The 144,179-nt window shown below is 48.7% G+C and overlaps 1 long non-coding RNA gene across 2 annotated transcripts; it reads left to right on the forward strand.

The window, feature by feature from the left end:
- The first annotated feature begins 42,405 nt into the window (after nucleotides 1-42,405).
- LOC140409616 (uncharacterized) lies at nucleotides 42,406-82,184 on the forward strand. Of its 2 annotated transcripts, none has more exons than XR_011940433.1 (3): nucleotides 42,406-42,580; nucleotides 78,313-78,416; nucleotides 81,986-82,184. It is a non-coding gene; the product is annotated as an uncharacterized lncRNA (long non-coding RNA). The 2 variants fall into 2 exon arrangements; XR_011940432.1 differs by having other exon boundaries at nucleotides 78,316-78,416.
- Nucleotides 82,185-144,179: the final 61,995 nt, after the last annotated feature.

Here is a 144,179-nt window from a genome sequence, read left to right on the forward strand (position 1 = left end):
CACTGTGGGGGCACCCCCCGGGGCCAGATCGCCCCGCGTCCCCCCCAGGACCCCGGAGCCCGCCCTGTCCAGCCTTGTCCCGCCTGTAAGAGAGGTGGTTTAATCTAGGCCGGCGGGACAGGCATTCCAGCAGCGGGACTTCGGCCCATCTGGGCCAGAGAATCGCGGGGGGGGGGGGGGGGGGGGGGGGGGGCGGGGGGCGCCAACCGGCGCAGCGTGATTCCTGCCCCCGCCGAATATCCGGTGCCGGAGAATTCGGCAACCGGCGGTGGCGGGATTCACGCCAGCCCCCGACGCTTCTCCGACCCAGCGGGGGGTCGGAGAATCTCGCCCCAGAAAACGCAATTGGGCAGAAAATCGGTTCTATAATAATAATATAATAATAATCTTTATTGTCACAAGTAGGCGGACATTAACACTCCAATGAAGTTGCTGTGAAAAGCCCCTAGTCGCTACATTCCGGCACCTGTTCAGCTACACAGAGGGAGAATTCAGAATGTTCAATTCACCTACCAGCACGTCTTTTGGGACTTGTGGGAGGAAACCGGAGCACCCGGAGGAAACCCACGCAGACACGGGGAGAACTTGAAGACTCCGTACAGACAGTGACCAAGTCGGCAATCGAACCTGGGACCCTGGAGCTGTGAAGCAACAGCGCTACCCATTGTGCTACCGTGCTGCCCACACGCTGATGCCGTTCTGATGCCGAAATCGCAGCGGATGCCGATTTCATGCCAAATCGCAATTCTCCGTTGCCATGACAGCAGCGTCAATGCATTCATGTACAGTAAACGCAGTTGGCATATCATTAATGGACCTGACCTGGTATTCTCCGGGGCCACAGCAATCCTCCACCTCCAATGGGCTGAATTCCCAATGGCGTAGTTCACTTGTGCTTTTAAAAATCGTGAAACAGGCGCTGTGGTTGCTGAGGGAGATGGGGAGATAGGGCAACTATGTTGCCATAGTTTGCTGACAGCTGTACCGCTGGCCAGGGAGCTTCTACCAGGGCCGGGGGTGGGGGGAGGTAGCAGGGAGTGTCCAGGAGGTGGACTGTGGGGTCAGGGTGGACGGGCATGGAACACCATTGCAGCAGCCTGCAAGGGCAGCACGGTAGCATAGTGGATAGCACAATTGCTTCACAGCTGCAGGGTCCCAGGTTCGATTGCGGCTTGTGTCACTGTCAGAATGGAGTCTGCACATCCTCCCCGTGTGTCCGTGGGTTTCCTCCGGGTGCTCCAGTTTCCTCCCACAGTCCCAAAGATGTGCAGGTTAGATGTGCAGGTTAGGTGGATTGGCCATGCTAAAATTGCCCTTAGTGTCCAAAAATTGCCCTGAATGTTGGGTGGGGTTACTGGGTTGTGGGGATAGGGTGGACGTGTTGACCTTGGGTAGGGTGCTCTTTCCAAGGGCCGGTGCAGACTCGATGGGCTGAATGGCCTCATTCTGCACTGTAAATTCTATGAAAATAAGGCAGCCATGCAGCTGCACATGCCGCTGACTGTCCACTGTGAACTTAGGGCCACTGGTCTTATGGGTGTCCCCTCAGGCACCCCCCTAGGTGCCCTCTGGCCCCAGCCGAGCTATCAGCTGTATGGGCGCGTCGGGGTCAGCACTTAGTCTCAGGAATGGAGAATCCCGACGAATAATTTTGAAAGCCTGCTTGTAGGGGCACAAGCAGACAACATTAGTGGAAATGGGCCTTGATGATTATTTCGACCTGGGCCATGGGTGGTTTTGTGGGCAGGGCCAGCTTCTTGCAGACTACTTTTATAATCAGCACAAGCGATGCAGAAATGTGATTTACAGAGAAATTCCTCCATCATTTACTTTGGTTCCTGCAATTTCACATCACTGGTAAAATAATTGCAATCGAACATGACGTCACTTTATCTTTTGTCTAGTTACGTGGGATGTTCAAAACTCCTGGACGGTTTCCTTGTCCTGTGATCTCTGATCTTGGTGATGCTGCTACCTCATCATCCTGATCCTCTGTGGTTCTGACTCCTTCTTTTAAAAAATATTATTACTGTACTGAAGAGAGCAAGTGGGCCAAGCTATATTATTACAGCCTTTCTTCATGTTGATCCAGGGCTGGTGGCTTACAAAATGGACAATAGTCTCCCCTTCCCCGAAGTGTATTTCTCTAATGTGTGTGGTCCTCATTTTCTAATATTAAATGGCTGACAAGGAATATTACATATTGTCTGCACAGATGCCAACAACAACCTTTAGATGCTGGAGAGCAGTTTCATTCGATATTTTCTTGGACCAAAACAGAGGTAATTATATATCTGAGGTTTGATGGTCAAAATAATAATGTACCAGCGAGTTATTTGTCTCTGTAAAAGTTTTAGTGTACAGTGAGAAAGATTGCCTGCCAGCTGCAAACTCTTTATTCAGCAGCCATTGAAAGCATCAAAATAGGAATAGTTGAGCACAAATGTGGCTGACTCACCACTTACAGAAATAAATCAAAATTTTACAACTTTCTAAAAGGAGCACATGACTTTTCGCAGTAACTTCATTGAAGCCTACTTGTGACAATAAGCGATTATTGTTATTATTTATTATTATTATTATGACAGGAATCAGGGCACCACGGAGCCTTAAGCAGGAGCAGGAAATCCCAATAAGGAAAATTGGGGCGGGTTTCTCCGGTCGCCGATGGCGAAATCGTGTTTGGCGATCGGCCAGAGAATCCCCGTTCACGACCAAATCGGGGGCGGTGCCGCTTTCCTCTCCTTGTTCCCTTCATTTTTTGTCACAGCATTGAAGGAAGATCCAGGTTCTCTACTTTGAAATGCACAGCTGACCCTCCAATCCTTTCCTGCTCCCCAGGGGCTGATGTATACACATATGTAATATATTTACTGTAGTGGTGTTGTCACTGGACGAGTAATCCGGAGACCCAGGGTAATACTCTGGCAACACTGGTTCGAATCCCACCATGGCAGATGGTGAAATTTGATTTCAATAAAAAAAATCTGGAATTAAAATTGCCGATTGTGGTAAAAACCCATCTGGTTCACTAATGTCCTTCAGGGAAGGAAATCTGCCATCCTTACCCGGTCTGGCCTACATGCGACTCCAGATCCATGGGCAGCATGGAAGGACAGTGGTTAGTACTGTTGCTTCAGAGCTCCAGGGTCCCAGGTTCGATTCCCGGCTTGGACCACTGCCTGTGCGGAGTCTGCACGTTCTCCCCGTGTCTGCGTGGGTTTCCCCCGGGTGCTCTGGTTTCCTCCCACAAGTTCCAAAAGACACGGTGTTAGGTAATTTGGACATTCTGAATTCTCCCTCTGTGTACCCGAACAGGCATCGGAGTGTGGCGACTAGGGGATTTTCACAGTAACTTCATTGCAGTGTTAATGTAAGCCTTCTTGTGACAATAAAGATAATTATATATAAAAGATCCACAGCAATGCGGTTGACACTTAAAATGTCACTCAGTTCGAGGGCAATTGGGGACGGGCAACAAATGCTGGCTTTGCCAGCGACGCCCACCTCCCATGAATGAATAAAGTCTGGACATGGGTTCAAATCCCACCACGGCAGCTGGTGGAAATAATAAATCTGGAATATAAAGCAAGTCTTTGACACCATCATCAAAATCCATCTGGCTCACGAATATCCTTTTGAGAGGGAAATCTGCCTTCTTTACCTGACCTAAGCTACTTGTAATGCTGTAGTAATAACTGTCTTTTAAAATGTTTTGGCTGAGGATAATTAAGCATGGGCAACAAATGCTTGCCGGTGATGTCCATATTCCAGGAACGAATAAAAAAAATATAATTGCTTGCCCTGTATTTTAACTGAACTGTACTTGAATTCAGTATCGAAACAAAACATTTAATTTTACCGTAGTAGAGAGGGTGGATGTTGTGTTGTATAATTCTGGCTATGAATGCAGTGGAAACATTAGTGCAGAGATACTTTGTTAGCTATTTAAATACAGCCATGAACTCATTGGGCTGGATTCTTCCGCCCTGACCGCCGCAGGAACGCCACGGGTGAGACACCGACAATGGAAAAATCCATTGACCTCAGGCGGGATTCTCCGGTCGCTGGGCGAATGTGGATGGAGAATCCCACCCATTTATTTGAAGTAGTTGACCACTTTGAAAAATTAGCAGTTAGGAATGTTATTGGAATTATCTCACACATTTGATATTGAAATGTTCCTGCACTACTGCAACCCAGAGGTGCCCTGGGGTAATTTGTAAAATGCTGATAATGCTAATTCCTTCTGATTTAAAATGACCACAAAATGATTCTGAAAAGTTGAAGATTTGCATTGGTGTAGCTCCATATCATACCTCGAAGAAATATTTCAAAGCACTTCACAATGAATTACTTTAAAGCGAAAGCACTATTGTATAGACAGATGTGATAGTCAATTTGTGTACAGCAAGATCCGATAAATAGAAGTTTGATCAGTACAAGTTCATTTGTTTTTGTGTGCTATTTTTCCTAATTCATGATATTGTAACTTTTAATGCCAGTACTTTAGTTTAATGACTCTTCTAAAGATGCTACCTCTGACAATGTAACTTTCACTCAGTATTGTGTCATGACCACGGATCATAGCCCTGAATTACCTACAGACATATTGAACTTTTAAGTGAGATGTGTTTTTGTTTAAATACATACAAGCAAATTCTGAGAATTCAGTGACTGTTCTGGCATGGATTATACTCAGTCACAAGAGAGAAAACGGAATGTCACACCCTATTGCAAACAGAGACACTTCAAAGGAAGAGATGCAATGCAAAATAAAACTGTACTGTAAAGACCTGCAGAGATAATGGAGGTTGCATTACCATCTGAGCAGAAACCATCTACTGTGGATATGATGTGAGTTGAAAGAAAACAGTTCTGGGTGAAAGTCCATGTTCATGTTTTTTCCCTATCCCTTTCTGGTTGTTTAACCCACACAAGAAAGGGGGTTAAAACCCAACTACAACCCTGGTCTCTATGTGCTAGCCTGGTGTTCCAGTTTTACTGTGTTAATGTGTGCTATGAAGGTCACAGCTGTCGAACTCCACGAGGCATCCCTCTGCTTGCAGGTAAAACAAAAGTCCCTCTGATCGCTGGAAGCAAGTCACAAGTCAGTAAAGCCACAGCTGAAAAGGAAACAGGAGAACACCTTCCAGCTAACTAGTAGAACCAAGAATCTCCAGAATCACCCAGCTTAACAGCTCAGCGTTTCACCATCCACTCCTCATAGACAAAATCCCGTGGTCGCCACACTATGGCGCCTGTTCGGGTGTACTGAAGGAGACTTCAGAATGTCCAATTCACCTAACAAGCAGGTCTTTCGGGACTTCGTGAGGAAACTGGAGCACCCGGAGGAAACCCACGTAGACACAGGGAGAACGTGCAGACTCCACACAGACAGTGACCCAAGCTGGGAATCGAACCCGGCACTTGTTCTGTGAAGCAACAGTGCTAACCACTATGCCACCGTGCCGTCCATTATTTAATGTCGCATTTTAGTAGTTAATAAACTCGCTCTTTCTTTAACTCAAGGTAGCCTAGTTAAGTTGGCTGCTTTAAAAATATAAATACATTTGGACTGGGAAAAGATATCCACGAAGGGAGAGATCCTTTTTAAACGACCTTGTTGTGCCCACCTGAGGGAGTTGAATAAGAAGTTCATCCTTCCTCATCCTTGGGCATAACAATTTGGGGGGATCTCGTTTGGAATCATAATAAATTGGAGACCTCGTCTGGGGACTGTTAGCAACAATTGCATTGCAAAAGTGAGCTTAAACTATATGCTCAGGTACTGCAATAGCATTTGAGCGTATGTTAAAAAATAGTCAGGTCTATTGTTGGACTGCATGTGATATATGGCACAGAAAAAGGACATTTAGCCCAACCAGTCCTTTTATATTCCACTCTAGTTGCAACACAAATACAAAACTGACTGAATAATAGGAAGCAGAGAGTGGACATTGTTTGGGCTGGAGCAAGGTTTGAAGTGGAGTTTCCCAGGGGTTGGTATTGGGACCTTTGATTTTCCTGATATTATATTTATGATCTGGATTATGGTGTGCGGGGACAATGTGTTACGGGAAAGCGCAGGAGAATGGCACTTAGTCAGGACGCTCGTTTCGAGAGATGGTTCAGACACGATGGGTCAAATGACCTCCTTCTGCACCATAATAATTGTGTGATTCTGTGATTTTGTGACAAGCTTGTCTAGCTTCCGTTTAAATGAATCTATACTATTTGCTTCACCCTGTGCAAGTTCCACATTCTCACCACTCTTTGAGTAAAGAAGTTTCTTCTGAATCACCTACTGCATTTCTTGGTGACTGTCTTACACTTTTGACCTTTAGTTACGCTCGGACCCACAAGAGGAACCATTTTCTCCGTATCCTCTTTATCAAAACCTTCGGTCATCCCTCAGCCTTCTTTTCCTTAGATATTTTCTAATGTTCAATAATGCTGTAAGTGTTCTGAGTATTAATATTCAGGAGTGCGTTTGTATTGCTGAAAATTCAATTACATCACAGCCTAATCCAGGGATGTATCCATAGGACTGTTTAGAGATTGAATGGAATATTGTGTGTCACATTGCTTCAATCTGTTTGAAGGAAAACTGAAACACTCAGTGAGATGAGATGAGATATAAATTGTTAAGTTATTTTATAGTCAGCAAATGAATATACAGAGTAAAAGATCTGAACAAATTTCACCTTGATTCAATTCACTATAGAAATCTCTGGACTTGGAATGAGTGAAGTGTGATGATTTGCATAAAGCAGTTATGTGCATAATGTTATGCACGACCTCCGACTACTAGGTGGCAGTGTTAGCCCACCAGGTGACTGTGGTTCTGGGAGTTGAGAGTAGGTCATGCTAGGAGACAGATGTATTTTGCAGTAGCTCTACAATTGTTAATTAGTGTTGTAGTTCATTATTTTATTTATCTTAGTTAACTTAATCACATAGTTGTTGAATAATAAATTATTTAAATGAGATGTTCTGTAGTTTATCATTTACTTCGACCCTTCTATAGAACATGACAGGAAGCTGGGCGTACACCTCAGCCTCAACTGGTTTAAGGATGTGTCTCTTTAATCCTGTACTCTTGGGCATTCACAGGATGCAGATGGGTATAGTTCCGGGCACCTTAGCTGCTCAGGAATTGACCAGCAATCCCGACAACCAAGCCTGACTGCCCTCTTTCTCAGAACCTTAACACCAGGGTGGGCTACATGGATAGTACCCGCTCCAACTCAATAGGAGCAAATATACAAGGCACTGGGAGGTTGATTCTTCCATAATTTTGAAGGGAGTAGTCACTGCTTGGGCCTTCTTGGGGACCACTCCCAAATGTCAGCCTCTTGGCTGAGATCCGGTTCTGGTTGGCCAAGCTGTGTGAAGGCTGGACACGGGAGGCAGGACCCATGCGGAAGGGTTGGGGAGGGCGGGTGGTGTTTGGGATATGGGAAAGGAACTCAGATCACCTGGGACACGTTAGGAAGGTGTCTGAGGAAAAAAGCCAGATTGTCCAGGGTTTGATTTGGAGGGTAAGCATGGCACACATTCCTTGGTGCTATTGTGGAGTGATGGATGGCCTCTCTGGGCACTGAACTTCATAGAGTGATGAGCCTAAAGAGCGTGGTCCGTGATTTCAAGAATTTTGTTCGAGGGGTTTGAATGAGGGTACCTCTAAGAGGAAATAGCCACAGTCAGAGAAGGGGGTTGGATCAGGTAGGGGGGAAGAGCTTGAGATATGGGTGGGGAGTGGATGGTTTCATGCAGGGAGGGAGGTTGTGGAAAGTCTGGATACAGCTGGCTTCGGGAACAAAAAGGGTCAAGGTCAGGGGGTCAGGTGATGCGTGAGCAGGTTGACAACGATGGGAATGGGGGAAGAACAGGAATGCCACCATAAATCATAATTGGATCCAAGATAACGGGGGGGGGGGGGGTTGAATGATTACGGGAGAGAGAGGAATGATAAGGCGGTGATCTTGTTGGAGGATGAGAGGAAATTGCTGAGTTCTGGGGGAGGGTAGAAAGTGCTTGACGTGCTGGCAAACCTCATACGCACCATGCTGAATCTCTCTGTTGCACAGTTCGTAAAACTTCTCAGGCAATCGGTATGGGAGGGATCTTTTTCTGGGTGGGAATTAATGCCCCTTTTTTAGGACCTCTCAATGGAGAACCATACCCAGTTGAGTTCTGCTCTTGGGGTTCTAACGCCCTAAAAACAGCATTTGTTCCTTGATAATGGGTTGCCTTCTGGGGGACCATCAAAGGCTGGGTACATTGCTGTCTGCTGCTGTCAGAGGCAGGGATGAAGAGAGGTGTGCAAGTGGATGTCAATGAATGACACGGTTGGACTTCCGGTGACGGCGGGCGGGAGGCGGCCGCACAATGGAGGGCTCCCGTTCGGCAACAGCATTTTCGGGGCTTTAAGCCCGGTCCCAGGGTCCACGGAGGCGGCAGAAGCAGGGAGAAGGCACGGAGGAGGCACAGTGAAGACACAGGAGGAAAAAAAGAACAAAGAAAAATGTCGAGGGTGAGCAATAAAACGGCCGAAAAAAAAACAGCTGAAGGTCCGTCGGGGAGTGGAAAGGTCACCGCGGGGTCACCAAGGAAAATGGAGGCTGGAGCACCAGGGAAGGCCGCACTGCTTACGGCTGAAGAAATAACTAAGGTGATGGCTGAGGAATTTGAAAAGCAGTTGGCGCAGATTGCGAAATGCATGGTGACGGCGAGGAAGGAGATGAGGGAGGTTTTGAGTGTGCTGGTGGAGGAGGCGGTTTCCCCGGTGAGGACGGAGGTGGCGAGCGCAGTGGCGGAGGTGCGAGAGCAAGGGGAGGCGCTGAAGGAAGTGGAGGAGACGTTATTGCAGCACGGTGATCAACTTGCCTCGATGGGGAAAGAGATGCGGAAGGTGATGGATACTAACAAGGATCTGCAAGGAAAAATGGAAGACCTGGAAAACAGATCCAGGCGACAGAAGTTGAGGATTGTGGGGCTGCCCGAAGGAGTTGAAGGACCAAAGCCGACTGAGTATTTTGCCGCGATGTTGGCAAAACTATTGGGGGAGGATCCCTCCCGATATGAACTGGATCGGGCTCATCGGTCGTGGAGGCCTGTACCAAAGGCGAGTGAGCCACCAAGGGCAGTGACTCTGTGCTTCCATAGGTACAGTGTGAAGGAGAAGGTCCTGAGCTGGGCCAAGCAGAAGCGGGTGGTGCAGTGGGCTGGAGCTGGTATACGTGTATACCAGGACTTTACGGTGGAGCTGGCGAGGAGGCGGGCTGCCTTCAACCGGGTGAAGAGGGCACTGTACATTAGCAAGGTGCAGTGTGGCATTGTATATCCAGCAAAGCTGAGGCTGACTTACAAGCTCAGGGACTTTTATTTTGGAACGGCGGAAGCAGCGGAGGAGTTTGCGAAGGCAGAAGGACTGTGGCAGAGCTGACAAATTGAGGAATGGCCATGTGCCGATGTAACCTCAGGACTGTATTTTCTTCTTTTTTGTATCACTGCGCGCGGGTGTAGAGACTAAAGGAGCCAATGTGGTATATATTTGGACAAGGGAAGGGACGGGACTTTCACTCGAAATAAGGGTTCTTTGGGGTGTAGGTGGATATGCGGGGTGTGTGTGCTAAAAAGGGATCTTTGGGCTTTCCTAGGGCCAGGCAAGTGGGAAAGGGACCCGGGCGGGGGCCTCCACGCTGGCCGGTTTAAGCCGACCAGTGAACGGGAGTGAGGTGGGGGAGGGGCTGCGGCCATCGGAGCCTGACAGAACAGGGTCCGAGTGGTCTAGCCGGGGTGGAAAGTTGGGGGAAGGAACCGAGGTTGGGAGGAGGAGTTTTACAAGAGGCATTGGATGGGAGGAGCTGGAGACCTGGGGTGGGGGGTGGTGGGTGGTGGGGGGGGGGGGGGGGGGGGAGCTGTGTAAGATTAAGGGTGACTACGGGTAATCCCTGATTCCTTTTTGCCATTTGTTTATGTAAACATGCGGGTTGAGGTTTGGGGGTTGGTGGACGGATGGGATCGTTGTTATTATGGGGACTGACATATCTTGCTGATTATTGTTTCTTGTTGGTGGATGTAAATGTGGGAGAAAATGTGAAAAAGGAGAATTTAAAAAAAAGAAGAAAAAAAAAATGAATGACACGGTTGGTGGACAGCAGCAAACACTTGACTCCAACCCTCCATCCACCTCGTAAATGATGATAGCTGGCAAGGGTTCCTGTCGTAATTCTTTCTGTGGTGCCTAAACAACAGACCCTCTGTAGAGTCTCGAGAGTAATGGAGGCAAGCTGAGGGTTCAGGCACATGGCTGTCATGATACCAGTCAATCCACAATGCCTCCATATTCAGTATGAATGAGAGGGACACTCATCTCTGCTCCTGCAGGATATCCTTCACTTGGGAAGGATGGGGTAGGGATGCCACATCTGGATGGAAGGCAGGTATGGGGTTTGGCACTGGCTTACTGGCTCAGGGATGGAGGTGAATCTCTAACAAATATGCTCACAAGACAGTTTCCTTACCTCTTGCAGCTTCCATGTTGCCGATAACTCCAGAGGGACATCAATAGCCTGGGCCTCAGCAAGGCCTGGCCTTCCACACATCTCCGATTATCAGTGGCTTTGGCTGTCACAGCCTCCGACAGCCGCTCAGGTGCTTCTGTGATCACCGGCTTGTGCCCCTGAATTAATACCCACCGATGTGACTATCTGTCCTGCTGGAGGGTGCAGGGGAATGATCCGACACAGCATTCTCAGAGGATCTCTCCTACTCCTCAGAGGTACTGGCTGTCCCCCCTGCTTCTCCAGATCTCTGATCATTGGCGTAATTCTGACCTGCAAGAGAGAACAGATAGACTGAAGGATTATGACCTTCTCACTACAGCATCCCACTAACCTGAGTGTTGAGTGCCATGTCTCTGATGGTGAGCACGTGAGCACTGTTCTACATATGTGTGCCATACACACCTTATGCACTTGTACTCATTCACTCTGCCGCTTGGGTTTACACTCCTGTCTTGCCATCAGCCCTGGCGCTCTGTCAGCTCCAATGTCGCCTCCTCCAGAGTGTTCGGATGGACAGGTACAGCAATACTCCACTGGTCTTCGCCCTTTCCTTCATATTACAGGTTCTTTCCTGCTGCGAGTACAGAGATGAATGTTGTTATTTCCCCATGGAGATAAGGACAACACCTCTGCTGTGTGGGAGGCCCAGGTTCCATGATAGGTTGGATTGTTGGTGGGTGGGGGGGGCGGTGCGGTGGGCACAGGACTGCCTCCTACAAGTATCTTCTCTCAAGGGACCTTGTGCTGATCATAAATGACAGGTGGGCACCTCTCAACGAGATGCTACCATTCCTCTGACAGGATAAGCTGCTGTCTGACCCCATTGTGATCTCTGTCAAACCCTACTTGGCCGGGGGGGGCGGGGGGGGCACGTCTCCTCCTGTCGTCCCAGGGAAGAGAGGCCCCATTTTAGCCTAGCAGCCAGGAGAACATGCGGGGAGGCATCATCAAACCAAAGGGCCACCCAGGGTCTTCCATTTGCCATTGTGGTTGCAGCTTTCCATTCAGTCCCCTGATCACGAGGAAACGGTGAATGCTGGGCTGCCAACCCTTAAATATGGAGCCAGCTGATTTAACGCCAGCTGACTCGGTCCATACCACCTTGCTTACCCCTCTGTAGAACATAGAACACACAGTGCAGATGGAGGCCATTCAGCCCATCGAGTCTGCGCAGACCTCACTTCCACCCTATCCCCGTAACCCAATAACCCCTCCTCAGCTTTTTGATCACTAAGGGCAATTTATCATGGCCAATCCACCTAACCTGCACGTCTTTAGGCTGTGGGAGGAAACCGGAGCACCCGGAGGAAACCCACGCAGACACGGGGAGAACGTGCAGACTCCGCACAGCCAGTGACCCAGCGGGGAATCGAATCTGTGACCCTGGCGCTGTGAAGCCACAGTGCTAACCACTTGTGCTACTGTGCTACCCTGTAGTGTAAGTGGATGGTCCCAGGGTTAATTGGCCAGCTGCTGGTTGCCTGATCAGGAGTCGCTCCCATTCCTGGTCCTGCTGCTGGGGTTCCATGGCCAAGCTGCAAAATTCAGCCCACTGTTTCCATGACGAAAGCATTTGAAACACATTTAACACATCATGATGACAAATGCCACTTGCTTCTCAGTATCAATTGCTTCCGTGCCAACAGTGCTTCAGTTAGTAGCCAGCAGTTTGTGCATCCGGGTTCCATGGTGCAGACCTGAGAGAGTGCTGCCCTATTGGAGGTGTGTTTTTCAAATGAGATGGTAATCTGAGGCCTTGTCCGCCCCATCAGGTGGATATAAAGGATCCCCTGCACTGTCTTGAAGAAGAGCAGAGGGTGGTGGGGGGGGACTCCCTGGCACCCTGGCTGATGTTTACCCCTCAATTAACATCAGAAAAAAGATTCTGTGTCTGTGGTCAGTATCCCTTTGCCGTTTACGGGATCTTGTTGCGCACAAATTGGCTACTTGAGTTCCTCTATTACAACAGTGACCACACTGCGAATTCACTTCATTGGCTATAAAGCATGTTCTAGTGGTTGTGGAAGGCGCTATATAAATGCAAGCCTTTAATTTTTGCAAACAAAGTAGCATTTACCAATGACTTTTTACATTTAAAAAAGAAGCAAAAATAATCACTGAGCTCTCCCATTTCACACAGGGAGATAGCTGCTGCCAGCTGGCCATAGACAGATGAACCCTGAAACTGCAGATTTTGTGGATATTTGAACGAGTTGAAAAACCTGCATCAGGTTAGCAACTTGAAACTGCAGACGACCAATGGACAACCCGTGCTATCGTATGTTCTGAGCTGTATATTCCCACGTTGCAGACACAGAAACTTCGAAAGTTCCTCCTATTGACCGGAACCAATCTCAGAATGTACGGGCCATTCTATCAATGACCTTACACTTCTGTTCAATTTACCTTGCTTAGCTTCAAAGGAAATATTGCATTGTCTAACTGGTTTGCACAGTCCCATTGCCAGTGCCTTGAGCTGTGAAACTTTGAGTTTCCTCATTACTTTCAGGGCAAGGCCTGTGGGAATGACAGTGCTCAATGGTAGGGTTGTATCTCAGGATCTTGACTGCCGGTTGTGTTGCCCAGCAGCTTTTATTCTCAAACCTTTCAGCAATCTCCAAGCTACTCTTCATTACGTATCATTGTTGGGTTTTTTCCCACTTGCAACCTCCTGTGTTAGTCCAAGTCTCTAATTCATCAAGCGATCATCTTTTAGGACATGGTTTTCCAAAGTCAGGGTCATGGCCCACGGGTGAGTCATGGGTTGGTGTCAGGAGGACCATGGAGCTCGCTTCCCGCCATTCCCGCCCAACAGCCGCTACCGGCTTTTACATCGAGAATTGTGGCCGCTGCCATCTTTTAAATGGAGATACATTAGGCTGCGTGGAGTCTTCCAGCCAGAAGCGGCAGCAGAGAGCAGATTACATGCCTTGCGCGTAGAATTGACATGAAGCACCATCCAGATACATGCTTTTGGCGCCAAAGCAGAGAGCAGAGTTGCTTCAATTATGGTTTCTTAAAAGTGAGAGAATGCAAGAAACTCAAATGGGCAGTTTACCTCATGGACAGGATCTCACAACAGAATCTGCTAGAGAGAACTGCTCAGGAGAGTCCAGGGCAGTATAGAGCAGTGCTAATGTTAGAGCTCCAAGGCCTCTGGTTAACGGCCCTGAAAAAAGAAACTTAACTTGGAAAGTAGTCTTTTAATTTGGAGTCAGCTCTAAGTTAATGACTGATTCTGTGGCCGAAACCTGAAAAGGAATTTTTCACACACCACTTCTCTTTCAAAATCTGAAACTTTTCCTCTCATTTGCCAGTACTTCACTCCATATAACATACATGGGCTTTGCCTCATTATTTGCATTGTCACAAGTGACAAATCCATACCTCTTTATACTTCTTTATTCCAAGTTAAGTTTTTTTTCCAGAACTGTTAACCAGAGACCCTGGGGTTTTAACGCTACCACTGCTCTGTCCCACTCTGACTCTCCTGTGCAGATCTCTCAGGCGCAATGGTTGACCTCATTCGCCTTCTCGTGAGCCGAGACCAGCCTCCCACTCCGCACCCTAATCTGGACAATCTCCCTTTCTGACGCTCGTTTCCTCAGTTGATATGTCAGGAGCTGACTTGCCTTCTTCCCGTACTCGTAAATTGTCCCTTTAGTTCACCTCAACTGTTGCATCGCCTATACATGGAGATCAGATCGAACTGCGTTTGCAGTTTTTTTTCTCTCCGCTAATAGCTCTTGTGATGGATTGTTCACATTCCTGCGATCAACCTCTGTAATATCGTCCACCAGTTTTTCCTTCTACATGTGCCTTAAAAGACAATTTCTCCCCTACATACTACCTTCAGTGCCTCCCATAATATTGGGGGTGAGACCTCCCCATAATCATTGTTCAAAATATAATCCTGGATAGCCCCTGGGATCATTGCACAGAACCCCAGGGCTGCTAGCATATCTACATCTAACCCCCACCCCTTGAGACACCCCTGGCCTACCTCCAACTCCAGGACCACCCAATGCGTGGTTATGGTCAGAAATGACCACTGCTGAGTACTCAGGTTTCTTCACCCATGTCAACAGCACCTGACACATTACAAAGTAACCAATTCTGGAAAACATAACAGAGGGCTGGATTCTCCGATCGGCGACACCAAAATCGCAATCGGCGATCGGCCAGAGAATGCGTTTTTACGCTGGAATGGGGGAGCGGAGCCGTTTTTCTGATGATCCGCCCCCTCAAAAACGCCCCCTTGAGTACGCCGCACGGCATCTGGGCAGGTCCGGGACGTCACCTGAGGCCCTCTCCGATGCTCCGCCTCTGATGGGCCGAGTCCCCGATGGCGTGGTGTGCGTTTCCTTACAGCTTTCGGGGACCTTGTGTGGCGGCTACGGACTGTGTCCAGCGCCGCCACAGTTGTGGGGGAGTCATTCCACTGGCAGGGGGATTTCAGTGGGGGCTGGGGGGACTGGTGGGGGGTGGTCCGGGGTTGGCGAGCGGGTTACAGAGGGACAGTTTTTGGCAGGCTGCGTCCGCATGTGGCCGGCGCCATGTTGTACGGCGCGGCCACCTCAGGTATCTTCAGGTAAAGCCGGGGGCTTTACGCGGCGCCGACATTTTGGGTGTAAGACCAGACGGATCCTGCGGACGTAGACACAGAATCGGAGAATCCGCCCAGAGTTCTCCCACCGATGCCCGAACCACCATTGGTCTGCCTTCCCCATTTCCTCCATAAGTGCAATTAACGCCTTCTCCATAGCCCCTGGGACCGACCACTTTGGCCTAGAGCGATCCACTCTCGGGTCTAACATGCAGTTCATGACCCCGTCACCTCCCCTCCCCCTCCCCCAAAACAAGTTGATGGGTAGCTTGATCTGGTATTGCTGCCAGAAACCGCTTCATGAACATTGTATCGTCCCAATTCGGGGCGTATACATTCACCAACACCAGCTGTTTCCCTTCTAATATTCCCATGACTATAACATACTGCCCACATCTGCTACTACCTTCTCCAAACAAAGCTACACCCCTCGGGCCCTGCTGTCAAACTCTGAATGGAAAACTTGGCTCACTCAAGCCTTCCGAAGCCGCGCCAGATCCCGCTCGCGCATGTGGGTCTCCTGGAGAACCATCATGTCCGCCCCAGACTCTTTAGATGGGCAAAAACCTGTGCTTTTTTGACTGACCCCCCCCCCCAGGCCCCGCACATACCAGGTGACCACCCTCGTTGGGAGTCTTTCACCCCCCCCCCTCAGCCTCGAATCAGCCATTACCACTGCGCTAGGCCATAGCTTCACCAATGATTTCCGGGCCACAGGCCCACCTAAGATGGCGACCCGTCCCACCCAAGTGGTGGAACAAAGAAAAATTCCTGGTAACTGTCAGCACGCGGCAGCTCATTCTGTCACGGCTTCTGCCTCAAGGTCCGGTGTGCCCCGTCCAGCTCTGGTGCAGCAACACCTCCTCGCCGCTTATCAGCTGAGAGAACTTCGCAGAGAAGTATTTGGTCGGCCTTGAGCCCTCGACTCCGTCCGGCTGACCCACCAGCCTTAGGTACATGCACCTGGACCTGTTCTCCGTACCATCAAGTTTTGCCTTGAAGCACTTATTTCTGTCTCCGACAATCACCATTTCGGCTTCCAACGATGCGAGCCGATCTTCGTGCTGAGACAAGGCTTCCTCCACGTCTTTTAACGTCTCAGCCTGCTCACCTACCGCCTTAGTCATCTTGCCCAGCCGCTTCTTGACCGGACCCAAAGCCTCCTCCCCCATAGGTTTAAATGATATCCTCATTTCTTGGCCATGCTTCTGCAATTGCTCATCCATCTCATCACCAAACTTCTCCAGTTCTTTTGCTATCACCCCAAACATCATATTGAGGGTAATGGGTGCGGCCACATCCCTCAACATCTTTGTTTAATCCTTGTTTGGGCTCGGCACTTGTAATTTCCCTCCTCTGCCTCTCCTCATCGTCGACCTCCACGTGCCCTGATTCACTTTCGCTTGCTCCGCTGGGCCGTCGGGTTAGATCCCCAAAATTCCTCAAAAATAGGGGCAAAAAACCTGATGTAGCGGGGCCTGCATGGCAGCCACCCAAGGTGCCACTGGCTGTTATATGCCGCTACGACTGAAGTCCATCTTCCAAGATTTTTTGACTCGGGAACCATTCCTACCGATTGGAGGGCAGCAAATGTAGCCCCGATATTTAAAAAGGGAAGTAGAGAGAAAACAGGGAATTATAGACCAGTCAGTTTGACGTTGTTAGTGACAAAAAGTTTCGTATCCATTATCAAAGATTTAATAGCAGAGCACCTGGAAAACAGTGGCAGGCTTGGATTTACCAAAGGGAAATCATGCTTGACAAATCCTCTGGAATTCTTTAAGGATGCAACAAGTAGAGTTGATGAGGGGGATGAACTGAATGTGGTTTGTTTAGACTTTCAGAAGGCTTTCAACATAGTCCCACATAAGAGATTAGCGTGAAAAATTAAAGTGCGTTGGGTTTGGGAGTAATATATTGAGATGGATAGAAAACTGATTGGCAGACAGGAAATAAAAAATAGGAATAAACGGGTCTTTTTCTATATGGCAAGCAGTGGCTGGTGAGGTACTGCAGGGGTCGGTGCTGGGACTCCAGCTATTCACAAGATATATATATTAATGATTTAGATGAGGGAGCTAAACTAAATGTAATATCTCCAAATTTGCAGATGACACAAAGTTGGGTAGGAGGGTAAACTGTGAGGAGGATGCAGAGATGCTTCAGTGTGACTTGGACAAGTTGAGTGAGTGGGCAAAAGCATGGCAGATTCAGTATAACCTGGATAAATATGAGGTCATCCACTTTGGTAGCAAAAACAGGAAGACAGATGATTATATGGGCAGCACGATAGCACAGTGGTTAGCAGTGTTGCTTCACAGTGCCAGGCATCCAGGTTCGATTCCCGGCATGGGTCACTGTCTGAGCGCAGTCTGCACATTCTTCCTGTGTCAGCCTGGGTTTCCTCTGGGTGCTCCGGTTTGCTCCCACAAGTCCTGAAAGACATGCTGTTAAGTGAATTGGACATTCAGAATTCTCCCTCATGTACTCGAATAGGTGACTAGGGGCTTTTCACAGTAACTTCATTGTAGTATAAATGTAAGCCTACTTGTGACAATAATAAGGATTATCTGATTGACTATTGATTAAGAGGTTACTTCACTTGAACAGCTAGGGTTACACTTGAAGGTGTACCTGAGCAAAAGACCCTAGCTGTTCAAGTGAAGGCAAGCATCCAGCCGAGGGCAGTAGAGTGGAGCTGCTGATTGGCTGTTGTGGGGAAAATTTGCATACCTCTGCTGTGGTCACCCTAACTTGAAGGTGGTTTGTGGAGGAGCTGTTGTCAAGTGACACTTAAACCCGAAACACTTCTTCAGTGTTTCCCTCCCTACCCCCTCCACTAACCAAAAAAAACCAACCGCTGGAAAGATCAAGAGGAAGGCTCGAGGGCAGGTAGAAGTAGAAAGAAGTTGAACTGTGACATCACAGCCTGCAGGTAAGGGATTGGCTGGTGACTGGTAAGTAGTTTTTCTTTTATTTTCCCTCAGGTGTTATCGTGCAGGGCGCAGAGGTTGCTGAGTGAGTGCTTGCTGAGAAGGGGAGTGAATAACAGGTAAGCTCTTTCTTTCTTTTTCTTTGTTTTATCTAGAGGGGATGGTAGGGAAGGTAGTGCAATGTTCCTCCTGCAGAATGTTTGAGGTGAGGGACGCCGTCAGTGTCCCTGCTCATTTCATCTGTGGGAAGTGCACCCATCTCCAACTCCTCAGAAACCGCATTAGGGAACTGGAGCTGGAGCTGGATGAACTTCGAATCATTCGGGAGGCAGAGGTGGTCATAAATAGAAGCTTCAGGAATGTAGTTACTCCAAAGAATAAAGATAGATGGGTGACGGTGAGAGGGGCTGGGAGGAAGCAGTCAGTACAGGGATCCCATGTGGTCGTTCCCCTTAGTAACAAGTATACCGCTTTGGATACTGTTGGGGGGGGGGGACTTACCAGGGGTAAGCCATGGGGTACAGGTCTCTGGCTCAGTGTCTGTCCCTGTTGCTCAAAAGGGATGGGGGGAGAGGAGTAGAGCATTAGTCATTGGAGACTCCATATTTAGGGGGATAGATAGGAGATTCTGTGGGAATGAGAGAGACTCGCGGTTGGTGTGTTGCCTCCCAGGTGCCAGGGTCCGTGATGTCTCAGATCGTGTTTTCGGGATCCTTAAGGGGGAGGGGGAGCAGCCCCAAGTCATGGTCCACATAGGTACCAACGACATAGGTAGGAAAAGGGATAGGGATGTAAGGCAGGAATTCAGGGAGCTAGGGTGGAAACTTATATCTAGAACAAACAGAGTTATTATCTCTGGGTTGTTACCCGTGCCACGTGATAGCGAGACGAGGAATATGGAAAGAGAGGAGTTGAACACGTGGCTACAGGGATGGTGCAGGAGCGAGGGTTTCAGATTTCTGGATAATTGGGGCTCATTCTGGGGTCGATGGGACCTCTACAAACGGGATGGTCTACACCTGGACCAGATGGGGTACCAATATCCTGGGGGGGGAAATTTGCTAATGCTCTTCGGGAGGGTTTAAACTAGTTCAGCTTGGGAACCTGAATTGTCGCTGCAGTATACAGGAGGTTGAGAGTAGTGAGGTCATGAGTAAGGTTTCAAAGTTGCAGGAGTGTACCGGCAGGCAGGAAGGTGGTTTAAAGTGTGTCTTCTTCAATGCCAAGAGCATCCGGAATAAGGTGGATGAACTTGCGGCATGGGTTGGTATCTGGGACTTCGATGTTGTGGCCATTTCGGGAGACATGGATAGAGCAGGGACATAGAACATAGAATATTACAGCGCAGTACAGGCCCTTCGGCCCTCGATGTTGCGCCGACCTGTGAAACCACTCTAAAGCCCATCTACACTATTCCATTATCATCCATATGTTTATCCAATGACCATTTAAATGCCCTTAATGTTGGCTTAATGATCGCTGTGCTCCTCTGATCCCGGCCTCTCCCGGAGTTTAGTGGTTGCACCACTGGCAACTGTGCCTTCAGCTGCCGTGGATCTAACTCTGGAACACTCTCCCTAAACCTCCACCTTTCTATTCTCCTGCGGTGCTACTTAAAACTTACCTCTTTGGTCATCTACCCGAAACATTAGCTCTGTTCTCTCTCAAGATGCTGTCCGACCTGCTGAGATTTTCCAGCATCTTTTGTTTTTGTTCCTTGGTATGTGGTTTAGTTTCATTTTTATAATGTTAATAGGTGTCTTGGAACATTTAATTACATTAAAGGCACCATGGAAATACAAATTGCTGTTGTTAGTGAAGGTTAACATTTGCCACACAGCAGATAACAAGCTGATCAGGAGGAACCGAAACAATGAGCAAAGCAACTCATGATGTGTGAAATTCACCTGCATTCGTCACAGCAGAACATCTTTCAGATACCCACGCACACAATGCAAGTGTCATTTGTACTGGAACAAACTCTATTATTAGCCCCAATAGAAAGCATCCAAGCAGGAATGGTTGTTAGAGGTGCTGGGGTTTAGATATTTCAGTAAGCTCAGGGAAGGTGGTAAAAGAGGGGGAGGGGTGGCATTGTTAATCAAGGACAGTATTACGTGGCAGAAAGGACGTTTGATGAGGACTCGTCTACTGAGGTAGTATGGGCTGAGGTTAGAAACAGGAAAGGAGAGGTCACCCTGTTAGGGATTTTCTATAGGCCCCCGAAAAGTTCCAGCGATGTAGAGGAAAGGATTGCAAAGATGATTCTGGATAGGAGCGAAAGCAACTGGGTAGTTGTCATGGGGGACTTTAACTTTCCAAATATTGACTGGAAACACTATAGTTCGAGTACTTTAGATGGGTCCATTTTTGTCCAATGTGTGCAGGAGGGTTTCCAGACACAATATGTAGATAGGCCAACGAGAGGCGAGGCCACATTGGATTTGGTACTGGGTAATGAACCAGGACAGGTGTTAGATTTGGAGGTAGGTGAGCACTTTAGCGATAGTGACCACAATTTGATTACGTTTACTTTAGTGATGGAAAGGGATAGGTATATACCGCAGGGCAAGAGTTATATCTGGGGGAAAGGCAATTATGATGCGATGAGGCAAGACTTAGGATGCATCGGATGGAGAGGCAAACTGCAGGGGATCGGCACAATGGAAGCTTGTTCAAGGAACAGCTACTGCGTGTCCTTGATAAGTATGTACCTGTCAGGCAGGGAGGAAGTGGTCGAGCAAGGGAACCATGGTTTACTAAAGCAGTCGAAAAACACTTGTCAAGAGGGAGAAGGAGGCTTATGTAAAGATGAGACATGAAGGTTCAGTTAGGGTGCTCGAGAGTTACAAGTTAGCTAGGAAGGACCTAAAGAGAGAGCTAAGAAGAGCCAGGAGGGGACATGAGAAGTCTTTGGCAGGTAGGATCAAGGATAACCCTAAAGTTTTCTATAGATATGTCAGGAATAAACGAATGATTGGGTAAGAGTGGGGCCAGTCAAAGACAGTAGTGGGAAGTTGTGATTGGAGTCCGAGGAGATAGGAGAGGTGCTAAATGAATATTTTTCATCAGTATTCACACAGGAAAAAGGCAATGTTGTCGCGGAGAATACTGAAATTCAGGCTACTAGACTAGAAGGGCTTGAGGTTCATAAGGAGGAGGTGTTAGCAATTCTGGAAAGTGTGAAAATAGATAAGTCCCTTGGGCCGGATGGGATTTATCCTAGGATTCTCTGGGAAGCTAGGGAGGAGATTGCTGAGCCTTTGGCTTTGATCTTTAAGTCATCTTTGTCTACAGGAATAGTGCCAGAAGACTGGAGGATAGGAAATTTTGTCCCCTTGTTCAAGAAGGGGAGTAGAGACAACCCCGGTAACTTATAGACCAGTGAGCCTTTCTTCTGTTGTGGGCAAAATCTTGGAAAGGTTTATAAGAGATAGGGTGTATAATCATCTGGAAAAGAATAATTTGATTAGAGATAGTCAACACGGTTTTGTGAAGGGTAGGTCGTGCCTCACAAACCTTATTGAGTTCTTTGAGAAGGTGACCAAACAGGTGGATGAGGGTAAAGCAGTTGATGTCGTGTATATGGATTTCAGTAAAGCGCTTGATAAGGTTCCCCACAGTAGGCTACTGCAGAAAATACGGAGGCATGGGATTCAGGGAGATTTAGCAGTTTGGATCAGAAATTGGCTCGCTGGAAGAAGACAAAGGGTGGTAGTTGATGGGAAGTGTCCAGACTGGAGTCCAGTTACTAGTGGTGTACCACAAGGATCTGTTTTGGGGCCACTGCTGTTTGTCATTTTTATAAATGACATGGAGAAGGGCGTAGAAGGATGGGTGAGTAAATTTGCAGATGACACTAAACACGGTGGAGTTGTGGACAGTGCGGAAGGATGTTACAAATTACAGAGGGACATAGATAAGCTGCAGTGCTGGGCTGAGAGGTGGCGAATGGAGTTTAATGCAGAAAAGTGTGAGGTGATTCATTTTGGAAGGAATAACAGGAAGACAGAGTACTGGGCTAATGGTAAGATTCTTGGCAGTGTGGATGAGCAGAGAGATCTCGGTGTCCATGTACATAGATCCCTGAAAGTTGCCACCCAGGTTGAGAGGGTTGTTAAGAAGGCGTACGGTGTGTTAGCTTTTATTGGTTGAGGGATTGAGTTTCGGAGCCATAAGGTCATGTTGCAACTGTACAAAACTCTGGTGCAGCCGCATTTGGAGTATTGCATGCAATTTTGATCGCCGCATTATAGGAAGGATGTGGAAGCATTGGAAAGGGTGCAGAGGAGATTTACCAGAATGTTGCCTGGCATGGAGGGAAGATCTTATGAGGAAAGGCTGAGGGACTTGAGGCTGTTTTCGTTAGAGAGAAGAAGGTTCAGAGGTGACTTAATTGAGGCATACAAGATGATCAGAGGATTGGATAGGGTGGACAGTGAGAGCCTTTTTCCTCGGATGGTGATGTCTAGCATGAGGGGACATACCTTTAAATTGAGGAGAGATAGATATAAGACAGATGTCAGTGTTGGTTCTTTACTCAGAGAGTAGTAAGGGCGTGGAATGCCCTGCCTGCAACAGTAGTGGACTCGCCAACACTAAGGGCATTCAAATGGTCATTGGATAGACATATGGACGATAAGGGAATAGTGTAGATGGGCTTTAGAGTGGTTTCACAGGTCGGCGCAACATCGAGGGCCGAAGGGCCTGTACTGCGCTGTAATAGTCTATGTTCTATGTTCTAAGAGAGGGAAATGTGTAACAAGACCTGGATATCTTCGTATACCAGTCGTTGAGTGTAAGCATGCAGGTGCAGCAGATGGTAAAGGAGGCAAATTGTATGCTGGCCTTCAGAGCAAGAGGTTTTGAGTACAGGAGCAGAAATGTCTTGCTGCAATTATACAGGGCCTTGGTGAGTCCACACCTGGAATAGTGTGTGCAGTTTTGGTCTCCTTATCTGAGGAAGGATGTTCTTGGAACAGAAGGAGTGCAGAGGAGGTTTACCAGACTGATTCCTGGGATAGTGGGACTGACATATGAAGAGAGATTGAGTCAGTTATGATTATATTCGCTGGCGTTTAAAAGAATGAGGAGGGATCTCATAAAAGCCTCTAAAGTTCTAACAGGCCGTGGCAGGGTAGATGCAGAAAGGATGTTCACGATGGTGGGGAAGTCTAGAACCCGGGGGCCTGAGGATACAGGGCAAGCCATACTTCTAGATTTTTTTCTAGTCTAAGGCGTAAATTTTTACTTTTGTGACATGTCAGGTGAGGACAGCCGAGTGGAATGTGTGGCCTATCACATGTGGGGAGTCTGAGTCCCGACCAGTGTCCTAGATGACTACATGTGTGGGAAGTGCTCCCAGCTGCAAAAAATAGAGCTCGGAGCTTGAACAGCAGCTGGAGAGACTGTGGTGCATTCGCGATGCTGAGTGTTACGTGGATAGCATGTTTAGAGAGGTGGCTACATCGCAGCTCAAGGGGCGAGAGGAAAAAAGGAATGGGTGACCACCGGGCAATCCAGGGAGAACAGGCAGGCAGTGGAGGAGTCCCCTCGGGCCCTGCTCACAAATTGGTATTCCGTTTTGGAAGCTGATGAGGACGCTGGTACCTCAGAGGAGTACAGTCAGAGCCAAGCTTCTCAAGCGGCTTGGCTGTACAAGGGGAGAGGAAGGTGAAAGGAAGAGCAATAGTAATAGGCATTCATTAGTCAGGGGAGCAGGCAGGCGTTTCTGCCGCCAAAGATGCGACTCCAGGATGGTATGTTGGCTCCCTAGTGCCAGGGTCAGGGATGTCACTGAGCGGCTGCAGGGTATCTTTGAGGGGGAGGGTGAAAAGTCAGAGGTCATGGTACATGTTGGTACCAATGATATAGGTAGAACGTAGGATGGGTTTTTGCATGAAGAATTTAGGGAGCTAAGCAGTAGATTAAAAAGCAGGAAAATGCAGGGGCTCTGGTGCACATTTTTAATTCCTCTCTGGTCATAGGAGGTGGCGGGGGGGGCGGGGGGTGGGGGGTGGGGGGGAGAGCGCCAGAGGATTGGAGAACAGCTAATGTTGTTCCACTTTTCAAGAAAGATGGTTGAGATAAACCAAGGAATTACAGACTGGTGAGTCTCACGTCAGTGGTAGGGAAACTACTGGAAAACATTCTGAAGGAGAGTGGGTTATGTTAGCGCAGGACAGAACATTGGTTAGGCCACAGCTGGAGCTGGAGTCCTGTGTGCAATTCTGGCCACCTCACTATAGGAAGGAGGTGATTGCACTGGAGGGGACGCAGAGGAGCTTTACCAGGATGTCGCATGGGATGGAACATCTGAGCTGTAAGGAGAGACTGCACAGGCTGGGATTGTTTTCTTTAGAGCAGAGAAGGTTGAGGGGGGTATGAATGAGGTGTATAAGATTATGAGGTGTTTGGACAGAGTAGAGTGAGCAGCTGTTCCCTTGGTTGAGGGGTCAATCACAAGGGGGCATGGTTTTAGGGTGAGGAGCAGGAGATTCCGAGGAGATTTGAGAAAAAAGAATTTAACTAATAGGGTGTTGAGAATTCGAATGCATTGCCTGGGAAGGTAGTGGAGGCTGGAAACCTCACAGCCTTTAAAAAACACTTGGATGAGAACTTGAAACACCGTCACACTCAAGGATATGGGACAAGTGGGGTTAGAGCAAGATTAGGGGTAGTTATTGTTGGTGCAGACTAGATGGGCCGAAGGGCCTTTTCTGCACTGTATGACTCTATGATTCTATTTAGGACTGAGTTGAGGAGAAATTTCTTCACCCAAGGAGTGGTAAGCCTGTTGAATTCGCTTCAACTGAAAGCAGTTGAGGCCAAAACATTGTGGGCGAGATTCTCCGTCCCGCCGCACCCGAAAACGGGTGCAGCGTGCCCCAGCTGGCAGTGGGATTCCTCGTCCCAGCAGCTGGCCAGTGGGGCTTCCCATTGTGGGCAACCCCATGCCGTTGGGAAATCCGTGGGCGTGAGTGCGCTGCCGGCAAAATGGAAGCTCCCACCAATGGAGAATCCCGCCCACGTATGTTTTCAAGAAGGCGTTCGATATAGATCTTGGGGCTAAAGGAATCAAAGGATATAGGTGAAAGTGGGAGCAGGTTACTGAGATGGGTGATCAGCAACGATCATAAGGAATGGTGGAGCAGGCTCGAGGGGCTGAATGGCCTCCTCTTGCTCCTAGTTTCTATGTTCCTATGTGACCAAGAGGCCCTTGTGCTGTGCACCTCTCCCCAACCTCCGAGTGACCTCCTCTCTTGGAATGGTTGGGAAGCCATCCGAAGGGATTTGGATAAAATTCATTCTGCGTCAGTGGACAGGAAACGAACATGTCAGTGTGGCTACCCACTAACAGCTATATTTGCTGACAAGTCTGTTACAGACTCACAGATTAAACATCAACTCTGCAAAGCACGATCAGCTGGATATAAGGCAAGATGACACACTAATTAGAGTCAAATACATTGCTGTGTTCAGACAACAATGTGAGCAATGGACCACCACACATTCCACTATAGGCACATGCAGGGGACATCAGCTTACAAACAGACAGGCTGTGCGTCGCTGGAAAGAATTAAGCTCCGTTTTAACGGAAAGCTAAACTGAGAACATTTTCATTGATGCCTTGCATTCCTTCTGCAAATTATCTGCAACTGCCTCCTTAAGCATACATAATTTCTTCATCGATGTCAGTTCGGTCCCATAGCATAAACAGGACAGGAAGGCGCCCAGCTTACATGAAAGGACTGTTTTCATTGTACTGTGCATGAGTTATCAGTGAATTGATTTAACATAGATGGGATAATGATTGTGCTTGCTGATGTTAGTTCCCAGACATGTCAGCCTAACCGTGTTGTCTACACAAACTGGTTAAATAGACACTTTTCTGAACACTTCTGAACAACATTTGCTGCCAAGAAAGTATTATTAGCTGAGTTTTTCCTGAGTCGTTTTGTTGTATTCTCCCCTTGAGTATGGGGATTATAGGGTTAAAAGTTCCTAATTTAAAGTGACACCACACTGCTGTATAATACTGAGAGCACGAGATGCAGTCCCTTGGATATGTTAGGAACATTCAAAATATTAGGAACAAGAGTAGGTCATCTAGCCTCTCAGCTAAAAGCTAATCGACACCTCAGCTCTTTGAAAAATATCAACCTCTGCCTTGAAGGCTTCAGTTGTCCCAGCATTCACAATCTTTTGGGGGGAAAGCTCTGCTGCCCTGGGTGGGGAAAAAGTACCTCATGATTTCCTGTCTAAATGGCCTTGGTGTTATTCAGAAATGAAAGGCTGAATACTCCGTTTTGCGACCCCGGACGTGAGAATCGTGATCGGGCGGAGAATCGCACAAAATGGAAAAGATCCGATATGCGCCCGGTGCCGATTCCGACACCATGCTCTGGTCCCTCGCTGGTGGTGATATCGAGGGTTGCACCCCACGTCGGCAGATCCATGCAAAACCATCATTTGCGTGGATTTTAATACCATTAGCGGTGATGCTTCATGCTCCACCCGTCCACAATGCTCCACCGCACTTAGGCCGAGGTGTCGCGGGTGTGAATTGGTGCGAGTATTTACAAGCGGTGCCTGGGCACCATGGCTGTGGAGGGGGAGCAGGAAGCTAGAAAAATGCCTCAAGGGTTGCCAGCCTTGCTGGGGGGTGGCTGCCCGCGCCAGGGGCAGTTGCGGTGATCAACCCGGGATGTCCCTCTCGGGGTGGGGGTGGCCTGGCTCAGACCGCCATTGCTGCAGATTGTGTTTTAAACACACCCCTCTGGTGCTACTTACAGGGTCCTGGCTGATCACACTGCTGAATGCTCCCTGTGTCCTGTGGATGTTCAGGGAGCCTCTGGTCATCTGGGAGCCCATCCAGACCGTCCCTCTGGACACGTGTATGCCCCAGCTGTTTCATCAAGGAGATGGGCATGGCCAAGCTCAATCAGGGGCCCACCAGGTGTTAGCACTCCTCAGTGCAATCTTCTGAAGAGCTGCCCCACTGCAGAGGAAGCAGGTGATCAGCAGAGGACACCCCAACCAGAGGACACCTGCACCGTGACCTACAGAACCCTCCCTGGTTCTCTGCCCCTCTCAGGACTGAGGCCTCACCAGTGATCCCCACCACTCCAGATCACCAGCTGCCTCCTCCTGGTGAGGTTGGCAGCACTGAATGACTCTGCCACCATCTCCCAGGCGCAGTTCAGGAGGGCAGGCTTGAGTCTGCGGCCCACCTTGGGGAAGAGGGTGTCCCTCTTCTCACTTGCATGGAGCTGTGGTTCCACCTCGGACTCCCAACCTCGAGGGGCAGGTCTTCTGTGAGACATCCTCATGGCTGTAGCGAGAGTGAGGTAAGTGGAACACTTAAAAAAAGCTCCAACAGCCAGGTTATTTAGTGCTAACTCTGGCCCCAGCAGTTACAATGCCTGCTGGGCCGGGAATAGCTCTCAATTCTCACCGGTAGGGCGCTGGACCATTAGCATGTCCTGACTCCCTTACCGAATAGCGCCCCCCAACGGAAGTGTGAATAGCATGCTATTCAGTCCCGGCCGCAATTCGGCTCCCAAACGGATAATTCCAGACAATATCCCGATATTTTGATTCCCCTACTGAAGGAATATTTTCACCATATTTTCCCTTTCAAATGTTTCAAATAACTTGATCTGATCACGTGGTTTTCAAGAGATTACAGTGGCCGGGATTCTCCGATCCCTCGGCCAAGTTCTGACGCCGGCGTCAAAAGCGGCGCGAGCCACTCCGGCATCAATGGGCCTCCGGGCCCAGGTATTCACCCCTTCCCAGGGGGCTAGCACGGCACCGGAGTGGTGTCCGCTGCTCCAGCCGGCCCGCCACAGCCGGCGCGAGTTCGCGTATGCCCGTGGGTTACCGTCTCCGCGCTGGTCCCGGGCAATGTGGCGGAGCCCTACAGGGGCCCGGCACGGAGGAACATAGGCCCCCCACGGAACCAGCCGGCCCGCCGATCGGTAGGCCCCGATCGCGGGCCAGGCCACCGTGGAGGCCCCCCCCCCCCCCCGAGTCGGATCCCCCCCGCCCCCCCACCAGTATGACACCCGCAGCCAGAACTCCGAGGTCCCGCCAGGTAGGACCGTACGTAGCCTACGCCGGCGGGACCCGGTCGAACTTGGCAGGCACTCGTCCCGTCGAGGCGCGGAGAATCGCCGGGGGGGGGGGCAGGGCGCTTTCAACGGCCCCTGAGAATCGGCGCCGGAGAATCAGCGTGCGGGCATAAGAGCGGCGTGGTGCGATTCTCACGCCCTCCTGACGATTCTCCGACCCGGCAGGGGGATCGGAGAATCCTGGCCTATGTTTTTCAATCTGTCCTCATGATTGAAACTGTTCATTACATGCCCTCCAAGGTCAATATATCCTTTCTGAGGTCTGAGGTCCAGTGTCCAAACTGAATATAATACTCCAGACGGGGGTCTGACCAAGGCTCTATACAGCTGAAGCATCATTTCCTCCCCTTTGTGTTCCAGCCCCCTTCTCATAAAGGCCAAAATACCATTAACCATTTAATTGCCCGTTGTACCAGTCTGTTTGATTTAAGTGTTTTTTAAAAATTACATTCTCAGGTCATTTTGCTCCTCTACAGTTCTGAGTTTCTCACCAATCAGAGAATATTCCAATTTGTCTTTCCTGAGTCCAAAGTGGGTGATCTCACACTTGCCTACACTCCGTTTGCCATAGTTTTGCCCATTCTTTTAAAACTTAATTTATGGGATATGGGCATCGCTGCCTAGGCCAGCATTTATTACCTATTCCTAATTGCCCTAGAGAAGGTGGTTTTGAGCTGCCTTCTTGAACCGCTGCAGTCCATGTGGTGTAGGTACACCCACCAGTGCTGTTAGGGCGGGAGTTCCAGGATTTTGACCCAGCGACAGTGAAGGAACAGTGATTATAGTTCCAAGTCAGGATGATGGGTGACTTGGAGGGGAACCTCCGATGGTGGTGCTCCCATGCGTTTGCTACCCTTGTCCTTCCCTTTATCTATCTAAATGCTTTTGTAACTTCCGCCCATCTGCAGTTCATCCAAATTTATTGTTATCTTCAGATGTCAATGTACAAATTTCTCTGTTCTTTCATCTAAGTTATTAATTAATCCGGTAAAACATTGAAGGTCCTGAACAGATCCCTTGGGAATAAGATTTGTCATTTTCCTTTCAACAGAGGATACCTTGTTGAAGAATGTTTTAAAGAGCTCATGGCATTATTAATAAGAGAGCAAGAGGTTGTCCTGGTCAACACATTCCCTTCCATCTAAACAGACTGATTCCTTGTTTATTTGTTGTCTCTGGGATTTTGCTATACACAAATTAGCTGCCACATTTGCTTATATAACAACAGTAAACTTCACTTCAAGAATATGAGTGGGTAAAATCCGTCCTCACCAAACAGGGTTGGAAAAGATTGCACATTGTGTAAAACAGGCTACTGATTGGCTCTGAGCCCAGTTCTCGCTGTTGGTTTTACCCACAAAGATGTTGTTCAGAGTTCCTGTATAATTGCAGGTCTTTCTTGCACAGAAGAGTAATGTGGAAACTGCACTGCAGGCCAATACGCCCACCTATTGGTTAAACACTCTGCACAGAAGAAGGACATTCAGTCAATTGTACCTGCGCCAGTCTAGATTCACATTGGAATTACTTACCCCAATTTAATCTCCTTAACTCTTTCCCTGTTTGTCTTCTCTCTTATTCCCTCTTAATTTGGTTAGGTTTCGGGTGGCACGTGGCGCAGTGGTTAGCACTGGGACAACGGTACTGCGGAGCCGGGTTCGAATCCCGCTCCTGGGTCACTGTCCATGTGGAGTTTGCACATTCTCCCCGTGTCTGCGTGGGTTTCACCCTCACAACCCAAAGATGTGCAGGTTAGGTGGATTGACCACGCTAAATTGACCCTTAATTGGAAAAAAAAATAATTGGGTACGCTAAATGTAAGAAAAAAAATTTGGTTTGGTTTCCCCATTGTAAGTTGTGGTAAGGTGTCGTATGTCACAATATCTTTGCATTTTTGATTCCAACTTTCAGTTGGAACTGAAAACATGGGAGACTCTCGAGGAAGATCAGCACAGTGCACTGATGTGATTTGTAGGTCAGACCAAAAGGTAAGTGAAATAAAAACAGAAAAGGCTGGGAAGCCTCAGCAGGTCTGGTAGCATCTGTGGAGAAACAAACGTTAACAGTTCAAGATGACTCTTCATCAGGATAAAAACAAATTACTGCGGATGCTGAAACCTGAAACCAAAGAGACTTGAAACCAAGGGAAACCAGCTTTGACAAAGGGTCATCTGGACTGGAAACATTGTTCGCTCTTTTCTCTCCCTACAGATGCTGCCTGACCTGCTGAGATTTTCCAGCATTTTCTCTTTGGACTTTTCATCAGACCTGGAACCAAATGAAACCATTGACACCTCAATGTGATATTATGGTCTGACATTCAAACACAAAGGACTTTAGATGTCTGAAACCACAGGTATGAAAAGCCACAGTCCAGAATGCTTACTGGTCACATGGTTAAGGCTGCCATCTTTGTTCCCTGTTTTTAAAACAGACCACGTTTAGAGTTTGTGTTCAGTTCTGGGCACCTCATTTAAGGAAGGATGTTAAAGCCCTGGAGAGAGTGCAGAGGAGATTTACTAGAATTATTCCAGGAATGAGGAATTTTAGATACAGGGAAAGATTGGAGAAATTGGGCTTGTGGTCCTTGGAGCAGAGAAGATTAAGAGGCAACCTTATTGAGGTGTTCAAAATTCTGAACAATTTTGACAGGGTAAAGAAGGATAATCTGTTTCCACCAATTGGTATGCCAGTGACTAGGAGTCACAATTTCAAGATGGTCAGCAAGAGAGCTAGGACTGAGATGATGGGAAATCCTTTCCCCAGAGTTGTTGGGGCCTGGGAGAGTGGTGGAGGTGGATCCCATAGGAAGTTTCAAAAGAAAGCTGGATATATATTTGAAAGTGCTGAATTTAGAGGGCTACGGAGATAGGGCTGGGGAATGGGTCTGGCTAGGATGCTCATTTGGGAGCCGGTGCAGACACGATGGGCAGAATGGCCTCCTTCTGTACTGTAAATAACAAACAAACAAACAAATAAGCACAGAATTCCATTCGAGAGTACACAAAACACCATCAAAGGGCATGCAACCGCTGCAGTCAGCTAAACAACCAAGGTACCCAACAGCAATACCTTGACAGAGAAAGAAGAATTCTCTTACATCCTGTTCCAACGGCAAGGTTACATGAGAGACCAACCTCCTGGCAGGTCAACTGCAGGAATCTTTGAAGTTACTGAGAAACCTGTGCTTATCAAGAACTTCAGTCCTGCCAAATCTCCAGCTCAACTAAGAAACTTTAGACTTGTGGTGAAAGTTGAATGAGTGATAAATTGCGTTCTCGTTAACCTCCTGGGCAAATGTGTAAGGACAAATAATCTTCCTCACATTTAAATACACAAAAGCTAGCTGCTGGAGGTCATTAAAAATTGAGTAAACCATTCCAAGAGTAAGTAAGCACACATATCTACATACAAACTTATTGACCACAGGCAATAAAAAAGAACCACATAAAATTTGTCAATAACCCGGCCCCCACTGCTTGCTGGGGGAGAGGATTCCAATTGAGAGAAGAAATTCCTTGACCATGGGCGGGATTCTCCATTGCCCGACGGCAATCTTGTAATCGGCGATCGGGCAGAGAATCAACTCCGACGCCGAAATCGGGGCCGGCGCCAGCCATGCCCCGCCCCCTCCGAAATGACTTAATCGCGTTGCGTGCCATTGCCACGGCATTGGCGCATCATGGGCCGGCCCTGCTGCGATGCTCCGCCCCCGATGGGCCGAGTTCCCGACGGCGAGGGCCACGTATGGACTCAGACGTGTGGGTACCTGGCATGGCAGCTGCGGACTGTATCCAGCGCCTCCACACTCGGCCGGGACCCGTGCCGCTGGCCGGAGGGGGCCTTCCGCAAGAGCTGCGGAGACTGGTGGGGGGTAGCCAGGGGATGAGCTGTGGGGTCGCGGATGGCGGGTCGGGTCTCTGCACGGCCGCCGCTATGTTGTACGGAGCGACCGCTGCGGGTCGTCAGCTGTGCCCATGCGCGGCCAGTGACCCGGCCATTCTCTGGCCGTTTTTGGCACGGGAGCCGGGAGTTTCACCCGCCGCCGGTGCTAGCCTCTCACCAGCCCTGGAATCGTTGAGGGTTCCACGCAGATTTTTGGGTTGTAAAAGACCACACATGCTCCGCTGGCATCAGCACTTAGCCGCTGAAACGGAGAATCCAGCCCCCTTTATTTTGAACCTATGTCCCCAGTTCTAGATTTCTACCCTCACAGTATTTGCCCTGTCAAGCACTCAGAATCTTATGTTTCAATAAGATCATCTCTTATTATTTTAAACTCCAATGAATATAGATCTTACCTACTCAACCTTTCCTCATTGGATGACATCTTCATCCCAGAAATCAGTTTAGTCAATCTGCTCTGAAGTGCCCTCAATGCAAGTACGTTCCTCCTTGAGTAAGGTGGCCAAAACTGCACACAGTAATCCAGGTGTGGTCTCACCAACACCTTGTGCAGTTGGAGCAAGGCTTCCTCACTTGCAATAAAGGCCAACATTCATTTTGCCTTCTTTGTTACCTGTTGTACTTGCATGCTGAGTTTTTGTGATTCCTGTACAAGGACACCCAGTTTCTCTTCATTTAAATAAAACCCTGCTTTTCTCATCTTCCTGCCAAAGCGGACATTCTACCACATTACACTCCATTGCCAAATCTTTTCTCACTCACTTTAGCTACCTGGCCCTTTACAGACTTGTAAAATCCTTCTCACAAGTTATTTTCCTCCCCATCTTTGTATCATTATCAAATTTTGTTAGATTATAATCAGTCCCTTCATCTGAGTCATTAATTTAGATCATAAACAGTTAACGCCCAGATTGATGCCCACTACTTACAGTTTGCCAACCTGAAAATGACCCATTTATCCTAACTGCTCCACAGCACTTGCTGTCATTGAAGCCAGGAGGCCGGCAATGAGGAAACCTGCACCTTGATTCACGGATGCCATGGAGGAGACGCCTTCCAACAAGCGACGAATCCTGCCTGGGAGACAGTGCCAGCAGCCTGACCAAGAGAGCAATGTAGAAAAAAGATGAATGGCCTACTCTGATCAGCCAGGTTAAGTGCTTCCTATCCCGCTCTGCACTCCACCCTTTTGTCAACCCCCGGAATGTCACCTGAATCCCACATATCGCCACCTCTCAGCGCCCCAGCATCTGACTTCATGCCAGCATCCTCAAAACTCCCTGGCATTCCTAACCCTAACCCTAATGCTCCTTGCTTAAGAGCAGTGCCCACACAGGCCAGGTGTCATTGACCCCTTACCCACCAGGTGTCCAGCTCATATTTCTGTTCCTCCAGGAAAAGCTCTCCCACAACCACTGCAAGCGAGAAAAAACAGCCCATACGAGGAAAGGGCTATGGAGCTCACGGAAGGAGCAGGGGCGGGCCCCTGCGGAGAGTGCGGTGGGCATGAGAGAGACAATTGAGGAGCCACTGTAAATGACCAGTCTCAAGTGAGATCTATGTCGTCCAAACCCTTGACCAGGCCATATGCTAAAACCATGTTTCTTGCCTTGCTGAAGAACCTGGCCCATCTATCCGCAGTGTTCCACTGCTCACCCGCGACACCACATCGGAGGAGACCTCAGAGGCGGACGCAGCGTCATACCTATCACCCGCAACATCCAGGATCGCAGAGACACACACCTTGGTGGGTGAACTTGGCAGACAAGTTTCTGGATCACTCTCTGTTGAGCACGATGCAGCTTTTGATGCATAGCAGATGGAGGTAGGAATGCCCGGGGATCTGACAGCTGGAGGTCTGCTGGATCCCAGAACTCACCTGTGCCCCAGCCAGATGCCATGCCTCTGAACACTTACAGCTCTCATGTGCTGGAGATGCAAAGGCAGGGCCAGGAATTCCAGGAGGTGCTGCCAGTGACACTCCTGCGACTGCAAGGTCGATTGGAGGAGTCCAAAAGCATCCTGTCTCAGAAAATGGTGCCATCGATGTGTGCCACCCAGGCCAACACTGCAAGGCTGGGTCCACAGTGGAAAGCCTGGGGAAAGATCATAGAATTTACAGTGCAGAAGGAGGCCATTTGGCCCATCGGGTCTGCACCGGCTCTTGGAAAGAGCACCTCACTTAACCCCTCACCTCCACCCTATCCCCGTAAACCAGGAACCCCACCTAACCTAAGGGTAATTTATCATGGCCAATCCACATAACCTGCATATCTTTGGACTGTGGGAGGAAACCGGAGCACCCGGGGGATACCCACGCAGACATGGGGAGAACGTGCAGACTCCGCACAGACAGTGACTCAAGCCAGGAATCCAACCTGGGACCCTGGTGCTGTGAAGCAACAGTGCCAACCACTCTGCTACCATGCTGCCCACATGTCAGATCCATGGTGGGGAACTCCGAAGCATGGTCCCTGAGGACCATGACTGAGGGCATCAACAGCATGATGTAGACAGTGGTGGGCCTCCAGGACTGGCAGAGCCAGATGACATTGAGATTTCAGTAGGTCAATCCAGCTGCCCTCCATCCCATGGAGAACCCAGAGGTCCACGAACACCCAGAGTGAGGAAAATCCATTGGACACAACCCGGGGCCTTCTACCCAGGAAACCCTGGGAGTGACCAGACAATATGAATCTCTCCTTCCAGATACCTGCGCAACTCAGGCACAGCAGGAAGAACAGGGTGAGGCAGCAACACCAGTGCCACATGGAAATAGGCCAGGGCCCTCCATGTCCCAGCCCACCAGAGAACACCTGCCAAAGGCATCACAGGCAACAGGGTGTGGAAGGCAGCAAGTCGCCTCCAACTCTGATGTGAAACCTTGGAACACACCCAGACGTAGTGGGAGGGTTTGAAAGTGTAAGGTATTGTAGGGTCACAGCGTGGGCATGGGTGAGGTTAGGCATAGGTAGTTGGGATTCATTATCACTTGTAACATCTGTACATCACTGAATTAAATATGATTGTTCTTCAACATCTTAACGCCTCACCTTCATTAACCGTCCCTCCCAGTGACAGAGCACTTCTCCCCATCGGGATACAGCTCTTCTCACTGGCCCTCAATGTCAGGTGGATGGTTAGGCCGAATCATTGAGAACATTTGCAGTGGTTGGACTCAGGCAGGGTTCAGTGAACAATAGACCCTTGCTCCTAATTTCCCTTGAGAGCAAAAGGACAAAAGGAAAGTAGGGTAGAACCATACTCGGACATGAGCTGGGGTGTCAGCGTGTTGGCTTCGGACAGACAGGAGTCAGGTATAAGCAGTAGTGGAGGAGCATCACACACCATTCCGCACTATGAGTCGTCATCACCCTCCTGTATTGTCCAGCCAGCAGGCACTCAAGGACTCCACAGCGCTAGCACTCTGATGAGTAAGATCTCTACAACATTATCCCCTGGTTGCAGAGTGGTTACAACGTCCTGGGGCGGGGATAGGTGGGGAGGGGGGGGTTGCGCTGTCGGACATCATGCTGGTCCTTGCCCATGAAATGGGATGCAATGAGGGCGTCCCTAACCCACCTGCCCATGTGCACCCTCACCCCAACCCTGTACCCCATCCTCTGGGTCTTCAGAGGCCTCTTCCTCAACTCCTTCCTGAACGTCCTCCTCATCTGAGGACACTTGTCGCTCCTCCAGATCTTCCTTATGAAGGTCGTCGTCTCGCTGCAGAACCAGGTTACATCAGGCACATCAGACCACTGCAACGCAGGAGACCCTTTGGGGGCTGTATTGGAGGGCCCCACTGGACCCGTCGAGGCTGCGGGGTGCAGCTTGAAGAGGCTCTATCACAGATTGGGCAGCACTGTGAGCCTCATTGTACCGGGCCCCCACTGTGCTCTCAGGCCTCCGCACTGGTGTCATTAGCCAAGACCTCAAAGGATATCCTATGGCCTCTATAGGCCATCCCTGCAGCCTGGGGTGACTCTCAAAAATGCCAGGGATCTGTGATGACACAAGAATGTAAGTATCATGGACGTTCACTCGAAAACATTCATGAATCGCGTCTGGCGATCCCACATCAGCTGCATATTGAGGGAGTGGAACCCCTTCCTGTTTATCAAGGAGACTTCTTGATGCCACATGGCACGTAGAGCGATATGGGTCAATATCCCCCTGCACCCGTGGCAGTCCAGCGATGGTACCGAACCCTGCGGCCCCCTTGTCTTGCTTGACCGGGTCCAGGTCAAAGCCCAAAGCCCTTTCATAGAGTGCATCTGTGACCTCATGGATGCTCTTTTGGACAAATGCCTGTGAGATGCCACTCAGGTCACCCGTGGAGCCCTGGAATGGCCCCATTGTGTAAAGGTTGAGGGCTGCCATGACCAACATGGCCAGAGGGAGCGAGTGTCCACATGGCGCCAATTCAGCAAGGATGTGGCACAGGTACCACACAGTCGTCCTGGTGAGGTGGACTCTCTCTTATGGCACATGTTGTCCGACAGCTCCGCAAAGGACACTCAGTTCATATACACCCTCAGTCTCTTTCTGCACCTTCGTGCCCCCTGTACGGCTGGTGCGGCCTCCGGCCCCTGAGCCTGCGGTCCCCTGGTCTCCTGCTGTAGGGCTTTCCTTGGGTGCTGCTGCACGTTGCTGCTGGAGTCTGTGCTCCTCCAATGCAGTAATAAGAAGAACAGCCACCTCTACTGGCTCCACAGCCATATCTCTCGGTTACCTGCGAGGGATGAGAGAGAGAGAAACAGTCAGGTTGGTGTCACAGCCGGATAACATCATTACCTCCCCAGTCTATTGGTTGGCTGCACCTGAAAGCAGCCAGGCTCACACTTTATCCGATGGCCACCGCTCACTCAAGAGTCAGCTGCCCTCCCATCTCCGTTGAGAGTGGCCCTGGCCTATGCCCTCACCCAGTCAGAGTTGCCTTTGCCCTCCCACCTGGTTCTCCCCTTTAATCTCTACATCCTTGGGGGCTCTGATAGGAAATGTATATGGTCGCCCATCCTTAATGGGCAGGGTCTACTGGATGATGATGTCCACCTTGGGGGCTAATGGATCCTCACTGGCTGGCATTGGGGTGCAGCACGTAAGCAAACCCAGTGTCTCTGGACCCCGTGTGCCCAAGTGAACCCCAAGTATTCATCTCAGTCCTTGACGTTGAGACTCTGGGGAACTGACATTGTTAAGGGGTAACACTTGACGGCCAATTAGTTTGATGAGAATGAGTCTCAGGAATGTTAGAGGGCACAATCGCTTTCTGCTTCAGGAATACCCTTCTTACTCAGCTGCATCATTCAGAGATCTCATTGCCGTTTGGCCTCTTGTGCCTCCTGGCCAGCCAGCCACTGTGGTCAGTGGGAAGAATCAATGAGGACTGAAGATGCAGCGATAACCACGCTAAATGATTCAAATTCATGAAACTCAGGTTTGCCCCCATTCCTGGATGTGAACCTGATCGTGTCATCAGAGAGGGTCCAGGAAGATCGAGTTCTGAAATCTTTCTGGCGCAAATCCTAATTTTGGTCTCACACGAGATTTTGCGTCCGTTACAGAATTGATACGTGCGGCTGATGTGGCTGCTAAACCCCCCGCCTAACATTTCGAGTCGACTATGACTTTACTTCAGAATCATGTGCTCTTAGCTTAACCACTGACCTTTTATGTATCACCTTGTTGAATGTCTTTTAGAAAGTGAAATACAATGGGCTGAATTCTCCGTAGCCCGACGCCGAAATCGGGATCGCGATGGGGCGGAGAATGGATTCCGACGCCGGATTTGGGGCAGGTGCCAGTTTCACGCCGGTTTGCGATGCTCCGCCCTCTCCAAACAGGCATCATCGAGACGCGCGCGGCCACATTCGCAAGGCTGGCCGACCCACGACGCTCTGCACTCGATGGCCCGAGTTCCCGACGGCGCGGGCCACGTGTGGTCCCAACGGTCGGGAACCCGGCGTGCCAGCTGCGGACTGTGTCCAGCGCCATCACACTCATCCGGTATCTTTGCCGCTGGCCGGGGGCTTCTGGGGTGAGCTGTGGGGTCGGGGAGGGTGGGTTTGGGTTCCAGCATGGCCAGCACCATGTTTCCTGCGCGACCGGTGCAGGTCGTCAGCCCTGGACATGCGCGGCCCGGGACCCGGCCATTCTCCGGCCGTTTTCCATGTGATCCGTGGGTAGTTCAAGGAGCGTCGGTGCCAGCCCTTCACTGCTACCAGAATCGGTGATGGTTTCCCACCGATTTTCCTGTCGTGAAACACCCAAGGATTCTCTGTTGGCGTTGGCACTTAGCTGCTGGAACGGAGAGTTCCGCCCAATATGTCTATTATTACGATCCCAGTCCAGACTCTAACAGTGGCTAGGTTACTGGACAGAAACCCCAATATTTATTTTAATTTTGTAAGACTGTGACAAAATGATACTTTGCTCCAGGAGCGATTGCAGAAATAAGAATATGGGGCGGGATTTTCCTCCCCGCCACAATGTTTTCTGGTGCGCTGCAGTGCGCCCCCGTCGGCAGCAGGGTCCTCCATCCCGCAAGCTGGCCAGTGGGGTTTCCCCATTGTGGCCAGCCCCACGCCATCAGGAAATCCCCGGGCGTGGGAGCGCTGTCGGAGCATCGGAATATCCCGACAGTGGAGAATCCAGCCCATAGTATTTCAAAACAAACTTTGGGTGGGATTCTCCGACCCCCCCCCCCGCCGGGTCGGAGAATCCCTGGGGGGGGCGGCGCGAATCCCACCCCACCGCTTCGACGCCGGCTTTCGGGCGGGGGCGGGGTTTACGCCGCTCCAGTCGGGGACCGTTGGCAATTCTCCGGGCCCCAATGGGCCGAGCGGCCGTCGTTTCTTGGCCAGTCCCGCCAGCGTGAAATAGACATGGCCCACCATGGCGGGACTTGGCTTGTAGGCCGGCTAGCTGAGTCCTCGGTGTGGTGCGGGGGGATCCGGCCCCGCGTGTGGCCTGGCCTGCGATCGGGGCCCACCGATCTGCGGGCGGGCCTGTGCCGTGGGGGAACTCTTTCCTTCCACGCCGGCCTCTGTAGGGCTCTGCCATGGCTGGTGCGGAGAAGAAACCCCCCCGCGCATGCGCAGGACCATGCCGGCGGTTCTGCGCCGGCCCTTTGGCACTGGTTGGCGCGGCGCCAACCCTTCCGGCACCGGCCTAGCCCCCGGAAGTGCGAAGGATTCCGCACCTTCCGGTCGGCTCGACGCCGGAGTGGTTCGCGCCGCTCTTAGCACCGGCATCGGGCCAACCGGCCAGTTGCGGGAGAATCCCACCCCGTATTACTAACACGGTATTAAAATCTTTAACATCATAGTAGAAAATAACTTACAATTACTCCTTAACCAATACTACTCAATACTGAGAATACATTTGCGATCTTTATTCCCACTTAAACAACAAGGGAAATAACCATGTCAGCTCTACGGCGGCACGGTAGCCTAATGGTTAGCACTGTTACTTCACAATGCCAGGGTCCCAGGTTCGATTCCCAGCTTGGCACTGTCTGTGCGGAGTCTGCACGTTCTCCCAGTGTCCGCGTGGGTTTCCTCCGGATGCTCCATTTTCCTCCCACAAGTCCCGAAAGACGTGCTTGTTAGGTAATTTGGACATTCTGAATTCTCCCTCTGCATACACAAAGAGGAGCTGGAATGTGGCGACGAGCGGATTTTCACAGTAACCTCATTGCAGTGATAATGTAAACCTATGTGTGACACTAATAAAGATTATTATTCAATCCGCTGTACCTATCAGTACAGTGAAGACTTGCTTCACAGAGATGTTCTTTGAGAAAGAAAGATCTTTTGACACTGCTTTAAAGACAAGTCTGTCAGGCACATGCAGAAACTCTGGCTGTATTTATTCAGAAGCTGTTTCTCAGCTTGTTTCAGTTTCCCCTTGTTCTCAGACAAGTCTGCATTGCTTTAAAGAGTATTAATATCTTTTAACTGAACTGCAGAGAACAAACTGCCTGATCTGTGTTCACAGCTTCATCCAGAACTGCCTGACCTTTTCCTACAAAAAGCCTGATGTCTTCGCTCCACCCAGCAATGACATCATCTTACCAAGCTGAAATCTAATTAACTCCACAGGGAATCCCCTAATCAAACCAAAATTCCATTGGCCCAAGCTTTTTACGATGGTTTAATTGCACCCCAAAATATACTTGCCTTTCAAACTGGGATTTATTTTAAAACATGGCTGCAGAAGTCAAACACACACTAACCCAGGTTTTTAACCCTTTCTGCACCAAATATCTATAACACAATACACCTGAAATTATTACATTCATCACACTACTGGCTGTCCTTTTATTACCTCTGCAAAGATCTTGAACAGATTTTTCAAACACGATTTCCCTTTCACAAAACCATATTGACTCTGTCTGATTCTATTACAATTTTCTACTTGTCCTGCTACCACCTCTTGAATAATGGATTCTAACATTTCCCAACGACAGACGTTAGGCTAATTGAGCTATAATTTCCTGCTTTCTGTTGCCCTCCTTCCTTGAACAGGAGTGTTGCAGACATGGTTTCCGGCCCAACAGGACCTTTCCAGAGTTTCCCAACTCTCCGAGTCCTATGTGGTGTTCTCCTCGTGGCTTGTGGAGAGCTGGTGAAAGGAAAGCTTCTGTCACTCACACAGGGCCCCTTGAGACACTTGTGGCCAGTGATTTGAAAGGGAACCACTTCCTGTTGACCAAAGCATTTGGTTCCTTGATAGCTTCACAAGTACAAACTGTTATTACCATGGACATCAGCAAAGCTGGACACGACTACAAGACCAAGACCTCCTTCATTCTTGCTGTTGGAAACCATTCAATATATTAGTTTTCCCTGGCGGGGGTGGGGGGGGGGGGGACGGGACACTAGTGACCTATTTTATATAGTGTAGACAACAGCCATAACAGCCTCCCCGAACAGGCGCCGGAATGTGGCGACTAGGGGCTTTTCACAGTAACTTCATTTGAGGCCTACTTGTGACAATAAGCGATTTTCATTTCATTTCAAGGAGATGCAGAGGATGTCTCCTTTTGCAGCCTGGAAGACACCTGTGGGGAAAAAGTTAAGGGTGGTGGAAGGCACGTAGGTTGATCGCTGCTGGAATCCATAGGAGTCAATATAAAGCACATGAGGTTTTACACTGTAGGTCTTAGTAGATTTTCCAAGTCAGTTCTGGTAATGTCCTCAACTGTGACTGTTTAAATAAAAGTGGGGCCTATTTTTGGATCGGTGGATGTAAAAGTTCTTTTGGCAGGAACTTTTTCCTTTTATCCCCCGGGTCTTGATTTTTATAAATATAATCACAAGGGTGGCCTCTCCTCTGCCAGTAGAAAAACAGGGCCCTTGTTATTTTTTTCTTTTAATGATATTTCAGGAAAATTGTTGTACTGAAACATGTTTTTTTTGCACAGTTGGTTGCGAGACAGTGGATTATAATATCAAAATTAGGGACTGAACCGGAGGCTCCTGTCAACATTTAAGAATGGGCGGTTAAAGGAAAATGAAGAAATGTGGGAACAGCGTGAGCATATGGGCCAATGCATGACTGAAGGATAAACAACAACACAGACTGGTTAGACTAAATGGCCCATATTGTGATTTCCCCATAATTGTGGGTATTAATTTAACTTTGCATCAATGGAACAGTTTCTACTAAAGTTGCTTGACATTTAACTGTATGCAATTGCTAAGGCTCTTCAAGCCCACAAGCATGGCAGGATGATAATATCCCAATGCCATATGACTGTTCCAGGAGGAAATGTCAAGCCAAATTGGATTTCTAGTAGTGAACAAGCTACTCAGGAAAAAAAGCATCTGTTTCCTATTTTAATTAATTGGAGGTACAGCTACCCCATCAACCTCTGCATGTGAACAATAATGTTGCAGAAAATTTGTTCCTTTTCATGTAGCCTTGTTTACAGTGAAATGGAAATAGCTGATCGCTAAAGTCATGCTGAAATTCTTTGTTGATCTGCTCTGGGACACAGCAGTGTAATTAGAATTCAGCTGCTTTGCAAGTTCAACGAAGACAACCCATTTAACTGATTAACAATGGCTCTGTGTTCGCTACCTGTCTCTCACTCCCCAGCATAACAACCAATGTTGGTCATGAGGCTGTGGCTTCAACTGCTTGCCTTCCCTCTCGGGGCTGTTCATAGCAATTAAACACTGACAGCCCACTAGAATGTCAATTAAGCGATCACGGTACAAGTCGAACTCCAGTAAGTGTCAGCGTTGTCACTGAGCCAGTTTAGATCCTCACCTCTTGCCTATAGATGCATCAAGAGCCTCTGGAAAGAAGTGGGAATCCTAGCCAATGGCATACAGATCAATTGGGACTCTTCCATTGCCACGGGGTTAAAATGAGTTAACTCTATGATGTGCAATCAATTACTCTCGAGACAAGGTGAGTCATAACTAATAGGCTTTAATCTGCTAGAACTGTTCCCCAGCAGCTTCGGTACAGAAAATGAAGGCTGCTGGGACGGCATCGGTTCTTATACTCCGCCTCTCAGGGTGGAGCTATGTACATCAGCCAATGGTAGACTCCTGGGTCTAGCCAATGGTCATCCACCTCTCAGGTACCGCAATACCTGTTATTACCACATTCACCCCCTGTTAAAAAAGAGCCCAGCGGGGTGATGGCCAGCGTTAATGTCGCCTTTCGCATGGTAGGACCAGGTATGGAGGTGCCGTGATGTCGAGGGTAATAGTAAAGTGTTCATGGTGCAGCAATCAGTCGATCGGGTGGCCTGGTCGTCCTTCTGGAGCGTCTGGGCTTCGGCGGAGATCATGATGGGGTTCCCGGCGGTTGCGACTCCGGGAACGTGGTGTCGTCCTCAGAGTCAGCTTCGTCACCCCTAGGCGGCGCTGTTGGGGCGAAAAGTGGGCAGGGGGCGCCTGTAGAGTGTGTCGGTGCTTGTTCGGGCCTAGGCAGGGGCGGTGGGAGTACTGACCCTCCGGTCAGGTGCTGCGGGGAGGGTGGGGGTGGGGGCACTGGTGCGGGTGCGCGTGGGGCTCCGGCGGGCACCAGGTCCCGAAGGGAGACCGTGTCTTGGCGGCCATCAGGGAACGCTACATAGGCGTACTGGGGGTCGGGGTGCAGTAGGTGGACCCTCTCGACTAACGGGTCCGACTTGTGCGCCCTCACATGTCTCCGAAGCAGGATGGGTCCGTGTGTGGCTAGCCAGGTTGGGAGCGAGGTCCCGGAGGAGGACTTCCTGGGGAAAACAAAGAGATGTTCATGAGGTGTCTGATTTGTGGTAGTACAGAGCAGCGACCGGATGGAGTGAAGGGCCACCGGGAGGACCTCCTGCCAGCGGGAGACTGGGAGATTCCTAGACCGTAGGGCCAGCAGGACGGTCTTCCAAACCGTGCCGTTCTCCCTCTCAACCTGCCCGTTTCCCCGGGGGTTGTAACTGGTCGTCCTGCTCGAGGCGATGCCTTTGCTGAGCAGGAATTGACGCAGCTCGTCACTCATAAAGGAGGACCCCCTATCACTGTGAATGTATGCGGGGAAACCGAACAGTGTAAAGATACCCTGGAGGGCCTTGATGACGGTGGTTGTGGTCATGTCTGGGCAGGGGATGGCGAATGGGAACCGGGAGTACTCGTCAATCACGTTCAGGAAGTACGTGTTGCGGACGGTGGAGGGGAGGGGGCCTTTGAAATCCATGCTGAGACGTTCAAAGGGACGGGAAGCCTTTATCAGGTGCGCCCTCTCTGGGCGGTAGAAGTGCGGTTTGCACTCCGCGCAGATTTGGCAGTCCCTGGTGACTGTCCTGACCTCCTCGATTGAGTAGGGCAGGTTGTGGCCTTGATAAAATGAAAGAAACAAGAAACCCCCGGGTGGCAGAGGTCCTCGTGGAGGGATCGGTGGCGATCCACTTGTGCGGTGGCGCAAGTGTCGCGGGACTGGGCATCAGGAGGCTCGTTCAGCTTCCCCGGACGGTACAAGATCTTGTAATTGTAAGTGGAGAGTTCGATCCTCCACGGCAAGATCTTGTCGTTCTTAATCTTGCCCCGCTGTGCATTATCGAACATGAGGGCAACCGACCGTTGGTCCGTGAGGAGAGTGAATCTCCTGCTGGCCAGGTAATGCCTCCAGTGTCGCACAGCTTCTACTATGGCCTGGGCCTCCTTTTCGACTGAGGAGTGGCGAATTTCGGAAGCATGGAGGGTACGGGAGAAGAAAGCCACGGGCCTGCCCGCTTGGTTGAGGGTAGCTGAAGAAGCCGAGGCAGCGCTTTAGGGCCTTGGGGAAGTGAGGGAGGGGGAACTCCATGAGGGGGCGCATGCGCACAGGGTCGGGGCCTATGACTCCACTTCGCACTACGTAGCCTAGAATGGCTAGATGGTCGGTGCTAAACACGCATTTATCCTTATTGCAAGTCAGATGAAGGATATTCGCGGTCTGGAGAAATTTTCGGAGGTTGGTGTCGTGGTCCTGCTGGTCATGGCCGCAGATGGTGACGTTATCAAGATACGGGAACGTTGCGCGTAAGCCGTACCGGTCAACCATTCAGTCCATCTCACGTTGGAAAACCGAGACCCCGTTCGTGACACCGAAGGGAACCCTTAAAAAGTGATAGACCCGCCCATCTGCTTCGAAGGCAGTGTACTGGCGGTCACCATTACGGAGGGGTAGCTGGTGGTAGGCAGATTTGAGATCCACCGTGGAGAAAACCTTGTATTGCGCAATCCTGTTCACCAGGTCGGCTACATGGGAAAGAGGGTACGCATCCAGCTGAGTAATGGTCTGTTGATGGTCTGGCTGTAGTCAATGACCATCCTATGTTACTCCCCGGTCTTTACCACCACTACTTGAGCCCTCCAGGGGCTGTTGCTCGCTTCGATGACCCCTTCCCTCAGCAGCCTTTGGACCTCCGACCTGATAAAGGTCCGGTCCTGGGCACTGCACCGTCTGCTCCTGGTGGCGACGGGTTTGCAATCCGGGGTGAGGTTCGCAAACAGGGAAGGCGGGTCGACCTTAAGGGTCGCGAGGCCGCAGACAGTAAGGGGGGGGTATAGGGCCGCCAAATTTAAAAGTCAGGCTTTGCAGATGGCACTGGAAATCCAGCCCAAGGAGGGTGGCTGCGCAGAGGTGCGGCAGCACGTACAGGCGGAAATTGCGGTATTCCCTGCCTTGGACAGTGAGGTTCGCTAGGCAGAACCCCTTTATCTCCACCGCGTGTGACCCGGAGGCCAGGGAGATCCTTTGGTTTACGGGATGGGTGACAAGAGAACTGCGCCTTACCGTGTCGGCGTGAACAAAGCTTTCTGTGCTCCCAGTGTCGATCAAGCACGATGTCACGTGGCCGTTGATGGAGATCATCGTTGTGGCTTTCGCAATCGTCCGGGACCAACTCTGGTCCAAAGTCACCGAGGCCAGCTGCAGTAATGGAGAGTTCTGGTCGGGCAGCGTGTAGTCGGCTGTGCTGGGGGCCTGGGGCCCCATCCAAGATGGCGTCAGCCATGGGTCGCACATGGAGTCCGGGGATGAAGAAGATGGCGGCGGTGAGGGACAAGATGGCGGCTCCCACCCGTCCAGTGTGGTGGCTGGGGGGCAAAATGGCTACGCCCGTGGGTCGCACGCGGCCTGAGGATAGGGGGGTGGCGGTGGGCACTGGACGGCCGGAGCCTGAAAGGGGGGCTGCCGATAGTCGCTGGAGACCGCGGCCATGGCGCGGGCCTGGCAGTCCCCGACATAGTGGCCCTTCTTGCAGCACCCTTCGCAGGTGGCGGTGCGGGCCGGGCAGCACGGGCAGGGATGATTCGCCTGCCCGCAGAAGAAACAGCGTTGTCCGGCGGTGGTAATGGACCGTCTCGCCGCGCAGGCTTGCGGGGTCAGAGGGAAGGTCTGAGGGGCTGCTGCAGCCCAGGGGGCCGCCGCGCGTCCGGGAGCAAAAGCCAGCGCGTTGTTATACGCAACGTCCATGGACCCCGCCAGCGCCCGTGCCTCAGTAAGTCCCAGAGTGTCCATTTCTAGGAGCCTTCGGCGGATATCGGGGAAGGTCATACCTGCCACGAAAGCATCCCTGATCAAAAGTTCCGTGTGCTCGTTCCCCGAAACTGGCGGGCAGCCATAGTTTCGGCCCAGCACCAGTAGCGCCCGGTAGAAGTCTTCCAACGTTTCTTCGGGGCTTTGCCTCCTAGTCGCCAGCAGCTGACGAGCATAGACCTGGTTCACAGGGCAGATATAATGTCCTTCTAGCAGCTCGATCACTGCAGCATAATTCTCCGCCTCCTCGATCAGAGGGTAGATCCCAGGGCTGACCCGCGAGCGTAGAAGGTGCATCTTTTGTCTTTCCGTGGGGGTGTCGGCAGCCGTGTCGAGGTAGCCCTTAAAGCACGCCAGCCAATGTTTGAAGATAGCAGCAGAGTTGTCCGCATGGGGGCTGAGCTGAAGGCACTCCGGTTTGATACGGAGATCCATCCTTTCAACTGAAGTTGTAGCAGAGTAAATTGATGCGCAATCAATTACTCGCGAGACAAGGTGAGTCATAACTAATAGGCTTTAATCTGCTAGAACACTTCCCCAGCAGCTTCGATACAGAAAGTGAAGGCTGCTGGGACGGCATCGGTTCTTATACTCCGCCTCTCAGGGTGGAGCTATGTACATCAGCCAATGGTAGACTCCTGGGTCTAGCCAATGGTCAACCACCTCTCAGGTACCGCAATACCTGGTATTACCACACTCTACATGGACAAAAAATTGAAATCTGAATTGTATTGTACAGTTTCACAGAGCACAGTCTTAGTTTTTATTCTCTGGAGGGGCGGGCAGGAAGGAATTTGGTAGAAGCAGTGCTGCACAAACAAAGTTTTCCCTGTGTGTGTTTCATTCATACTAGAAGACCCCAGGCTCATCTTATCTGCTACTGAAACACCCATCTCAGGTTTTGTTATTCCATTTGCTCTCCTAACCGGTCACCCACCTTCCACCCTTTATAAACTTGATCTCTGCTGCCCCTCAGCTCACTCGCACGATGTTCCGTTCACCCATCAACCAGATGCCAACTGACCCACATTGACTCCTAGTCTAGCGACACCTCAATTTTAAAATTCTCATTCTTGTGTTCAAATGCCTCCGCAGTCTTACCTTATCGCTGTAACCTCCTCCAGCCTACAATCCCTTAGAAATCTGCATTCCTTCAATGTGGAACTTTTGTGCGTCCCCTCGTTTCTTTTGCCCCACACTTGGTGGCTGTACTTTCAAATATCGGGGCATTAAGTTCTCGAATTCCCACTCTACCTCTCTCTTCTCCTTCACTGGATTTGTAGTCCAGGGGCCCATGCTAATGCTCTGGTGGTAAGGGTTTAAATCTCACCAGGGCAGCTAGTAGAATTTAAATTCAATCATATAAATCTAGGCTCAGTAATGATGGCCATGGAACTACCATTGACTGTCATGAAAAAATCTCATCTGCTTCACTAATCTCCTTTAAGGAAGGAAATCTGCCACCCTTACCTGGTCTGATCTACATGTGACTCCAGACCCACAGCAATGTGGTTGACTCATAAATGCCTTCTAAAGTGGCCTCTTGGATACTCAGTTCAAGAGCAATTACGAATGAGCAACAACGCTGGCCTTGCCTGTGACGGCTGCATCATATGAAAGAATAAATAAGAGAAAACAACGTCCTTACCTCTTTGATGGCCACGTCTCCTAATCTTCCCTTGCCTAGTGTCAGTTTTTGACTCCCTGTGAAGCACCTTGATATGAATTTCCGAAGTTATAGGTGCTATATAAATGCAAAGTATTGTTAATGATGAATGCCTCAAGTTAGTGCAGCATCGTGTTCTATAGTGTTTAGTTTATAGTCTAAACCCAGCAAGGTTTGGCTCATAAATATTCAGGACTAGGGAATGAAAGTGATTTGCTTTCAATGTGAATTTATGGAGAAGCTCCACTCTGAACATATTTTGCTCCAAATATTCTGTTTTGGAGCCAAAGTGCCTATTACAGATGTGCTACCTACCGGAGTCTGCAATGTGAGTTTTCAATCATTCTTTTTGCCTGCACACAGAGTGCTGAAAAGCGTTCCATAATATTGCTCAGTGGGAATGATGCTTCTTTTAAACACAGAAAAGTTAATCGAACGCGACACTCTTGTTGACAGCTCTGTTGTATAGTTTTGATGCCTGACTCCTGAAAAATGTAATTTTTTCTGCCACATTGAATAGATCGAGAGGAAGAGACTTATTTGAGCTTTTTGAGAGGGTTCACATAATCTCCCCCTGCTCATTATTAAAGTCACAGAAGATGAAATTCAGTGGCCCCCGGAGCTGGTGTTGCCACTTTATTATCAGACCACAAGCTGCAATAACAAAATGACCATACGACCAGTATGTTAGTTCAAAAGACAGTTTATTATAAAACACAAGACTTATTTCTATGTGCAATGATACACGCGGCTACGTATTAAACACACCTATCAATCAAGTTGACCTTTACTTAACTTCTGGGTGACCGGCTCTGTGAAGGTAGATAAGCCTTTATCTGAGTCCCCACGTGTGTCGGCTGGAAATCGTCAGGTTCGTCTCGGCTGCGGCTCGTCTCGCTCAGGTAGCGATCGCGGGTCTTTAACTTGGCTGGTCGTTATGCTGCAATTGGTGTGGGCACAGGCCGATCCCAAAAGAGATTGATCCCTAGTGTGCAGGGCTTCTTATCCTTCTTCTCTTTCACGCCTTTTTGGGCGGGATTAACTCGGTCCAATGGATCGATAGAGTCTCAATTACTCTGATCGAAACCGGCCAATTAGGGGCGGGTAGCTTGATGGCTGGGCGGATCCTAGTCGTTATTGTTCCAAGTGTGTATGCCTTTCCAAATAAGGGGGAGCGGCGCCGGGGAGTCTGCTACTGTTGCTATTCCTTGATTTGCGTCTATTGTCTTGGGAAAATCAGTGATCGACCCTTAACAGGTATCCATTGGTTGCATACCTGGGCAGGGGTGGGGGGGGGGGCAATATTGTGAATGGCCAGCACCAGTTAAAGCTAGCCAAATTTTAAAGCGAGTCTGCACCTCTTTGTGGTGAGGCACACTGTGGTGGAACCGATGCTAACAGTTGTGCAGGAAGTGAATGAAATGGAAATGAAATGAAAATCGCTTATTGTCACAAGTAGGCTTCAATGAAGTTACTGTGAAAAGCCCCTAGTCGCCACATTCCAGCGCCTGTTCGGGGAGGCTGGTACAGGAATTGAACCGTGCTGCTGGCCTGCTTGGTCTGCTTTAAAAGCCAGCAATTTAGCCCAGTGTGCTAAACCAGCCCCAGTCTGGCTGATGAAGCATCAAAGAATGTCACACAAACATGCAACCAATGAACACTCAGAATAGGACACAACCAATGGGCAGTCAGGACACTCAGAGGTGGCATCACCATAAGGGGGCATGACATAAACACTATAAAAGGGATGAAGCACTCACACCCTGCGTCTTTCTATAGACAGAAATCTAGAGAGTTAGACAGGGTTGATCAGCAGCTTCAAACCCCAGCATGTGGCTTAAAGCAAGCTGGTACAGTTAGACTGAGTTACTACAGTTAGATTAGCAGAGAGTTGAACTCATTTGAGAACTGTGTTAATAGATCAATAAACACGTTGAACTCATTTCAGAGTTTGGAGCATCCTTTAGTTAAGACTGCATCGAAGCAGCATAACACAACACAGGTTTTTTGCTATTGCACTGGTGGTGTTGCCAAATGGGATGGAAAGAAGGAGCGATGTCCTGTAAATTCAGAAGACCAGGAGGCTTTTATGAAGTCACGGAGAGTCCACACGGAGTTGTATCAAATAAACGTTGGTTTATTTACAAGGCTATAACACACAGCTCCCGGTAGATCCCAGACCCCCCGCAGGGTCGGAGAATCGCCGGGGGGCAGCGTGAATCCCGCCATGCTGCCAGCTGCCGAATTCTCTGGCGCTGGGGTTTTGGCGGGGGCAGGAATTGAGCCGGGTCGGTCGACGGCCACTGGCAGCGGCCCCCCCGGCGATTCTCCAGCCCGTAATGGGCCGAGCGACCGCCGTTTTCGGCCGGTCCCGCCGGCGTAAATCAAACCAGGTCCGTACTGGCGGGACCTGGCTCCACGGGCGGCCTGCAGAGTCCTCGGGAGGAGGGGGGGGAAGGGGGGATTACGGGGATCTTGCCCCGGGAAGGGGGGTGCCCCCACACTGGCCTGGCCCGCGATCGGGGCCCACTCCGAGTGGGGGCACTCTTTCCCTCCGCACCGGCTGCTGTTAACCTCCGCCATGGCCGGCGCGGAGAAGAACCCCCCTGCGCATGTGCTGGGATGATGCCAGCACACGCTGGCGTTCCTGTGAATGTGCAAACTCGCGGCGGCCGGCAGAGGCCCTTTGGTTCCGGTTGGCACGGCACCAAGCCCTTCCAAGCCAGCTGGCGTGGCGCCCAACCCTGTCGTCGCCGGCCCAGCCCCTGAAGGTGCGGAGGATTCTGCACCTTCTGGATGGCCCGATGCCGGAGTGGTTCACGCCACTCCTCGGTGATGGTACGGCCCGCCCCGCCGGATAGGGGAGACTCCTGCCCCGGGTCTTTAAGGTCAGGGCCAAACTGGCCAACTTTATATACAACATAGATTTGAGTTTCCCCCACCCCTTAACGAGAGTACCCATAGTCTGCAAGGGACACAAGGTAGACAATCATTCCCACCCCGTAAGACCTGTGTGGCAGGATATGACAGAGGCCCTCCAGACACATGCTCAGATAGTTATAGAGGTCAGTGTTAGGATTCAAAACTTGTTGACCTGGATGCAGTGCCGGAAGAGGTTCAATGACCCCACACAAATGATCAAAGTCAATGAATGCATCTTCAAATGCACCATTCTATCAACCAATCGGGGTGCCTGCCGTGGGAATTGTGGTGGGCAGGACGGACAATTTGATACACCATTTAAAGCTGCATTGATCTGGGGAGGGTGGGCGCAACCGGAAAATCCCGCTTATATTCTTAGACAACGTAGTGTACTCCATCACTCACCTATCAATCAGAACGCATAGCTGTGGTGATATGCCTATGGGCTATCTCATAGCTGGATGGTGTGCGACCTCCAACCAGCAGGTGGCGGTGCAGACACACCCTGCGGTCTCTGGACCAAGGTCATGTGACCAGTGACTCCCATATAAGGGGAGACACATCCGGCCATGATCAGAAGATTGCAGAGGGTAATAAACATACAAGTGCCAGATACAGTTCCAGAGGAGTAACAAGCAGACGCCATGATAATGTGCTCTGTAACAGATTGCTATCATACCACACGAGACTCAATAAAGATCCTGGTTTGGACAAGTCAAGGTGTTTGGTGGATTCCTTCGTAAGGTACAGAAGACCAAGCTAAATAATAGCTGGTATTGATATGATCCAGCACGCACTCACACACCTAGCATCACTGCATGTCTCACACGCACATCTTGCACACACCACCAGCTATTCAAATACGACAGCCACATCATCCAAACAGATTGCACCACACTCACTGATACACTTCCCACTTTATTGCAGGACAAAGTGGCGCACAGTTAGAGGCAGCAAGAACTAAGTGGTGGGGAAACGGCACAGCTCCATGTCCAAACCCACATGGGGAAGATGATGCTGCTCGTTCTTGGGGAGCAGAATTCTGAGGCTGTGGCTATAAAGGAGCTAAAATCAATTAAGTTTAAATAAAAAAACAAGAATGTATTGAATGAAGTACTCATACTCAAAAAGGATAACACCCCAGGCCCCGTCACGGTGTGTCTCCCATCCGCGAGTGCGGCAGGTCATTTAAACTGCCGCTTACTTCAGTGGGTTCATAATATCCCGCTGGGTGGGAGGGGCTGTAAAATCCTGGCACTCATCGGGATGGATTGCATCAACGTATTTTAAACAGATCGAGGGAAGATATAGCAGAGATATTACTACTCTTATTTTCCAGTCCCCTGCGGTTTTCCTGCAGTGAAGGTGGTTCCCCATTGGACGCCAGCAGGAACTTCCAATCCCGCCGAAGTCCACAGAGTTTTACATGGCTCGCTCGTCCCACCGCCGGTGAACCTGTGGAGGATCCCGCAGGCGGGGAGTGCCAACCAATTCTGCTCTTAGTTTGAGCATTAACATTTTTAGATGTGAGATTAATGAAAGCACATTGAGAATCTGGTAAACAAACCTAAAGCAACTGGAAATCAAAGGGTGGCCTATGTTTATTTAATGAGATCAGGGTTGTAAGTGGAAAAACACTAAAAAATGGGTGACCTCTCTCTGGGTTTTGTGATGGAGACAGAAGACAGGGGGCGCAATTCACCCAAAGGATTATTGCGGGCCCGCCCATAGTGTGCTCAGGCTGAGGGGAGGTTGGGGATTGTTTCGGGGGGCTCGCAGATTGGGACGGCAATTAAAAATGGCGTCCGATCTCTCGCTACACTGGGCAGTTCCACCGAGCGGAGCTCCACAATGTACAAAACGGGGCCTTGTGCGGTCAAGGCCACGTGTTCCCTGTTCAGGCCCCTAATTCAATGCGAGTCGCGTTAAATGGCCATGTGTTTCTCGGCACTGCGAACGCCGGGAAACGTGCGGCAAATGCGCTCACCAGGGGCCGTTATTCCCTTTTAAGACCATAAGACCATAAGACATAGGAGCAGAATTAGGCCACTCGGCTCATCGAGTCTGCTCCGCCATTCAATCATGGCTGATATTTTTCTCATCCTCATTCTCCTGCCTTCTCCCCATAACCCCTTATCCCCTTATTAATCAAGAACCTATCTATCTCTGTCTTAAAGACACTCAGTGATTTGGCCTCCACAGCCTTCTGCGGCAAAGAGTTCCACAGATTCACGTTACTAACTTTTGGTTGATTCACTTGGCTCTGTTTTATAACCTTTGCTCTCGAGTTGCCAGGTATCTTTATGATACCGCCACGAGGTTCAAGTTCGAGTAATGACCAATAACTCAATACACCGATTAGTAAGATTTAAATCAAAGCACATTTATTATACACAGTAATCGCTACTCATGCACAAATTCTACGTCTAAGCTACTTCTACAACTAACAGGCCTATACTTAGCTTCGGACTGGTCCACCAGGTCAGGGGAACAAATGGCCTTTCATTCGGGTTCTGAGTCTGCGGGATTCGAAGTTGGTACGGATTGATAGCTAGGAGCGCCTATCTCGTTGCGAGCGTTGACTTAAGACTTACGATCTCTCGGCGGCCGTTGAACCGGTCACGGTCAATGTTGGTTCGCGTTACTGGGTGACCCGGTCAAGAAGAACGATTTGAACTTGGGGCTTAACTTTATAGTCCCCAGGGGCTTCCCGCCTTTCGGGGCGGACCCTGTACCTGGTTCAAGCTGATTGGACTTCTCCAATACTGGAGCGGTTCCCTGATTGATGGGCGGTCTTGAGGTGTCCGTTAACCTCTTTTGTGTTGGCTCCTGCTGGCGCCGGGGCGTCTGGCTTAGTTTTGTTTGTCCCAAATGTTGCTATTGTTCCCGGGCATTGCTTATTAGTATGTAGATGGTTGCTACATTATTATGCAGATGGCTGCTAGTATCGATGCTGTCTGGGCCTTTGCAGAGTTAAATACACAGCAACCTTGCACCTGCTGGTTTCTGCCTGTTTAGGCTGGATTTCCCTGCAGCCTTTGCCGTTCGCCATTTTAAATCGGGACTTGGCCAACTCAGGTGGCTACACACCATCCTTGTGATCCTAACGCGAAGCGTGAAGGATCACATAACTGCGTTGCTTTCCATTCCCTGACCCGGCGAGCACTCTTCGATGGCCCCTACACTAACCATACCTATTTTTGTTAGCAAAAAATTTTAACTAACAATTCTGAGGGGCGCTATGTCAAACAGGGACATGCATTACAAACAAGAAAATGGGAACCTCTAATTATCCTTAATAAACTACACTCACTCAAACATTTCATCACACTAACTTCCTAAACCATACAAACAAAATCATAGCAGTTTTATACAAATTATCCTGGCTTGGCAGTCAAGCTCAGGATCGTACAATTGCTCATGAACATTTCTTTATTTACAACAAATCGCAAATGAATGCTCTTTATTATAGATCGCGGGGGTCGGCGATCTGGTCGTATCCGAAAATAGGGGATCTTATTCTATATACCGGGGTGCAAGCGCGGTAGGCTCTCCTTCTCCATTTTCTCAGACGAATAGTCTGCACGATGCAGCAGAGTATCGCCAATACCAATAGGGATTCTATCATGTAGGACAGGGAGTACCAGGTTATAAACCTGTCACACCAAGATGGTGTGGTGTCGCTTGTGACTGGGCTCTGGGTACGGTGGGGAAGTGAATCATTAATGGCTGGGGGAGGTGAGGTCAGGGGTTTCGCGTTAGCGCGCAACCAAATGTCCATTATAACGATGAGCCACGCGGAGGATGTCCTCATGGTGCTTCTTCTTTCACTTCTCTTCTCTTCTCTTCTCTTCTCCGGTCCTGGAGCTTCTGGAGTTCTGTGTGATCAAGCATAGTGTCTGTTACTACCTTGGTTTAATATCTCGTATGATAGCCTAACTGTCCTTTAGTGCCAATTACTCCCTTTATAATTGGTCACTATGTGTGACTCCTCATTTTTTTTCAAAAACCGAATTTCAGGACAAGACACACTGACAAATACTGAACCAGTGCGAGCTGTCTCGCAGGCTGTGCGATTTACCATCCAAATGTTTGAGGATGTAAATAGCATGTGGTTGGCAACCTAAGGGTTACCTGAAACAAAACAAAACTTTTTGAACCAAATTTTCCGAAATGAGGTGCGTATGGGCCGCGACGGGTAAGATTTGGATGGAGTCCCCGGGTAGGACGGCGACCAATGCCGTGTGTGCCCTACCCGAGCGTAGTTGACCAGAGGGGTTCCCAGGCAGGGCGGGTCCCAATGCCGTTTTTCCACTGCCTGAGCAACCGACAAGAACGGGCAAGAAATGTAGTCATCGTGGGGGGCTGTCGTATTGGTTCCTTCCTCGAACCAGAAGAGCAGTTACGAACGGGGGTCTGTGTTTCCGTCGACAGACGAGTTCCTCTGAACTGGCGTCTGGGACCTTAATGAGTCTTTGTGGACAAATTCTCAGAGATTTCGGCCGAAAAGGCATGGGGCCGTGGAAAAAAAATTCTGGTCTGACATACAACATTTAACAAAACACTACAAACAACATCGAACATGCTGCAGGTTCCATCAGAAAGGACACCGTTTCTCCCAAGCGGTTCCTTTTAAAACATCATCTCGACACCTCAGTTATCGGTTGCGAACAGGGTCGCAAAGGGGTTCTCGTTTTGGGAGTCAGACTCAAGGTTGTCATCTTCTCCCGGATGCCAAACTCTCGAGTGTATCAGGGCTGATAGGGCTGCATGGTGTGATTTGGGATTGCTCTCGGCATTCCGGACGAGTCTGTACGAGTTATCTCTGTGCCAAAAGGTGGTGTCTAGTTCTGTGGGGATGGAATCGGGGCCGTTATTGTAGGTCGGTGTTTGGTGGTGGGGTTTGTTTAGGAAAGTGATCGTGAAGGGATCACTCGAATTGTCAGATTCCCTGGGTGTGGGGTCTGTTGCATGGGGATAGTAGGAGGCGTGCTGTGGCTATTGTCTGACTCATTGTCGCTGTCGCTGCTGCTGCTGTCTGTGGGCGTTCCAGGGCGGAGTGTATATTTCGGGGGTGGAGTCGAGGTTGAGTCCGTGGCTGGGCTGGACGTGTTGGGGGATGGTAAGGTTACGTTGGCTGTGGGCGGGGTGTGGTGTGCTGCGTCGAGCATGACGTGGTGTGCGTGGTTAGACTGTGTTCCATATGCCTTCAGCTGGTTGATATGGAACAACGCAGTCTTTCCGTTGGGATACTTTATCTTGTAGACGGAAGGGCTTACCTTGTCCGCGATGGAGTACGGACCCGAGTACTTTGGTGACCGGAATGTGCTGGGGTTGCATACGGAGAGCATGGCTTGCTGTCCTACACTGAACTCAGTCGCATGCACTGTCCTATCGAAACAGGCCTTGCTCTGTTTCTTTCTTGTGCCCAATTTCACTGCGGCTGCTAGCTGAGCCGTTTTAACATTTGCCACCAATTGTTCTACTGCTTTCTCGTGTGTGAGGGCCGTCACTTCGGGGCTGGTCAAGTCTAAGCCTGATAAAAATTCTGTGCCTTTCATGGGGCGTCCGGTCATGAGGATGTGTGGGGTGTAACCTGAGGAAGTTGAAATTGCATTACGCAAAAACATCAGCGCTAAAGGGAGGACCGAATCCCAAGTGGCGGTGTTTTGCTGGACCATTTTTTTAAAAGGTTGATTTTAGGGTCCGATTCATGCGCTCCACGATACCACTTGACTGGGGGTGGGATGCAATGTGGAATTTTTGGGTAATGCCAAATATCGTGAGGACGTTCTTCATGACATGTCCCGTAAAATGGGAACCTTGGTCGGATTCAATGCTGCGGGGGAGTCCCCATCTTGTAACGATGTGGTGGGTCAAAATCTTGGCTGTGGTTTTTGCCGTGTTTGTGCGGGCTGGGAATGCTTCCACCCATTTTGTAAATGTATCGATTACCACGAGTACATATTTATAGCCATTTCTGCGAGGGGGCAATGGACCTATAAAATCAATCTGGAGGTTAGTCCAGGGGCCATTAACGGGTCGGGTGTGGCTGAGTTGAGTCGTTTTGGCATATCTGTCAGGGTTATTCTGGGCGCAGATAAGACAATTCTCGATGTAGTGATTTACATCGTCTTTTAAACTTGGCCATCAGCAGAGCTCCCTGAGGTGGGCTGTAGTGGGATCGATTCCCTGATGTCCATGATTGTCATGGAATAAGCAAATCATTTGATTCCTGTCCTGTTCAGGGACCACATAAAGGGTGTCTTTTAACACCACACCGTCATGTGTGGTCAGAGCATTTTTAAACCTATCATAGGGGGCTGGATAGTTTCCTTTCAAAATCTCCTTGAGATTGCTGTCCTGCTTCTGGGCCTGCACTAAATCCTCAATATTAGTCTGCGAGACCTGAACTGCATTCACTGGTGCGCTTTCGGGGGGTGTCCAAAAATATCCGTGCCTGGAACCTGCTTTAGCCAGTGCGTCGGCTTTTACATTTCCAGGGGGGGAGGAACGATGGTGACTTTGAACTTTGACTATCCCAAAAGTCCTGTTCTGTGCTCTCTCTAAAATGTGACGGAGCAACGGGGCTGAAGGGAGGGGTTTTCCGTCTGCGGAAACAAATCCTCTTGCTTTCCACAGGGGTAGGAAATCCGTAAGGCTGTTGCAGACATAGAGGCTGTCCGAGTCTATGTCTGCTGGGCTGGGGAAGGAATCTGGGTGTTCCACTTTGTATGCGATGGCCGCAAGTTCTGCCGCCTGCGTGCCTCAGTGTCCTGGAAGTTTTATTGCTATTTATTCTAGGGCGCGACCCTGCGCGTCCTCGACATAAATACCACATCCTGTTATGCGCTTCCCTTCTAATATTGTGGAAGATCCATCCACATATATCTTTATGGGTTCGCACGTATCTGTGTGCTTGGGGCTCTGGGTTGAACTGCCTATCTTTCTGGGGTTTTTTTTAGCAATAAAGGGGCCTGTGTTGTGGTGTGGAGAGATGATATCACATTCGTGGGGAATTCCGGGGTACTGTAAGTTATCGGCTAAAAAAGTGTGGGTCTTGGTCCTTTTAACAGTGATGTCCCGTCCCTGCAAAAGAAGTGTCCACCTGGCTGCTCTTATCTGACTGACTGTACCGTCCTTGAGTCGTCCGTCCAGTAAAAGTTGGGTGGGGCTGTGCTCTGTGAGGATTGTGATGGGGTTCAATCCGGTGATGTACGAAAAATACTGAACTGCCCAAAATACTGCGAGCAGGTGCTTCTCACAGGCTGAAAATCCCTTCTCCACAGCATCTAAAACTCTGGAGGCGTAAGCCACAGGCCTTAACTGTTCATGCCGTTCCTGAAGGAGCACAGCCGCAAGGGTGCGGTCTGTGCTTGCTACCTCTATAGCGTAAGGGGAAAGCGGGTCTGGAACTTGTAGTGCGGGGGCTGCTATGAGTGCTTGCTTCAACGCATCTACAGCATCCGTATGCTGCGGAAGCCATTCCCAGGGGGCTCCTTTCTTTAGGAGGTCTGAGAGGGGTGCTGCCTTGCTGGCGAAACCGTCAATGTGGTTTCGGCAGTAGCCAACCAGTCCTAAAAACGACCGGAGGGCTGAAATGTTCTGGGGAAGGGGAAATTTAGCAATCGAGTCAATTCTTTTGTGCTCGATCTCGCGTTTACCACGTGTGATAATTGTACCCAAAAATATCACCTTATCTTCCAAAATCTGGGCCTTTTTGGGGTTAACTTTACAACCAATTGAGTGTAAGAGTTCCAGGAGTTCGGACAGAAGCTCGATGTGCTCTTCCTTGGTGTCTGTCTGCAGTAGTCGGTCATCTACGTACTGGACCAGACATTCGGGACGAGACAATTTGGCTAAACCATTTGCCAGCTGTCGGTGGAAAATGGAGGGGAACGTGTGGAATCCTTGTGGAAGGCATGTCCACGTGTACTGTTGATTTTTAAAGGTGAAGGCAAATTTGTACTGGCATGCCTTTGCCAATGGAATGGACCAGAATTCATTACTGATGTCCAAAACCGTAAAGTCTCGGGAATTGAGTCCCTGCTTGAGCATGGTCTCGGGACTTGTGGCTACTGTGGGGGCTGCTGCGGGGGTGATTTTGTTGAGTTCCCAGTAATCGATGGTCAGTCGCCATGATCCATCGGGCTTTCTCACTGGCCAAATCGGGGCATTATTACTGGAGGCTACTGATCTAAGTACGCCCTGCTATATATAATAAGCTGTCGATTACTTTTGCGATTTCTCCCTCTGCCTCTTGGGGAAATCCATACTGTTTTTGGGGTCTTGGGTCAGGTCCTGTGATTTGTACGGAACCAGCCATCCGTCCACAGTCGTGTTTGTGGGTCGCGAATGCTGTCCTGTGCTTCTGTAAAACTGCCCTCACCTGCTTGTCCGTGCAAAGCGTGGCCGGGTTAAACCAAAATTCGCCTACTGCGTTGATTTTGTTGGCGTATTCACCTATGTGAGCGTTGCGGGGGCTCTTGCAGACTTTGCATTTTTCCAGACACATTGGTTGACTGGATCAAATGATAAATTGTGGGAATTCATGAAGTCTATTCCAAGAATGTGTTCTGCTGTGTGGGGCAGGTCAACTAAAACTACGGGGTGCTTGGTGGTGATGTTGCCAATTTGAATGGGTACAGGGGCTGTGATGTGTCCCTGCTGTGAGTGGCCTGTAAAGCCGCTGAGGGTGATAGTGGCTGTAGTGGGCCACGTGTCCTTTTGGAACATGGTGGAGGAATTTATTGTGGTGCGGGACCCTCCTGTGTCCCAGAGAAACTCGATGGGCTGTCCCCGAATTTTTGCTGCAACTACCGGTCGTCAGGACCTATCCCAAAGGGTGTCGCAGACCCAACTGGGGGAGCCCGAACACCGTCAGTCCGTTCCGGTGAGGTCCGTCTGATCTGAACGGGTGCTAACACTATGAATGGGCTCTGTCTTATTCTTACTTAGAGTGCCCATCTGCTGGGCTCTCTCTGGCTTTCGTGGGGCATTGCATTCCCTTGCAAAGTGTCCCAATTGTCCACAGTTGTAACATTCCTGTGACTTTTGTGGGGGGCTGTTCTTTCCTTCATTTACCCATGCGGAGTTCTGGTGTGTTTTAACTGCCTGTATATCTGCATCGGCCTGCTTTTCTTCGGGATTTTTAACTGCGGGTTTGTTTTGTACAGACTGCTCCCAGGCGCGGGACAATCTTTTTACTAGCCATTTTTCAGTATGAGCCTCCTGTTTCTGTGGCATGGGAGATAAGGGTGCGGGTCCATTTGGCCATGTTGTCTGGGGACAAATGGGCGCGGTCTAAGTCTCCAAAAACTGCTGCAATGTGGATCCACAGGCGTCCAGCAAACGCTGTGGGGTGCTCGGTTTTCTTTTGCCTGCATTTATTGAGGCCATCTACGGGGTCACCCCGGTTACACCCGATCGTGTCTAGGACCGCGGTATGCATTTCTGCAAGGATGCCTCCTCCTACATTCTGTGGGTCGGGAAGGGCTGCTGCGACTGAAGGGTCTCGACTCAAAACTGTGAGCTTTACATGCTCTCGCTCATCCAGGCCATACATGGTCGCCTGCTGCTTTACTCTGACAAAGAAATGGTGGGGGTCTGAGGTGGGGAGGAACGGTTTGATTTTATCGCACGCGACCCGTAATTGGGTCACTGTTAAGGGGGTGGTATACAAAAATTCTGTGTCGTCCGATGTGGCTGTGCGGTGGGTGGTTACTGGGTTCACTGGAGCCTGAACTATCTGCTCTGTGGGGGGTTGGGGCGCTTTCCTCTTCTGTGATTTTCCCTGCGCACATGTTCCCTGAACATATCTCTGCGCTGTCTCGTTTAACTCTTCCCAATTAGGGCCATCTTCCTCATCTAATTTTGCTCTGAAGGTTTCCTGGAATCCTTTTTGGACTGAAAGCAGCGATTGCAGCTCTGCAATCTGCTTCCGGCACTTTGCGTGGTCTAGTGAGCTTTGTCTTTGCTCCGTGGTGGCAGCATGGAGTGCTCGTAATGCTGCCTTCAGGTGACTACACTGCCTCTGCAATGTCTCAACCTGCTTCTCAATTTCTTCTCGTACCAGGACTGCACGTTGCGTGTCCTGATAGGCCTTTTCATACTGGGACTGGAAGCTGCTTAAATGCGCCAGACAAGACTGGTGTGCCCTTTTGGCATCATCCACCTCTCCGTCATTTGCTGCCAACTTCCTCCTTAACTCTAAGTTCTCTCTTTCTACCTCACTTACATCGACCTTGCTCATTCGATGTATGCCTTCTACCTCTTTCCAGAGCGTCCTAATGACCTCCTCTGTGCCTCGCAACTGTGCCAAGCAGGACACGATTGCCATTGGCTTGCGAGCTTTCCCTAAGCTCTTCTTGTGGATCTCGCTCAGGTTCTCCCACCAAGTATGTCCTATACTCCCGGGACCTGTTTCCTCGTTGTTACAGAATTCGCTCCAAAGGGGCAATCCTTTCCCTTTGAGGTACTTACTGATTTCTTCCTCCCATACGGGACATTGTCCTACTCTACTGCTGCTGGTCGCTGCAACTGCAAATTCCTCTGGGTTCATGAGGCACTGCATTGCCTGCATTGCCATCTTTCTTATCCGAATGCTTCTTTTAAATTTGGAACAGGGGAGCTAAGGCGGTGCTGTAAATACGGGTACGGGCGACTTCCGGGTGCGGCTATGCAGAGCTAGGTCGCATATTCGGCAGCTCCTGCTTGGAACGGACTTTTGGGCTCTTTTACAGGGCCCCCACGGCATTTGTTTGACATTTCCCGGTGTGGGAAGAAGGCGGCAATATTCCCCCGACAGTGTCCCCCAGGAAGGGTATGTCTCTTGGTTGCCAGACACACGCAGAAACAGTGAAAGATTTGGCTGCAACTACAGGATAAACAGGGCCTCTTCCAGCATGCAGGCGGGGGAAGGGCAAGCTTAAAGCTGCAAGCTGACCTGAGGGCCTGTATCAAAGGTGAATTCTAGCAGCAGAGGGAACAACTGTGAAAAGACCTCATCAAGGCCACTGAAGGGACTTCCGGTTGCGGTGATGCCTAGCTAGCCGCACGCTTCGGCGGCTCCAGCTCCGACGGACCTTCGGGCTCTTTTAAGAGCCTCAACGGGGAATTTTTCGACGACGCAACCCGGTGTGGGGCGTGTGAGAAGGGAGTCCCCCCCAAACGAAGGAGGAAAAAACCGGCGGCGGCGGCTGCAGCGCGAGGAATCGTCGACCAAAGGGTCAGAAAGAGAGAAGTACAAGATGGCGGCGGAGAAAGCGCAGGCGACATGGGGGCCTGAGCATGAAATTGTGAGACGGTGCGTGGAGCTGCTGAAGAGGGAGGTGCTGACCCCGTTGCTACAGGCAATTGAGGGGCTCAAGGAGACATTAAAGACCCAGGAGACAGAGCTCCGTGTGGTGGAGCAGAAGGTGACAGATATTGAGGACGAGATCCTGGGCCTGGCGGTTAAGACACAGACGCACGAGGCACTTCATAAAAAGTGTACTGAAAGGATCGAAGCCCTAGAAAATGGAGCGCGAAGGAAGAACCTTCGGATACTGGGTCTCCCTGAGGGTGTGGAAGGAGTGGACTGTGGAGCGTACGCAAGTACGATGCTGAGCTCACTGATGGGTGCTGAGGCCCCTACGGGCCCCTTGGAGGTGGAGTGGGCAAATCGGATTCCGGCGAGAAGACCAAAAGCGGGAGAACCACCCAGGGCGATAATCGTGCGATTTTACCGCCTTAAGGATAGAGAAGAGGTCCTGAGATGGGCTAAAAAGGTGCGGAGTAGCAGATGGGAGAATGCAGTGGTACGGGTATACCAGGATTGGAGTGCGGAGGTGGCGAGAAGGAGGGCGAGCTTCAACCGAGCCAAAGAGGTGTTGCATAAAAGGAAGGTGAAGTTCGGGATGCTGCAGCCGGCAAGACTATGGGTCACGTATCAGGAGAGACACCATTATTTCGAGACGGCGGAGGAAGCATGGACCTTCATCAAAGAAGAGAAATTGGATCGGAACTGAGGGACTGATGCTGCAGGAAATGTTATTGTTAATGTTACGGTGGAAGTTAATTGAGAAGTAAACAGGGAAGGGGGGAGACATTGGGGAAATGTGGGCGCCGGTGAGGGGGGAAAGACGGGACATAGTTGGAGAATGGGGAAGGGGAGGGGGAGGGGAAAGGGAGCTGCGCCATAAGAGGCGGGTCAGGTAAAGGGATGTTCCCGCACCAGAAAGAATAAGGCGAAAAGACAGGCGCAAGGCGGATGGGAGTTCCCCACATGGGGAGGTCGAGGAGTGAGCAGGAGTAGCCGGGGTCAGTTGAAGTCAGCTGACTTACGGAAGTAATATGGGGGGAGCAATCAAGCTAGAAAGAGATCTAGCGGGGAGGGGAGGAGGGAGGGAGAAGGGGGGGGGGGGACAACTGGGTTGCTGCTGCGGAAATCCAAAAGGAAATGGCTAAAGAGTGGGTGGGCGGGGATGGTGTGCGACGCTGGGGGAGCGAGCGGGAGCGCGGAGGCGGGATATGGGACTGGCCTAGAGAAGGTAATGGCTAGTCGACACGGGAGGGGGGCAGGTAGCCCCCTAGTGAGGCTGATCACGTGGAACGTGAGAGGCCTGAACGGACCGATAAAAAGGGCCCGAGTGCTCGCGCATTTGAAAGGACTAAGGGCAGACGTGGTTATGCTCCAAGAGACGCACCTAAAGGTGGCGGACCAAGTTAGGCTAAGGAAAGGATGGGTGGGACAGGTGTTCCACTCAGGACTGGACGCAAAGAATAGAGGGGTGGCCATTTTGGTGGGGAAACAGGTCGCATTTGAAGCAAAGAACATCGTAGCAGATAGCGGAGGTAGATATGTAATGGTGAGTGGCAGGCTGGAGGGAATGGAGGTCGTGTTGGTTAACGTGTATGCCCCAAACTGGGACGATGCGGGATTTATGAGACGGATGCTGGGGCGTATACCGGACCTGGAGGTAGGAAACTTGATTTTAGGAGGGGACTTTAATACGGTGCTGGACCCGGGGCTAGATAGATCCAGCTCAAGGACCGGAAGAAGGCCGGCAGCGGCCAAGGTACTTAAGGGGTTTATGGACCAAATGGGGGGAGTGGATCCATGGCGATTTCTTAGACCTAGGGCGAGGGAGTATTCCTTCTTCTCCCATGTCCATAAAGTGTACTCCCGGATAGATTTTTTTGTTTTGGGAAGGTCGTTGATCTCTAGGGTGGAAGAAGCTGAGTACTCAGCCATAGCGGTTTCGGATCATGCCCCACATTGGGTGGACCTGGAATTAGGAGAGGAAAGGGAGCAGAGAACACTCTGGCGATTAGATGTGGGACTGATGGCGGATGAGGGAGTGTGTGCAAGAGTGCGGGGGTGTATTGAGAGATACCTGGAGGTCAATGACGACGGCGAGGTCCCTGTGGGAGTGGTATGGGAAGCACTAAAAGCGGTGGTCAGAGGAGAGCTGATCTCCATTGGGGCCCACAAAAGGAAAACAGAGGCCAAGGAAAGGGAAAGATTACTGGGGGAGATTTTAAGGGTGGATAGGGAATTTGCAGAGACCCCGGAGGAGGAATTGTACAGGGAGAGGAGACGACTCCAGACGGAATTTGACCTTCTGACCACCAGAAAGGCGGAGGTACTGTGGAGGAAGGCACAGGGGAGGAGGTATGAATATGGGGAAAAGGCGAGTCGCCTGTTGGCTCATCAATTGCGAAAGAGGGCAGCAGCGAGGGAAATAGGAGGAATTAGAGACGAAAGGGGAGACACGGTGCGAAGGGCAGGAAAGATAAATGAGGTGTTCAAGACCTTCTATGAGGAACTGTATAGGTCTCAACCCCCAGAGGGAGAGGAGGGGATGCGGCAGTTCCTGGACCAATTGAGGTTCCCGAAAGTGGAGGAGCGGGGGGTGGTAGGACTGGGGGCACCGATTGGGGTGGACGAGGTTATTAAGGGACTGGGAAGCATGCAAGCAGGGAAGGCCCCAGGACCAGACGGGTTCCCGGTGGAGTATTACAGAAAATATGTGGACTTGTTGGCCCCGTTGATGGTGAGGACGTTCAATGAGGCCAGGAAAGGGGGGACTCTACCCCCGACGATGTCGGAGGCGACAATATCGTTAATTTTGAAGAGGGATAAAGATCCGTTGCAGTGCGGGTCCTATAGACCCATTTCATTGTTGAACGTGGACGCCAAATTGTTGGCAAAGGTGCTGGCATCGAGGATAGAGGACTGTGTCCCGGGGGTGGTGCACGAAGATCAGACAGGGTTCGTAAAAGGGAGACAACTGAATGTTAACGTGCGACGACTATTAGGGGTGATAATGATGCCCCCAGTGGAGGGGGAGGCAGAGATAGTGGCGGCAATGGACGCAGAGAAGGCATTTGATAGGGTGGAGTGGGAGTATTTATGGGAAGTGTTAAGGAGGTTTGGGTTTGGGAACGGGTTTATTAGCTGGGTTAGACTTCTTTATGGGGCTCCAACGGCAAGCGTAGTTACAGGTCGACATAGATCGGAGTATTTCCGACTATATAGGGGAACAAGACAGGGATGCCCGCTGTCTCCATTGTTGTTCGCGTTGGCAATTGAACCTCTGGCCATGGCGTTGAGAGACTCCAGGAAATGGAGAGGGGTGATTAGAGGGGGAGAAGAACACCGAGTCTCGTTATATGCGGATGACCTATTGTTATACGTGTCGGACCCAGCGGGGGGAATGATAGAGGTTATGCGAATTTTGAGGGGGTTCGGGGATTTCTCGGGGTATAGGCTAAACATGGGAAAGAGTGAATTATTTGTGATACATCCAGGGGACCAGAGTAGAGAGATAGAAGGCTTGCCTCTAAGGAAAGTGGAAAGAAACTTCCGATACCTGGGGATTCAGATCGCTAGGAGCTGGGGAACCTTGCACAGACTTAATCTGACACGGTTGGTAGAACAAATGGAGGAGGACTTCAAGAGGTGGGACATGCAGCCTCTATCGCTGGCGGGCAGGGTGCAAGCAATTAAGATGATGGTCCTCCCGAGGTTCTTATTTGTATTTCAATGTCTCCCTATACTAATCACTAAGACCTTTTTTAATAAAATAGACAGGAGCATCACGAGCTTCGTGTGGGCAGGGAAAGTTCCGAGAGTAAGGAGGGGGTTCCTTCAGCGTAGTAGGGACAGAGGAGGATTGGCACTACCGAACTTGGGCGATTACTATTGGGCCGCCAATGTGGCAATGATACGTAAATGGATGATGGAGGGTGAGGGAGCGGCGTGGGAAAGACTGGAGAGAAAGTCCTGTAAAGGGACGAGTTTAGAGGCGCTGGTGACGGCGCCGCTACCGATCTCACCTAAAAAGTTTACCACGAACCCGGTGGTGGCGGCAACATTGAATATCTGGGGACAGTGGAGGCGACAGAGAGGGGTGCGGGGAGCCCTGGTGGGGTCCCCAATCAGGAACAACCATAGGTTCGCCCCAGGAAGAATGGATGGAGGATTTCAGAGCTGGTTCCAGTTGGGAATTAGGAGGGTGGGAGATTTATTTATAGATGGGACTTTTGCGAGCTTGGGAGCATTGGAGGAAAAGTATAAGTTGCCCCGGGGAAATTTCTTGAGATATATGCAGGTGAGGGCATTTACTAGACAACAGGTGAGGGAATTTCCATTGCTCCCGACACAGGGGATACAGGACAGGGTGCTTTCAGGGGTGTGGGTCGGAGAGGGCAAGGTGTCAGAGATTTACCGAGAGATGAGGGAAGAGGGGGAGGAGTCGGTGGGCGAACTAAAAGGAAAGTGGGAAGAAGAACTAGGGGAGGAGATAGAGGAGGGTATGTGGGCTGATGCCCTAAGCAGGGTAAATTCCTCTTCCTCATGCGCCAGGCTTAGCCTGATTCAATTTAAGGTGCTACATAGAGCACACATAACGGGAGCAAGATTGAGCAGGTTCTTTGGAGTGGAGGACAAATGTGGGAGGTGTGGCGGGAGCCCGGCAAACCACGCACATATGTTTTGGGCATGCCCGGCACTGGAAGGGTATTGGAAGGGAGTGACGGGAGTGATTTCGCGGGTGGTGAAGGCCCGGGTCAAACCAGGCTGGGGGTTAGCTCTATTTGGAGTTGCGGAAGAGCCGGGAGTGCAGGAGGCGAAAGAGGCCGACGTTGTGGCCTTTGCGTCCCTAGTAGCCCGGCGCAGGATCCTACTCATGTGGAAGGAGGCGAAACCCCCCGGACTGGAGGCCTGGGTAAATGATATGGCGGGGTTCATTAAACTGGAGCAGATAAAGTTTGCCCTGAGAGGATCGGCTCAAGGGTTCACCAGGCGGTGGCAGCCATTTCTCGACTACCTAGGGGAACGTTAGAGGGAAGACAGATGACCAGCAGCAGCAACCCAGGGGGAGGGGGGGGGGGGGGGGGGAGGGGGGGTTTAGTTTAGGTCAAAGATAAAGGGGTTTTGTTACTTGTGTATTGTTTAAAATTTCTGTATTGTTATTGTTGCGTTTGCTTTGTAAGAGGGGAAAAATTGTTGTTTGGGAAAAAATTTTCAATAAAACATTTATAAAAAAAAAGTAAATACGGGTACGGCTTTCGCTAATTTCCGAAGTACAGACTCCCGACAGTTTTGTCGCAACAAAAAATCTATCAGTTTACCTTATAGCCCTGTTAGTTATGCATGCATACACACACTTCCGAATTATGAGGATTGGTCAGAACTGCTTGAACACTTGTGGTTTTCAGTTCCCAATTGGATCTCTAATTCAAATTTTTGGGTTCTCCCGGAGTGGTTAAACCACTTCTAGTTCGGGTCCTGTCAGAATGTTGCCAGTAATATGTTGCTAACTTTTGGTTGGTTCACTTGGCTCTGTTTTATAACCTTTGCTCTTGAGTCGCCAGGAATCACAAACAGAGGCTGTTTAGCACTGGGCTAAATCGCTGGCTTTGAAAGCAGACCAAGGCAATCCAGCAGCACGGTTCAATTCCCGTAACAGCCTCCCTGAACAGGCGCCGGAATGTGGCGACTAGGGGCTTTTCACAGTCACTTCATTGAAGCCTACTTGTGACAATAAGTGATTTTTATTTTTCATTTCATTTCATCTTTATGATACCGCCACGAGGTTCAAGTTCGAGTAATGACCAATAACTCAATACACCGATTAGTAAGATTTAAATCAAAGCACATTTATTATACACAGTAATCGCTACTCATGCACAAATTCTACGTCTAAGCTACTTCTACAACTAACAGGCCTATACTTAGCTTCGGACTGGCCCACCAGGTCAGGGGAACAAATGGCCTTTCGTTCGGGTTCTGAGTCTGCGGGATTCGAAGTTGGTACGGATTGATAGCTAGGAGCGCCTATCTCGTAGCGAGCGTTGACTTAAGACTTACGATCTCTCTGCGGCCGTTGAACCGGTCACGGTCAATATTGGTTCGCGTTACTGGGTGACCCGGTCAAGAAGAACAATTTGAACTTGGGGCTTAACTTTATAGTCCCCAGGGGCTTCCCGCCTTTCGGGGCGGACCCTGTACCTGGTTCTAGGTGATTGGACTTCGTTCCAATCGCTTGGTTCGATTTCTCCAATACTGGAGCGGTTCCCTGATCGATGGGCGGTCTTGAGGTGTCCGTTAACCTCTTTTGTGTTGGCTCCTGCTGGCGCCAGGGAGTCTGGCTTAGTTTTGTTTGTCCCAAATGTTGCTATTGTTCCCGGGCATTGCTTATTAGTATGTAGATGGTTGCTACATTATTATGCAGATGGCTGCTAGTATCGATGCTGTCTGGGCCTTTGCAGAGTTAAATACACAGTAAACCTGCACCTGTTGGTTTCTGCCTGTGTTGGCTGAATTTCCCTTCAGCCTTTGCCGTTCGCCATTTTAAATCAGGACTTGGCCAACTCAGGTGGCTACATTCACCACTCTCTGGCTGAAGAAATTCCTCCTCATTTCTGCTTTAAAGGATCGTCCCTTTAGTCTGAGTTTGTGTCCTCTGGTTCTAATTTTTCCTACAAGTGGAAACATCCTCTCCACGTCCACTCTATCCAGGCCTCATAGTATCCTGTAAGTTTCAATTTAAAAAAACCTTATCTATCTAAACTCCAACGAGTACAGACCCAGAGTCCTCAACTGTTCCTCATCCGACAAGTTCTTCATTCCAGGGATCATTCTTGTGAACCTCCTCTGGACCTTTTCCAAGGCCAGCACATCCTTCCTTTGATACGGGGCCCAAAACTGCTCACAATATTCCAAATGAGGTCTGACCAGAGCCTTATCCTTTTGGGAGAATTGCATCCTGAGTGTCATTTTGGGCGGGTTTGGGAGGGCTGTTTTGCACAGGCTCTAATGGCGAGATCGCGACCTGTATTTACCCGCACTGAGTGCAAAAAAGAAGCCCCCACATGAATCTTGCCATGCCTGACTCCCTCACCGTCTGATTCATCAGCCATGCGAACCACAAACAACCTGGGAGCAGCCTGTCAAACAACCACAGTTGGTGCCGACCAGCCTCCACCAGGCAACTTGATGCGAACAGCATCCGTTGGAGAGAGCACAGGCAAATCAGTAGCATGAGCATCGTATGTCAGCTTTTGCTTGCTGCTTTCTGATTTGCTGCATCTTTTGCAGCACTGGAAGGCGATCCAGGTCAGGTAAATGAATGGCCAGAACAGTCGTCCTCTGGATCCGTGGCGGTATCAGGTTCCGAATCCAGCACCCCTTGCTGCACACTTCGAACGCGTTTGCGCTGGAACTGGGATCGCTGGCCCACGATCGGAGGTGGAGACCTGCACAAGGCTGCATAATGGCCAGGCTTCCGACAATTTAGACATCGCCTGCCTCTTGCAGGGCATTGCCGCTTTAAATGGGCGGTGCCACAGTTCAGGCACGTCATCACGTTGACGTCGTAACGCTCCGTGCGTCGTCGCACATGCGCAGTGCGGTCAGCCGCCGCTCGCACCTGCGCAGTGTGGTCTTCGGCCGCTTCGTTCTCCTATCCGTGGTGCGCATGCGTGGGACCCCGGGAAAAGCGTGCAAAATGTCCGCCTTCATCGATGCTAAGGCGCCGCATTCGGGCGATGGCCTGTACACTCTCAGCCTCGTGGGAGACAGGTTGGTCCTGCTCTACCGATTTAAGGCGGGAGTAGCGACGTTTCGCCTGTTCATGGACTTTGCACGTCTCGATGGCTACTGGCAGGGTCATGTTTTTTATTTTTAGGAGCTGCTCCCGCAGTGTGTCGGAGTGGACCCCAAACACGATCTGATCCCTGATGAGGGAATCAGCTGTGTCACCGTAGTTGCAGGATTGCGCGACAATGCGGAGATGAGTGAGAAAAGATTGGAAAGGCTCATCCTTACCCTGAAGGCATTGCTGGAAGACATAGCGCTCGAAGCTCTCGTTCGTTTCGACTTCACAGTGACTGTCGAATTTGGCTATCACGGTCTGGAACTTGGTCTTGTCGTCACCGTCGGCAAAAGTGAGCGAATTGAAGATTTGGATGGCCTGGTCCCCCACAGTCGATAGGAGAAGCGCGATTTTTCTGGCACCGGACGCGTTTTCGAGGCCCAAGGACTCAATGTATAGACTGAATTTCTGCCTGAAGACCCGCCAGTTGGCGCCAAGGTGCCTGGATCTTCTCCATGCCGCTGGTCGTCAGTGAACTTTTGAAGGTAAATTACTTAGATGAAGTAGACTCCTGGTATCATGTCGTGTTATTCACCCTGGGGTAACACGGACTGCAACACGATGCAGATAGACTATAAAGCATACACCAAATGTAGGCGTTGGTTCAATATGATTTATTGAACTTCTGTAACAATGCACACAGCTGGCTGTGGGTTGACTCTCTACTACTCTAAGTAAACTAACTCTAACTATCTAGGCCAGGCTAGCTCTGATCCACGTGTAGAAGGTGCTGACTGATATGTACACCCTGACTGTCACTACAGTTGTCACCAGTGGAAAGAGGCGGAGTGCTGATGCCTCGTGTGTTTTATAGTTGGAAGCACCCCTCTGGTGTTCTGTCTGGTGATTGGTTGTGTTCTGTCCTGTATGTTGATTGGCTCACCTGGGGTGCTGTCACTGCCTGCTTTTACCTCATGATGTGCATGGGTGCATATTATGACAGTCTTCTTCGGCGTCTGCCCGTCTCGGCTGCAACAAGCACAACGAGAGCCAACTCCTCGGGATTCACATCAGCAAATATTGTTTTCCCTGGAAAGAATTGGAAAAAGAGAGAGACCAACAATCAGTTAGGTCTTCCATCCCAGGGCCCTCATATCTCCCAAGGCTCCCCCACTCTTACCATAACTGTGCTGCCTTCTCTCAGATTGCCAGCCAGCAAGACAGTTGTGCTGGCAAACTTTGGTTTGCACACACTCCCAGACACATCAGGAGCCCCTCGACCCCAGACCTCTGCCAGCAACATTACGGAGGCTGTGCTCAGCTGCCCTCCGCTCATCCAGCCACTTCCCCTTTAGCCGCGGGATTGTCTTCTGTGTTGAAGCCCTGCTCTTTAGTGTTCTATTGTTGGCAGCTGCCTCTATGGTGCTGATGTTCCTAGAGTACAGGCACACTGTTCAGGCATCAAAGGTTTCAGGACATCCAGTCCAGTAATCATCCTCTCAGACAGGGCACCTGTGCCTTCGAGGAGGCACTTGAGAGTTCAGGGGCATTAAGTGCTCTCACAATTAACAAGACTAATCACTCCTTTGATAAACTCCTTTGGTAATGCTGTGAGCAATTTTGGGCCCCACACCTCAGGAAGGACACACTGGCACTGGAGCGGGTCCAGCGGAGATTCACACGGATGATCCCAGGAATGGTAGGCCTAACATACGAGGATCTGAGGATCCTGGGATTATATTCATTGGAGTTTAGGAGGTTGAGGGGAGATCTAATAGAAACTTACAAGATAATGAATGGCTTAGATAGGGTGGATGTAGGGAAGTTGTTTCCATTAGCAGGGGAGACTAGGACCCGGGGGCACAGCCTTAGAATAAAAGGGAGTCACTTTAGAACAGAGATGAGGAGAAATTTCTTCAGCCAGAGAGTGGTGGGTCTGTGGAATTCATTGCCACAGAGGGCGGTGGAGGCCGGGACGTTGAGTGTCTTTAAGACAGAAGTTGATAAATTCTTGATTTCTCGAGGAATTAAGGGCTATGGAGAGAGAGCGGGTAAATGGAGTTGAAATCAGCCATGATTGAATGGTGGAGTGGACCCGATGGGCCGAATGGCCTTACTTCCACTCCTATGTCTTATGGTCTTATAATATAGTTCTTTTTTATTCTCCTTGCCAAAATTTATTTATTTTTAAAATAAATTTAGAGTACCCAATTATTTATTTTAAGGGGCAATTTAGCGTGGCTAATACACCTACCCTGCACATCTTTGTGTTGTGGGGATGAGACCCACGCAGACATGAGGAGAATGTGCAAACTCCACATGGACAGTGACCCGGGGCTGGGATCGAACCCGGGACCTCAGTGCCGTGAGGCAGCAGTGCTAACCACTGCACCACCGTGCCTCCTTCTCCTTGCCAAAATGGGTAATTTCCCCTGCCCCTTCACAGGCACTGGACAATCATAGCACCCCCCCCCCCCTTCATCTCCTCCACATCACACATAAAGGGAATCTCCCCCCCCCCCCCCCCCACAATGGGACAGCTGAGAGGTCCTGCCTCTGGCACTCCCCTCATGGCCCAGACCTGGCAGTGCCAACCTGTGCCCAGGGGCAGTGTCTAGGCATACCCCGGGCATGTCCCTCTCCCCTCGGGGTCTATACTTACCTTGGCACCACTGTGGGATCCCTCAACTGAATCCCGTTCTTTTAAAGCTGCTGTAAACGGATGTCTGTGAGGTATATATATTCAGTGAGGTGGGGGGAGGGGGGGGGGGTCATGCGGCAGGGGAGTCCGTTAATAATATTAAAATGTATTTAAATGAGTGGGTGAGAAACCCGTTATGTCACCAGTGAGGGGCGGGGGATTTTGTGCCCATGTGGCCGTTTACGCCTGTGGCAGACGCAAGCTCAAAGTTCCACCCTGTATATTCCTTTTATTTTTATAGGCTCGAATATCCCTCCCCACTCTATAATCTATTTGTGTGTGTGTGAAAGTCAAGTGCATTTTACTGAGATTGATTTAATTGTAATAAAGCTAATCTCTTTCTTTGTTAACTGAAGAAAACCTGTCTGGTTGTTTTTTTTATGATCATAGCGTGCTCACTAAGTAAGTACTCACTAAGTAGGCATGTGTATCCTTTTCAAATTTATCCTTTTCAAAAGAAAATATATGTTTTGGGCAAACAGGAGGAGGGAAAAGAGGGGAGCCATTCGACTCCTCCTCACCTAATCAGAATAATCTGAGACATACAACATTCAGAAGAAGATGGATGACTGAGGAGACAGTGGTGTCGCCGGACCGGTAACACAGGTCTCACCATGACGGATGTGGAATTTGAATTTGAATGATACTCAGTGTTGTTAGGGAGGGAGTTCCAGGATTTTGACCCAGTGACAGTGAAGGAACGATTCCCGGCTTGGGTCACTGTCTGTGCGGAGTCTGCGTGTTCTCCCCGTGTCTGCGTGGGTTTCCTCCGGGTGCTCCGGTTTCCTCCCTCAAGTCCCGGAAGACGTGCTGTTAGGTAAATTGGACATTCTGAATTCTCCCTCTGTGTACTGTGTACAAGAGTGTACTGCCAAAATTCCACCAGCACACCTCCTGTCCCACCAGGGGCGACAACACTCTTGACCACTGCTACTCAAAAATCAAGGGCGCCTACCGTTCCATCCCCCGACCGCACTTTGGGAAATCAGACCATAAGATGTTGCTCCTCCTCCCGGCATACATACAGAAACTCAAGCGGGAGAACCCAGCTAAGAAGGTCGTGCAGGTCCGAGGAAACAGAAAAGCTCTTTTGTGACTGCTTAGAGACAGTGGACTGGTCCATATTTAAGAACTCAGCGACCAACTTAAATGATTATGCCACCATTGTCACAGACTTCATCAGCAAATGTGTGGACCACTGCGTGCCAAAGAAAGCAGTACGTACGTTCCCCAACCGGAAACCATGGCTCAATCGCGAGATTGACTCCCTACTGAAGGACAGGTCTGAGGCGTTCAAGTCAGCCGACCCTGACCTATATAAGAAATCCAGGTACGACCTCCACAAAGCCATCCGCGATGCCAAGAGAGAATATCAAACCAAGCTAGAGTCACAGACTCTCGGCGGTTGTGGCAAGGACTAAACAACATAACGGGCTACAAAGCGAAGCCAAGTAGTATCTCCGGAAGCAGCGCACCCCTCCCCAATGAACTCAATGCATTCTATGCTCGGTTCGAGCAGGAAACCAACAATCCGCTGGCGAGTGCCCCAGCAGCCCATAATTCACCCATACCCACCATCACAGCTTCCGGAGTCAGATCGGCCTTCCTGAAAGTGAACCCTCGGAAGGCGACGGGCCTGGACAGGACCCCTGGTCATGCACTCAGAGCCTGCATGGAGCAGCTGGCAGATGCGTTCGCGGAAATCTTTAACGTGTCTTTAACCACTCCGAGGTCCCCACCTGCTTCAAAGACCACCATCAAACCGGTGCCAAACAACCAGGCAACGTGCCTCAATGACTACCGTCCGGTGGCCCTGACTTCAGTCGTAATGAAGTGCTTTGAGAGGTTGGTCATGAAGCACATCACCTCCATACTCCCAGAACACCTTGATCCACTGCAATTCGCAGATCGCTGTAACCGGTCCACAGCAGACACCATTTCCCTGGCCCTACACTCATTCCTAGAGCATCTTGACAACAAGGACGCCTACATTAGACTCCCATTTATTGACTACAGCTCCGCCTTCAACACCATAATCCCAGCCAAGCTCATGTCAAAGCTCCAAAACCTAGGACTTGGCTCCCCACTCTGCAACTGGATCCTCGACTTTCTGACCTACAGACCACAATCAGTAAGCATGAACAACATCACCTTCTCCACAATAGTCCTCAAAATCGCAAGGCTACGTACGTAGCCCCCTACTCTACTCCCTGTAGACACACGAATGCGTGGCAAAATTTGGTTCCAACTCCATCTACAGGTTTGCTGACGATACGACCATAGTGGACCGGATCTAGAATGACGATGAGTCAGAATACAGGAGGGAGATAGAGAACCTAATGGAGTGGTGCAGCGACAACAATCTCTCCTTCAATGCCAGCAAAACTAAAGAGCTGGTCATTGACTTCAGAAAGCAAAGTAATGTGCACACCCCAGTCAGCATCAACGGGGCTGAGGTGGAGATGGTTAGCAGTTTCAAATTCCTAAGGGTGCACATCTCCAAAAATCTGTCCTGGCCCACCCACATCGACGCTACCACCAAGAAACCACAACAGCGCCTATACTTCCTCAGGAAACTAAGGAAATTTGGCATGTCCACATTAACTCTTACCAACCTTTACAGATGCACCATATCCTATCTGGCTGCATCACAGCCTGGTATGGAACTGCTCGGCCCAGGACCGCAAGAAACTTTAGAGAGTCGTGAACACCGCCCAGTCCATCACACAAACCTGCCTCCCATCCATTGACTCGATCTACACCTCCTGCTGCCTGGGGAAAGCAGGCAGGATAATCAAAGACCCCTCCCACACGGCTAACTCACTCTTCCAACTTCTTCCATCGGGCAGGAGATACAGAAGTCTGAGATCACGCACGAACAGACTCAAAAACAGCTTCTTCCCCGCTGTTACCAGACTCCGAAATGACCCTCTTATGGACTGACCTCATTAACACTACATCCTGTATGCTTCATCCGATGCCGGTGCTTATGTAGTTACATTGGAAAACTTGTGTTGCCCTATTATGTATTTTCTTTTATTCCCTTTTCTTTCCATGTACTTAACGATCTGTTAAGCTGCTCGCAGAAAAATACTTTTCACTGTACCTCGGTACACGTGACAATAAACAAATCCAATCCAATCCAATCCAGGACAGGCGCCGGAATGTGGTGACTAGGGGATTTTCACAGCAATTTCATTGCAGCCTTAATGTAAGCCTACTTGTGACAGTAAATATTATTATTATTATAGAAGGACGAGGGCAACAAATGGATGGGAATAGCACCACTGAAGTTCCCGTCTAAGTCACACATTATCCTGATTTGGCAATATATCATTGTTCCTTCACTGTCACTGGGTCAAAATCCTAGTACGACCTCCCTAACAACATTGTGAGTGTACCTGCACAACATGGGTTGCAGTGGTTAAAGAAGGCAGCTTATCACCACCTTCTCTAGGGAAATTAGGGCTGAGCATTAAAAATTCTGGCCTAGCTAGCGAGCGAAAACCAAGGATAAAAGGATAAAAAAAACAAAGTCCTACAATCAGTAATGAGATAATGACCACGATATTTGTTTGGGATAAATATTAGGTCAAATTACCAAGGATAATTGTTCTGCTCTTCTATGAAATACTGTGATAGGATTTTGTACATCTAACTGCAAGGACGATTTACATAAAACTATTCCAATTCTCAATAAGTGATCATGCTAAAAATCCACAGAATGTGATGAAAATGTCCGTAATGTGGTAGTTTCAGTGTTGAATCGATATGCTATTATTTTTGTGCCTGTCTGTGTCTAGTTCCGTATATGTGTCTGTCTGGGTGCTGTAATGTAACTATTTTTATCAACATCCGGTATCAAGACAAAATCCAATTTTAAAAATCGCATGGAGATAAATTTTGTCATAATGTGTTACCCATGTGTTTGCCTCGAACACGTCTGACACACAGTTGCTGAGACCCTTGCCCATATTTGCTTATTTATATCCGGATTTTCAATCAGGAAGCACATAATTTACAGCATGAATCGATCATTTAAAATTGTGCAAAAATGTAATCCATCGCCTGTATTCATTGGAAATATCCAGTGAAGCACAGTGCACGGCTGCTTATCCAGGCACACACCCCATGAAAGGTAAAGTCTGCCCAAGTAATATAGCTGATTTGCAAGTAGTGAAATTAAAAATTGATGGAACTATTAAATGTCACTAACTTTAATCACAGCTGATTATATTTGAACATGCCTTCTTGATATTATCTTTAGAAATCTGTGCAAGTACCAAATGTAGGATTAGGGTTTACAAACAATATGTTAATGGATTTTTTCTATTAGGCATAGAGCCGAGATTAATGCCGGTGATGTCAAAGGCTCACAAAAGTAATTTGCACAGAGTAGGGTGCTTGCATTTCTCCCTACCTGTTTGACCAAGTGTTGGTTGTTTATCCTAATATCTGCTTATTTGACTCAGCATTAAATTTTGTTTGAAAACAGACTTGTGAATGACCTTGACTCATTTTACTACATTTAAAAGACAAGGTAAATACAAGTTGTTGTCGTTTTGTGTACCATTGTATATTGTTGTTGAATAAACGTTGGGAAACAGTGAGCAGAATTTATTTCCGCACAGGCGCTGGATTTGGAGGCAGGGGGTAGGAGTGTTTGGGTCGGGACACCCATTGGTGTCACTTTACCCCCTCCACCCAATTAAGTTGGGAAGGCTAATGGGGCAGAAATACCCGCACCACCTGGAGGTTCCCCTCCAAACCACACACCATCCTGACTTGGAAATATATCGCTGTTCCTTCACTGTCACTGGGGCAAAATCCTGGAATTCCCTCTCTCACAGCACTGTGGGTGTACCTACACCACGCGGACTGCAGCGGTTCAAGAAGGCAGCTAACCACCACCTTCTCAAGGGCAATTAGGGATGGGCAGCAAATTGCCAGCGAATGAACATATCCCATGAAAGAACTAAAAAATGCTAATCGTGGCCCTCACGTAGAAAATTAATGTTAAGAGCAACATACCGCCACTGATTTATTCAACCAGCAATGGGCGTGGAGTCTAAGTGGGGAGTCAGAAAATTGTAAAATTGCAGGCGTCTATTGTGGGGTGGTGGGGGTCCCTCGTTCCTCATTGAAAGGCACTCATTGCCTGATTGCGGGACCAGACATCAGGAAGGGAGGTGGACCCCCTGCTCTGTCTTCTGATCCCTACTCCATCCTATCCAGCGATTCTCCCCCTCACCATCCCTATCCTGCCCTCACTCGCCTTTGGCCTTGGGCCTCTCAATGGTCCTGGGCCTTGTGGGTGAATTGCTGGCAACTGCTAGCGCTCCCGGTGGCGCTTATGGTAATGGGGATTTCTAATCTCAGGGTCCTTTACCCCAGGAAAATGCCGACCCTGACCACTTAATACTCTGCCAGCAGAGGGGACACCGGGCGGTTCTCCAGCTGGCGGGCAAGACCCCTTTGCAAAAATTAAATCATACCCTTTGTGTGTCCTTGTGAATGTATGTTTGTATTTGTGCATGTTTGTCTATGCGTGTGTTTGTGTTTATGTTTTTTTCTCATTCTTTCATGGGATGTGGGCTTTGCTGGTATGGTCAACATTGATTGCTGCCCTTGAGAAGGTGGTGGTGAGCTGCCTTCTTGAACCACGACTGTCCATAAGAATAACTCTGTGTGTGGAGGTATGAAGTGTATATATTGCCGTTTGGCTGTCACCTGTGACTCAGTGGTAACATTCTACCTTCTCAGTTAGCAGGTTGTGGATTCAAGTCCCACTACAGAGACTTTATCATGAATTCCAGGCTGATACGCCAGGGCGCTGTGGGAGCGCTGCATTGTAAGAGGACATACTTACTGGTAAGTTCAAAGTTATGATGAAAATTCCAGTGGGCACACAGCCAATTGACTAACGTTGGACATGATTATTTATATTCAGCTGGTTATATTTAACAAGTTGTGAAATACACCATCCAAGACGACATGAAAAGGTTTTCAATAAAGGGTCCTACGTATCGAATCTCTCAGGATGTAGTCCCCATCTGCCAGAAATACAAATTGTTTGTTACAGATTGATCTTTATTATTATTTATTTGTTCATTGGATGTGGGCTTGGTTGGCTAACCCTGCATTTATTACCCACCCCTACTTGCCATTGAGAACATGGTGGTGGTGAGCTGCCATCTTGAACCGCTGCAGTCCCTGAGCTGTCGGTAGTAGAAGTAAAAACTGGGAGAATTGCGAAAGTGGCTGCCAATTCACTAGCACCAGTTTTACACATTGCACAAAATCAGGAGCTGGATTTCACGTTTGGAAGGTTCTGGTCTCCCGCTGGGACTGAATCCCTTCTGATTTGTGCTGGTTCCAGGGCCGGCGCCCATAAGCAATTCACTCTCCCCAGCCATGCAAATATATGCATGGCAGGGCTCACAAGGGATTCTGTGGCGAATACCACCATCAGGCCCCAATTTTGCACAGGCGGCCCGATAGCAAGGTCCAGTGGCAGGCCCCCCCCCTCCCCCATAATGCTAATCCTGCACTCCCCATGAGAAGTAGGGGCATTATCATTCCCCCCACCATGGGAATTGCTGAGTCACCCCTTCATACACAGCACGAATGGATGAGAGTGACCTGAAACCCCCCATCAGACCCCCTACCAGACCTGCCTACCAGACTGCCCCCCCAGAGACCCCAACCAGAGACCTCCACCAGGTAGCTCTCCATATCAGAGACCGTCCCCCCAGAGGCCCCATATCAGTGACCCCCCCCATGTAACAGTGATCCACCAATTTCAGAGATTCCACCAGGGGCACCCCATATCAGACACCCCTCCATAACAGAGAAGCCCCACTACAGGGAACCCCCCACCATATCAGAACCCCCCCCACCACACCAGAGACCATCGCCCCCCATAACAGAGCCTCCCACGTAACAAAGTCAGTCACCCTGGTGGGTTAAATTATTTTTCTCAACAGAAAGCACTTAAATTGCTTTTGATGTGGTCAGGAGCTGTCAATCATAGCTTGTTATTTATAAACACTGCAGTTAGGTTCACAGTAGGCTACTTGAGGTGGATTGAAGTGTGAAGGGAAATGAAAATAAACAATCCAGATGAGTGGAGGCTGTCAATTAATTGCAGCCTACTAAACGCTATTTCTCTTTGAAGTGAATAGAAGCCTCGCAGATCAAAGGATCTGAGGGTGTTTAAGCCTTGCCATGTGGTTTTGGCTTTCTATGAAGTCACAGCTACTGCTTTCTAGACATCTGTCTGAGGCAGCAGCGGTAAAGGACAGGTGAGTGAAAAAGCAGTGATTTTCTTCACTGTCTGCTTGGATTGCTCTTTAGCTTCTGGACGGAGGATTTTAGTGTGGTTCATGAGTGGAAGCAGTGAATTTAAGTTAGTAAAGTAAAATATACAGGCCTCTGATATCCCCTTCTATGTAAATGCTGGGTGTGAGAAAGAAAGCAAGGCAGGATTGTCTAAAAGACGAACTGGTGCTGCGATCAAACCAATGCACTTTCTGTCAACATCAATTCAGCTGTTCCTTCCCCACAATTAACTCAATTTGAACATTCTTGCCCTTGACCTTGTCCCACTCTATTTCTAGCCAATCCCTATATTCCTCCAGACTGTTAGCATCCCTCTTATCAACTTCATCCTCTCCTCATTCTTATCTCATCACTAATGGCAATATTTCTGCCACCATGGCCCCTCCCTTTGGATGTTACGCACAAAATGCCTCTGCATTTCTCATTTTAGTCCCTTAAAAATCCCTACAAAGTCCCTCTGTGTGTCGAAGCCTGTGATCAATCACACCTTCATTAATGTATTTTATAGGTATCGCAGCAATGGTAGTAGGAATATAAAGGCCAAAGCCATCCAAGGATAAAATGCTGCTTCCTGATCTGTGGAAGCCCTTCCAAAAGTTCTGTGAAGCTCCTGGGAACAAAAAGCATGTTGTATGATCCATCCCTCACCCCTCGCTTCCAACAACTGTCGCAGATGATCTTATTTTTCTTTCATCAATGGGCCTACATTTAGGCCCAGTATTGCCCCAAGGCAGACCGGTTTCATCTTGGTGAACATCCTGGAAATGGCCGAAAATTCTAAATCCCGTCCCACGACCTGGCACCTTCATGAGAGCAGGACGGGACTCAGACCGGGGTTCACGCAGGCACAATTCGTGCAGGCAGCTGGCCATATAAATCACCAGTTGCGCACACTGAAGTGGGACTTTGGCAGGCCAGGGGTGTGAATCTCAAAGTTTGCAGATTAGAACAGGTAAAATGAAGTCTGAACTTGGTGGGATCATTTGGACAACCTTTTGGAAAGGGTCCCAGAATAGCTTTGGGAGAGATTAAGCATTCATTGGGAGAGGTAAGGCACCCTTTTGGATTTTTAAAATTAAACATGATTATGCACTTGTTACGCATAAACACACTGGAACTGTCAAAGAACTGTGCAACTGTCAAGGAACTGTCCAGCTGTCAAAGTAGTATCAAACCTGTCAAGGAAGTGTCCAAGGATACTCTGTGATTTGGAGAGAGTAAGAATAAAGTGTGGTAGGCGGAGGGCATGGGCATGTGAAAGTCCCAGGGATGGTTAGGGGGCACAGGTTGGCATAGGTTGGCATGAATGGTGCATAGAGAATATGTTGGGGGTGAGGGGTGAGCGCTGGAGTGCTTTTTTATTTCTACCCTTTTGCTTCACTTGCATAGAGGCAGACCTTCCGCTCAGCCCGCAGTGCCGTCCCTGATTCTGTGCACCCGGACTGGGTTTAAAAACCTGGGTCTTATTCTTTCTCAGGCCCACACAGTGCTGGAAGAACTCTAGCCTTCTCAACCTCTTTCTCCCTTACAGCTTAAAACACTTTATCAATCCAACCTTGCTGTTAACTCATCACTGGGTCTTTAATCCCCTGTCTGTTTCAAATGTGGTGACAGCCTTCACTAAGCCAAAGAGGCCTAGCACGGACCATGATTCACCCAGGTTACTCAATAAATAAAAGCAGCAGGGATAAGCCATCACAAGGCATTATTAATATATTTCAATACCATGGAGGCCATCTGAAGAGAAGCAGTTAAACACAAGCAGCGGGAGTGGAATATTTTGTTGACAGTGACAGCAGGAAGCCCACTTTGGCCACAGAGCGGAGATTCCAGCTCAGTGGCCATGGGAGGAAAGGTATAAAAGAAACCAAAGATGTTAAACAAAGCTCCATTACCTTTTCATAATACAAAGATCACAACTACATTTCAATGTATTGTGGGGCACAGAGCATAGGCAAGCCACCTGGGCAGCAAGACTGAAGGCATGTCTATTATTGCCTGGTAATTCTATGATAGTCAGCAGATGTTTTACTCGGAGGGCTGTGGAACTATTGTGGCTTGACACTGCGTAATAAAACGTTGTCTTCCTCTGTTCGCAGATGTGGATAGCACTTCCTGGCAAGGTCATTACCTACTCGGAGGCAGCCCATGTGCCTCTTAAATCAAGCACAGTCATTTTGAGGAGACAATGGCCAGATGTTCATATTCACTTCCAGTTTGTAAAGGCACTGCCATATGGCTTCAGCAGTTGATTCCATTGTTTCTCCTTCTGTGAACGCTCTCCCTTCCAGAGTTATGTTAAATTATGTATCATTTAAATCCAAATTAAATGCTTATGATGTCAAACTTTACGTTCAGCTTGTTCCCTCTACCTACCTCCTTTGTTTTTTCTGTTGAAGTAGGGTGCGTGGCTGAGAGAGCGAGAAAGGTTTGGGTGAGGAACTCCGTCAAGGTTTTAAGAGCTAAACTAACATCTGTGGTTGAAGTAGACTGACCTCTCGACAGCCTGGCTATACATAGTCAAGTGCAACGCTTGCACTTATTTCCAATTTTCTTTCAGTTACTCTGCTGAAAGTGCTGATTTTTGCTGAAGTACGGCTCTGTATGAATCGCTCATTATTTTTGGGAAACCAACCTTTCGAAATCTAAATCCCACTGAAAACTTTAGCAAATTTGGACACCAGCGACTCAGAAGTGTACATTGCTGCTTGGGTGCAGCATATGGTAAAAGCATACAGCTCCTCCCATATCCGCATGGGTTTAATACTATTAACTATATATTGGTGGGCACCTACACCCACCTCTACTTCCCAAGTAATTATTTATGGATGTAAAGAGTTATTGTATTCACTGGAGTTCAGAAGAGTGAAGGGGGATCTCATAGAAACCTTTAAAATTCCAACAGGACTAGACAGGATAGATGGAAGATGGGGGAGGGATTCTCCAATCCCGCGGCCAAGTTCTGACACTGGCATAAAAAACTCCGGCGTCATCGGTCCTCAATTGTCAGGTATGCTCCTCTTCCGAGGGCGCGAGGTCGGCCCGGAGTGGTCCCCACAGCTCCAGCCGGCGCGGCATGGCCGGCGCATGTTCGTGCATGCGCGCGGGTTCCTGTCTCCGCGCCGATCCCCGGGCAATATGGCAGAGCCCTACAGGGGCCCGGCACGGAGGAACATAGGCCCCCACGGAACGAGCCCGCCCACCGATCAGTAGGCCCCGATCGCGGGCCAGGCCACCGTGGAGGCCCCCCCCCCCCCCCCCCCCCCCGGGGTCGGATCCCCCCCCCCCCTCCCTCCAGGACGGCCCCCGCAGACACACCATCCAGGTCTCACCCTGTGAGGATTTCAACGTCCCCCGACTGGCGCGGTGGCGATCCCGTGGGCGCCCGAAAATCGGCGCTGGAGAATCGGCGAGCCGGCGTCGGGGCGGCGTGGCGTGATGCCCGCGTCCCCCTGGGGATTCTCCGAACGGCACGGGATCGGAGCATCCCGGCCGGGATGTTTCAGATGGTTGGGCAGGCCAGAATCAAGGGTCACAATCTAAGGATACGGGATAGACTGTTTAGGACAGAGATGAGGAGAAATTTCTTCATGCAGAGAGTGGTCAGTCTGTGGAATTTGCTACCACAGGAAGTTGTTGAGGCCAAAACACTGTGGGCGGGATTCTCCGTCGGCTGATGCCGGAATCGGGCAACCCGATTGGGCGGCGAATGGCACGTGAGGCGCAAATAGTGGCCGCTGCCAGGTGCCTGACAGACTTCCATACTCCAGTGTCTCGACAGCAGCGTCAATATGTTCTATTCCACAAGTACCGTAAACGTTGTTGGCATAGCTTCCAGAGAATAAGGGGGGCCCATACATAGCTAGGCAGGCTTAAAAAGCAACAGCAATCAAAAGGAAATCAACAGAAATCTGAACCGAGACATCAACAGAGTTGCAAATAAACTGGAAGTGTGTCTGCTCCGGGGACCTTTTACCCGCCCTTTGATGACAATTTGAGAAAACGTGCAACCCACCTGCCTCTATGCAAAATTGCAGTCAATAAGCCTTTTAATGGCCCTGAATTAGCCCTTTCGTTGTCAGTGGACATGGCGGCTCCGACTCTCGCAAGTTCCCACCGACCTCAATATTGCATTTGCGTGGTGATCGAGTCATCGGGTTTTGCAGCAAAGTAAGACACCCTTCGGCCCATCGTTCCAACGCTCGCCATCAAACACCTGCCTAATCTAATCCCATTTTCCTGCACTTGGTCCATAGTTTTGCATGCTGTGGCATGTCAAGTGCTCATCTAAATGCTTCTTAAATGCTGTGAGGGTTTCCACCTCTACCACCTTTCAGGCTGAGTTCCAGATTCCAACCACCCTTGAGAAAATGTTTCCTTCAATGCACTGAAAAAAATACGTTATGGCCACACCACACAGAAATGTCAAAATATCGAACGCACATAATGCCACCCATGACAAACTCCTGTCATGTTCAAAGTGCCTTAAACTTAGATTTGCAGGTGCTGCATCTTCTGCCTTCTGCATTGGAATTTCAGGGGGCATTCAGGCTGTGACATTTTCCATTTCAGATGAGGGACCCCACAATATTTGTACTCCCCTCGCACTTGCATCTGTACACTGCTCTCTTACCTTTATCTAAGACTCCTGTCTCACCACGAACAGTGGAGCGATCTCCATGGTGACACTCCATTCTGACATGCAGACCGGTACTCCACCGCCCGTGCTTCAGTGTTCTGCCGCATTATGGCTTTTCTTTTCCCCGGAGTGGCAAAACTACGACATCTTCTTCACAGTCTTCAACATGTCATCGATGAAGATGAACATCTTGCAAGGTCATGCCCAAACCCCCACTACTTGCCTTCAAACACCTGTGCAACCTCAAACAAACCATTGTTTGCAGCAAACTACCAAGCCTTCAGAACAGCGACCACGACACCACACAACCCTGCCATGGCAATCTCTGCAAGACGGACCAGATCATCGACATGGGTACCACCATTACACGTGAGAACACCACCCACCACGTACGTGGTACATACTCGTGCGACTCGGCCAACGTTGTCTACCTCTTACACTGCAGGAAAGGATGTCCCGAAGCGTGGTACATTGGCGAGACCATGCAGACACTGCGACAACGGTTGAACGGACATCGCGTGACAATCGCCAGGCAGGAATGTTCCCTGCCAGTCGGGGAACGCTTCAGCATTCAAGGGCATTCAGCCTCTGATCTTCGGATAAGCGTTCTCCAAGGCGGCCTTCAGGACGGGCGACAACGCAGAATCGCCGAGCAGAAACATATAGCCAAGTTCCGAACACATGAGTACGGCCTCAACCAGAACCTTGGATTCATGTCGCATTACATTCATCCCCCCCATCTGGCCTGGGCTTGCGAAATCCAACTAACCGTCCTGGCTTGAGACAATTCACACTTTAACCTGTGAGTATCTCGCTCTCCAGTCGCAACGTCTGGAACTGTAAAGACTTAACTACCTGCAAAGACTCGCATTCAAAGTATCGTCTGGCATCTTTGACTTTGTCGATATATATGTTTCTGGAACCCACCTCTTCATTCACCTGAGGAAGGAGCAGTGCTCCGAAAGCAAGTGATTTGAAACAAACCTGTTGGACTTTAACCTGGTGTTGTAAGACTTTTTGCTGTGCTCATCCCAGTCCAACGCCGGGATCGCCACATCATGGCTTCTCTTTTCCTGACAGGGAAGAACAGAATTCATCATTAGTGCTTCCTCTCCGTGGATCACCATTGCAGTTTGCCCCCCCCCCCCCCCTCCGCCCCCCCCCCCCCCCCCCCCCCCCCCCCACAAACGGAGAGAGCCAGGATGCAGGACCAGTCAGAGTGGCACAACTCACCCTCCAATGCACTCAGACAAAGCATGCAGGCACCCCAGCCTTGGCAGCACAGGCTTCAGTGCCAGTTGTCACACACAAACCCTTACACTCCTGAGCATCAGGAGGAAGGGCCATGTGACTACACTCTTCCACACAGCTCCATGCCATCTCTCTACCCACCCTTGCTGACCACAGAAGATCATTGAACCTAGTGCCTGCCAGGTGCTGAGGTCATTATTGCAAACAACACTTCCTTCTTCCATTGTATAAAGTGCCCCCCCTGCCTCCCCCCCAACCCCTGGCAGCCTTCAGGGTGCTGGCTGTAGAGTTTCTAAACCCCTGCTGGGTCCCCATTGTACCTGCCGCTTGACCTGTCCTCGTCCCAATTCCGGCCCGCACTGTCAGGCCGCCCGAAGACATGTTTCCCGCTGGGAAGGCCTTAATTGGCCACCCAGTGTGAAATCGTTTGGAGAATGTGAACTTGCCCAGGAGCAGATTCTACATCTGTTTGCCCGCCCACCGACTTTGAGTGCACACCAAGCGTGAAGTTCAGACCCATGTTCCTTTTTATTAATGTGACAATATTTACTTACATTATCTCTCCAGGTTTGATGATACATCCCTCGTTGCTTAACAGTTACAATTTATGACATGAAGTTCTAATTAGATAAGACCATTAAATAGACACAGCAGTGGGCAAACAGTACAAAAGGACAGGGAAACAGCACCATGCAAAGGAACATATACCCCATATTGTCCAGGGTAAGTTGGCATCACATTTGTTCAAATGAATTTGAATAGGGTTAAGGAAAATCTCAAGGCTTTTTACACATACATAAAAAGCAAGAGGGTAGCCAGGGAAAGGGTTGGCCCACTGAAGGATAGGCAAGGGAATCTATGTGTGGAGCCAGAGGAAACAGGTGAGGTACTAAATGAATACTTTGCATCAGTATTCACCAAAGAGAAGGAATTGGTGAGTGTTGAGTCTGGAGAAGGGTGTGTAGATAGCCTGGGTCACATTGAGATGCAAAAAGACGAGGTGTTGGGCGTCTTGAAAGATATTAAGGTAGATAAGTCCCCAGGGCCTGATGGGATCTACCCCAGAATACTGAAAGAGGCTAGAGAGGAAATTGCTGAGGCCTTGACAGAAATCTTTGGATCCTCATTGTCTTCAGGTGATGTCCCGGAGGACTGGAGAATAGCCAATGTTGTTCCTTTGTTTAAGGAGGGTAGCAAGGATAATCCAGGGAACTACAGGCCGGTGAGCCTTATGTCAGTGGTAGGGAAGTTACTGGAGAGAATTCTTCGAGACAGGATCTACTCCCATTTGGAAGCAAATGGACGTATTAGTGAGAAGCAGCATGGTTTTGTGAAGGGGAGGTCATGTCTCACTAACTTGATAGAGTTTTTCAAAGAGGTCACAAAGATGATTGATGCAGGTAGGGCAGTGGAGCTTGTCTATATGGACTTCAGTAAGGTCTTTGACAAGGTCCCTCATGGTAGACTAGTACAAAAGGTGAAGTCACACGGGATCAGGGGTGAGCTGGCAAGGTGGATACAGAACTGACTAGGTCATAGAAGGCAGAGAGTAGCAATGGAAGGATGCTTTTCTGATTGGAGGACTGTGACTAGTGGTGTTCCGCAGGATTCAGTGCTAGGACCCTTGCTGTTCATAGTATATATAAATGATTTGGAGGAAAATATAACAGGTCTAATTAGTAAGTTTGAGGATGACACAAAGTTTGGTGGAATTGCGGATAGCGATGAGGACTGTCAGAGGGTACAGCAGGATTTACATCGTTTGGAGACTTGGGCGGAGAGATGGCAGATGGAGTTTAATCCGGACAAATGTGAGGTAATGCATTTTAGAAGGTTTAATACAGGTAGGGAATATTTAGTGAATGGTAGGACCCTCAAGAATATTGACAGTCAGAGAGATCTAGGTGTACAGGTCCACAGGTCACTGAAAGGGGCAACACAGGTGGAGAAGGTAGTCAAGAAGGCATACGGCATGCTTGCCTTAATTGGCCGGGGCATTGAGTATAAGAATTGGCAAGTCATGTTGCAGCTGTACAGAACCTTAGTTAGGCCACACTTGGAGTATAGTGTTCAATTCTGGTCACCACTCTACCAGAAGGATGTGGAGGCTTTGGAGAGAGTGCAGAAGAGATTTACCAGGATGTTGCCTGGTATGGAGGGCATTAGCTATGAGGAGCGGTTGAATAAACTCGGTTTGTTCTCATTGGAGCGACGGAGGCTGAGGGGCGACCTGATAGAGGTCTACAAAATTATGAGGGGCATAGACAGAGTGGATAGTCAGAGGCTTTACCCCAGGGTTGAGGGGTCAATTACTAGGGGCATAGGTTTAAGGTGCGAGGGGCAAGGTTTAGAGGAGATGTACGAGGCAGGTTTTTTACACAGAGGGTAGTGGGTGCCCGGAACACGCTACCGGAGGAGGTGGTGGAAGCAGGGATGATAGTGATATTCAAGGGTCATCTGGACAAATACATGAATAGGATGGGAATAGAGGGATACGGACCCAGAAAGTGTGGAAGATTTTAGTTTAGACGGGCAGCATGGTCGGCACGGGCTTGGAGGGTTGAAGGGCCTGTTCCTGTGCTGTACTTTTCTTTGTTCTCTGTTCTGTGAATTATTACATTTTTACTCAAAAGGGTGTGCCTCTCGTGGCACTTCTGTTTAACACGGACTTGAACACAACAGCGGGCTGGTGCTTCAGTAAAGAACTGAGAGAATGTTGTACTGTCAGAAGTGCTGCCTTTCAGGTGCAGTGTTAAGCTGAGAACCCCCCCACCCCCACCGGCTGGCCCTCCAGGGGGATGTAAGAGATCCCATGGAATCATTTCAAAAAAGAGAAGGGCAGATTTTCCCAGCTAATATTTACCCTTCAACAGAGATCACCAAAGACCTGGGCTGCAGTTCTCCGGCCGTTGCGATTCACGTTTCCCACCAGCAGTGCAGCCCACACCCCCGTTTCTCGACGGGAATAGAGGATCCGGGACCAACGAACGGCACCCCGCCCAGGGACACATGGCTGGGGGACGGGAGGTTCCATCCCCTGAGCAGTTAGCAGGGATGAGATTCTCCGACCCCCCCGCCGGGTCGGAGAATCGCCGGGGGCTGGCGTGAATCCCGCCCCCGCGCCGGTTGGCGGGCCCCCCCCCGCGATTCTCCGGTCCGGATGGGTCAAAGTCCCGCTGATAGGATGCCTGTCCCGCCGGCGTGGATTAAACCACATCTCTTACCAGCGGGACAAGGTGGCGGGGCGGGCTCCGGGTCCTGGGGGACGAGCGGGGCGATCTGTCCCCGGGGGGTTCCCACACGGTGGCCTGGCCCGCGATCAGGGCCCACCGATCCGTGGGCGGGCCTGTGTCGTGGGGGCACTCTTTTCCTTCCGCCTTCGCCACGGTCTCCACCTTGGCGGAGGCGGAAGAGACTCCCTCCACAGGGCATGCGCGGGGATGCCGTGAGCGGCCGCTAACATGATAGCAGTGAGTGGAGCTGTAAGGGGTGTTAACCTGAGGTATGCTATGCAAGAGGATTCTGAGTAAGTCAGGGTGTGGGCCCCGCACACGAATGGGTTATGCCCCTCAGCTTTCATGTCCTCCTGGATCCTCATTGAACATTGTCTCCAGGTTGGAGGGACCACCCTGTGCTCCTGATTTCCTTGTCAATCCATCGTCCTTGTTTGGAGAGGTTGGGCTGAATTTACTGATCGTGGTGATGTCTCCATCCACCGCCGGCTGGAGGGCTGGTGGTAACGCGGCTGCCGGCATTTCCAGAAGCCTCAAAGGGAATTAATCCTAATCTGGCATTTATAAGCCTGCTGTCAGGATGATGATCCTGTGTCCAATCAGATGAATAGCAGCTCCTCAGTCCCAGCAGCACCACTAGGAGTGGTGGTCACTGCTGACTGACTCAACCGTTATTGGTCACCAGAAATGTCATTAAAATGTTAAAGAGAATTAGGGATGACAAGATTACGTTTGTACAACATGGGTGGCACGGTGGTAGACTGGTTAGCACTGCTGCCTCACAGAGCCAGGGACCCGGGTTCGGTTCCGACCTTGGGTGATGTTGCTACAGGAGGCTTTGGACAAAGAACAATAATGGAAGACCCTGAAGAGAGGTAGCTGGGTAGACCTCGCTGGGCCAGTGAGATAGCCCCTGGTGAGATTGGAGGAGAGGGTTGGCATGGATGGCAGGGGCAAGATGTCCTATGGGGATGGCCTTGCTGATAAAGTGCCCCCCCCCACCAATACTGGTGGGAAGAAGCCCTTGAGTGGCCCTTAATTGGCTGCCTCAGGGCCTCAATTGGCTAAGGGGTCGAGAAGGCCTTTTTCACAACTTTCCCGGCCTCTGATACAATGATGGGAAGTTGGGAAGACGATGGGCTCTCCACCTCGTCTTTTGTGCGATTAAGTGGCCCTCTTCATACTGTGTCCTCTTCCTCCCATCCTTGGGAGAGCTCATTTCACTGCAGTCTCTCAGACGCACAACAGAACGCCCAGGAAAAAGTGAAAGGCCCAGGGATCAGCCTTGTCAGGTCGCCTCTTCATCCTTGTAGGTGCTGAAGCCCCACCCACCCTCCCTGATTGATCAGGAAAGTCTGGTGACGAGATGACAATCGGCAAAAAAAAACAATGTCCGGACAATCCATCCAGGAAATTGGGTTCCAAACCCAAGAATGGTTCCTCTGTTCCGGCAGGTACTAAGGCAAGAAGATTCAGCCCAATATTTCAGGTCAGTGGCTTTTCAGCACAACTGGGGAGCTAACTGGCAATGAACATCTTTTAAGCAAGTAGAGAGGCAGGGAATGAAGAAAAGGGACAGGTTGTGAGAGAGTAAAGGGCAGCAACGATTAAATGACAAAGGTGATGAAGCTGTAAGGCAAAAGGAGGTTATATTCAGTTAATGGTAGGGAGTTGGAGAGAGTTACAGAACAAAGAGATCTAGGGGTACAGGTTCATAGCTCCTTGAAGGTGGAGTCACAGTTGGACAAGGTGGTGAAGAAGGCATTCAGCATGCTAGGTTTTATTGGTCAGAATATTGAATACAGGAGTTGGGACGTCTTGTTGAAGTTGTACACGATATGGTAACAACACACTGTGGAATATTGTGTTCAGTTCTGGTCACCCTATTATAGGAAGGATATTGTTAAACTAGAAAGAGTGCAGAAGAGATTTACGAGGATGCTACCAGGACTTGATGGTTTGAGTTATAAGGAGAGGCTGGATAGTCTGGGACTTTTTTCCCCTGGAGCGTAGGAGGCTTAGGGGTGATCTTATAGAGGTCTAAAAATAAAGAAGAGCATAGATAAGAGAGATAGTCGACATCTTTTCCCAAAGGTAGAGGAGTCTAGAACAAGAGGGCGTGGGTTTAAGGTGAGAGGATAAAGATACAAAAGAGACCAGAGGGGAAATTTCTTCACACAGAGGGTGGTGAGCATCTGGAACGGGCTGCCAGAGGCAGTGGTAGAGGCGGGTACAATTTTGTCCTTTAAAAAACAGTTAGGCAGTTACATGGGCAGGGTGGGTATAGAGGGATATGGGCCAAATGCAGGCAGGTGGGACTAGCTTAGTGATAGAAACTGGGCGGCATGGACCAGCTGGGCCGAAGGGCCTGTTTCCATGCTGTAAACATCTATGACTCTATGATACCAGGACAAAGTATAAAAAGAAGAGTCCAGTGGGAGTTGTTATAACCCCGAAGTTGTCTCTTAACCGTGGAAACTTTCCTGCTCTATTTGACAGAGCATGGGCGGTTTCCCAATTGGGAAAGTCAATCAATTAGCAGATTCAAAGAGCAATTTACATCTTCTGAAGACGTATGAGCAGGTGTTCGAAGATTAGGCCACAACCCTGAAGGAAAAGTGTGACTTTTTCAAATCATCGATAAATTACCACAGTCATATCATCAACAAAGATGGGTTCACACAAAGAACTGAGGAAAATGTCAGAAATCTGAGAAGCACCGCATCCTCAAAATGTGACACAATTCAGGTCGTTTTTTGGATTGATCAAGGATTATGGTAAATGTTTGTTGAATTTAGCAACACGATTAAAGCCTTTACCCACGTTGTTATGTGTCAACTAGGCAAGGTACTGGTCAGAGGAATGTGAAAATGCAGACAATGAAGTGAAAGAATCTTTACTGAAGGCAGAGCTGTTGGTTTATTATAATCCAAAAATAAAGTTGCAATTAGCCAATGATAATAATAATCTTTATTGTCACAAGTAGGCTGACATTAACACTGCAATGAAGTTACTGTGAAAAGCCCCTACTCGCCACATTCCGGCGCCTGTTCGGGTACACTGAGGGGGAATTCAGAATATCCAAATTACCTAACAGCTCGTCTTTCGGGACTTGTGGGAGGAAACCGGAGCACCCGGAAGAAACCCACGCAGACACATGGGGAACGTGCAGACTCCACAAAGTCAGTGACCCAAGCCAGGAATCAAACCTGGGATCCTGGCACTGTGAAGCAACAGTGCTAGCCACTGTGCTACTGTACCGCCCCGATACCTCACCCTCTGGAGTTGGTGCAGTCGTCTCGCACATGAAGCCTTCAGGAGGGGAACCACCAATGGCATTTATTACAGGCACTCTTACTAGTGCAAAAATGAATTACGCTCAGCTAGAAAAAGAAGCATAGAGCATAAGTTCCGGTGTAAGAAAGTTCCACCATTACCTTTATGGGAGTCATTTTACCCTTTTGATGGATCATTGACCCTTGAGTACAATATTTGGGCCGTATAAAGGTAGACCTTCTATGGCAGCAAGTAGATTGCAAAGATAATCATTGATATTGTTGGCACGCACGTAGGATATCCAGTATTGCAAGTCAGAGCAGCATACAAACGCTGATGGTTTATCGCGATTGCCGTTACAAGTCAAGCATGATCTTGAAGAACATTTTGTATTTTGTATTTCAATATTTTGTATTTCTCACTCGTGAACAATGTACCTGTGGCTTCATCTCAAGTCCAAAGATATACCAGAACCCATCCAGTGATGGGGAAGGTGATGGGTTTGCAGCATGGAGGCACAGTCATTAACATTGCTGGCCTCACAGCTCCAGGGACCAGGGTTCGATGCTGACTTTGGATGACTGTTTGATGTGGAGTTTGCACATTCTTCCCATGTCTGCGTGGATTTCCTCCGGGTACACCAGTTTCAACCCACAGTGTATGTTAGGTGAATTTGCCACCCTAAATTGCCTTTATTGTCCAAACGTTAGGTGGGGTTACAGGGATAGGGTGCGGGTTTGGGACTAGGTAGGGTGCTCTATCGGGGCAGGGCCTGGTGGAGACTCGATGGGCCAAATGGTCTCCTTCTGCACCATAGGGATTCTATAATTCTATGAAAAAGGGATGTTATCAGACATTCATAAGAAAAATCCAGACCTCAAACCCTACAACACACAAAGATTTGAGCTGACAGTGCAGAATGGAGTTCTATTGTGGGGAATCCGTGCGATTATTCCTCTGTGCTTACATCATAGAGTCCATGGCAACTGCATGAGGGACATTCTGGTGTGGTAAGAATGAAGAAGTTGGCATGCAATTAATTTAGGTGGCCAGGATTAGCTGCTGAAATTGAAGAGAAATTTGGGCAATGCCAATCTTGTGCAAAACTAAGGAACACTCCACCATTCCAACCATTACATCTATGGGAATGGCTGACACAGCTAGGGCAGAGAATACACATCGATTATGCGGGTCCACTGGAGGGTCACTGTGGTGACCTGCGGACACGCATTCAAAATGGCCAGAAGTCGCAATTATGAAGTCAATGGCAATTAAGCAGACCATTGAGAAACTAGACGAAGTAGTCACCAGGGGCGTCATTCTCCGACCCCCCCGCCGGGTCGGAGAATGGCCGTTGGCCGCCGTGAATCCCGCCCCCGCCGAAGTCTCCGGTACCGGAGATTGGGCGGGGGCGGGAATCGGGCCGCGCCGGTTGGCGGGACCCCCCCCGCTCAATTCTCCGGCCCGGATGGGCCGAAGTCCCCCCCAGAAATTGCCTGTCCCGCCGGCGTAAATCAAAGCTGGTATTTACCGGCGGGACCCCAGGCGGCGTGGGCGGGCTCCGGGGTCCTGGGGGGGGGCGCGGGGCGATCTGGCCCCGGGGGGTGCCCCCACGGTGGCCTGGCCCGCGATCGGGGCCCACCGATCCGCGGGCGGGCCTGTGCCGTGGGGGCACTCTTTCCCTTCCGCCTCTGCCACGGCCTCCACCATGGCGGAGGCGGAAGAGACTCTCCCCACTGCGCATGCGCGGGAAACTTTCAGCGGCCGCTGACGCTCCCGCGCATGCACCGGGAAACTGTCAGCGGCCGCTGACGCTCCCGCGCATGCGCCGCATTTCCGCGCCAGCTGGCGGGGCAACAAACGCCATTTCCACCAGCTGGCGGGGCGGAAATCCCTCCGGCGTCGGCCTAGCCCCAGCATTGAGGGGCTAGGCCGACGCCGGAGGGATTTCCGCCCCGCCAGCTGGTGGAAATGGCGTTTGTTGCCCCGCCAGCTGGCGCGGAAATGCGGCGCATGCGCGGGAGCGTCAGCGGCCGCTGACGCTCCCGCGCATGCACCGGGAAACTGTCAGCGGCCGCTGACGCTCCCGCGCATGCGCCGCATTTCCGCGCCAGCTGGCGGGGCAACAAACGCCATTTCCACCAGCTGGCGGGGCGGAAATCCCTCCGGCGTCGGCCTAGCCCCTCAATGCTGGGGCTAGGCCGCCAAAGATGCGGAGCATTCCGCACCTTTGGGCCGGCGCGATGCCCGTCTGATTGCCGCCGTTTCTGGCGCCAGTCGGCGGACATCGCGCCGTTGGGGGAGAATTTCGCCCCAGATTTGGGGCACTGCAGCAGATTGTCAGTGATAATGGCACTCAGTTTACTTCAAAGGAATTTGAGGACTACTTGAGAGGAAATGGTATACACCATATCAAGTCAGCTCCATATCATCCAGCAATGAACGGATTAGCTGAATCTTTTGTGCAATCATTAAAGCGTTCTATCAAAGTGTCGAACATTATCAAGAAGAGTAAACAATTTCTAATGTCTTACCAGAACACTATACATGCTGCTGCGCAAGGATCACCGGCAATGCTGTTGTTCAAGAGGAAACTACGAACACAGTTTGATTTGTTAACTCCACCTGATACTTCAGAGATTGTCAAACGACAACAAAAAGCACAAATTGCTAGGAGGGAGAAAAACTATAAAAAGCGAGTATTCAACATTGTGTATTTTATGTTTGCCCAACTATGTATTTTCTTTTCATGTACAGAATGATCTGTCTGAGCTGCACGCAGAACAATACTTTTCACTGTACCTCGGTATACGTGACAATAAAAAAATCCAATCCAAAACCAGAGAGGAAGTGGAGAGTGTTAGCTAGGAGCTACACCATCGATTACAAATAGGTAAGAGCTGTGAACCGAGCAAAGACAGGCCCAATATCATTACCCTACAGATGTCAGGCAAAAGTCAGGATTATGATGGAATACTCTCCACTTGCCAGGATGAGTGCAGCTCCAACAACATTCAAGAAGCTCAACACCATTCAGCACAAAGCATCCCGCTTGATTGGCACCTCATCTAAGGCAATAAACATTTACTCCCTCTACCACTGACACACAGTAGCAGTGTGTACCACCCACAAGATGCAACACAACGACTCACCAAGGCTCATCGACAGCACCTTACAAATCTGTGACTCGACCATTTAGAAAGAAGGACAGCAGATCCGTGGGTTACCCTCCAAGTCACTCACCATCCTGACTTGGAAATATATCAACGTTCCTTCACTGTCACTGGGTCAAAATCCTGGAATACCCTTCCTAACAGCACTGTGGGTGTACCTACACCACATGGTCAGTAACGGTTCAAGAAGGCAGCTCATCACCACCTTCTCAGGGGCAATTAGGGATGGGCAACAGATGCTGGTCTAGCCATCGATGACCACGCCCCGTGAACAAATATAAAATCACAAAACCTACAAGTCATTAAAATTTTACATCATCAATAAAATTACTTACATGCACCCCACATTGAACCCCACAGCTATGCATTAAAAGCAGCAGATTGGCCTGGTTTGGAGAACTGCCATTTGAAAATCACCCTTAGGCCCACCCCAGCCCATTAACAAACTGCTCCAAGAGGCTGTTAATTGGAGTTGAGTGAGTTCCCAACTCTCCTCACACCCACAGCTTTGAAAATTCCAGAGAGTCCTGGACACTTGCATGCCATCTGGGAGCGCTATTTTCAAAGTGCATCCGCACTTCTTCTTGCCCCCATGGGTCATTGAAAATCCCTGCCACTGTCACACCTTTTACACTATCACATGAAGTCCATATCCACCCCATTGTGTTTTAACATGAGACACTGAACAGACAACGGTGTAAATTACGTCAGTACAATGTGAGTTGATTGTACTGTTATGCAGGCTTTCTTCATCATGATGGTACTCTGCTTAATCACTGGGGGCTGGTTTGGTTCAGTTGGCAAGACAACTGGTTTGTGATGCAGAGTGAGGCGAACAGTGTGGGTTCAGTTCCAGCTGAGGTCATTCACGCTTTTTTAACCTTGCCGCACGCCTGTGCTGATCCTCAGGTTAAATCACCACAAGTCAACCATCTCCCTCAAAGGGGCTAAAAGGGCAGCCTATGATCTGAGACTATGGTGACTTTACTTACTTAACCACTGCATGCCCATCTAACAATTTTGCAGTTATTACCAAGAATGAGCAGCACCTGTCTGTAGATTTGTAACAATTGTGTACAATTTTTTAAAAATTAAAATATTTGAAATCTGAGACAAAAACAGAGATTCACACAGCAGGTCTGTCAACTTCTGGAAAGGGGAAACAGCAGATTAATAATGTTTCTTCAAAACAATTTGTCAGGGCTTCCACCTGCAGCATGAGTTTTTTTCCTCAAGTGTTGACAACCTGCTATATTTTCAGCAGTTTGTTATATTACCGCATTTGTGTATAAATTCCTATTTCCCTGACAGATTTGTTTTCATTTACAAGCGTTCTTCCAAATGGGGTACTGGAGCCTGCAATGATAAATTAGGGGGAGTGTGGCGAGAGTATCACTCAAATTTCCCCAACATTGACCGTTTTCCTATTTTGATGTTGGGCAGCAGTTCAGGGATTGGCTCTTTCTGAAGGAAAGGACGGTGGGCTGGAGAAAATCTGGTGGAGAAAACCTTGACTTTCACTCACTGCGATCTCAGAATTCTGGAGATTACCCCGGGGCTTGTTAAAAACTCTGAATATGTTTATTTTTAACTCTGCAAACAAGAGTGTTGGGCTCACGGAGATTTAGTGGCCAGCATGTGAACCACTTGTGGAGGGCAAACATTCCACTCGTTGCCTGGTTGGGCCTTCGCCTGGACTCACAAACCCTGCATTGTAATTAGAGATTAAGCTGACATCGGGAAGAGGCTTGACAGAAGTCTAATGGCATGGGCACAAAACGGCTCACAGCTCGGTAATGAGAGGTGCTTCACTGCAATGAGATCTCACTTGGGTCGCTCTTCGACCTGAAGGTGTCCACTATGTTGAAACAGCTGCATCTGGCCCTTATCCGCGAGCTTAGCTGAATAAATACGGCCAATGCTGAAGCCAATCATAAAGGCTTTTAGATATTTTACTGGCTAACAAAGGAGCTACAGAGAGTAAGGCTGAGTTGAATACCAGACTAATATCCAGTAATCCGTGTAGCCTATTCAGCTGTAAGGATCCCAGTCGAGGCCTAATTAATTCCGCTTTTAACCGCTGTGAAGGGAAGGCATCAGATGTAAAATTATTCTGTTTGTGGCAACAATCCTGACAATGCTATAGTCTAAGAGCAGAGGAGCAGGGCAAAGTAGAAGCCTGAATAAACACTCACTTCTGAACTGACATATCTCCCTCCACAATGTTCTGGGACACGACTTGTACAACAGGAATTAACCAACTATTGAAATTATACCTACTAAGAGAGCAAGAGCAGGCCAGGCCGTGTGTGAAAGGATAGGGCTGCTGTTTGCTTCTACTTAGCCCCATATTCCCTTCTATCTCAATTGTTAATTTGAAGTACAAGGAGAAAAGAAGCTAAAATAAACCAAATACGTTTGCATAATAGCAACCTGCACGGAGTTTCTCTTCCACTGAAAGGCACGAATAACAGGATGGGGACGTTTGTTTTAACTTGAGTGTTCCACTTCACTCGCATTTTCTTTTTGTTGGGGTAGGTGGCAGAGGGCAGTACAATAGATGTCGGAACGACAATTCTTTATTCATTCCTACATAAGGGGAGATTCAACAAAAAATCTATGCCTGATTTTGGGCGCGTTTAGCGGGGTTTTACTTGGCAGCATCAACACTGAGAAACAACTCGCAATTCAACGGCACTTTGCGATTCTTTTTGCCTCATGGAGTTTCTCTCCACCGAGGCCGCACTTGAGTCATTTCATGCTGGCGAACCCAGCAGGAAAGGCACCTGGCAGTTCGGGGCACCATTTTGTACCCCCCTTTTTCAGCGCCCCCCCCTATATTGACCCCCCACGTCCTCCCAACCTCCCAAATCTCACTAGAGGCCTTTGCGAGATTTAACTGCCTCGTCCCGACACCAAGTTGGGCACAACAGGGTCGCTAAATTGTGCCCATAGAATTTACAGAAACCCGGATCCTCTCTCAAGTTGTTGCCAATTTACTGGAATACTACAATAATGTTGCTCTTTAGAGTCGCCAATATGATACTGAGGCTCTGTTTATGGTATGATGTTATGTTCAACAGCGTCGCCAATACTGTGGGTGTTTCTATTTCTCTTACTGAACCACAAGGCTTTCCCGTATATCGGTCAAGTGACCACACAACCAGTTAGTCAGTTCAAGTTCAAAGATGGTTTATTTACACACAAGGGTTACTTTGACATGCAAGCACAATATGAATGAAATGAAATGAATTAAAATCGCTTATTGTCACAAGGAGGCTTCAAATGAAGTTACTGTGAAAAGCCCCTAGTCGCCACATTCCAGCGCCTGTTCAGGGAGGCTGTTACGGGACTGTAGCAATATGCTACAAGTTAAACTACACCTATCAACTACAATAACCTATACTTAACTTCAGGTGACCGGCACTGTGCAAGTGGATAAGGCCTTTATCTTGATCACGTGGCTGGTTTGAAGAAGTGGCTCTGTCTCTGCTGCGCTCGTCCATCGGGTAGGGATCGTTGGTCTTGAACTTGGCTGTCTGGTCGTTATACTGCAGTTGGGCTGGCACAGGCCGGATTCAAAGGAGGCTGGCACAGGCCGGGTCCAAAAGAGACTGAACACATGGCTGTGTCCCTTTTTATCCTGCTGAGTTTTGCACTCTTTGGGGCAGTCCTTAATCTTGGACCCAATAATTCGACTGGCTTCGATCACTGCCTTCGATTTTGGCCAATAAAGGGGCGGGTACCTGGGTGGCTGGGCGGGTCCTTAGCGGTCATTGACCTTGGAGGTTGGGCTCTCTGAGTAAAGGGAGTGGCGGCGATCAGTCTCTTGAGTGCAGTCCTATTCTGGGGAAATTGGCCATTAGAATGCAAACGAGCGGGGGTTTCGATCAGGTCTTGCTATATGGGTTGCAAATACACACAAGCTCTGTATCTGTCTGAGTCTTGGGTTGACCAGAATTCCCATGGTCCTTTGCAGGTGGCCATCTCAGATGGCTACAAAGTGAAGCATTGTAACCCTTAAATTGCTGCCTTATGTGTCAGTGCTGGGCACTAAAATCGTTATTCAAGGTCGAGGTTAAGTTTTAGCAGGCGGGTGAGCTGTTAACACAGTATACTGCACCAGTTTTCTTCAACCCAATAATCTTCCTATTTACAATGTAGTACTTTCTGCAGGATTTAATTGACTCAGCGCATTTCACTAGTAATCTATTCCACTTCGCCCACTGCTGGTGCTACCACTCAGTGGCCCGACCATCAACAACAGTTTCTTTACTGTGGAAAAATAGGCTCAAAAGCTGTGGCAAACCTTGAAGAAACTTTAAGTAGATAAGCCCAATACTTGAGGTAAATTAGGATAGTATTGCACTGTTACCTCCCTACCAGTCTAACATTTGGTGCTTTACTGTCATTCTAGACCTCAAAATGGAGTCTGCCTGCACTGCCAATTTCCCAAGACAAGATGGAAACTCATTACCGATACATGGTGACCTCAAGGTGATTGAAGCTGAGCTATAAAGTGCAGATGGTGATGAGTGGTGAGTGGTGGAAGCATTTAAGGTGTTCCTAAGTGACTTGGACCTACACCGAATGTCAGTTCCAGACCTGGTGCTGCCTTCCCTATCCACAGAAGTCAGTTGTTTTGGTGTTCCATGTGAACAATAACACCTCCTCGGAAGAACCCAATGTTGCTTTCTACAGAAAATGACTGATGCAATCCCCACCCACACAAAATACCTGGATAGGGCTCTAAGTGATCATTGCAGGGATGGCCCCAGTCTGCTCTGTTGCAGAATTCTCATTTGCATCATAGTCCTACAGCCATTGCACAAAGTTCATGTACAAGTAGCTGAGCGTTGCCATGCTGAGAGTATCAGGGGTGCTTACGTATACTCCAACTGAGCGCCTGGTGCAGTCCCAACATTGCTCTCCACCCACTCACTTTGGCACCATTGTGCTCCATGAGACGAAAGGAATCATGAGAATATCAACTTTTGCATTCATAAGTACTTGAAAAAACCCACCAGAGGAGCAGTTAAACTTATATTGGCCAGTTTGGGAAACAGTAGCTAATATTCATACAGCTGATGGGAACCTTCCATCCAGATGGGCAGAGTTGTGCAAAACATGCAGCTTAAAAAACACCTCATCATTGACCCAAGAGTACAGATTCCTGACTCCAACCTCCCTGAAGACCGTGGGCAATGCTCAACTGAATCTGCACAGGGCATGGACCATGTAGCCATCTATTCCACAAGTGGAAGGTGAGGGACGATCCAAGGTGTGACTGCGGCTGACCATGGAACACGTCACATTAACCTGTCCACTCAGATGTGTTCTGGAAGGATCTCAGGAGACCATTGAATGGATAACCAAACTGGACATCCCATTATGAAATTTTCCCACCAGTTTGTCACATGGCTGACATCAATGAATCCTGAATGGGGGATTACAAAATGCTAATTTCATTCCGATTTCAATCAGGTTCCATGCTGCAGTGGTGCTCTCGCAAAGAATAAGTGGCCAACCTTATGACCAGCCAAAAAGGTTTGCTTTTTATTCATTTATGGGATGGGCCAGCAGATATTGTCGATCCCTAACTGCCCTTGAACTGAATGCCAGGGTAGGCCATTTCAGAGGGCAGTTAAGAATCAATGCAGATGAACTCATGCAGTGAGCTTCAAGCAAGAATCCCATGATCTCCACACATGGAGAATCACAGGATCACAATCCTACAGTGCAGAAGAGGCCCTACGGCCCATCGAGTCTGCACCGACGCATGAAAGGCCCTGACATAATCACCTAGTCCCACTTGCCAGCACTTGTCCATAGATTGACCCAGCAGACCACAAAGTTCATAAGGCTAGAAATTTGATGGTGCCACATCTGTGTTTTACAGAGCCTTTGTCTCCAATATGGGAATCAGGCTGTGCACACTCATTACAATCTGGCAGTTTGTTGCTTGCTATGTTGGGATAAGCAGAAAAGAAAAGGTGTCCAAGGGCAGGCCTGCAATACACATCAGGACCTTTGTTTAAAGGGCACAATGCCTGATTCAGACCCCTCTGTGTTGGCCTGAGCTCACCAGCATTGGTGCTGTTTATGTGCAGGTAAACCAGGCTGACATGCTACCAACATAGAAAAGATTTAAAAATATGCTTCTCTGAATATGGACGGACAGGAATTTTGACAGCCACTACTCCCACCAACTGTGACCACCGAGCCCCCACCCAGAGGCCACCTTTTTTCTTTTTCTTTTTTTTTGGATTTTGGCGGCAGCGGTGCGCAGGGGCCCTCTGGGAGGTGAGTAGCGACTTTAAAACCACTTACCTTTACAGGAGCAGCCCTTTGGATTTCGGCGGCAGCGGTGCGCAGGGGCCTTCTGGGAGGTGAGTAGCGACTTTAAAACCACTTACCTTTACAGGAGCAGCCCTTTGGATTTCGGCGGCAGCGGTGCGCAGAGGCCCTCTGGGAGGTGAGTAGCGACTTTAAAACCACTTACCTTTACAGGAGCAGCCCTTTGGATTTCGGCGGCAGCGGTGCGCAGGGGCCCTCTGGGAGGTGAGTAGCGACTTTAAAACCACTTACCTTTACAGGAGCAGCCCTTTGGATTTCGGCGGCAGCGGTGCGCAGGGGCCTTCTGGGAGGTGAGTACTTACTTTAAAAAGCCTTACCTGGTCCCGTGTCTGTTCTTCTTTTCTGTTTTATTTGTTTTTATATAAGGCGGGAACCGGAAGTTCGACCCGCGGACCTCTGGGAAGTCCCTCCCCCCCCCAACCAATAAATTCTGGTGGAGAGGAAACCCGAGACACTACACGTGTAGTGTCTCCCACCCGCCCTCCTCCTCTAACCTAATAATAAGACCCATTGGTGTAAGGTAAGTGCCATATTATATTATTATTATACTATTAGCATTGTGCAGGTCAAGGTTTGGAGGTGGAGGAGCAGTCTCTGTCAGCGAGAGAACCTGAGAACATCTAAGACACTCAGAAGGTAAGAAGGTAAGTAAGTGATTTTTACTTATTTTTACTTTTATACCTTTTTTCAAATTGTGTGTGTCGGGGGGAAACTGAAGTGACATCACAGAAAAGGTGTGGCCAGAGTGGCTGGTTGGGATTCTACCCTAAATTTAAAAAAAATTTGAGTATTTGGTAACTAATTAAACATAATAACTTAATTATAATTTAGAGGGATATCTAAGCCAGAGATCGGAGAGTATTATAGTTAGCTATCGCATTTCTATTAGAAATCTAGTGCTAGGAAACAGATAGTTGACAGTAACTTTGAAATTTTAAAAAAAATATTTTTTAAAAAAAAGACAAATTTTAATTTTAATTTTAATTAATTGACGCAATGTCAGTTAGAGGGGTGCTGTGCTCTGACTGTGAGATGTGGCAGGTCCGGGAGGCTTCCAGCATCCCAGATGGCTTCATCTGCAGAAAGTGCACCCAACTGGAGCTCCTCACAGACCGCATGGTTCGGTTGGAGCAGCAATTGGATGCACTTAGGAGCATGCAGGTGGCGGAAAGCATCATAGATCGCAGTTATGTAAATGTGGTCACACTCAAGGTGCAGGCAGAGAAATGGGTGACCACCAGAAAGGGCAGGCAGTCAGTGCAGGAATCCCCTGTGGTTGTCCCCCTCTCGAACAGATATACCCCTTTGGATACTGTCGGGGGGATAGCCTATCCGGGGAAAACAGCAGCAGCCAGAGCAGTGGCACCACGGCTTGGCTCTGATGTTCAGAAGGGAGGGTCAAAGCGCAGAAGAGTAATAGTAATAGGGGACTCTATAGTCAGGGGCACAGATAGGCGCTTCTGTGGACGTGAAAGAGACTCCAGGATGGTATGTTGCCTCCCTGGTGCCAGGGTCCAGGATGTCTCCGAACGGGTAGAGGGCATCCTGAAGGGGGAGGGCAAACAGGCAGAGGTCGTTGTACATATTGGTACTAACGACATAGGCAGGAAGGGGCATGAGGTCCTGCAGCAGGAGTTCAGGGAGCTAGGCAGAAAGTTAAAAGACAGGACCTCGAGGGTTGTAATCTCGGGATTACTCCCTGTGCCACGTGCCAGTGAGGCTAGAAATAGGAAGATAGAGCAGATAAACATGTGGCTAAACAGCTGGTGTAGGAGGGAGGATTTCCATTATCTGGACCACTGGGAGCTCTTCCGGGGCAGGTGTGACCTGTATAAGAAGGACGGGTTGCATCTAAACCGGAGAGGCATAAATATCCTGGCCGCGAGGTTTGCTAGTGTCACACGGGAGGGTTTAAACTAGTATGGCAGGGGGGTGGGCACGGGAGCAATAGGTCAGAAGGTGAGAGCATTGAGGGAGAACTAGGGAATAGGGACAGTGTGGCTCTGAGGCAGAGCAGACGGGGAGAAGTTGCTGAACACAGCGGGCCTGGTGGCCTGAAGTGCATATGTTTTAATGCAAGGAGCATTACGGGTAAGGCAGATGAACTTAGAGCTTGGATTAGTACTTGGAACTATGATGTTGTTGCCATTACAGAGACCTGGTTGAGGGAAGGGCAGGATTGGCAGCTAAACGTTCCAGGATTTAGATGTTTCAGGCGGGATAGAGGGGGATGTAAAAGGGGAGGTGGAGTTGCGCTACTTGTTCGGGAGAATATCACAGCTGTACTGCGAGAGGACACCTCAGAGGTCAGTGAGGCTATATGGGTAGAGATCAGGAATAAGAAGGGTGCAGTCACAATGTTGGGGGTATACTACAGGCCTCCCAACAGCCAGCGGGAGATAGAGGAGCAGATAGGTAGACAGATTTTGGAAAAGAGTAAAAACAACAGGGTTGTGGTGATGGGAGACTTCAACTTCCCCAATATTGACTGGGACTCACTTAGTGCCAGGGGCTTAGACGGGGCGGAGTTTGTAAGGAGCATCCAGGAGGGCTTCTTAAAACAATATGTGGACAGTCCAACTAGGGAAGGGGCGGTACTGGACCTGGTATTGGGGAATGAGCCCGGCCAGGTGGTAGATGTTTCAGTAGGGGAGCATTTCGGTAACAGTGACCACAATTCAGTAAGTTTTAAAGTACTGGTGGACAAGGATAAGAGTGGTCCGAGGATGAATGTGCTAAATTGGGGGAAGGCTAATTATAACAATATTAGGCGGGAACTGAAGAACATGGATTGGGGGCGGATGTTTGAGGGCATATCAACATCTGACATGTGGGAGGCTTTCAAGTGGCAGTTGAAAGGAATACAGGACCGGCATGTTCCTGTGAGGAAGAAAGATAAATACGGCAATTTTCGGGAACCTTGGATGACGAGTGATATTGTAGGCCTCGTCAAAAAGAAAAAGGAGGCATTTGTCAGGGCTAAAAGGCTGGGAACAGACAAAGCCTCGTGGAATATAAGGAAAGTAGGGAGGAACTTAAGCAAGGAGTCAGGAGGGCTAGAAGGGGTCACGAAAAGTCATTGGCAAATAGGGTTAAGGAAAATCCCAAGGCTTTTTACACGTACATAAAAAGCAAGAGGGTAGCCAGGGAAAGGGTTGGCCCACTGAAGGATAGGCAAGGGAATCTATGTGTGGAGCCAGAGGAAATGGGCGAGGTACTAAATGAATACTTTGCATCAGTATTCACCAAAGAGAAGGAATTGGTAGATGTTGAGTCTGGAGAAGGGGGTGTTGATAGCCTGGGTCACATTGTGATCCAAAAAGACGAGGTGTTGGGTGTCCTAAAAAATATTAAGGTAGATAAGTCCCCAGGGCCTGATGGGATCTACCCCAGAATACTGAAGGAGGCTGGAGAGGAAATTGCTGAGGCCTTGACAGAAATCTTTGGATCCTCGCTGTCTTCAGGGGATGTCCCGGAGGACTGGAGAATAGCCAATGTTGTTCCTCTGTTTAAGAAGGGTAGCAAGGATAATCTCGGGAACTACAGGCCGGTGAGCCTTACTTCAGTGGTAGGGAAATTACTGGAGAGCATTCTTCGAGACAGGATCTACTCCCATTTGGAAGCAAATGGACGTATTAGTGAGAGGCAGCACGGTTTTGTGAAGGGGAGGTCGTGTCTCACTAACTTGATAGAGTTTTTCGAGGAGGTCACTAAGATGATTGATGCAGGTAGGGCAGTAGATGTTGTCTATATGGACTTCAGTAAGGCCTTTGACAAGGTCCCTCATGGTAGACTAGTACAAAAGGTGAAGTCACACGGGATCAGGGGTGAGCTGGCAAGGTGGATACAGAACTGGCTAGGCCATAGAAGGCAGAGAGTAGCAATGGAGAGATGCTTTTCTAATTGGAGGGCTGTGACCAGTGGTGTTCCACAGGGATCAGTGCTGGGACCTTTGCTCTTTGTAGTATATATAAATGATTTGGAGGAAAATGTAACTGGTCTGATTAGTAAGTTTGCAGACGACACAAAGGTTGGTGGAATTGCGGATAGCGATGAGGACTGTCGGAGGATACAGCAGGATTTAGATTGTCTGGAGACTTGGGCGGAGAGATGGCAGATGGAGTTTAATCCGGACAAATGTGAGGTAATGCATTTTGGAAGGTCTAATGCAGGTAGGGAATATACAGTGAATGGTAGAACCCTCAAGAGTATTGAAAGTCAAAGAGATCTCGGAGTACAGGTCCACAGGTCATTGAAAGGGGCAACACAGGTGGAGAAGGTAGTCAAGAAGGCATACGGCATGCTTGCCTTCATTGGCCGGGGCATTGAGTATAAGAATTGGCAAGTGATGTTGCAGCTGTATATAACCTTAGTTAGGCCACACTTGGAGTATAGTGTTCAATTCTGGTCGCCACACTACCAGAAGGATGTGGAGGCTTTAGAGAGGGTGCAGAAGAGATTTACCAGAATGTTTCCTGGTATGGAGGGCATTAGCTATGAGGAACGATTGAATAAACTCGGTTTGTTCTCACTGGAACAAAGGAGGTTGAGGGGAGACCTGATAGAGGTATACAAAATTATGAGGGGCATAGACAGAGTGGATAGTCAGAGGCTTTTCCCCAGGGTAGAGGGGTCAATTACTAGGGGGCATAGGTTTAAGGTGAGAGGGGCAAGGTTTAGAGTAGATGTACGAGGCAAGTTTTTTACGCAGAGGGTAGTGGGTGCCTGGAACTCGCTACCGGAGGAGGTAGTGGAAGCAGGGACGATAGAGACATTTAAGGGCATCTTGACAAATATATGAATAGGATGGGAATAGAAGGATACGGACCCAGGAAGTGTAGAAGATTGTAGTTTAGTCGGGCAGGATGGTCGGCACGGGCTTGGAGGGCCAAAGGGCCTGTTCCTGTGCTGTACATTTCTTTGTTCTTTGTTCAATCCCCTCCTTCCTGGTGTTCCACTTAGACTCCATCTGGTGCTCCTCCACCTTCTCCCGAAGCTGATCACTTCTCCTTTATTGTATGTGAGGGACATTGCTAATAATGCTGGTGCCAGGAATACAAAGTCCCAGAAAGAAAACAAAAAAACAGTGCGCAGGAGTACTCCGATTTCCCCATTTTACTGTTTTTTCCTTCTGGGATCCCATTGACATCGAGTGGCCCAGAGATGCCCAGTGGGTGTTGAGGTTCGCTTGTCTCATTTAAATGAGGCCTAAAATCTGGCACCTCTCATTCCTGTTCAGCCACAGGAATCACCCACAGTGCCACTTCATGCTGGCCTGTGAATCTTTAGGCCAGGGTGTTCGCATCCACCCTGAAGTAGCTCTTGAAATTTTGCGCAAACAGTATATAATAATGGGAACAAGTAAGAAAAGTCAAAAGGCCAAATCCAATCAGCCTAGTAAGTTCTATCAGTTCTGGGACAGTATGGATGGGAGAAGAGTGCTTATTGCTTTATTAATGAATGATGCATTGCAAGTAAATGCACGTTATTATGCATTCAATATCAAAGAATACCTGTTCTCTATTGCACCACACCAATTATCATGGGAATGATCATCATGAAAATTAAGCCTCTTTTCACTTTGTTCTGTCCGCATTAATTGGTGAACTTTTTAACTTATAATCACTTCTAATATAGATACCAGGCTATCTGGGAACCTCCCATGTCTATAGCATTTCAAATTGCCGAGGTCATCTTTTTCTAATAAAATACCAAGTGTAAGTTCAAACAGTTTTGCGAGACAATGAGCTTCTACTTTTTTCTCTCTCTCTTTCAGCTTGGTCCCAGAGTGCTACCCAGCACAAAATGATGTGATTCCATTATTTAATTACCAAGAACAGCAAACAAAATACTCAGGTTGCATGGCAACCACGGAGACGTACCTTAGATTACACAAGCCAGCTAGTGACTCGCTGAAGCAACAAATGATGTTAATCTGCGAGGAGGTAGGAGGTCATTCAACGGGAGCAAACCGGCTCATAGCATCAACAAATAAACATTATACAAGTTACATCTCACAGAATCAAAAGCAGCAGGCCCAGCTAACGAAACTCTGTTGATTTGATCAAAGTAGGTTTCTGGAAGATGGGATTTTAAGTCGGTGCTTCAGATTTATCCTTTCCCAGTGCGAGGGTCAGGGATTTTCCTCAAGTCTCTCTACATTAGGTTTACTGTAGACAAAATAAAAGGCACAAACCTAAGCTGGAGCTGTCAAAACAATAGCCACTATAAAATGCAGAACCTGATTATGAGCTGGATTCTCCGGATTTGCGGCTTTGTCCGGAGGAAGTGTCTGATCTTACGACCAAAAAGTCGGCGCAGCCCCCGCACCGATGCTCCGCCCGGTGGGGGGCTAGCAGCCGCGCCATGTAAAGTCCCCAGCTTTACCTGCCGATACGGACGGAGAATGGCCCGGCCGTGGCTGTGCATGTGCACGGCGGCGACCTGCGGCGGCCGCACTGTACAACATGGCGCCGGATGCGCGCGAACCCGGCCTGCCAGGTTGTGCCCCCATATACCTCCTCGCCAACCCCGGACCACCCCTCCGCCGATGTCCCCCTGGCCAGCGGAACGCCCCCCCCACCCCCCCCCCCTTCCCGACTGTGGCGGTGCTGGACACAGTCCGCAGCCATCACGCGAGGTCCCTGAAAACTGTGAGCACACGCGACCGACGCAGTCGGGAATTCAGCCCATTGGGGGCGGAGCATCGGGGGAGGACCTCAGGTGACATCCGAGGCCGTCCCAATGGCATGCGACATACTCAGCGATTACGGCGTTTTTGAGGGAACGGAGCATCCGAAAAACAGCGGCGTCCCGGATTTCGGCATTAAAACGGATTCTCCGGCCAATCGCCGAACGCAATTTCGGTGACGGCAATCGAGAATCCAGCTCTATGTGTTTCTTTACCAATGGTTTGAATATTACACATAGGAGTCAAAGTCAGTGGAAAGGACCAGGATTTCCCGGCCATTCCCGTCAGCTGGCAACTGCCCGCCATGAGTTCCTCAGTGATGGAGGGTGCGAATAACGGGAAACTATGTTGACAGTGGCGGGACTGGAAGATTCCTTCGCCGGCCACCTCTGCCGCTGTAAAACATACCGCAGGGAGGAATCCCGCTCCTCCTCAATGGGTGAGGAGCATTATGATTTGGAATTGGATTTTGTTTATTGTGACGTGTACCGAGGTACAGTGAAAAGTAGTTTTCATGCGAGCAGCTCAACCGATCATTAAGTACATGAAAAGAAAAGAAAATGAAAGAAACATATAATAGGGCAACACAAGGCACACAATGTAAACACATAAACACCGGCATCGGGCGAAGCATACAGGGTGTAGTGTTAATGAGGTCAGTCCATAAGAGGGTCATTTAGACGTCTGGGAACAGTGGGGAAGAAGCTATTTTTGAGTCTGTTAGTGCGTGTTCTCAGACTTCTGTATCTCCTGCCTGATGGGAGAAGTTGGAAGAGTGAGTAGGCCGGGTGGGAGGGGTCTTTTATTATGCTGCCCGCTTTCCCCAGGCAGCGGGAGGTGTAGATAGAGTCAATGGATGGGAGACAGGTTTGTGTGATGGACTTGGCTGTGTTCACGACTCACTGAAGTTTCTTGTGGTCTTGGGCCGAGCAGTTGCCATACCAGGCTGTGATGCAGCCAGCTATGTTGTTTTCTATGGTGCATCTGTAAAAGTTGGTAAGAGTTAATGTGGACATGCCGAATTTCCTTAGATTCCTGAGGAAGTATAGGCGTTGTTGATCTGAGACCACCACCCCAACATTTTGTTAATTTATACCCCGTTGCATGTGCAGCGCTTAAGTAACAAGCACACAGAGCTTCGTATCCCTTTGCAAGACTGTCTCATTGTATTCATTTCCGCAAACTTCCCGAACACATCAATCAACGTGCCTGGAGCACACTGGGAGGATGTGAGTTCTTGAGATCCGTGGCTCTCAAAAAGGGCCACTGCTCACAATTAAAGCGTTCTCCAAGGCGGCCTTCAGGACGCGCGGCTACGCAGAATCGCCGAGCAGAAACGTATAGCCAAGTTCCGCTCACATGAGTGTGGCCTCAACCGGGACCTGGGATTCATGTCGCATCACATTCATTCTCCACCATCTGCCCTGCGAAATCCTACCAACTGTCCTGACTTGACACAATTCACACCTCTTTAACCTGGGGTTACCCCATCTCTGGAGATGTAAAGATTTAATCACCTGCTAATGGTCGCATTCCAAGCATTGTTTGGCATCTTTGAATTTGTCTATATATGTGTTTCTGGAACAGACCTCTTCATTCACCTGAGGAAGGAGCAGCGCTCCGAAAGCTAGTGATATCGAAACAAACCTGTTGGACTTTAACCTGGTGTTGTAACACTTCTTACTGCACAATTAAAACTGCTGTGGTGGGATTTGAACTTGTGTCCTCTACATTATTAGGCCAGGCCTCTGGATTAGTAGCTCAGTAACATAACCATTACACTACCACACCAATCTTTTACCTGCTCTCAGTATGATGATTATCCATTCGAGCTCACTCAATCTTCTTGTTCCTTTATGGAGCTGAGCAAAGCATTGCGATAAGTGTCCTGCTGGATGACACATCAACATGCTCGGCTGTGTTACTGAAATCCGAAAATAAAAGCGGAATGCTGCGGTTGCTGGAAATATGAAATGAACTCAGCAGGTCTGGCAGCATCTGTGGAGAAAGAAACAGTAAATGTTTCAAGTGTAATATGTGTTTTCTGTGAAACTCGGAGCGCTATCCCTATGTTTGTTTCTCTCTCCACAAATGCTGCCAGGCCTGCTGGGTTTTCCCAGCACTATCTGTTTACGTTGCTTAAATCCTACTTAGCTAAAGAACACCAGGCATCGGGGAAGATGGAATCCCGCTGATGCACTACAACGTGGCAGAGAAGCATTATTGGTGCAAATACATTATCTCATTTCCCTTAACTGGAAGGAGGAGAACAAAGAACAAAGAACAAAGAAATGTACAGCACAGGAACAGGCCCTTCGGCCCTCCAAGCCCGCGCCGACCATACTGCCCGACTAAACTACAATCTTCTACACTTCCTGGGTCCGTATCCTTCTATTCCCATCCTATTCATATATTTGTCAAGATGCCCCTTAAATGTCCCTATCGTCCCTGCTTCCACTACCTCCTCCGGTAGCGAGTTCCAGGCACCCACTACCCTCTGCGTAAAAAACTTGCCTCGTACATCTACTCTAAACCTTGCCCCTCTCACCTTAAACCTATGCCCCCTAGTAATTGACCCCTCTACCCTGGGGAAAAGCCTCTGACTATCCACTCTGTCTATGCCCCTCATAATTTTGTAGACCTCTATCAGGTCGCCCCTCAACCTCCTTCGTTCCAGAGAGAACAAACCGAGTTTATTCAATCGCTCCTCATAGCTTATGCCCTCCATACCAGGCAACATTCTGGTAAATCTCTTCTGCACCCTCTCTAAAGCCTCCACATCCTTCTGGTAGTGTGGCGACCAGAATTGAACACTATACTCCAAGTGTGGCCTAACTAAGGTTCTATACAGCTGCAACATGACTTGCCAATTCTTATACTCAAAGAACGTGTCAGGAGATCTAAGACACGATAATCGTGACCATCTTTACGAAAGATGACAAGTCCGACTGCAGTAACTACAGAGGAATTTCCAAGCAAGGAAACGCCATCGCAAAAATCCCCCTTAATCTTCTTCTCCCTGTGGCTGAATAGCTCCTCCCAGACTAGCAGTGCAGTTTCCACCCACTAAAAGGCACAACAGGCATCATCTTCACCACATGGCAACAAACGCAAGTGACACCTACCCTTGTACACAGCCTTCTTTGACCTCACAAAGCCCTTTGACACTGTCAACCAAGAGATATTATAGAACATCCTCCTTCATTTTGGCTGCCCCCAAAGGTTTGGCACCATCCCATGCCTGCCAGCTTCACGATCACATGCAAGCCATGATCCTGTACAAGAGATTCATCACAAACCCAGTTTACGTTCAGACTGGGGTCAAGCAAGGCTGGTTCATCGCACCAACGCTCTTCTCGATCTTCCTTGCTGCAATGTTCCATCTCACCCTCAGCAAGCTCCTTGCTGGAGTGGAACTAAACTACAGAACAAATATGAATCTGTTCAACCTCTGCCATCTGCGGACCAGGTCCATGTTCAACCCATTCTCTGTCATTGAACTGCAATATGCAGCCGATGTTTGCATCCGCGCACACTCAGAGGCCAAGCTCCAAGCCATCGTCAACACCTTCACGAGGTGTATAAGAGCATGGACCTTACACAAAACATTCGTAAGGCCAAGGTCCTCTACCAACCTGCCCCCACCACACAGCACTGCCGGTCAGTTGTCAAAATCATGAGGCCTTGTACAATGGGGACCACTTTCCATACCTTGAGAGTCTACTGTCCATAAGGACAGACATCAATGACAAGGTTCAACACTGCCTTCAAGTGTGCCAGTGCGCCTGAAGAAGAGAATGTTTGAAGACCAGGTCCTCAGACCCCGCACCATGGTCTACAGAGCAGTAATAGTACCCACCTTCCTATATGTCTCAGTGATGCGGATTATGTACAACAGGAAGCTCAAAACGCTGAAGAAGTGCCACCTGCGCAGCCTCTGCATGATCTTGCAAATCCATTGGCAGGATAGGTGCACCATCGTTGGTGTTCTCACTCAGGCCCACATCCCCAGCATTGAAACGTTGATCACGCTCAATCAGCTCCTTTGGGCGGGCCGCATCGTCCACGTGTCTGACACGAGACTCCCGAAACTCTCTATTCAGAGCTTCAGCACAGCAAGCAAGCCCCAGGAGGATCGAGGAAATGCTTCAAAGACACCCTCAGAGCCTCCTTGTAAAAGTGCAATATCTGCACACCAGCACATGGGAATCCTTGGCTCCAGACCACCCAAACTGGGAGGAAAAGCATCTGTAAAGAAGTTGAACACCTTGAGTTTCATCATCAAGAGCTGAAGCCAAGTGTCGACAGCTGAACGGGTGTACGGCAACCTAGGCATCCCACCCACCTGCTCCTCCAACCTGTGACAGGCACAGTAGTTCACGCATTGGACTCCTCAGCCACCTGAGAAATCATTTTTTGTGTGGAAGCAAGTCACCCTCGACCCCGAGGGACTGCCTGAGTGTGGTTTTTACGTTGCACATAAATCTTGCAAGTTGAGACTACCAAGAACACCACAAGACAAGCTACTTGCTGCATGGTTTATAGACTCAGATCCAGTAATACATTTACCGCGTACTTGGTTGCCACATTCGCCGCTGTTCCATGTTTACACAAGCATGTTTTGTGTTGTTTATAGGAAAGGGTCGCATCCAACATGCTGGAAAGAGAATGCAGAGAGGATGCTGCCTTCACACCTATTGAATCCCTCCAATTGGAGATAAAGTGGGATAAGGGAGGTGAGGGACTTGCCCAAGGTCAAGGCTCAAATATCCTTTTAATTCTCCCCCATTCCCAATCATTCATTCATTGACATACGTAGGTCTCCTTTATGCCACGGTTGAAGAGGCGTCTCACTGATAATATTGCAATATCTATTCTTTTTCGGATGCTCAGATTCCTATGAGTGGAAAACTCTACACGTTATTGTCCATCTTGCCCTCCCCACAATGCCTCGCAGTGGCCACAATAATTCACTCTAACAGTGATAAGTACTGGCGCAGATTGACATATTTGGAGGCAATTCCATGAAAATGAATTGCCAGGCGAATCATAGACCATTTGGGTGCACCCACTTTTAACTATTGGGCCTAAGGATAGAGCTTGTGGGTAGGTTGGGTTGGGGATCCAAGCTGGAGTTCCCAGGTGTGCAGGAACATTTGGGGTCTGGCTGTGAGTTGCATCCCGTGATCTGGAATTAAAGCGCGTGGTCAGGTGGAGACAGAGATATCAAAAATGTCAGATGACGGAAGGAGAGGAGACTTGGGAGGGGGACGATCAGGGGTGGTTGGAAACTGGAGTGGGGAGTCGATTGGAGGTGGAGAGGATGGTGGATGAGGAGGATTAGTGATTGGACGTGTACAAGTCTAGGAGTGTCGGCAATGGTGGGAGGTGGTGGGGTGGGGTTCAGGGGGAGAGAGGGGGTATGAGTTATGTCAATTTATTCCTTTAGAACAAAGAGCCACACAGCACAGGAACAGGCCCTTCTGCCCTTCAAGCCTGTACCAGTCATGATACCACCCTTGGCCAAAACCCTCAGCACTTCCTTGTGCCGTATCCCTCTATACCCATCCTATCCATGTGTTTGTCAAGATGCCTTTTGAATGACATTAATGTACCTGCTTCCACAACCTCCCCAGGCAACGCGTTACAGGCACTCACCAACGTCTGCGTAAAATATCTGCCTCGCACATCTCCTCTAAACCTTGCCCCACGGACCTTATACCTATGCCCTCTAGTGACTGACCCCTCCATCCTGGGAAAGAGTGCCTGCCCATCCACTCTATTCATGCCCCTCGTAATCTTGTAGATCTCTATCAGGTCACCCCTCAACCTCCATCGTTCTAATGAAAATAGTCTGAGTCTATTCAGATTATCTGCATAGCTAACACCCTCCAGACCAGGAACCATCCTGGTAAACCTCCTCTGCACCATCTCCAAAGCCTCCACATCCTTCTGGTAGTGTGGCCACCAGAATTGTGCACAATATTCCAAGTGCGGCCTTACCAAGATTCTATACAACTGTAGCATGACTTGTCAATTTTTACAATCGATGCCCAATCAAATGAAGGTTAGCATTCCGTATGTTTTCTTGACTACCTTGTCCACTTGTGTTGCCACTTTCAAAAATCTGTGTACCTGTACGCCCAGATCTCTCTGACTTTCTATATTCCTAAGAGTTTTGCCATTTACTGTATATTTCCCCTCTATTGGATGGATTGGATTGGATTTGTTTATTGTCACATGTACCGAGGTACAGTGAAAAGTATTTTTCTGCGAGCAGCTCAACAGATCATTAAGTACATGGAAAGAAAAGGGAATAAAAGAAAATACATAATAGGGCAACATAACAAATACAATGTAACTACATAAGCACTGACATCGGATGAACCATACAGGGTGTAGTGTTAATGAGGTCAGTCCATAAGAGGACTACGTTAGACCTACCAAAATGCATTACCTCACATTTGTCTGGATTAAACTCCATTTGGTATTTCTCTGCTCAAGTTTCCAACCTGTCTATGTCCTGCTGTATCTCTGACAATCCTCAACACTACCTGCCACTCCACCAACCTTGGTGTCTGTTATCCGCGAGCTTACTAATCAGACCAGCTACATTTTCACCAAATCATTTATGTATACAACAAACCTCAGAGGCCCCAGCACCGATCCCTGTGAAACATCATTAGTCACAATCTTCCATTCAGAAAATCACCCTTCTACTGCTACCCTCTGCCTTCTGTGACCGAGCCAGTTCTGTATCCATCTTGCCACCTCACCTCTGATCCTGTGTGACTTCACCTTTAGTACCAGTCTGCATGAGGCACCTTGTGAAAGGCTTTACTGAAGTCCATATAAACAACTCCACCACCCACCCCTCATCAATCATTTTTGTCACCTCCTCAAAAAACTCGATCAAGTTAGTGAGGCACGACCTCCCTTCACAAAACCATGCTGTTTATCGCTAATGAGTCCATTTATTTCCAAATGGATATAAATCCTGTTGTGTTGGGTATTCTGATGTACAAACGATCCAACACGGTTGGAGATGGTGTAACTCAATTTTATTAACTACTCAACTGTAACAGCACACTGCTAACTTGGGTACATGCATTACCAGCTATTCTGTGGACCCTGTCCTATCACTATCTGGGTGAGGCACTCAGCACATGGTGAATGTCTGAGTGGTAGGCTCTGAGCTCAGTGCTCTGAGCTGGCTGCTGTTGGAACGAGCGGGAACTGTAGTGTCCCCTGTTTTTATAGTGCGTGTGCTCTCACTGGTGATTGGCTGCGATGTTGTGTGTTGGTTGGTCCTACTGCAATTCTATCAGTGTGTGTGTGATTGCACCATGATATGCTGATCTAAATATCATGACATCCCCTCTTTTCGCAAAGACTATGTACCTACATGATAATAAATAAAGAAGTGTAGTGAGTGCATCTAATCATGTGTGTGCAATATTTACAACAATATGTACATGTGGTTATACTATATACACAGGAAGGTGCCAGATGCAGAAACTAACTATGTTTCACCAAGAACGAAACCAATGTTATTAACAAACAATAACAAAATCTTAAACAGTGCGGCAAAAAGTCTGAAACGGTATGTCAGAACAAGTCAGTGAGTCCAATATGAAAAGGTTCATAAATTAAGTCTCTCAGGTGGGTGACGAATTCAGGTTGACCATCAGGGTGGCACATCACTCGTCATCCAGATCAATGCTATGCACTGACAGGGGCTGGTACTTTCGACTCGGGGACAGCTTGTTCTTGTTGATGACAGCAGCGTGGAAGGGCTCCCAGTCCTCAGTGTCACTGGTCTGTGTGATGTCGGGATCGGACTCGGTGAACGTGGGTTGAATTGCCCGATATTTCTGCGAGGCTGGTTAAACGGGTACGAGTTGGCAGGCTGAGCTGCTTGACAGCAGGCAGCATAGTGGCCCAACCTGTCACAGCGTAGGCATTGTCGTGTTTTGGCAGGACATTGCCGCTTTAAATGGGCGGAGCCACAGTTGCCGCACATCGTGACGTCAGTGCGTTCATTGCGCCACCGCGCATGCGCGGTGCGGTATTACGTAGTGCACGCCTGCGCATCGCGTTACTCTGCGTCAGTGTCCCCTCTTTTGGCACGTACAAGCGCAGGAAGCCTCGGATAGCACGCAAAATGGCCGGCCTCCTCCAGGCCGCGGCCCGGGAGGTACTCGATTGTCTGGACCCGCTCCGCCTCGTGGGGCCCGTGTCGTGCCATTTCGGCTGCCTGGATGTGTGAGTACCGGCTGGTGGCATTCTCATGCAGGACGCAGGTCTCGACGGCAGCCGCCAGGGTGAGTTGCTTGTCCCGAAGGAGCTGCTGGCGCAGGGTGTCCGACATGACTCCGAAAACTATCTAGTCGCGTACCATGGAGTCAGAGGTGGTCCCATAGCCGCAGGACTGCGCAAGGATGCGGAGGTGTGTTAAATAAGACTGGAAAGGTTCGTCCTTACCCTGCAGGCGCTGCTGGAACAGGTACCTTTCGAAGCTCTCGTTTACTTCAACGCTGACGTGTTCGTCGAACTTCAGGAGCACCGTCTTGTATTTGGTTTTGTCCTCGCCGTCCGCAAATGTAAGGGAGTTAAAGATGTGGATGGCATGTTGCCCCGCCTTGGAGAGAAGAAGGGCAACCCTCCTGGTGTCCGATGCATTCTCCCTGTCTGTGGCCTCGAGGAAGAGCTGGAAGCGCTGCTTGAACAGTTTCCAATTGACCCCGAAATTGCCAACGATTCAGAGCAGCGGCGGTGGGTTGATGTTCTCCATAGTGCAGGACAATGGATTGCTGATACGTTGCAGGTAGGTCTCACAGGCGCTGGTTTGCGTCCACTTCTGGTGTCATGTCGTGTTGGGTGTTCTGATGTACAAACGATCCAACACGGCTGGAGATGGTGTAACTCAATTTTATTAACTACTCAACTGTAACAGCGCACTGCTAACTTGGGTACGTGCATTACCAGCTATTCTGTGGACCCTGTCCTATCATTATCTGGGTGAGGCACTCAGCACATGGTGAATGTCTGAGTGGCAGGCTCTGAGCTCAGTGCTCTGAGCTGGCTGCTGCTGGAATGAGCGGGAACTGTAGTGTCCCCTGTTTTTATCGTGCGTGTGCTCTCACTGGTGATTGGCTGCGATGTTGTGTGTGTGTTGGTTGGTCCTACTGTTGCTAACTTTTGGTTGGCTCTTAATTCTTAATTTGCACTGTTTGTTTAACCTTTGCTCTAGAGTCGCCAGGTATCTTTATGATACCACCACGAGGTTCAGGTTCAAGTAATGATCAATAACTCAACACATCAATTAGTAAGATTCAAATCAAAACACATTTATTACATACAGTAAGTCACTACTTATGCATATAACTCTACTTTCTAGACTATTTCTATCACTAAAAGGCATATACTTAGCTTTGGAATTGGCCCACCAGGTTAGGGGAACAAATTGCCTTTCGTTCAGGTCCTGAGTCTGCAGGATTCAAAAGCTGGTATGTACTTGTAGCTAGGAGTGCCTATCTCGTAGCAAGCGTTGACTGGAGACTTACTTGGTTGATGCGGCAACTTAGGTAGGTCACTCTCACGGGTTGATTCAAGTTGCTGAGTGACCCTGCCAAAGAAGGACGATTTGAACTTGGGGGCTTTACTTTATAGTCCCCAGGGGCTTCCCGCCCTTCGGGGCGGACCCCGGACCTGGTTCCAAATGATTGGACTGCGTTCCGATCATTTGGATCGATTTCTCCAATATTGGAGTTGTTCCCTGATCACTGGGCGGTCCCTAAATGTCCGTTGGCCTTCCTTTGTCTTGGCTCCTGCTGGCGCCGAGGAGTCTGGCTTGGCTTTATTCACCTTACATATTGCGGTTGTGCCTTGGAATCGCTCATTACTATGCAGATGGCTGCTGGTTTCAGTGCTGTCTGCTTTTTGCAAGTTTCAATACACATGGTTTCTGCACTTGCTCAATTTTGCCTGTGTTGGCTGAATTTCCCTTCAGTCTTTGCGATTCTCCATTTTAAGTCGGGAAGTGGCCAACCCAGGTGGCTACACTACTGCATGTCCATCAGTGTGTGTGTGATTGCACCATGATACGCTGATTTAAATATCATGACAAATCCTATCCCTGAGAATTCTCTCCAATAATTTACCTACTACTCACGTGACGCTCACTGGCCTATAGTTTCCAGGATTATCCCTGCTACCTTTCTTAAACAGCGGTACCACATTTGCTATTCTCCAGTCCTCTGAGACCTCACCAGTAGCCAATGAGGAAACAAAGATGTCAGTCAAGGCCCTAGCAATTTCCTCCCTTGCTTCCCTCAGTATACTGGGGTAAATCACATCAGCCCAGGAGTCTTATCGACCATAATGTATTTTAAAACACCCAATACCTCCTCCTTTTTGATGTCAACATGATCCAAACTATCCACACACCCTGCCCAAGAATCATCTTCCACAAAGTCCTTTTCTTTGATGAACACTGATGCAAAGTATTCATTTAGTACCTCGCTCATTTCCTCTGGCTCAATGCAGAGATTCCCCCCACTGTCCTTAGGTGGTCCAGACCTTTCCCTAGCCACCCTTTTGCTTTTTACATATTAGGGTGGGATTGGACAGTGGGCGTGGGATTAAATGTTGTTTCTCCTCTCCTGGTTTCACTTTTAAGTAAGTTATTTAAATTCTTGATTGACAGGCAATCTCTTGAGCTGCTTGCCTTGAGGGCGGACACTTATCTGAGACTGGCCTTATATCTATACCGGCTAAACAAGCAACAGTTGCTGGTTCAGATGTCGCCTTGCAGAAGCAGCTCAAACAGTTGTGTACAATTATGATTTGGATTTTGAAAAAATAAGATTGTACTTTAGTGTAGGGGTTAATTTAAGATCATAAAACAGGGTAGTGAAGTACAAGTGGTTTGTGGCTGCCAGTGGAACTCCCAAGATCAAATTATAACCTTGTTACTCACTCTTAACCACCTATGATCTTGTGTTTTTAAATGTTAGATACGCTATAATCTCTGTAAAATGAATGTTGTTACAGGGGGTAGTGGAGATGGAATAACATTAAAAACTGTGGGAAGCCATTGTGAATGATACTTTCAGAACAATGCTTTGATATAATTCATAAGGGAGCAGAATTCTAAAAGAATTAAGAATACGACATAGATTTAAAAAAAAACATCTTTTTCCACACTTGCTGAAGCTTGTGATTTCTGGTCAAAGCAATTTGGAGGTAGTGCTCGAGGGATCCGATGCAGCTGTTCTGGGACTAAGTGCCTCCAGATTTACAAACAAAAGATTTGTGACATATTTTCCCCCGAGCTTCAGGAATTTGCTGATTGCGAAATTGGTCTCAGTCACAAAAACTCCACGGGAAAGGCAAATCTTTTTTTTTTGGTGACAGCCTTGTGTCTTATGAGACGCTGACCATTACCTGGTGTGGCGTACGAGCCTCACTGGGGCTGGTTTAGCACACTGGGCTAAATCACTGGCTTTTAAAGCAGACCAAGCAGGCCAGCAGCACGGTTCAATTCCCGTGTTCAATTTCATTTCACTGAGGTATGGCAGTCTCTTCCCCATTTACTGTGGAGGAGGACAATAGTCTGGGAAGGTGCATGGTGAACCGTCCTCCCTTTTCTCCAGGCTCTCTTATTGGCCAGTTGAGCTTTTTGTTTTTGCTCTCCACCTATAGGCAACAGCAGCCACTGTACTACCGTGTCGCCCTTAATATCCCTCTGTTATCTGAGCCAAACACTTATTCTCTTTCACAAGTAGGCTCCTTAAAACAATTCCAAGGAGGACTGTGAGCTGAATTTATTCTGATGCTGACCTCAATGTTAGAACGCCAACATATTATTGAGGGAAGCATCGAACAATAAAGAAAATTTGCTGCATGACTTGAATTCATGATAATCTCCCAAGGCAGAAATAAAGGGAATCCTCCTATCTCTTCAACAGATGTTCATTAAAATGTCCTCTGTGTCATGTTCTGTATTGCATTTGCTGATGTGAATTCAGTGTTCACAAACGGAGTCAGTTACCAATATGAAGAGAGTGTGTTAATAGTAGAATGCGTTTGGCCAAAATGTTCTTCAAATGACCTTCACCAGCTGCTATTAGTAATTTTCTGAAAAAAATTGGCAAAGATTTTTAATGATGCAGTAATGAAGATTACTGACTATTACAATAGTCCGACTATTGCCAGTGACCGAGCAATTCATTACTGAAGTGCGGTGCTTGTAAATTGGATACCCTGCTGCCAGATTGCAATCAGAATTTGTATCATTATGTAATTATTTGCAACATCTTGGGTTGATGCAATGCACTTAAAAAATCTGGATTGCAAAACAGCAATTATTTACTCTGGCTAAATTGGCCAAAAAAACAAAACCATTATATCTTGAACAGAATTGCTGTGTTTTCCTATTTCCCGTGGTCAAAGTGCTTTCTACATGAAGTGTGTGTATTTTTACTTTCAGAATGGGTGCCCCAATTTAAATAATCCCAGCGCAAACCGTTTAGTGAGTTTTAAAATAGAGATTATTTAATGTCTCACATTTGCCCCCAACCCTGAGGTTTTGACTCACACACACACACTGTCACTCACATAAGGACTAGAAACTGAGGAAGAAAAACACACACCATTTGTTGCCACCCACTCCAGATGAGCTTCCCCAAAGTTGTTGGTCTGGGCGAGACCCTTTAATTTGTAACCGTCCAACTGGGATACTCCCAAAATTGTTAATATTCTGGGTGAGGAGGGATGGATTGGCTCCCTGTCTTTACTCAATGCCCTCTGGTGGTCACAACAAAATTTAATCTAGAAAGGACCCCTTTTCGCGAGTGCCTTTTCCTCAAACCCCAAAGTTATGTTTCAAAACAAGGCAATTTAACCAGGCTTTTTTGAGTTAAAGTTAGAGTGGGTTTATCAATTAATAAAGGCAAGAAAATGGTAAAACACATGCATATACATTCATACAGATCAGAAAGGGAGAATGGAGTTCAAAGTAAGTAAATATAAAATTTATAATATATAAAATAAAAATAGTCCTTCAACCATGAGGGGTAGATAATTGGGTGTTGCGGCCATTGCAATTTGAGAATCTAGTAGAATTGACTTCAATAGGTGAATAGTCAATCTTTGCAATTCCAGTGATCTGTAGTTTGGCAGAGAAGCTTCCAAATTATCTTTTCTGCTATGCTCCTTACTGACTTGGCTGACTTCCACAGTTAGAGAGAGAGAAATCGAGGAGATACCTGTAAAAAATACTATTTACATGGGTGTGCTTGCTGGCTTTTACTTCTATGTCAAAACAACCAACGCTTGTTCTCACAGAGCACACTGACAGACACACACAGGCAGGTAACCTAGGACAGCTTTCAGCCGGATTTTAAACCATTCTTTGTATATTCCAAATGGGAAGGTGAATCCATAAAAAAAAACAGCTGGGCATTATACAGGGGATCTCTTGATGAGATGGCCATTATGTCCCATTGTCTCCAATGGAGATGCAATTAGTTTATGTTGGCTATTATATGTACTTTGTCTGGTAACAGGGTGGAGTTCCATTGTTTCTTAGAGAATTACCCTGCAGCAATTCAGGCAGTGGCTTGTGTGACCAGTTTATAAACTCTGGTCTTATTTAAAATCTAATATAATTATTATGACAAATAACAATGTTTAATTATCTTAATCTCTCTTTTGTGGCAGACCAGTAGTTTCTTAGATGAGTTGTTGCTTTTAGTTGAAGTAAATATCTTGTAAGCAGAGGATTGTCAAAAAGCTGACAAAGCAACCCACTTGATTGCCAACCCATCCACAAACATTCACTCCTTCTGCCACAAATGTACAGTGGCATCACTGTGTACCATCTACAAGATGCACTGCAGGGACACACCAAGGCTATTTAGACATCTTCCAACCCATGACTGCTACCATTTAGAAGGAGAATGGGCAGCAGATACATGGTACCTCCAGCAACAACAAATTCCCCTCCAAGCCACTCGCTGTCCTGACTTAGAAATATATTGCCATTCCTTCACTATCGCTGGACCTAAACCCTGGAACTCCCTCACTAACAGCCCTATAGGTGCACCTATTCCACATGGGCTGTAGCGAAGCAAGAAGACAACTCACTACCGCCTTCTCAAGGCAATTAGGGATGACCAATAAGGTACGAGCCTTCTTAATGTTGAATTGTCAGAAGGCTGGTTGTCAGGTGAACTTGGAGTTGGTAGAGTTGGCAAGCATCCTTCTCCCACCTTCAAGGCATCCCAGTTTATTGAAAGCAAATTACTATGGATGCTGGAATCTGAAAGAAAAACAGAAAATACTGGATAATCTCAGGAGGTCTGACAGCATCTGTGGAGAGAGAAGGAAGCTGATGTTTCGAGTCTGGATGACTCTTTGTCAAAGCTGAGTAGAAGATTGCTTTGACAAAGTCTTATCCAGACTCGAAACGTTAGCTCCCTTTCTCTCTCCACAGATGCTCTCAGACCTGCTGAAATTGTCCAGAGGTTCCTGTTTTTAACTCTGTTTATTGCCTCGGCTGCTTAGTTTGACTGCAGCTGATTCGATGGCTTTCTCCTGGTCTCTCGCGCCTCAGAACAATTTCTGTCGTTATTTTAGAAGCAGGCAGCAAATATGGCTGCCTTACAAATGTGATCTGTAACAAATCCAAACACCGTTTCCAAATAAGGCGGTATGTTAGCCCGGTAAACATCCTGCGCTGTGGCTTTTCACACCTTGAGAGTTCGAGACAGCAAAGGTCTTTGGGTTGGATGAGGGACCATTATAATACCATGAAAGGTTATTGGGATCCATTTCAAATTTGTCTAACGCCCACTGAGTTTCAATGTATCTTTTGCCACAGGTGAAACATGGAAATGAGTTGTCTGAAAATCCTATTGTCTGTTGATCTTTGTTCATCTTTAAGCAACGATATGTGCAAATTTCACAAGTCGTTCTGAGGTTCCTTCAAGCAGGTCCATATTTAATAAGACATTGGCAGTAGACTGTACCATCTACAGTTCAAATGCCAAAAGTTACCAGGTATGCTGTAGCCAACTTCACAGTTTTTGTGTGCACATTATAAAATAGAGCTTTAAATTTTGTAATATTTTTATGACTGTATAGGGCATGAGAATTATTTCATATTGTGTTGAATAGGATGTGGATGTCGTTGGCGAGGTCAGCATTTACTGCTCGTTCTTAATTTCCCTTGAGAAGCTGGTGGTGAGCTGCCGCATTGAACCGCTGCAGTCCATGTGCACCCACAGTGCTACTTAGGAAGAAGTTCCAGAATGTTGACCCAACAACAGCGAAGGAACGGCAATCTATTTCCGAGTCAGGATGGTGTGTGACTTGGAGGGGAACATCCAGGTGGTAGTGTTCCCATGCATCTGTTGGTTGTCCTTCTGGATGGTCTAGGTCAAACGAACCTTCGTGAGATGTTGCAGTGCATCTTGTAGATGGCACACACTGGCGGCACTGTGAATTGGTGGCGGAGGGAGTGACTGTTTAAGGTGGTGGAAGGGGTACCAATCAAGTATCAAGTGGGCTGCTTTGTCATGGATGTTGTCACACTTCTTGAGTCTTGTTGGAGCTGCGCTGATCCGGACAAATGAAGAGTCTTCCATCACACTCTTGACCCGTGCCTTGTAGATGGTGGACAGGCTTGGGCTTCTGATCTGCTCTTGAAGCCACAGTATTTATATGACTACGTTCAGAGGGCAGCACGGTAGCACAGTGGTTAGCACTGTGGCTTCACAGCGCCAGTGTTCCAGGTCCAATTCCTGGCTTGAGTCACTGTCTGTGCGGAGTCTGCACCTTCACCTCATGTCTGCGTGGGATTTATCTGGGTGCTCCGGTTTCCTCCCACAAGTCCCGAAAGACGTGCAGTTAGGTGAATTGGACATTCTGAATTCTCCCTCTGTGTACCCGAACAGGCGCCGGAATGTGGGACTCGGGGCTTTTCACAGTAAATTCATTGCAGTGTTAATGTAAGCCTACTTGTGACAATGAAGATTATTATTAAGTTTCTGATTAATGGTAGCCCTCAGGATACTGATGTTGTTTAAATGCTGATGCTGTGAGTTATTTGCTGCCTGTGGTGTTAGCGTTAGGGGTGGAATGCTCTCCTTTCACAAAATATATTGCCAAAATGGTCCCAGAGAGACACTGCAACATGTTTTACATTATATGCATTCAGGAACGTAAGGAAATCATTTAAATTGTGGTAGCCTACAGTCAAAGGCCCTTTGGATGTGTTTGACAGTGCAGATGGCCGTGATATGGTAGAGGGGCTGGGGACATGATGTGGGGGAAGGTGGTTTAAGATGGTGAAGCAGAGATGGTGAAGCAGAGAGAGTAGAGACAAAGAAGTAGTCTTGAGTCGGAGTGTATATGGCTGTAGGATATCACTGAGGTAGGATGGGATGAGATTGCAAAGGGTACTAAAATTGGGGACAAGGATCTTAAAATGAAATTCCCAAGGCATTGGGAGCAGGTGGGGCTTGGCACCTGATGCTCTATCAATTACCACAAAGACGAGAGTAGTGGAATAATCGAGGCTTTATTGAGCAAAGGTGTTGTGCCTCCTGTAGCTGGAACCAGAATGGCTGCAGCACCGGAGAGCACACACATTTATACACCGCCTACTGGGCGGAGCCAGCAGGCAGGGATTTACCCATGTACCTCTACTATACGGGCAATGCCGTAATACATGTAATATACCACGAGTGGTGACTACCAAATTCACCCCCTGTTAAAAAAAAAGAGTCCGGCGGGGGTGGTGGAAACATTACAAGTTAAGTCTGTCGGGGGCCTTGACCCTCCTCTGCGATCGCCTCAGTCCCGGTGGTGATGTGGGCGCCGACGTGGTCACCTGCGACTCCGGGAGCGTGTTGTCCTCGTCTTCGTCACCCCTGAGTGGAACCAGTGGGAGGACGGATCCTACTGGGGCGGGGGCTGCGGTGAGGTTCGCTGGAGGGAGGGTGAGTGGCGCAGGGGCGAATGAGGCAACCGGAGGGGGGGAGGTGTCAGGTCGGGGGTCGTGGGTGGGGATCCAGCGGGTGCCAGGTCCCGGGGGGAGACTGTGTCCTGGTGCCCATCGGTGTGTGCCACGTAGGCGTACTGTTGGTTCGCATGTAGGAGGTGGACATTTTCGACCAAGGGGTCCGACTTATGGTTCCGCACATGCTTCCAAAGGAGGACGGGTCCAGGAACTGTCAGCCATGTTGGGAGCGAGACCCCGGGTGTAGACTTCCTGGGGAAGGCAAACACACGTTCGTGACGGGTCTCGTTAGTCACGGTGCAGAGGAGCGATCGGATGGAGTACAGCGCGTCGGGGAGGACCTCCTGTCAGAGGGAGACCAGGAGACCAGTAGGGCCAGCAGAACGCCTTCCAGACCGTCCTGTTCTCCCTCTCCACCCGCCCGTTTCCCCGGGGGTTGTAGCTGGTCGTCCTGCTCGAGGCGATGCCCTTGCTGAGCAGGAACTGACGTAGCTCATCGCTCATAAAAGAGGATCCCCGATCGCTGTGGATGCAGGTGGGGAAACCGAAAAGAGTGAAGATGCTGTGGAGGGCTTTAATTACCAAGGATCAAGGCAGACATCGCCAAGGCCACGATGCACGCGGTTGATGAGTCCCTCCCCTTCCAGGTGGAGAGCGGTGCATCAGACGTCGCTCTGGCCGCCACCCTCAACCAAGCGGGCAGGCCCGTGACCTTCTTTTCCCACACCTTCCATGCCTCTGAAATTCAGCACTCCTCTGCCGAAAAGGAGGCCTAAGCCATAGTGGAAGCTGTGCGACATTGGTGGCATTACCTGGCCGGCAGGAGATTCACTCTCCTCAATGACCAACGGTCGGTCACCTTTATGTTTAATAATACACAGCAGGGCAAGATCAAAAATGACAAGGTCGTGAGGTGGAGGATTGAGCTCTCCACCTATAATTGTGAGATCTTGTATCGACCGGGGAAGCTCAACGAACCCCCTGATGTCCTATCCCGCGGTACATGTGCCAGCGCACAAGTGGACCGACTCCGGGCCCTCCACTATGACCTCTGCCACCCGGGGGTCACCCGGTTCTTCCATTTCATCAAGGCCCGCAACCTGCCCTACTCCATTGAAGAGCTCAGGACCGTCACCAGAGACTGCCAGATCTGCGCAGAGTGCAAGCCGCACTTCTACCGGCCAGATCGATCGCACCCGGTGAAGGCCTCCCGCCCCTTTGAGCACCTCAGCATGGACTTCAAAGGGCCCCTCCCCTCCACCGCCCACAACACGTACTTTCTGAACGTGATTGATGAGTGCTCCCGGTTCCCTTTCGCCATCCCATGCCCTGATATGACTTCTGCCATGGTAATTAAAGCCCTCCACAGCATCTTCACTCTGTTCGGTTTCCGCACCTACATCCACAGCGATCGGGGATCCTCTTTTATGAGCGATGAGCTGCGTCAGTTCCTGGCAAACAGAAACAAAGTGTCCCTTCTTCCCACAGCCGTTGCAGGTCGCGCTCCATGCTGGGCAGAGCTGCCTGGGGTGTTTGTTTTGCCCGCAAAAATAGCACTTGGGCCCCCAGAGTTGGCTGGCTGCCGCGCGGTGCAGGCTTGTGGTGAGCTGGAGTCAGCAGCTGGTGGGGCCCACGATGCCACGAGGGTGCCGCGCGGTCGGGGGCATAGGACTGGATGTTACGGGAGGCCACTTCTAATGAATTAGCGAGCTGCCTAGTTCCCGCAAGATCAAGTATGGCCCCTTCCGGTAGCCGCTGGCGGACGTACACAGACTTCATGCCAGTAACGTAAGCGTCGCGATTTAAAAGTTCGGTGTGCTGGACTGCCGAAACTGCCTGGCAGTCACAGTTGCTCCCCAGGATGTGCAGGGCGCGCCAGAAATCGTCCAGAGACACCCCGGGGAGTTGCTGTCTCGGGGCCAGGAGGTGCCTGGCGTATACTTGATTGACTGGTCGAACGTAGTGCCCCTTCAGGAGCTCCTTCGCTTCAGAGTAAGTGGGCGCATCCCGGATGAGAGGAAAAATATCAGGGCTCACCCGTGAATAGAGGACTTGGAGATTCTGCGATTCCGAGGGTTCCTCAGCGGCTGTTCGGAGGTAGCTTTCGAAGCAGGCTAGCCAGTGGTCAAAGGCAGACGTAGCGTTGGCTGCTTGGGGGCTCAGCTGCAGGCGATCAGGCTTGATGCGGAGATCCATTGTTTAAAAAAATCTTCGCTCAATAAATTGATGCACTATCAATTACCACAAAGATGAGAGTAGTGGAATAATCGAGGCTTTATTGAGCAAAGATGTTGTGCCTCCTGTAGCTGGAACCAGAATGGCTGCAGCACCGGCGAGCACACACATTTATACACCGCCTACTGGGCGGAGCCAGCAGGCAGGGATTTACCCATGTACCTCTACTATACGGGCAGTGCCATAATACATGTAATATACTACTAGTGGTGACTACCACAGCAGCTTGACAGGAGTTCAGCGCAGACCTTTCTTCTGGGGTGAAGACTCAGACTGAGGAGTTCTGAGCAGAACAAAGCAGAAAATGTAAAGCTGAGAATTGAAAACGATACAAATTTAAGAATGGAATCTGAAAACAGGAGGGGGGGGCGGGGGTGCGGGGGGGGGGGGTTGGTGCGGGGGTGGGGGTGTGGGGGGGAAAGCCAATGAACAGTAGAGCTGTAACTCCAGAGGAAAAGTTAATGCAGAAGACGTTCCTACAAAGGCACTTGACATAAAGAATCACGTGAGCACAACACAGAGGGAAATAAGGCAGGCGGACGATACAATGCTATTGAAACCCACCCGATTTTGCAGCCTGGAGCCTCGTATTCAGAGGCTGAAGTTAAGGCACGAATAGAGTGGAGCTAAATCTATCTGAAACAATGCTGACTCTCGAGCCGAAGTGGAAAGTGTCCCTCGCCCCGTGGCTAATACCTCGCAGGTATTAGAAATGGGGCAAGGGACAACAAAAAGAAAAATGACAAAAAATACTCAACTAATTTTAAAAAGAAGTACAAGAAACAGAAAAAATAACAGTAACAAACAAGAACACACTCATGCAATTGATTGAATGCAAATACAAAGGCCACATTGTCAACTCTTGAATAACAAATCACTTGTTTCGCCAAAATGCCCAGGATCATGCCTACTGTTTATAATAAATCAAGAATATTTACATGAACCTTGCGCAATATACTGGCTTCCACTCAGAAATGCTTTACTGCGGCACTGGCAATTTGCTAATGAACCATTGTAAATAGCAGCACAGCAACTGGAAAGCAACCCGGAAGCGCAGACCTAAACCAAAAGCAAAATATTGCATTTGCTGCAAATCTGAAATAACGACGACAGAAGCTGCTGGGACTATTCAGCAGATCTGGGAACATCAGTGGAGGGAGAAACAGAAGGGGATGGGGCGGGGTGGGGCTGAATTTTCCATCCCCGTGTATCCAAAGGGTGTTCCAAAATGGCATTTGCATTTACTTTGCTGGGATTTCCCGTTAAGATAGTCCCCATCCCCGCCAATGGCATAACGGGGTGCCTCTCATGAAAAGTCGGCACTCCATTACTATACATTTGAATGTCTTTAGTGGGTCTCCCTGCAGTACAATACCTCCATGTAAGGGCCCCACCACAACCCCCCCCCCCCACCCCCCCCGCCGGCATGAAATCATGGGAGCCGCCTCCTGTTTTGTTTTAGGCAAAGTGCTTGAAGATATGGCAAAAGAGCTGGCAGTGCATGCTACTTTCCCCGCCTGAGTTCCCACTTTGCCAACAAATGGCAAAAGTCCACCCAGAGTTAACATTCTGGGCAGGATTTACCGGCTGTTCACTCCGGCGGGAAATTCCGGTCCCATGCCAGCGTACGGGTTTTCCGGCGACGAGGGGTGCTGTCAGTGGGAAAACCCGTTGACAATGGCGGGGTTGGGAGATCCCGCTGGCGGACCTCCTCCACTGCCGATAAAAAGCAGCGGGGCGGTCGGTAAATCCCGCCCTCTGAATCCAAGATGACCCTTCTTCAGAACTTCGATGGCTTACTTGTTTTGCTTTCAGTCTTACAATTAGATTCAGGATTGTGTGAGGTTCAATATCACATCAGGCAGAGATCTGACCCACTAAGCCACCAGGTGAGCATCCAAAAAATTTCAACTGAAGGTTGTCAGCAGGGCTGATTGCAAGTCACTAATATTTAACACTGTTATAGGAATAGGTTGAATGCTAAAGCCAGGGGAAAATAAAAGACTGAGTACAAACCTGACCAAAATATAACCATATCAAAAGGTAAATAAGATTATTTCGAGCTGATATCCAAAAAAGGTTAAGAACCTTGATGCTCTTGGCATGTTTGCACCTAGTGTTACATTTGCCATTATGTTTTAAAGTGGAAATAATGACTAGATTAAATGGATTAACCTGCCTTAACCCTTCTGTCTCTATATCAACAAACTGGAATGTGCAGGCTGATTGCGAGATAACTTCTCATTGATCAGATCAGTGTATTGTTGAGGCTTCTTTACATCCAAATACATCTGCTTTGGAAATCTCACTCCTTAGGTGATGATCGTGTTGATAACGTGGAAGAAGATGGCGGGATCTTTTTTGGAGAGATCTTAGCCACATGTTACATTAAAAACCACTTATCTTTTCCAAAGCTGTTTTCAATCTGCAATGATATTGTTAAATTTTCCCACAGCTTTGGCACAGTAACCTGACTGCAGTATAAACATGATTAAAAGGGACAGCGTCTTCATTGACCAAAGTGATAACAAACATTCCTTGTTTGAGCGGGCAGCCAGCCAAATGTCATTTCACTCCCATTGTGGTCACATGGAAAAGTAACATATATTTTTACTCTTGGCGCAATTTTCATGATTATATTTGCCAAACTCTTCTCATCCTCTTCTTTTTTTAATTAGATTTTTTTCCGATGCACCATAACTGATTTATTTTATAATAAGTGAAAGCAGAAAATGTTGGATAAACTCAGCAGGCCTGGCGGCATCTGTGGGGAGAGACAGTTAACTTTTTTCAGATCCAAATGCTCCTTCCACAGAACATTTCTTTCAATGGCCTGCCTCCATCTCCTTACGCAAATCATGGGTTCCCATTTCATAATTTAATGCAGTTCTCAGCTAGCATCTCTGAGCCAGTGCTTCAGGCAGCCTGACCATCATGCTCGGCCTTTGACCTCTGGGATCTCTGTCTGAGTTTGTACCGGGCAACTGGTGAGGTGTGAATTTGTGTCGGATTATCTCAATTCAATTTCTAAAGGCCGCAATGGACCGAATTGTAACATTCAAAAATGGCGAGTTGGGGGTCATGTGAGAGGTTAAAAAGTTAAAAATAACAAACCCAACCAGCCTTAACCCGTCTCTGACCTATCAACAGCTGGGTTCATCAAGGGGCATGTTTTCCCAGAAGGCAAGTTGACAATTTCATTATGCTGATAACATTGGCAGCCTCTGATTTAACCTGGTCTGCAACACAGGGCCAGAGTCCCAGGTTCGATTCCCGGCTTGGGTCACTGTGCGGAGTCTGCAAGTTCTCCCGTGTCTGCGTGGGTTTCCACCGGGTGCTCCGGTTTCCCCCCACAAGTCCCAAAAGACGTGCTGTGAGGTAATTTGGACATTCTGAATTCTCCCTCTGTGTACCTGAACATGCGCCGGAGTGTGGTGACTGGGGGCTTTTCACAGTAACTTTATTGCAGTTAATGTAAGCCTACTTGTGACACTAATAAAGATTATTATTATTGTGCATTGGTGGGTTTCCCCAGACCTCACAAAACCGTGCAGCTGAAAACGAGGCAAGGTCAGCTTTGAGAAGAAGGGAAGTGCCTTTACTGCACTCCGTGTAGGACAGAAGATGAAAAGCCTCCCTGTGGCCTCTCAAGCTCACCCCATACAAAGCAGACACCCTTTAGGGTCATTGATTGGATTGGGTTACCCCAGTGGCATTGGACACCCTCCCCCCATCCCATTCCATTCATCAGGCTGACTTCCAGACAGGGAACTGTCAAGTGGAAAAGACAAATATCGTGGAGTTAAAAGTCAGGCTTCGGATTCCCTATCTGAAGCTTTGCTCCCCTGTCATAGATTATCATAGATTATCATAGAATTTACAGTGCAGAAGGAGGCCATTCGGCCCATCAAGTCTGCACCGGCTCTTGGAAAGAGCACCCTACCCACGGTCAACACCACCACCCTATCCCCATAACCCAGTAACCCCACCCAACACTAAGGGCAATTTTGGACACTAAGGGCAATTTATCATGGCCAATCCACCTAACCTGCACATCTTTGGACTGTGGGAGGAAACCGGAGCACCCGGAGGAAACCCACGCACACACGGGGAGGATGTGCAGACTCCGCACAGACAGTGACCCAAGCTGGAATCGAACCTGGGACCCTGGAGCTGTGAAGCAATTATGCTATCCACAAGGCTACCGTGCTGCCCTGTCTATGTAACTCGGCCTTGTTAATATCTGGGCCAAAGTTGTTCATAATTAATAGCTAAAATTGACTAGTAATTCAAAGAACCAGGTTAATGCCCTGGGAACATAGGTTCAAATCCCACAACAGCAGCCAGTGCATTTCAATGTTCAATCAATAAATTTGGAATTGAAAACATGTCTCAGTAATGGTCACCATGATGCTATCATTGTTTGTTGTAAAAACCCATCTGGTTCACTGTTGTACTTTTGTGAAGACAATCTGTCATCCTTTCTTGGCCTGGCTACATGTGAATCCAGACCCACAAGAAACATAGAAACATAGGAAATAGGAGCAGGAGTAAGCCATTCGGCCCTTTGCGCCTGCTCCACCATTCATTATGATCACGGCTGATCATCCAACTCAATAGCCTAATCACGCCTCCAGCCATATCCTTTGAGCCCCTTCGCCCCAAGTGTTATATCTAACTGCTTCTTGAAGACATAGAGGGTGGGGTTCTCCATTCCCTGATGCCAATTTCATAATCCTTTTTGACGCCGAAATCGGGGGGCGCGCCAGTTTGACGCAAGTTTCGTATGCTCCACCCTCTCCAAAACAGCATCATCACGGCGGTTGGGACGGCCTCAGCACATCACCTGAAGGCCCTCCCCAATGCTCCGCCCCCGATGGCTCGAGGTCATGACGGCGCGGTTCACTTCTGGTCCCAGCCGTGCGGGAACTCGGTGTGGCGGCAGTGGACTGTGTCGGGCGGGACTGGTGCTGCTGGCCGGTGGGGGTGGGGGTGGGGGGTTCCCGCGAGGGCTGGGGGGAATGGTGGGTGATGGCCAGGGGGTGGCGAGGAGGTGTCCAGAGGGGCACTATCTGGCAGATCGGGTCCGCGCACAGCCGGCGCCATGTTTTATGGTGCGACCGCTGCAGGTCATCGCCGTGCGCATGGATTCTTCGGCCATTTATTTTGTGGAGGCCGGGAGATTTATATGGTGCGGCTGCTAGCCCCTCACCAGTCGCAGCATCGGTAAGAGTGCGGTGCTGATTTTTTTCCACATAAAATGCCATCTATCCTCCACACGTAGCCTCAGAATCAGAGATCTGGCCCACAATGTTTTGGCCTCAACTATCGGTGGTAGTAAAATTCGTAGGCTCACCACTCTCTGTGTGAAGAGATTTCTCCTCATGTCAGTCCTAAATAGTTTACCCTGTATCCTCAGACTTTGACCCCTGGTTCCTGCATCTACCCTGTCTAGTCCTTTTAGAATTTTATAGGTTTCTGTGAGATCCCCCCTCATTCTTCTGAATGCCAGTAAATATAATCCTAAACCCAATATCTCCTCATACATCAGTCCAACCATCCCACGAATCAGCCTGGTAAATCTGCTCTCACTCTCTGTAAAGCAAGAGCATCCTTCCTCAGATAAGGAGACCAAAACTGCACACAATATTCCAGGTGTGGCCTCACCAAGGCCCTGTATAATTGCAGCAACACATCCCTGATTCGATACTCGAATCCTCCTGCAATGAAGGCCAACATACCATTTGCCTTTTTTTACTGCCTGCTGCACCTGCATGCTTAATTTCAGTGACTGGTATATGAGGACACCCAGGTCTCGTTGCACATTCCCCTCTCTCAATCGTTAGCCATTCAGATAATAATCTGCCTTCCTGTTTTTGCTACCAAATTGGATAACCTCACATTTATCCACATGATACCCCATCTGCCATTCATTTGTCCACTCACTCAGCCTGTCCAAATTACACTGAAGCATCTCTGCATCCGCCTCACAGCACACCCTCCCACCCAACTTTGTGTCATCCGTAAATTTGGAGATATTACATTTAGTTCCCTCATCTAAATCATTAATATATATTGTGAATAACTGGGGTCCCAGCATTGGTCCCTGTGGTCCCTCACTCGTCACTGCCTGCCATTTGGACAAAGATCCATCTATCCCTACTCTTTGTATCTGTCTACCAAACGCTACCCCCAATTCCATGCGTTTTAATTTTACACATTAATCTCTTTATGTGGGACTTTGTCGAAAGCCTTTTGAAAGTTCAAAGAAACCACGTCCACTGGCTCCCCCACATCAATTCTACTAGTTACATTCTCAAAGAATTCTACTAGATTTCATAGAATCATAGAATCCCTACAGTGCAGAAGGAAGCCAGTTGATCCATCAAGTCTGAACCAATCCTTCGAAAGAGCACCCTAGACCCACACCCCTGCCCAATCCTCGCAATACAGAATGGCCAATCCACTTAACCTGCACATCTTTGGACTGTGGGAGGAAACCGGGGCAACCAGAGGAAACCCACGCAGACACGGGGAGAAAGTGCAAACCCCACACAGGCAGTCACCAGAGGTTGGAATCGAACCCGGGTCCCTGGTGCTGTGAGGCAGCAGTGCTAACCACCGCGCCACCGTACTGCCAAGCACGATTTCCCTTTCGTAAATCCATGCTGAATCTGTCTGAGTCTACCTATGTTTTCAAAGGGCTCTCTTTCACAATGCACTCCAGACTTTTCCCGACTACCAACGTCCGGCTAACTGGTCGAGAATTCCTTGTTTTCTCTTTACCTCCCTTTTTAAATAGTGGAGTTAATTAGCTATCCTCTGAAATTAATTTCTTGATCAATAAGAGGATCATGGGCTATGGGGAGAAGGCAGGAGAATGGGATGAGAAAATATCAGCCATGATTGAATGGCGGAGCAGACTCGATGGGCCGAGTGGCCTGTTTCTGCTCCTATGTCTTATGGTCTTAAATGGCCTAGCAAGCCAGTTAGTTCAAGAGCAATTAGGGATGGACAACAAATGCTGGCCTTGCCAGTGGCACCCACATCCCAGGAAAGAGTTTAAAAATCAATCCCACGTAGAGTAGTTTTCTGATGTTTAATATGCAAAATGCAGATATTGGACTTGTGCAGTTCAGCGTGCCATTTTGAGATAAACACATCGGCAGTTTTGTTCTTTGAGATCTCTGGGCTCATGATAAGCATTCACATCCATGGACAAAACTTCCATTTTGTTGTCAAGAGTTTCTTTGTTTGTTTACTGCTGATCCCCACGTAAGCAGGTGGAAACTATTCCTCTCTTCAGCACTGACACTTTTAAAAATCTCAGTTGTTTTGTGCTTGTGTCTGTAACATGTCATACACGTTGTCAAGTATCTAGTGGTGAACACATTTTGTGCACAGTTATTCAAGCAACACTGTAGGAAAGCTTTGCTCGTTTATTGTTTCTCACTAAAGATTGAAGGAACTGGATTTCTGAACTGAGAGGTTGTCAGCTAAGTGTGCAGTGATGGAGATTATTAAGTCGGCTATTCCGGTTAATCACAGAGAGAAAATAAATTACAACTGCCAAGGGAAAGCATTAAGCTGTCAGTAATTCTCAAGCCTCAATTTCTGTCTCTTGTCTTTGACAATATTATGAGGCAGTTGTACCTCCAGCTGTAGCAGCTGCCTGCTCTATAAGTGATGCCAAATGCAGAACGCACCATTGTTTTTACTAATATTACACCAGTAGCAAGGCTGTGGAGGCAGTTGTCCATTTACCCATTTGAAACTCGCTCTATTTTCTTTCGTGATCCATGTAAAAAACTAAAAGGACAGGTCCAGAACTACCAATGAATGGCAATGAAAACTTTTCTTCAACTTAGGCAGTTCCTTGGGATCAATGGTGACTTGCTTCCATTCCGGTTTGTGGATTCTGAAATGGCTGATATGTCCAATGTGTGATCTGCAGACACATGCAAGGCGGTGCTTGAAGGGTTGGCGAGATGGGTTTTTGGAGGCATGTGTGCTTCCTCTGATACTTCCACACCGTCCGTTATTTAATTTTAGAGTGCCCAATTAATTTTTTCCAATAAAGGGACTATTTGGGCAATCCACCTACCCTGCACATCTCTGGGTTGTGGGGGCGAAACCTACACAAACACGGGGAGAATGTGCAAACTCCACATGGACAGTGACCCAGGGCCGGGATCGAACCTGGGACCTCAGTGCCGTGAATCTGCAGTGCTAACCACAGCGCCACCGTGCTGCCCGCTTCCACACCTTCCTGTCTGAAGTCCATCGATGCCTTCCCAAATAAGTCTTCTCAAATTTTAGTCGATCACAACCCTAACCCTAACCCTAACCCTAACCCATGAGTGGGCAGTTATGTTTGACGCAAAGGTGTGCAGATTGGGTGGATTGGCCATGATCAAGGCACAGGGTTACGGCAATAGAGAGGAGAATGGGCCTAGGTAGAGTGTTCTTTTGGCCTCCATCTGCACTGTAGGGATTTTATTCTATGGACACCCCTTAGGAATGCTTTGAGGATAGCCCTTAAGTGTTTCTGCTGTTCTCCTGGGAATCTCCTGGCCACAACCAAGTTCCAAGTAGAGCAGTTACTTTCGGGAATCTAATCGTTGGCTGTCCCTTGATTTGAGGATGATTTTACTCTGGGTCCTGAGTCTCTGCTGTGGGTCTTCATGTGACTGAACAGGCAGATTCTTGATCCACAGCACATGAGCAGAATCTCCAATGAGGTTGTGGGATCCTGACTGCAGGATTTACTTCCCTTTCTTTCCTTCTCTGCTGCCTTTCTTTATTCATCATTAAAGTATTTGGACTCAAAGTATTTGGACAGATTGTCACCATTTTGAACAATTGGTACCAGCCCAGCCATTAATGTCAATACTGCTGGACTTCAAGGCTAGCTCAGTCAATAGAGTTGTTTGTTCGATGGTCCTCCCATTGAATCCGAAGAATTTGGTGGAGCTGTTGCTGATAAAATTTCTCTAGTGCTCTTATGTGTCAGTGATGCACAGTCCGGTCTCACTGCAGTACGGGATTGTAGTAACCACAACTGCTCTGTACACGAGGACTTTTGTTGACTTGCGGGGTCTTTGTTGTAAATCTCCCAAAGCCATTGTTTGTAGAAGGCTGAAATGGTGCAGCTGTTCTGGTATTGGATTGCCCCATCATTGGTGGGTTTTTGAGAGAGGTATCTTCCAAGATATGGGAAGGGTTTAACATATTCCAGAGTCCCTCCTTCAAGAAATATGGCAGATGGAATATTTGGTTGACCAGGTGTGGGTTGATATATGAGCAATACTCAAGGACAGGATGAGTTGTTTGTAGGCAGAATTGAAGAGATGAAGAGCAGCTTGCAAACCTGGTTCAGGGTGGGCATGACATTCAGAAACTGTAGATCATCTATGTTTATGGTGATCACTTTAGTTTTGGTACGGAGGCGACTGAGGTTAAAGAGATTTACAGTTAGGTGGTATTTAACAGTCACAATTGATTTTTGATGAGGTAGACAGCCACTGTCAGGAAGATTGTAAATAATGTGGGGGATATTCCGTCGGCTATGTTTGCCTTCGTTGAGAGGAGGCTATGGAGATTTGGAAAATTCTCCACGTTTTCCAGGACCTCCCCATCGATGTTAATCGAGGGAATTGTTTTGCTGTGCGAGCCAGATGTTTTATGAAAAGCATATTTTCTCGTATGCTTCAGAGAAGAGGTTGACAATGACCTTGAGCCCAGTTTCGGAGTAAGCGGACACACCAGTGTGATCTGCATACTGAAGATCAACGACTAATGATAAGGACACAGTGACTATTCTCAATCACTTCCCATAGGTAGAGCTGGCACAGACATGATGCGTCGAAAGGCCTCTTTAGCTGTGCTATGACTGTGTACATTTCTATGAGATCTGGCAATTTTTTCAAAGCCTTTTCTCTTTTATGATGCTGAATAGTGTTTTCTCAGTAACATTCTTCAAATTTGAGTGAAAGAAAATATTGTAAACAGGTTGTTCCTTTCCCAAAACTAGCGAAACTTCTTTCACCATGGTGATGGCATAGATATAAAACGTAATTGTGACAATTTTTTGGCATGAATGTGAAAGTTCCAGGGCTCAGGAATGCTGGTAGCTCAAGTGACAGAAATTTGGGAGCTGAACGATCGGATGTTGGGTACAATGTTATTGTTGGTGTCAGTGTCAGGATTAGGCATGAAGATTAAGCGATTCCAAGTGACATGGGAGGTTAAAACCCATTTTAACACAAAGTGCGAAGCGTGTTTTTAGATGAATGTTTGAAGAGGTTTGAATATGATTCCGAGGCACCTATGTGATGCCGTCTGTGATGTTTCGCCACACAGAATACCACGTGTCGAAGCATTCACATTTTAACCTTTAATTGTACCATTGCTGATTTTTAACCTCAAGTGTAGAAGTAATGTCACCATTTTGAAATGTAACAAGAATACCTTTGATGCAGCAAAACATCACATGGAGCTTCACAGGAGGGTAATATGGCAAAAAGAAAATCACGCCAAGAGAAAAGAGGAGACTTTCGGGTAGACGGTCAAACACTTGGTGAACAGGTTGGTTTTAAGTAGATTTTTAAAGGAAGGGGGGAGGAGGAACAATGGCTGAGGGAGTGAATCGCAGAGCTCAAAACACAGATGGCTGAAGTGGGATGGGGGATGCACAAGAGTTGGAGGAATCCAGCTGCGTTGAGAACTGCACATTAAAGAGTAAATCGGCTGATTCTGGAACACCATCGGATGCTGTGTCTGAGATGCTGTGGTGTTGTGCCAAAGTAAATTTCATGTCTCCTGGACAGATTAATGGGCTTTTGCCTGCCCTTCAAGCACTGTGCACTGCAGAAATAGCACAGCATCAGTACCTGGGGGAGGGGAGGGTGGTTACACAGGGATGGTTCGTTCACACAAAGCAAATCAGCAATAATGGAACACATTGAAGCATGTCAGAGCACATTTTATCATGAGGTATGATATAACTGGCTTTGCCACTATTTTCAGATTATCTCTTCTATTTTTACAGCAGTGCACTGCTTCACACGGGCAAAGTACACATACGGACTTTTTCATTTTCACACGTGATCCTTTTTTTCAGGTTGCAGGAGGTGGGGCCAGGATTCGTTAGTGGAGCTGAAGAAAATGACAGAAGTAATTCCCTCTTAACTCCTTGATTTTCCAGCATGTCCTGTTACATATTGACCGGCATTATCAGGCCCAAAACCACCAGCACCTTCCACCTCGGTAACATAGTTCAATTCCACCCCAACCTCAGATCATCCTCTGCTGAAATTCCCATCTATCCCTCTGTTACCTCCAACTTGACCATTTCAATCGTCTCCTCGTCTGCCTTCCATTTCCATCCGACATAGACTTGAGTTTATGAAACACTCTTCTCACTCACACCAAGGGCTGAAGATTTGTGTGTTAAGGATGGATGTGTTTCCAGTGGGTTGTGAGGCACACAAAATGGGGTGGATGCCCATCCCACCACATTCCCGCTCACCCCCATAATACAGGAGGGGGAGTGAACAAGCACCAAAATTGACATCTCCAATTAAGGGTTAATTAGGCTTGTTATTGGGTTTGGTGGGAGGATGGGATTGTTATTGATATGGGGATTGACATTGCATTTGTTACTGATTGTTGTTTATTGTTGGGTGTAAATTTGGGAGAAAATGTGAAAAAGGAGAATAAAAATATTTATTTTTTTTAAAATTAGGCTTGTTATCAAACCTATTGAACCTGATAATATGCTACCCATGCCCTAATATATTGAGGGCAGATCTCAGGTGGAGGGGGCACTTAGACTAAACCTATTCCTTCTTACTCGTGCTCCCCATTAAACAAAGCCCCTAACTCCACCCCCCCCCCCCCCCCCCCCCATTGTCCCTCTCCGTAATCTCCAATATCCCTCCTGGGCAAGACCCTGGATTTAGCTTCTCTGGGGAGCCTCTCGGGCTCCACTCTTCACCTGCAAGGGGCCCCTCCTTTATTCTGCCCCAAGTCCCATTTCCCCATTGACCTTGTGATCGCTGAGCTGCCTTGGCTCACCTTGTCTGGCAAAGCTTTGATTTTAAAATTCTCATCATTGCTTCACATCCCTGCATGGCCTCACTCCTCCCTCTCTTGGTAATCACCTCCAGTCCAATACCCGCTAAGATATCTGCCCTCCTCCAATTCTGTCCTCTTTGGCATCCCCCGATTTTAATCGTTATACCTTCAGCTGCTTTAAGCTCTGGATCCCTCCCTAAACCGTTCTGCCGCTCCATCTCTCTTTCCTCATTAAGTAGCCTCTTAGAATCCACCTTCTTGACCAAGCTTATGGTCATCTGTTCTAAAATATATACCTATGTGGCTCAGTGTTAAACATTGGCTGATCGCACCCCTGTGCAATAACTGCGGAAGATTAGGAGTGATTTTTGTCACTCTCACTTTAAAAGGAGAAAGGAAATGAACAGAGACTGTGTTTTCACTCAACCCACTGTCAACTTTAAGACACTTAAAATGTTTAATGGGAGATCTGTTGCTGCCATATTTCAGAATATTTGATGAACAGTGCAAAGGAATGCCAGGAATGTTGGGTTAAATAGAAACAGCACAGGGAGGCTCAGTTGGAGTTTAAATCAGTGATAACCAGATGGGGCCAGCATATCTCGTCTTTGTCTTGTTTATTTATTCTCTGTCACTAGTACAAGCTTTATCAAAGCCACGGGCCTGTAAGACCCATCGATAGACACTCTGTAAAACATAACGATTGAAAAAACAAAAGGACTGAGATTCACTCTCCTGCTGTTGATGTTTGACCCACTTTATCAGAGAAATAATCAGATGGATTTAAGGAGGAACGTTTGAGAGACTTTCTGATGTAGTGCAGCTCTTTCATTATAAGATATCAGCGAGAGATCCAGCTCTACATTATGCAAAGATACCTTCATATGTTTCCAGGAATTCTTTACCGGACAATTGACGGAAGTGCGGCCTATTTAACATATGATGTTAAAGGCAGATATTCTGACTTCTTGTCGGGAAAAGGCATCTCAGTTGGCATGAGTGTGCATCGGAAAACCGTGGGTGAGAGCTCGGACAATCTACGCATGTAGAATGATGTTCACTGTATCACAGTGAACATGTATATAAATTATGTATTTACAGCATGACGGATTTAGGGTGCAACTGTATTACTTTGCACATGCTTATATTTAGCATTCTGTATGTGGTGCTGTAATTTGTTTGTGTCAATTGAAAGGAAATATATCAGGAGGAGTCACAACTGCTTCATTACCTACATTACCTCTTGTACTTCTTCTACTTGCAAGTACACTATCCCTGCTAACAGGAATGTGGAGTGCAATGCCCAGTCAAGGCATGTCATATTCATAACTTTAAGCCAGGACTATATTCAGTATAGAATCTTCTGGAACTGTCTTTTCTTTTGAATGTGGGCTGCTAAGATAGCTGCCAAGAATTATGTAACTTTTGCAATTTTTGCATGTACTCAGAATGAGGAGCATCGATAAGGTAGATGTCGACAACTTTTCCCAAAGATAGAGCACTGCAGAACTAGAGGGCATAGGTTTAAGGTGAGAGGAGAGAGTTACAAAAGAGACCAGAGGGGAATTTTCTTCACACACAGGTTGGTGAGCATTTGGAACGGGCTGCCAGAGCCACTGGTAGAGGCGGGTACAGGCTGGTTTAGCTCAGTGGGCTAGACAGCTGGTTTGTGATGCACAACAGGGCCAGCAGCGTGGGTTCAATTCCCGTACCAGCTGAGAATTCTGAATTCTCCCTCTGTGTACCCGAACAAGCGGCGGAACATGATGACTAGGGGCTTTTCACAGTAACTTCATTGCAGTGTTAATGTAAGCCTATCTGTGACAATAAAAAGAGTATTATTATTATTACAATTTTGTCCTTTAAAAAGCAGTTAGACAGTTACATGGGCAGAGTGGGTATAGAGGGATATGGGTCAAATGCGGGCAAGTGGGACTAGCTTAGTGATAGAAACTGGGCGGCATGGATAAGCTGGGCCGAAGGGCCTGTTTCCATGCTGTAAATGTATGTGACTCTATGAAGTATCTCAAGTCTACATCTAATTCCGAATTGAGTGAGCATGAGTGGAGTGTCTCCCTTAAATGGACATATCAAGACAAAAAGATCCCATGAGTGTATGAAAACCACTTGTGAAATTCATACCTCCTATTGTTTGCAGACCTAATCAAAACACAAAATCCATGGACTTCTAGATTCACTGTTTCCAAGTTCAAAATTTAACAAAGGCTGTTGAGTGAGCCAAGGGAGGAAATACCAGGGGCCTGGCAATAATTTTCAATTCCTCTCTGGCCACAGGAGAGATGCCGGAGGACTGGAGGGTAGCCAATGTGCTACCATTATTCAAGAACGGAGGAAGGGATAAACCAGGAAACTACAGGCCATTCAGTCTAATCTCAGTGAGGGGGGAAACTATTGGAAGCATTTCTGAGGGGCAGAAGTCACCTGCATTTGGAGAGGCAGGGATTAATCAAGAACAGTCAGCATGATTTTGTTAAGGGGAGGTCATCTCTGACCAACTTGATTGAATTTTACAAAGCGATAACCAAGTTTGTAGATGAGGTAAATGTATTTGATGTAATCTACTTGGACTTCATCAAGACGTTCGATAAGGTCACATATGGGAGACTGATAGCGAAGGTAAGAAAGAGCCCATGGAATCCAGGAAACTTAACAAATTGGATCCAAAATTGGCTGGGTGACAGGAAGCAGAGGGTGATGGTTGAGGGGTGTTTTTCTGACTGGAAACTTGTGTCCAGTGAGGTCCCGTAGGGATCAGTGTTGGGGCCCTTGCTGATTGTGGTTTATATATGTGATTTAAATATGAATGTTGTTCAGTAAGTTTGTGGATGATATGAAAATCGGTGGAGTGGTAAACAGTGCGGAGGATAGCCATTGATTACAGGAGGATATATGGGCAGCACGGTAGCATTGTGGATAGCACAATTGCTTCACAGCTCCAGGGTTCCAGGTTCGATTCCCGGCTTGGGTCACTGTCTGTGCAGAGTCTGCACGTTCTCCCCGTGTGTGCGTGGGTTTCCTCCGGGTGCTCCGGTTTCCTCCCACAGCCCAAAGATGTGCAGGTTAGGTGGATTGGCCATGATAAATTGCCCTTGGTGTCCAAAATTGCCCTTAGTGTTGGGTGGGGTAACTGGGTTATGGGGATAGGGTGGAGGTGTTGAACTTGGGTAGGGTGCTCTTTCCAAGAGCCGGTGCAGACTCGATGGGCCGAATGGCCTCCTTCTGCACTGTAAATTCCATGATATAGATGGGCTGGTCAGAGGGCTGATCAGTGGCAAATGGAATTTAATCCAGATAAGTGTGAGGCGATGCAATTGGGGAGGACAAACAAGGCAAGTGAATACACGATAAACGTCAGGACCCTGGGAAGCATCGAGGATCAGATGGACCTTGGTGTGCATGTAAACCTTAAGGTAGCAGAGCAGGTGGATACAGTGGTTAAGAAGGCACATGGTACACTTGCCTTTATTAGTCGAGGCATAGAGTCGAAGAGGAGGGAGGTTCTGCTGGAACTGTATAAAACGTTGGTTAGGCCACACCTAGAGTATTGGTACAGTTCTGGAATCCACATTATTGGAGGGATGTGTTAGCATTGGAAATGGTGCAGAGGAGATTTACCAGCATGTTGCCTGGGTTGGGGAGGTTTAGTTATGAAGAGAGGTTGGATAGACATGGGTTGCTTTCCTTTGTGCAAAGGAAACTGAGGTGGAATATGAGTCAGATGTATAAAATGATGAGGAGCATAGGTAGAGTAGACAGGAAGAAACTTTTCCCCTTGCTGGTGAGATCAATGACCTGAGACATAGATTTAAGGTAAGGTTTAGAGGAGGATGTGAGGAAACATTTTTTGCCCAGAGGGTGGTGGGAGTTTGGAACTCACTGCCTGAAAGGGTGGTGGATGTAGAGACCCTCAGAATATTTAAGACGTATTTAGATGTGCACTTGGGATCTCAAGGCATACAAGGCTATGGAAATGTGCTGGGAAATAAGATTAGAATAGTTAGGTGGTTGTTTTTGACCAGCGCAGACTTGATAGGCCGAAGGGCCTTTTCTGTGCTTAATGACTCTATGACTCTAAAGGCGGCTCTAGAGAAACCACTTGAATCATTAGTAGGTATGAATGGCCCCCACCCATTCTCCATTGTATAGCAATGGGCGGGATTCTCCAATCCCCGCTGGGTCAGAGAATCCCCGGGGGGCGGCGCGAATCCCGCCCCGCCGCTCCGGCGCTGACTGCCATATTCTCCGGTGCCGGTTTTCGGGCGGGGATGAGGTTTACGTTGTGCGGTCGGGGGCCGTTGGCAGCGGCCCCC

This window comes from Scyliorhinus torazame, chromosome 3 (assembly GCF_047496885.1).
Source record: "Scyliorhinus torazame isolate Kashiwa2021f chromosome 3, sScyTor2.1, whole genome shotgun sequence".
Classification (NCBI taxonomy): Eukaryota; Metazoa; Chordata; class Chondrichthyes; order Carcharhiniformes; family Scyliorhinidae; genus Scyliorhinus; species Scyliorhinus torazame.